The following is a 115274-nucleotide window of genomic DNA, read 5'->3' as shown; positions in this document are numbered from 1 at the left end:
CACATAAAATGTGGTTTTTGCAGATCACATCCAAACCACATTTGGAAGTGCTTTGAATTGGAATTGTAAAGTAATTTGTGCAGATACATCTTACTCTGGATACTTTGGAGGCCTCTTAAATCAGATTGCCAAAGCAGCCCTTCCCATACTGCTGGTCCAAATGCATTTTTTGCAGTTGTTCAGGGGGTGAGATGACTGAATACCTACACCATTACCTCAGCAGTTTATCATTTACTAATATCTGGACACATAATTCTGATCTGATTACTTAAAAATAACAATGTCGACTGCTTGTCTTAAAGATCTGATAGGAAAAATTTGAGCTGAACAAAGTCTTTGTGTGTGCATTCCTGCATTTCTAAATGTAAAGATGTCCATGTGATATGCAAACTAGTCTACAGAGCATGTTCAGAGTCAGACTGCATATTTCTCCTGCTGTTCTCCAGGCATGTTTATGTATGTTTTGTGTGTGCCTCACAGACATACTCCCAGCCCAGTATGAGTCCTGTCGGTCTCATGTGTGTTTTCTTTGCCAGCATTGTTTAGAAGCCTGCGCAGCGACTGGGACGTGTCACACTCAGCTCTCTTTTGGCAGTAACAATGTTATATTTCCTATTCGCTTCAGGAAGTCAGCAACTCTGCCAACAAAGAGAACTCTGTTGACTCGATGTGAAGGCAAAGTAGACATCCTGCTGAGGACAGCTACAATTTAAACATTAAATCTGATGCAGGCTAATACGAGACAAGAAGGAAAAGGGCCTTAAATCTGCCTCCCAATGTTGGGATGATGATTTTAAAAAAAAAACCAAAAAAAAAAAACCAGTGATATCATTGGGTGCATTTATTATTTATTTATTTTTCTGTTGGGTCTTTTTTGTAAACAACTGCTTCAGTTTGAGATAATTTGCAATAAATCATCATTCACTAAAGGGCTGAGGGTTTATAGCAATTATGAGAGACATATAATCCCACTTCTGGTAGATCATGGGATCGCTGTTGTAACCTGTAGCTACACTGTAGTTACAGGTTACAGTAACATCCATAGAACAAAAATTCTTTCTTAATCTTTCCATCTGTAATTCTAGTCTCTTCTACCTTTTATTCTATCAGAAAAAGCCATGTATGTCTGAAATCATATTAGCTATATTGGCTTATTTTTTTTAATTGAGAAAATACAAGAATACAACTGCACCCTTTGCAGAATTCTCACACCCAGATGTCCGTTATTATTCATCTCCTTGACAGGTCTTTACAGATGAAGAAAGCAAAAATGTAGTTAAGTATTATATGTATTTATTTAGAGTATTTATTTATCTTGGGTATGTACATAGTTTACTTCAAGTTCAGTTTTTTGACTGTATTCCAGAAGTTGGAGGCTCACAAAACAGCCTCACTCCATAGGCTCCTTTGTCACTGCCCTGTCAAAGGAGGATATCAATATTATTTATGCACATTTAATTTAAATTAAGCAAATGTAGTTCAAATAATTCAACTAAACAAACTTTTAATTTGTTGTGAATACACCTCTTTTGATATTCCAGCATGAACTATCTTTGATGTGCTGGCATAAATCAAAATATAGATTACTGTGTCATGAGCATTGTATACTTTTTTTTTTTTTTGCTGTACACATTTTACATTTGCATTAGAAGGAAGGAGAGTGACAATCAGGCCTCTGTGAAACTGAAAAATTCACATATGTTTTAGCAGAGTACAATCTATAAGTTGCACTGCTTAGCTGTTGAGTCCATGAACATCAACAAACTGCTGACTCCAAAAACACACTTAAAACACAATATCACTCAAGCATAGAGACTGGCAGGAATCTCACATACCGAACACTTACTAATCATAATGATGAGGCCTGTGTTTCTAAAAATACATTTGTATTTGTTCATATTTCAGCTGTTATACTTCAGTCCTCTGGAGTAAAGAGCAGAAGGACCATCCGTCTTGTATCTCCGATGATATGGAGGTATATCAGTGCCTATGGAAAAGGCAGTTTACACATCTGGAAAGGCACCATCGCTGATGAAAGTTACACTGCAGACATCTTTTTTCAGGGACGGCCTTGCATATTCCAGCAAGAAAATACTAAACCACATACTGCATCAGCATGGATTTGTGGTAGAAGAGTCTGGATGCTGAACAGGCCGGCCTGCAGTCCACACCTAGGGATGGGAATTGAGAACCGGTTCTTTTTGAGAACCAGATCCCAGTAGCTTGATTCCTTGGAATCGTTCGCCTGCTTAACGATTCTGCTTATTGAGTCCGCCTTCGTTGCACATGCGCGATGACATCCCACGCACGCCGCATTGTTTTGGTCAGAAAGTAGCCAACATGGCCAGAAATGCTCCAAAAAGATGACACCAGGTCCACTTGTAAGACTGTCAAAAGCTTCCATTTCTTCAAAAGGGTAAAATCCCTCAGGTATGCTCAAACATTTGTCCACAGCATGGGATTCATTTACAGCAATGTCACGTATTTGATACACTACTTAGGGGCGCTTGTGAATCTGGTGGCAGAGTGAACGCCAGGCCGTCATCCGGGCCCAGTCCTGGTTCCGGTGTGGGCAGCAAATGCCGTACCCCCTCAAATACAAGTTTCCGAAGGTAGAGGAAAGGAAATGAGGTGTACAACAACGGGAGACGAGCAGAGTCAACCGTTTCCACACAGTGGAAATGCGGCGATAGAGGAATTAGTAAAGAGTCTTTAGTTTCACTTTCACTGTACGTGTCCCCCCCCCCCACACACACACACACACACACACACACACACACACACAAACCGGGCCCGGCATCATCTGTCATTATTATTTGTACATATTGTATATGTTATATTTTCTGTGCAGAGATGGAAATATAAAAGACAGTTAATGCAAACACACCCGTTTGTACTCTTTTATTCCCTCACCCAATGAGAATCGATAAGAGAATCGATAAGGAATCAGATCGATAAGCAAAATCTATAATGGAATCAGAATCATTAAATTCTTATCGATTCCCATCCCTATCCACACCTTTCACAAAAGGAAAAAATTTGGCAACAAAGAAGACACAAGACTGAGCAGCTAGAAAAGATAAGACTGGGACAACATTTCTCTCCCAAACTTCAGTACCTGGGCTCCTTCGTTTCCAGATGTTCACAGACTGTTGTTAAAGGAGTGATATTTTGCTTTTTTTTAAAAATGGAATTATGCATTTTAAAACATTTCCCTGTGGTCTCCATAAACTGTAAATGCTCTGCTTGGGTCTGAATTCTTCATTAATTCAACTCCACAGGTCCATCTTCAACCCTGTTTTTGAGTAATGACACCAGAAAGGTGGTTTTGAGCACTGGCCCTTTAAATGCAAATGAGTTACTACAGGCCCCGCCCCCTCCAGACTGTTTGCTGTGCCGCTATATCCCATTCAACCAACAACTGAACATTTTAGGTAATCAGCTCGAAGTTTGGCCATATTTTCAGTATGGACTACAACTGCTGCTGCTGACAAACAATTATGGCATACTCAGAGAAATGTTTGTTGGAAGTCTGGACCTTATATGTGCAAATGTTGTGATGTAACTAGTTATTGATGTAACAAATTAAGCAGGAATTGAAACAGGTTGTAGAAATCCACTCAATTTTTATATATATAAAGATAGCTTTGCAGCACCTGGAGGGTTCAAATTCAAAGTTTTGAACTATTAGGGTCCCCAAATACACAAATAAATGTACCAAAGACTAATAAAAGTGGGTTTAGCAAAATATGACTCCTTTAAAAGAAGAGGTGATGCTGCACAGTTGTAACATGGTCCCATCCCAAGTATTCAGAGATGTGTTACTGCCATGACATTCAAAATGACTTTCTTTAAAATGGCACATTTTCACAGCTAAAACATTGATGTTTTCTATGTCCTTTCATGAATAAAATCTAGCTTATAAGACTTGCAAATCACTACATTAAGTTTTCATTTAGATTTTACTCAGTGTCTCAACTTTTTGGAAATTGTGTTGTTGCTAGGATAGAATATTTGGTATTTTCAGACACTTTCTTCTTCTTATGTGATTCCTGTCCTCACAAAATATTAACTATGTTGGCATATATTTTTTTTACTGAGAGGTTGGAAGAACAAAGTACGACTGTGCAGACTACCCATGCCTAAACATCCTCTAAACCACCCAGAGGACCTCTGTTGACCAACATCAGGCCATATATTTGGCTGCACCACCATATAGATAAGACCTGGGCATTGTCTGGCCCGCGGGCCACATGCAGTCCGATAGCCGACCCTGACTGGCTCGTATGAGGTCATTAGTAAATTAAAAGTCAATGCAAATATATATCATCATAACAGATGCAACCAATACATTGGCGCTGCTTTATTTTGAAGGATCAGCTAAATGAATGTTTGTTTGCGCATACTTTCCATACTTAACATATGGCTTATGCACTGATTAGTTTGTTGGTCAGTTTCGGCCCATGAAGATTTCTGCTAATGCCAGAAAAGAAAAAGAAAGATTAATTCAGAATGCCGAGTTTTAACAAGACATGGACTTCTAAGTATTTCTTCACTGAGGTCAGAGGTAAAGAAAAAAAAAGAACTGAGATATGCAAACAAACAAAGCTGGATGCATTTATTGTTTTTCATGTAAAGTTAATGTGGAGCTGGTTTTGCAGATTTTCAAAAATGTTTTTGGGAATGCTCATTAAGTGGTTGTATTCTGAGCTCCACATTTTCATTGCATCATTGTATTGTTTCATTTACGCTTTTTATAGAGATATACACTATATTGAGCAGAGCTGCAAGTGTACTGATCTGGCCCTGACTGCCGTGGCTCAGGTGGTAGAGCAGGTCATCAAATAACTGAAGGGTTGGTGGTTCGAATCTCACTCTGTCCTAGTCAGTCCATTGTGTTCTTGGGCAAGTCGCTTCACCCTCCTTGCCTCCAGTGCTACTCACACTGGTGTATGAATGCGTATGAATGTCTGGTGGGGGTCGGGGGGGCCGTAGGCGCGAATTGGCAGCCACGTTTCTGTCAGCCTGCCCCTGTGGCTACAAATGTAGTTTACCACCACCAGAGGGGGAATGTGAGAGCAAATGAATAATGTAAAGTGTTTTGGGTGTCTGTAAAAGCGCTATAGAAATCCAATCCATAATTATTGCTGTCAAAGTTTCTCATGTGGGCCCTTAAGAAAATGTATTGCCACCCCTGATATAGATGGACATCACATCCCATTATGTAAAAATTAAGTAAGATAACACAATCATATGAATTACAGTGTTGCTTCAATGATGCAGATCTAGTGTTTACTAAGCAGAGAACTGATTGATTTCCTTACATGTCTCATAGGATTCTTGACATTTAATTACAGCTGTCAGTTTGTTTTAATTAAACAGTTAAATAATGAAATACATATTAATTACGCCAAGCTCTGCTCCCTCCTAGAGAAAGAAAGCAAAAATATGGATATATGCATTTAGCTGGGGTATGAATTTATTTACATAGGATATTAAGGGAATTTATTTAGTTTACTTGAACTATAGAGAACTTTGTGGAGTGTAATTCCAAAGTCAAAGCCTTGAGGTGAGTCATTGTAATGAAGTCACCAAGCATTACCTCATCGATAGCCACCTCCCTCCAGAGGCCGACCACAACTGTTACTGTCCTGTCAAAGAAAGGACATCCAAGTTATTCATACAAAAAAACAAAACAAAAAACCCCCACATGTAATCTCTGTTTAATTTGATTTAACATGATTGATTTCATCACAAGCACAACCTACCTGTTTACATGTAATATTATGTATAGACCATCTTCAGTGTGCTAATGTAAATCACAATTTATATTATTGTCATATGGTTTGCATGATATTTTTGCTCTAAATGGTTTATATCATCATTGTTGTTGTTTTTTTTGGGGGGTTTTTTTTGTTTTTTTTAAGTAAAGTGATTTTGGACTGTTTCCAAAGGTGTGATGTAACTAGTTAATGTTTAAATCATCTTTCTGATCAGTTTTTCGTAAGTTATTGATTTCACAAAAATAGGTGATTGACAGCTGTAATGACCAGTCACTCTTCAGAATCTATTATGGCTCAGAACCAATGAGGGCAACAACATGGAACAGACATTCCCACATGTCTCCTACTCAGTCTTTGAACTGAATCACCCAATCAAAATGCCTAGTCCCTCTGTCACTTTGCAGAATTTCCTTTTCTCTTTGCAGGATTCCATTTTCTCATAGTGGGAGGAGTCCATCCTCATATACCACAGGTGTCAAACATGCGGCCCCGGGCCAAATTTGGCCCGCCAAAGGTTCCATTCTGGCCCACGGGATGAAAGTGCAAAAATTAATCTGAACAGTCCAGGTTGTCCAAATCATTTTGGTTCAGGTTCCAAATACAGACCAATGTGATCTCCAGTAAAATAACAACACAATAACCCATAAATAATGACAACTACAAATTTTCTTTGTGAAAAATTATGTGGAAAAAAATGTAAGTGAAAAAAATAATATTACACTGTGAAAATACTTACATTTACAAAACTATTCTTTTACAATAAAAAAATAAATACATAAATGAAAACAAAGTGAACAAATGAACAACCCAAAATGTGCAAGTTAAACAATATTCTGCCTGTTACTAAATGTTTTGTGCATTTGTGGATCCACTGTGACCTGTCGTTGTGTTAATAATAAAAGATGTAATATTGTAGTAATTGTTCAAATTTTAGTTCCAAACTCCAAAATTTTAACAATATTTTGCCTGTACCAAGTGTTTATGTAACATTGTGTGTAAATGTACATGTATAAATAATAAGTCGAGGCATAATATTGTTAAAATTGCACTAATATTTCAAATGAAATTTCTGTTTTTTCAAGTTATTGACATCTTTTTTTGTAAAATATAAATATTTTCAAATTTAATTGGGGATTTTTTGTACTAAAACAAAAAGAATTAAAGCCGCAAGCGGCATCTAAAGGCCCTCGCCACAGGCACGTCCAGTAGAAGTATGTCTATCGTTCAGCAGGTGGCACTCTAGCACCAAATTTCAATGTCTTCTGATGAATGGGTGTAGGCCTGGGAGATTGACAACTGATTCAAATTTGAGGCAGATCTTTTTTCGTATGTCCGAACTAAAGAAATTTTTGTATAAGTAAATCTGTAGGGGGCACTATGCAGCTAAAATTAAATTTCTTCCATTGAATGGGTGTAGGCCTGCGAGATGTACCACTGAGTCAAATTTGAGCCAAATTGGTGTTCATATGTCCGAATTAATGCAATTTTCGTGAATTTGTAGGGGGCGCTATTGAGCAAAATGGCAATTTCTTTTGATAAATGGGTGTAGGCCTGGGAGATTGAAAACTGCTTCAAATTTGAGCCAAATTGGTGTTCGTATGTCTGAAGTGAAGTAATTTTCATAAAGGTAAAATTGTAGGGGGCGCTATAGCTCCAAATTTCAAATTTTTCTGATAAATGGGTGTAGGCCTGAGAGATAGACGTCTGAGTCAAATTTGAGCCAAACTGGTGTTTGTATGTCCGAACTGAAGCAATTTTAATAAAGAAATTTTTTTTAAAAACTTGTAGGGGGCGCTGTAGTGCAAAATTTCAGTTTCTTTTGACAGATAGGTGTAGGCCTGGGAGACAGATGTCTGAGTCAAATTTGAGCCAAATCGGTGTTCGTATGTCCGAACTGATGTCATTTTTGTAAATGTACATCTGTAGGGGGCGCTATAGCGCGAAATTTCAATTTCTTTTAATAAATAGGTGTAGGCCTGGGAGATAGACGTCTGAGTCAAATTTGAGCCAAATCAGTGTTCGTATGTCTGAGCTGAAGCAATTTTTGTAATGGTAAATTCCCGAAGAAACTTTGCAAAGTTTGCGATGTCGTCACACAAAAACGGTGACACCGATCCCATCTACACACACACACACATATATATGTGTATATATATATATATATATATATATATATATATATATATATATACATACACCAAATATACGGATTAAAACACTCCATTATGCACTTGTTACAAATATTAGCAATAATACAGTATATACAGTATATAATAATAATTAAAAAGAATTACATAGAAATAAGTGTGCAAAAATATTGTTGCATGTAATCATAATTATGTGGTTATAAAGTGGAAATGTTCTGAAATTCCAACAGAGTCCATTCCACAAGCAACTCCTTAGATGTGGAGTCCACGAACGACTGGCAAAAAACACTCTTAAACAAACTTCATGCAAGCACTAAAGCATGCAAGAATCTCCCCTACTGAACCCTTAAAAAACCCTCTGAAACAAGATGACGAGGCCTGTTTTCCTGAAGATGTAATTGGTATTTGTTTATATTTTCAGCTGTTAGACTAATGATGCATGCTGACTGGAGGTCATTGTTTCCCCATCTTTTCTACACACCATGACCTCACTGTCTCTTGCTAAGCCTTTCTGACAGAATCCAGCACCATTAAATTCTCTATAAAAGAAGTTTGGTGTGGTTCAACAAATGGAGGCTGATTTCCCCAGTCGCACAGCTCCACTGTGGAACACTTACAAACACGGCATGAGCCAATTATACCGAAGAGGGAAATTAATTAAGCTGAGGAGGATTCTAGTTACACACACAGCTGTGGAAGTTGTTTTGACTGCTCACTGGCTTAGCTGCATTGCGACAGCGAGGCAGAGAGCTGGTAACCAGCAAACAACTGGCTGAAGTTAACCCCTTCAGCTGTTCCTTCTTCTCTTCTCTTCTTTTTTCACATTTCTGACTTCATATATTCTTTCGTTACTGATTTATTCTGTCAATCGTCACATTGAAACTACTCCAGAAAACTTGTAGTAATAACATCTGCGGTAGTATACTTTTACTTTCATAAAATACTTGCTCACTTAACAGTGGTGTTCAGATAATATAGAAATTGTGAAGCCTACTGAAATGAGAGGAGTTTATCGTGTGCTTCATCTGTGCTTCCACTGCCTCCTTCACAGAGAAGTAACAGGTGGATGTGTGAAAGTTAATCTCACAGCGTCCCCTTCTGGTTTCTGTGTGGATGTTCACTAAATCAACAGTTTGCTTACGTTGCCATCTAGTGGTGAAGGGCTCACAAATCTGACAGGGTTGAAATTCCCCAAATGAAAATCTAATAGAGCACTTTGGTTATTTCATGTGAGACTTAAGTGAATTCAATAATGTTCTGCAGTGTGTGCAATTGAACCATCACAATTATACTGAAAATGCATCTAATTGGTTGAAATATGAGCAAATTATTTAAAAGATCAAATTATAAATGTATGTCAAATTATGAACTTTAACTTTTTAAAATATACTTATAGATAAATGTTTGATAGTCAAGATGAAATTGAACTATGAGCCACTAGAGGGCACTGTGGAGTAGTGCAATGATGAACTGTGGCTCTCAGAAAACTGAGCGTCTGATGGTGGATTCCTCACTTTATTCCACATTTAAAGGTATATTTAAAGTTTAAATAGCTGTTGTCACATATATAGGGACATGCTAAACAACCTAAAAAGTATAAACAAACAATTAAGCAGGAAAAACTTTGTCAGTAAAATCAGGAACATTCTTGTAGTCTCAGTGCACAAAGTATAAAAAGATGTTTTGTGCTCGCTTAAAAATGTCCAAATGCTTACTGTGAATAAGCACTTGCATAAAAGAATTTGCATAAACTGTTTTCATTCTGTTGGACAGACTGCGTTTGAGAACCAGATCACGCTCTGCTGCGTTGTTTTTTCTGGCTAACCACTGCGTCCCAGGCTGATTTCTGTTTATTTATTCCAAGATGTGAGAGCCATAATATGATTGTCAGATATCTTCTTGTAGCAGTACAGATGGAATATTTTCCTCATTTAATTCTTTTAAAAGCTGTCTAAAAATAGATGAAACTGTTTTAATGTCAGTGGAGACAAATCTTTACGGGGCTCCGTCTCAGGTTTTGTCCATTAAAGGGCAGTTTAGCTCAAACATCCTCTGAGGGTCTGAGCTACAGACCTGGGAGCGAGTACATTTTCTTATGTAAGGAAGAAAAGAAAACAAGAGTTAGACAAGGTGGAGTGTGCCTCCAGACAGTGACCAGCCTGTCAAACACATTCTTGGAGAATATGTGTATGTGTGTGTGGATTTGGGGGCGGCGGGGGGGGTGATGAGAGGAGATTGCATAACCTCTGGAGGAGGCGAAGAACATGTGGTTTCCATGTAAATTAGCCGTGCAGACAGATGCTAATGCTGATGTGAAACATTTTTTGTCTTTTATTTACTCATCGGAAAGCTGTGGCTTCTTGCTGCCTGTCAGGGGAAAGGGTCAACCCTGCACCAGTGACAAGGCTGATTATCAGTCATGCTGTGTTGCTTCTCCAGGGTCACTCACAGCATCTTTTTGATTAAAATTAGTTTTTACAGTTATCAGTCCCTCCTCTGTTTGTTCTGCACAAAACAATAGCGAATATTGCCAAAAATCTGAGGCATATTGACAACATTGTTGCAGAAAAATTTAGATGTACAGTACATGGTTCTGATTGTGATTGAAATGATAAATGCGTATGTTCTGTCTTTGTTACCTCTGCCAGGAGGTTTTGTGATCACGTTGCTTTGTGTGTTTGTTTGTGTTTTTGTTTGTTTGTTTGTTTGCTAGCAACTTTACAAGAGAACTATTCCAACCATCTTTGCCAAACTGTACCCACAGGTAGGCCTAGGCCCTGGGGCCAACCCATTAAATTTTGGGCCAAGTAGGCTGAAGTTCAAGGTCACAGCAAGGTCACCAAATCTACAATTTTCCTATCTCTCGTCATTGAGCAATTTTCGAAAATTCATAAAACATTCAAAACAACTCCAATTAGCCTCCAGTTTGATCCACCCGTAGCTTAGAACAATATCTTGTATCTGGCACAAAATTGTCCACATCCACTGTGGAATGTGGACTCTGTGGACATTTACATTTAACATTGAAAATCCCATTTACTACACATTTTTTATTATAACTCAACAAATATTGATTGGAATTTAATATAATGTGACATACACGTGACTGGTACCAAGCTTCAACTTTTTCTCCTGTATGGAACAACCTGGAAACTGTTTCATTTAAAAAGAAATAGTCGATCCACACATGCACACTGTTCGGGGTGCTTGGCGGAGGTTTGCATTCTCTGAACACTTGTTAATTTACTTTTTTCGCCATTGTAAGATAAGACAGATAAGATACATTTTCCAAGACTGTTGGTGTATCATGGTATTTTCCAGGCCTGGGCCCTCATAGTGTGGTTTAGTTTTCAATCAATAGTAAATGTGTGACTACTTCCAAATGACTTCCTAAGTGATTTATCACTGTTTATTAAAAAAACACATCCTCTGCATTTTGGATTAAAATCAGGCATTTTCCTATATTTAATTTACTGACTATGTAGATGTGCATAAAAGCTCAGAGTAAATTCAAAGGTAATTACATCAAAACACAGAAAACTGATGAAAAGGTTAATTTTGAGTACAGTATATAATTAATTGGACATAAAAACAAGTGTCTACAGTCATTGTCATATTTCAAACTACAAGAGCTTTCATTCATTCATTCATTTTTATTTTGAGCAAGTAAGCATCTTACAACACAAATGACCTGCATATCTAATAATGCAAATACATCCAACAGAATACATGCAAGTTCAATATTTCAAAGTAATTAATTTACGCTCGAAAAGGAGGTTTTTTTGGTGAATCACTGATCAAAAGGATTATGTATCCATGTTCAGTACAGAGCCTCTAAACATTTAAAAAAGACTAGTCTGACACTCTGAAAAGCTGAGCTAATGTTGCTTCAACAAACGTGGAGGTACAGGAGCTGAAATCATGCTCAAAATGCAAGAATATGAAAATACACACTGTCCTTCTGATAGAATCTTAACAGTGATTTGGACAGATTTTACAGTTGTCGATAATATACTTAACCCCTACCTGTCTGAGAACTCCTGTTATGGGTTAGATTTTCACTTGTCACTTGAATTACAATTTGCTGAAAGCTAATTGTGGAATTTTGCCCAATGACACAGAAAAACTGACAGATATTTTTTGGATATGGGTCTGTATTTCATTTAATTGACTGTGCCCACACCCACAACTGTATTAAATAGCTTATTTTTGATGGACAGTACTCCTGTTTGTACTTTACTGATTCAGCGATGCTAAAAATGTACTGTAAAAACCATGCATTCACAGTTAACATGTCTTGCACAGCCTTTGACAGTGCTTTTAGTGCTAGACACTTATTTTACTGTCTTTTGATGCAATAGATGTGTCGTTTCAGCTATGATACAATTTGGGGGGTATATGAAAAACTTATACAAGAAAATAAAACTGGTATAATGGATGGTCTGGTCTCTAGCAGTGGGACTGTGCAGTTCCTGCTCTGCAGTGTTGTTTATTGTTTTTTCCACTGCAATGTTTATTATTATTATTATTATTATTATTATTATTATTATTATTATTATTATTATTAATAATAATAATAATAATAATAATAATTACAACTCGTAATTCTAATGTACAATTGCTAGTTTTTACTACTGTTTCTATAGTTACTGTTCTTTTACTTTTTTTTTATTTTATATATGGTGTTGTTTTGTTCTAATCTAATCTAATCTAACCCATCATGCCAAAAAAAACAAATATTGGAAAGAAAGTACAAAAGTGTATCAGGTTTGTTTCTTTTTTCTTCTTTCCTCTCCTTTTAGTCCTCAGATCCTCACATGTATCTAGTGTCCCTCTCTTGCAAACTGGAGGATTTTCATGCAATACTTTCACTTCTAATAGAGCATGTTGAGAAGAGCACTGTCTTGTAAATTCTTAAATCCATAATTTGCCTTTACTCTGTTGTAAACATCCTCAGGTTAATGTGTCTTCCATGTGCATTAGGTGTTTGATGATTTGGTGAGGGTTGACAGAAATACAGGCACATATGTGAGGTGGCCTGTCACCTTAGCGACACTTATCTTCATCTCCTCCTCCTCCTCTTGGGTGCAGTTGCTACAGTGATGCTGTCCATCGGTCTGGACATGTGGGTGGCTGGCGGTAGCCTTGGCTTCTACTCAAACATTACCCAGAAACACAAAGAGTGCTCAGCCCAGGGCCTCCTCTTAGTCCGGACCATGTGGAGTGCATGCAAACTGACTGTTGCATTGGATCATTGGAAATGTGTCTTCAGCCACAAGATTGGGTCCTGTTTTTTTCCATTAAATTGTTGAAGAATGTTTTGGAAAATGATGCCTTCTGTTACAGGAAGATTAGATCCCAGAGGTCATTGGCTAATGAAGCCAAACCACATACAAGAATTCTGCTTGTCGAGAGTTTTCCTTTTTCATTACCCCACCAAGGAGGCATCTGCATCTGTCTGTTGGTTTGTCCATCAGTACTGAGTACACAAATCAACTGCATTGACTTATGTAGGTAGGGTATGGGCCGAAGATGAACACAACACATTTTGGAACAGAATCACAATTTCTTTCTTTGTTTCTTTTGTTTCTTTCTTTCTTTTACATTGTTTGGTGTATGACTGATTACAGACTTACAACAGTTGTGAATGAAATGTTTTTCATTTAGTCTTTCAGTTTGTTTGCTTTTTTTCAATTTTAGTTTAGTTTTCATGGATTTTATGATGGCATAAGTAGTTGTAGTTTTATATTTAAGAAAAAATGGTTGAAAGTGATTTTTTTTTTTGTACCAAACATCCAATATTGAGCACAGTTTGAAGACTACTGTGTGTTTGTAACATCATGGCTGAAGTAAACCCTAACCCATCAGTTATACTAGTGTGTAGATTAATTCTTGCTTTTCCTTGTACCATTACCCAGTACCTAGCAACATTATTTACTATGGGAATGTGCATGTTAGGGCTCTACATCCCACAATCCACACCTCCAGATTTAGCAGCACATTTTACCCAAGTGCAATATGGGTACTGAATACAAAATAATGACAATACCTCAAATAAGGGCATTTATTTAACATGTATCCTCAGTGTCCAGCCAGGGTCAAAGTGCAATATATTTATCTCTACTGTTTCTTGGTTGGTTGACATGCTTGTTTTTACTCTGTACATATATATATATTTATACTTTTTTTCTATTAAACTGTTTTGCACTACGCTCCACAAGAGAGTGGTCTCTTTTAATTTCGTTGTACATATGTATAATGACAATAAAGGCATTCTATAATATTCAATGACATTTCATTTTATACACCATGAAACATTACCATACATACATAACATAACCATTACCTTTGTAAGTAGCACACTGAGCTAAATTAAAAACATACCTGCATTTTAGTTTTGCATTATTATTGCAGTTTCCACATTTTTGGGATTTTTATGTAATTTAATAATTTCTTTCACTGTTTGTTTTAATTGCAACCTTTTGTTAATTATAGTAGCTCAGCTATGGAGCCTTGGCTGAGGTTTGCTTTCGTTCTTCTAGTTTGCACACATACACAAATAAAGCTCTAGCAGATATCATTCCTCCTGTCAGATCACACCCCTCTAACACACAGTAGTCTGAATATGTTACCAGGAACCAAGGCCAATCCACCACACACAGCTTTTTACTAGCATCCGGTCCTGATGTTGCTCAGCTCAGCACTGTTTTCCTCAAACTCAGTAATACCGGTAAAAGTATTCAGATGATTTAGCCTAATAAAAACACCAAAACAGTACAGTGTAAAATAGTCCACTACAAGTAGAAGACCAGCATGAAGAATACAGGATTCATCATGTCATTATGAGAGAACAAAAAAGAAAAAAACTTCTGATTAGTGAATCTGTGTCTAGTTTTTGGACTTTTTGTGTCATCTTTAATTATTTGGTTTCAACATTTACTCAAACAAGACCTTGTGAGAACTTTGAAGGGAAACATATTATTTGGTGAAGCTGTAACAACCCATATACATCTGAAATATGATCTATGACGATGACTACACACTGTTTTTGTGCATCAGGTGGCAATTAAAAGTAGGAAATTGCTGGTTTAATCTTTAACCTCAACACACTGTTTATTTTTATAGATCTGTGACTTGTACCACTCTTTGCAGAATGTAGAAGTAGCTTCTCTGGCATCAGTAAATGGTAGATTAATCCTTAATCTCTCACTACATGGACAAAACCCCCCACCTGGATTTAACTAAGCACATAGTTCAGATCATTCCACTGGATAATTATTAGATTGATTAATATGTTTTAACTACAACCAGCTCTTTAACTCTAATTTACACCATTTCTTTTTCTAATATCTCACAATATCAGGTCCTCCTTTAGACATGAAGGCAAAAAATGAAAACCATGAACTTATTATGGTAACAATCAAATCAAACACTGCATTTTTTCAGTGTCATTCAGTGCTTTACGTCTTTAAATAAATGACTGACATAGTGGATTTTCAGTGGCCAGAACACATATTTTGTTCTCTTGCAACAGTATGTAAGGATTAAAAATGTTTTATCATCCATTATAGAAAATGTTTTGTCTTATAGATAACTGGTTACTGAAGCTGCTGAATGCATAGATAATTAAAAAGTGTAATATTAGACTTCAAAAGGTAGTAAGACAGAAAAAACGGAAATACTCAAATAAAATGCAAGTACCTCCAATTTTACTTTACTTCACGGTACTTTCCACCCTTTCACCGTCCATCGAGAAATCCGTGAATGTGTACATGGAATGAATTGTGTAGTACTATCAGGCTCAGTGTTTCCAGAACTTCGCTTACAGTTACATCTCCAAATCCAATTTAAGAGGATTTTTCGGCAAAGCAAAGCCACCCTTCACCTCCTGCTTGGTTTTGTTAGAAAAGTGGAGCTTAAGAAACACAAGCAGTTCCAAGAAACGGTTCTGATCTTTATTATGGGGTATTTAACAGTTTGCAACCACACACTTTTGTTGTTGTTGGACGTAAACCACGAGAATTAGGGAGGCTTTTTAGATCCAGAGTGAATGTAAACCACCCTACAAAGATAATGTGGAGCGTATGGGTTTAAGTCAAGATGCATATTTAACCCTGAAGAGGTTAGAACATTCAGGAACGTCCAGTCTGTAAAACACAACGCTGGGAGGGGTCAAAGGTCAAACCTCATAAACGTAACGTAACATCCACTCACAGCCAGGAAAATAATGAGTCTGAACAACAGGTCTCTTCAACATTTCAGAACTTGGGTTTGGTAACTTTTTATTTCTTCAGGTATGCTCAGGAACAACCAGCGGAAGGTTTTAAAAAGACTGTAACACAATGTCTGAGAGCAAACAGAGGATTCACATCAGTCACTACACAAAAGCACACATTCACAAGTCACCGAGTGGAGAAACAGCAGACGCTGAATCTGATGGGTAAAGGTGCAGAGGTGATGGCAAACAGGGTTTCTATATGTACAATGTGATTTACATCTGTACAACGTAAGACTTCATACACAGGGGGCTGTGAGACTTAACATTTGGCAGAAAGAAATTCCACAGAAACACATCACAGTGCAAAACAGACCAGCTACCATCCATTAAATACATCAGTATGGCAAATAAAGAGAGTTTGGTCCATTTTTAGTCAAATACAACTTTGCTGTTTGTCTAGAATCATTTGCATTTCCAATATAATGTAATTTTCCATGTGTTAAACTTTTCCTGTGGTGACTATGCATTTCATGCTGCAGAATGATTATTGTAAAATCATAATCACAAAATTCTGACCTACTGTACCGTAATTACAACCCTTCAATATAAGAATTACAAGAAATTTTAAAAATCTGATCACTGTTAAATATACATTAAATACAGCAGATACTATTAGAATATTTCCAGTGTAAGAATGTAATGTCTTCATTCTAGATACTGAATTATTTTATTATTGCCATCAATAATAACCACAGGAGGTATGAGTATGTCTTGTACTTTTAACAGTTATTTTATTATATTAATTTCTTTTAATAGTTAAAGCTGTGTATGACTTTCGTCAACAATTTTCCATCAAATCGGTAAAACCCGAGTCATAGCCTAAGTATCACAAATCCCCAAGTCTTTCTGTGACTACAGACCTAAATCTCTTCCCTCACGGTGAACAATTTCAAAGTGACTCAGGTTTTACACATTTTATGAAAAATTGGTGACGAAAGTCATACGCAGCTTTAACTTCTATTTTGATTTATCTTAATTCATATGTATTACCCACTTTTCCAGCTCTGAATTCTTAATTATTATTTAATTAGATTTCTATTGGTTTGTGTATCTTTTATTGGTCCAGTCTTTGTCTTATGTGTTATGCTTTAATAGATTAGTTTCACTTCAACATTTGGCTGCTCATTGTGTTTTCTGGCTGTAACATAGTCTTTTAACTTTGTGCAAGTCATTGAGTATGTTTACATGCACACTAATATTCTTAGATTATTCAGAGTTTGACAGATGTCATGTAAACAATATATTGTGACTGAATATTCCAAATTAGGCATCAACATCCTCTCTGGTAGATATGGAAGCACTACAGAAAAGTCGGTGTTTCTGGTTGGAAACTGTTAAACATTATGACAGAGGATACCACCAGGTTTCTGATATGAGCAAAGATTGAAAAACTGACCTTTTTCCAGAAACAGAGAGAGGATCATGCAGTAGAAAACTTTGAAAAAACATTATTTTTAATGAGGAAATCACAGCTGCATGTGAACAGGAATGTTAGATGACTATTCATTATAAATGGCCATGTTAACATCTTACACCATTGCTGTGAAAAAACTGAATATTAATGTGCAAATAAACCTACTCAGTGTGCTTATTGAGTATTAAGTTCTGCTCTTCTGCTTTCTATCCTTCATAACAACTCTGTATGTAACAAAATGTACTTGCATTAAAAAAAAATTCATTTATAGTGCAGTAACAAGAAGCACTTACAGTATACTTGAAAAATATTTTTGTTGTAATGTGCTGTGGATATCATGAATTGAACATTGTTTTCAGCTGTACGTCACAGAATGAATACATGTTGCGTTATCTTAGGCATTCACTTGACAATTTTTGGAATTTCTACAGTCAAACAAGCAAAGAATCTCTTCACTGTTATCATCTGTGATGGCTTCAGCGATCTGGCCACGATCACAGAATCCATGTCAAGACTTTCACTGTAGAGAGCAGATACTGGGTGACAAATGGCAGCAAAAATCAGATGTGCAGGGTCACTTCTAGGATGACAATGCTCCCCCCACAGAGGCTCATCCAATTGTCTGATGAAAGTTTTCAAGTTCTCAAATAAACTGAATACCTATGGGAGATTTGGACTGACACAAAAGAGTCCATGCTGTCTGGTGTCACTAAAGCTCTTCTGAGGGCACTGTATGTTTGGGTTTGTGCTGTCATTTGTCACCTGTGTATCTACTAAGGCATGGTCAGTTTATCAGAGCACATCACACTTCATTCAGTCCATTTGTAAGGCAACATTCAACAAAATGCACTTCATAAGATAGGACAGGCCTCTGCGACAGCACTGGCACCTCTAAAGTCACATGTTATCCAAATCAAGTATTGATTCAGTAAATGACACAAATAAATAGGCTTACAATAAACACACTAGAGTGCTAACATGTAACTCCTTATTCTGTTTTGCTAACAGACTGGAATGTAACACTCCTCTAACTTAAGAGAGAAAGCACAGTATCACAATTAACACAACTCTCTAAATGAAATTATAAGGATTTTAGGGCAACATTGAGAAAATGTACCACAAATTACATAATCATCAGACCAAACTGCAAGTAGAACTCTATTATCTTTTTATTTTAAGACAGATTGCAATAAAACATTGGGATTAAATGTCCCTGTGTCTATGACGTAAATAAGGATCAGGATTGTAACAAACTTCATATTTTCTTCTTATCAGTCATCTTTAACTGCTTTTTCTGCAAGCGCTGCTTATTGAAATGATTAACAAGCACTGACTGTTGAGCTGCGTCATATTCAATGGCAGTTTTTCAAAGTGCAAAAACCTTCAACAACATGTGGAAAGTAATAGCATAAAATGTGGTGACGGCACTTCCATTATTTAGACACATCTGAGGGTAAACAGTGGTTATGTCCTCAATGATCTGGCTTATTATAGGATTTTCCGCTAAAAATGTTCTTTTTTTTTTATGTCTGGCCTTTGTCCAATCTTGGCTTGTGTTTCCACTTCATTCACACTGTAAAGGACTTTCAGTGAACAACTGTCCTTATTCTAGAATTCCTAAAATGGAGATTTTTTGGGAATGCTGCTGATCCTGTTTACTTTCATAAACTCCGGGGCTACACTGTTGAAACATTGACACCCACTTTCTCTGCCTGATGGTTTCTTATCAGTACTTATGAATCCTTCTCTGATTTATCATGGGCCTTTCTCAAGCCACAACCGACAATCAACTCTTGATTCTGTCCTAGATGTCTCGGTTTGCAGCTGTTGTACAGTTAAAATCCACTTTTTATCGTGATACAACTGACTGAATTCACAGCAGGCTAGATGCTATTCAGTCTTATGACAATTCCTGTAGCCTGTGTTATGAGCTCCCCTGATCATGTGAGGAGTTTAAGACACATTAGAATATTTAGAGATTATTTCTTAAGAGACAGACATGAAAATAAACAAATAAAAACATGTTAGTGTAGATGTACCCTTGGTGAGACAAGAATGGAAAGAAGTATCAAAAAGTAACTCTAAAGTACCTTTAATGTCTTAAAGAACAGGTTCACACTTCTTCCAGGTTAAACTATGTGACTACAGAAAGGGTTGGTTTTTGAAATAATCCTTCATTCCTTCATTTTCTATGCAGGTTTATTTAAAGCGCCCTTTCATTGTGCACTTTATTTGATAATGATGGGGGATACGTCATTGGTCTAATATGACAATATAGACATTTTAGACTGAATCACAGTGTTGTGTTACTCACTTCCACTGCAACACAAAGTGAAAATACTAGGGACGCACAAATACATCGGCTAGTCATCAGTATTGGCTGATATTTGTTGATATTGGTCAGTACTAGTAACGGCAGATATCCATCTGTCATGCTAAATTAAAGATTTTTTCATGTATGAATCTGTTTTCCTTCAAAGACAATGTGAGAATGGCTGTAAAACTTTAAAATATTACCTTTTTATTTATACTTAAGTTTTACTTGTTAAGAGGGAGACAAGTAACAACTAAATAACGAAACAGAAACAACCATGGATATCGGCGTATCCCTATAAGATACACATTTTCTTTTACAGAGTAGATGATTTCTTCTCCTTCACTTACATTATGCATGAGACAGAGATCTGTGAGGACAAATGAATGATGAAAACCTTTTTCAGCAATAATTTTGGCATCTGATGATAGTTTTAAAACCAACCTTGACTTTTGAGAACCTTTGCTAAAGTCTTAGTTTTGGCCTCTGTCTTTCATTTTGTGCATATTTTTCTCAAGGTACATTTGTAAACTGTGAGGTCTACATAGGAAATATACTCTATTATCAAGTTTGTCCGAACAGCATGAATAAAACTTTAGAGAATGGCCCTAATAACCACTGCTCTATGATTACGCAGTGATTTAACATAAATAAAGTGGCTCAGTTGAACGGAAACTCACATTGGTAAACAGAACTTTTAAGATAGAATGGACCCTTGCTGAAACAGTTCCCACATCCTTCATGTCCATGTTCTTGTGGAGTCTGGTCCTTCTGTTATTTAGACAATAGAGCAGATACCTTTTCATGGGGCCTGTAAAGAATGTAAATGTCTTCTGACCACCTTATCACCATGTCTGTAGTTTTCCTACGCCTGGACTGTTGAATGCAGGTTGAGAAAATCTGTACCAGACATGTGATCCCTCAGGAAGTCTCAGATTTAGGAGGTATAGCACACATTATGTCAAAGTCACATATGTGGCTCAACACAGAGCCAGTGGGATCTTGAAGAATGGGTCAAGAGAGAGGAGAAACAGCGATGTTAATTCCCAATAGGATGTGTTGAGATTTATGTGGGGGAAGAAACAAATCTGGCTTCTCCAGAATGTAGCAACAGGTTTGGGTTTTCGTACCCAGATGCTATGAGAGCATCTGAAGTGAGTTTAGAAACATATAGAGAGTTTAGCCGAGTGGGAGGAGGCGAGATCTGGAGATCGAAGGAGATTTTGAAACATGTTTACGTGTGATCTGATATGAAACACGAAAACAGGCGCTCTCATGTAATCAAAGCTGGTTCAGATGTAGTGCATGTGTGTATACGGGACACAGTGACACAGTCGCTCATATGTTGATACTTGAACGCTATATTAGTCAGACCGAAGGCTTTAAATTAAGTCAGTATTCAGGCTCACAGGATACACTCACACTCTCATGGCTGAAGTCAAGATGAAGAAGGTTAAAAGCTGGGCCTGCAGGTGTTCCTGTTGGCCATATCTTCAAACCAGCAGCTTCTCTGGGTTCTTGGAGAGGGTCTGCAGCAGGCTTCTCTGAAAGTCCTCCTCAGGTATTTCAGGAACCAGGAACTCCAGCAGAAGGTCAAATATGCAGTAAAGCAAGTGTCTTTACAGGAACATAAAATTATTTAAGTCAGTCTGGGCAAGAAGGGAGTTTTCATAAAGAAAGTATCATGCAGCTGAGGTAAAGGCCTAGTCACTATAAGAAAAAATATGCTATTGAATCCTAAAAACACAAAAAGGTTCAGCTAACTGATTGCAGTCACAGTTTGGCTCTGTATCTGTAACCCCCGAAGACCTGTGTTAGCTGTTTAGTTGACTGTCAAGTGTTAAATGGAGAAAAAAATAAATAAAAAAAATCAGTTCATGCAGTATATGATTCTAGTTTAGTTTCTCTCCATCCATGTGTGCAACAAAGCATGTACACTGTATTAGAAACACCTGCTTGTAAACACAAGCCAGCATCTTCAAACTGAAAGATCAGTTTATATAATACATTAACCCATAAAGACCCAAACATCCTCCAACAATCAAAAGCATCTACTGATCTAAAATGTCTTATAACTGTTGATCCACTAATCCTATCAATGCATGTAAATAATTGGTATAAAATGCAGTTTTTCATCGCTTCAAGGTCTTCAGATATGACCCATTCGGGCGCTCAGAGGCTCCATAGTGAAGGTGGGAAACACTGTCATCTTCTTCAACATTGATTCACCACTAAAACCCATGGAGTTTCATCAATGACAGTGGATGAAGACTCTTGTTTATATTCAGTTAATTATATATTTTATTGAAAAGTCACTTTTTCTTCAATTTTCTCTCTTTTGATATAATAACCTTTGAATTTACTGTGACCTTTCATGAACATCTAAATTAAATACAGGAAATTACATATAGGAAAATACATAATTTACAGTAAACAATGCTAAATTCAGGGATAATATTACAATAAATGGTGATAAATCACTTAAGAAAGTTTAAATAGAGAGAAAAAGTAATTTGGGAATGGCCAGAAAAGTAGCACTGGGACTTTATGAATTAAACTTATTGCTATCTCAAATCTTATTTTCTTGAAGGATTTAAGAGTCACATGTGTAATTGCTTTGGCCTGTGTACTGCAGTAAATGAGGTTTCCCTCCATTGTACAGTGTATAACCCAACAGAATATATTAACCTGTTTATGTATGGATCCTGGAGAGACTCCAGTGCAGTCTGCCAGCTGAGTTTGTATTTGACTGAGCCCAACATCTCTGAGACCAGATCTGGGAACAGAAAGACATGATTCTCTTTATAATTGCACTGACCTGTGTTGTTAAAATGTGTGTCTACTTCACACTTCATGTACTCAGCAGTGTTATCAGTGTGTGGGCTTACCTGGCAGGAGTCTCATCAGGCAGTGTAACGCTTCCTCCTTTGTTACGTCCTTCTGCTGCTGGCTGCGTTCGCGTTGAGGGGTAGTAGGCAGCGTTCCTCCAGGCCACACAGCCTCCTGGATGACCTGCAGGTACGTCACCCAGTACCTGGTGCATGTCAAGTTGGCTACACTCACATCCAGCCATCTGCAAAATATAAAGAAGAACAAACTTTATCTAATCCTTAAAGACCCACAACTGTTTTTTGTCACAACTTCCAAATGATATTTTTTTTGTCTTTCCAAAGTGATTTATCACCATTTATTATAATAGTAACCTCTGCATTTTGTGTTCTTCAGTGAAAATATTGTATTTTCCTATATTTAATTTCCTGATCATGTAGATGTTCATAAAAGCTCAGACTAAATTCAAAGGTTATTAAATCAAATAAGGGGAAAAATGAGGAAAATTACTTTTACAGCATAATCCATCATCAACTGAACATTAAAACAAGTGTCTACAACCACTGTAATTTATCAAACTACATAAATTTTATGGGTGAATCAATGTTGTAGAAGATGACGGTGTTTCCACGTTCACTACGCCGCCTCTGAATGTCCAAATGGGTCATATCTGATGACCATGAAAAGATGACAACCTCAATTATTTACATGTACTGATAGGATCAGTGGATCAACACTTATTTTAGATCTGTGGATGTTTGGGTCTTTATGGGTGAAACACAAAATATTGCCATTTCGAATGAATTAATAGAGACTTAAATTGAATTTAACTCTGAAGTTAACAGTAATCTAATCTACATCTGACAAGTTGTTAACATTAATGTTAGTTGTTTATCTTGCTATGACAATCTTCACCAGCTATAGACAAAAGAACTACTGTTGCACTGAGGAACATAAATAATGATTTACACTTGACTAAGACAGTGCAAACAGATGCTTCACTATGCTTTTGGGTAAAAGTGGTTTAACGTTAACTTTGGTATCTTCAACTTCTAATTTGCACAAAGCAGCACTGAACAAGACTGATATATGACAAGATATTGGTTAACAACAAAAAATAAACTAATTTATTTATGGCTGGTTCGTAGTTTACGGTATACTAGTTCCAGAGGCCTGGAACCACATGTATCTGTGCTATTATTTTCAATAGACCCTCGCCATACTCAAAACACTGAATAATGCACTGTGTTGTGACCACACTCAAATACACTGTTCAATTGCTTTAATGTTTGTTTTGATGAATTTCAGTGTCAATAATGTCTGTATACCAGACAGTGCTGTCAGCTTCAGTAAATGGTTGTCAGATATGGCAGATTCTGGTACAAAAATGTACAATCAGCTCTGGATCATGAAATTGATCATATTGATAGATATTCTCATGCAGTATCAGTATTAGATTTTTTCATATACAATAAAATAACAAATCTGTCAGAAAGTGCTTCCCAATGGCAAAGAATCAACTCTGAAACTGGATCTGGATCATCTTTAAGAGTGTAATGAGGTAAAGACCTTGTGAAATACTTTCAAAATGTGATGTTATTGTACATGGACAGTTAATTAAATCTACGTAGACAACTCTGACCTTCTGAACTTCACCTACTTCCAAGGTGCACAGAGAAGAATAACTAGCTACAGCTATATTTAGAGTGAAAAAAAAGTTCTATGCGACAAGTGCTGCTGGAGTTCTTGACCTATATTACACATGCACAGACAGACAGGCATACATACAGACCCAACTGCAATACACTCACATGGGAGAGGGTAATAAAGGCAAGAATATGTCCCCATATAGAGTAGAAGGACAAATGGATAGCACAGCCAAGGGGTAGCAGATAGATGCAAAATGAAACCTCGGTTTGATCATTATGTAAGCCAACATGACATGAAACCAGGGAAGGAGCACAAGTTTTCAACAGGGAATTAGAAAAAGTGACTCAAATTGATCTCTGTTCTCAGTTTTGTATTATTCAATAGCTGTGTTTACATGAACCCCAATATGCCATTAATAATTGGAATAATAACCCAGTAACAATAAAAATACTTCATGTAACCACATCAACCACAAGAGACTGATCTGGTCAGAAGAAGTTTTCAGTCTGTTTGAAAATCAAGGAGTAAATCTCTGATGATCTGGTCAAAAGGAGATAGCACTTAATCTGATGGTATCTCTGAAGTTATACAGGTATTTTTGTTGAGGACTTGAAAAGATTTAAGGACTGTTGAACACCTTAACGGTCCAAAGGCTTAAAACATTGAGCTCATGTGTTTAAAAAGATGCCAGAATCTGAGCCACTGACCAAGTGACTAACTGGCGGAAAAGTGAGAAAAATTCTTAGTACAAGGCTAAAAATTTAAACGCTAAAAATGGTTTTCAGAAGATTAGATGCTTTACAGCATGTGGAACATGTCTAGATTCTTATCATAAACATATTTTATCAAATTACTCCGCTTATTTTATTTGTAAACAGTTTAGGTCTGCTGCTGCAATTAATCATATGACATGATTAAAATGAAAATGTCCCCTATTACAGAAAAATATATCCCAGTTCAAGGTGGTATGATCTTGGTAAAAGTTGGTTAACCTCCTGACATTTAAGTCCCACAAAATGGTCATTAATGTCAATATGTTGTGACCTTATCATCATGCCTGACCTGACCGACACTGAATGATCCTGTCCTCAGACCAGTCAATCCTTTCAGAGGTAAACCATGTCTTATTGCATTCCCACACGGATTTAAACCTGTGTGGGAGCAGAGTGCAGTAGAGGCCTCACACTAGAAGTGCTCTCAAACGGGGCTACTTTCCCTGAATTCCTCAACATACCTGCTGGATTTAAGGTCTTGTGATGAGTAAATTTAATAGGCCATGTGTAGCTATGAGACTTTAACCCCTTTGTTCAGCCTTGACCTTTTTTGTGCCAAGATTTGCCATGTAGATTGTGGAAACACAGCCGGTCGCCATCCAGACTGCATGAGGAGGTTATTTAAAGCAAGTAATAGCTAAAAACAACATCTCAGAGTAGCTCAAGCATCTGAGCATTATATGGATGTATGTAAAGCTGTAGGGGAAACAGCGAGCAAGTGGATAGTTCTTGTTAAGTGGAGAAGTTTATAAAGAAAGACGTGTTTAAGCCCATTTAAGGCTTTGAAAAACATAAATTCACAAACTCTAGGACTTTTCCACAACTTACAGACACCCTAAAAATGTTTAACACCATACAGATGCTGTTATGTAATGCTGTTAAAACCTTAGAGCAGTGTTAAAAAGAATCAGGGACCTCCCTCTGGGCATAATGTTATGGTTCTTTTACTCACTTTATGTGGCCTCTAATGAAGTTATTTCATTAGCTTGTTCTAGCCCGTTACCGAGGAGCAGAGCTGCACTCAGAGGTTTGGATGGGCAGTTGTGCCAGCCACAGTTTTTGGTTTTCACTATGTTAAATCCTTTTATCACGTGGGATTTCATAACAGCACAAGAGAAGCCAAATATGCAGCAGTTATACTGATGGTATTTTTGCTCTTCAAGCTGCTGAGGGGATAAAACCAGGGAGGATGAACTAAGAACATCATGAATTTTCAATGAACTAAAAGAGCCTGATTTATTTATTTTTTTTTAAAAATATTATGAACTGCTTTCATTCAATCTTCTGGTGTATGAAATGAAAGAATGAGTGGCAAGATTTTCAAAATGCTTCTTTTCTTGCCACCATAATTTATCCTCAACCATCACAGTACTTTTCAGGTCCAAAACAAAACAGAATTTTTATGAAAATATAATTAAATACTAGTAATGAATACAGCATAGCATTATACCTGCAGGGCCCCTATATGATTTAAACAGTCTGGTGTCAGGTCATCACTGGATTTATATGTGTGATCAATATATTGATATATATTATATATATATATATATATATATATATATATATATATATATATATATATATATATATATATATATATATATATATGTATGTATGTATGTATGTATGTATGTATGTATATATATATATATATATATATATATATATATATATATATATATATATATATATATATATATATATATATATATATATATATAATATATTGATATATATTATATATATAATATATTGATATTCCAAACTCTCATTAAGAGGGGGACATCACATACCACAACCAACCAACAAAGCAATGCTATACTGTGTCTTAACACTGTGTCTAATAATCTTCACATGTGTCAGCTGATAGTTTACATCAGGGGTGTCCAATCCTGGTCCTTGAGATCTACTATCCTGCATGTTTTAGATGTTTCCTTCTTCCAGCACACCTTACAGTCGTTATTAGGCTTCTGCAGAGCTTGATGATAGACTTACCATTTGAATCAGGTGTGTTAGAAGAGGGACACATCTAAAACATGCAGGATGGTAGCTCTTGAGGACCAGAATTGGACACCCCTGGTTTACATTATAGCTCTATTAGCTTAGCTCTGGTTTTAGACAGAAAACATCCACAGCAAAACCGCAAATCACCTTTGTTTTCTGTAGGGTTTGTGTTGTCAATAGCTGCACTAAAGATCTGTCTGGAATTGTCCAAACAAGGTCAGACCTGTCACAGTTTAGTCTGAACTGTGGATCAGTAACTAGTCAATTTAGAAAAATAACAACATCACACAGTAACTTCATACCTTCATAAGCCTCTTAATCAAACACATGCATGTTGAAGAAACACTCTAATTTCAGCCTCAAACTCTTTTCATTTAGAGCTGTGTCCAAAGGTCAAAGACAAAAGTAACTGTAAGTTTTAGCACTTTTTCACATTCTTTGACTTTAAAAGTTGTTTCTTAGTGGTACTCATCTCGCTGGTTAGTTAGTTTTGCTCACCATTGGAGACTGGGAGAGTGACTCACTACACCCTCTAGTGATCACATGAATCTTCAGGCCTGTCAGTATCAATATATTCAGTTCATACCTCTACAAGTCAGTATATTGTCATCTTTGGCATAACATCACAACTCTATTTTCTAAACACTTTTTGTCATTTTTAGCATTTGAAAGTAGAAATACTACATATAGTCCAGTGTTGCCCCTTCAATTCAATTGGAAGACGTGACAGTGGGATTGAGGAGATCCTCAAAGTATTCCTTCCACCGTCCGACAACATCCCCAGTCGAGGTCAGCAGCTCCCCACTTCCACTGTAAACAGTGTTGGTGGCGTACTTCTTTCCCCTTCTGAGGCGCCAGATGGTTTGCCAGAATTTCCTCAAGGCCGACCGATAGTCCTCCTCCATGGCCTCCCCAAACTCCACCCAGACCCGAGTTTTTGCCTCCATAACTGCTCGGGCTGCAGCTCGCTTGGCCTTCCGGTACCCATCAGCTCCCTCGGGAGTCCCACGGGCCAACAAGGCTCGATAAGACTCCTTCTTCAGCTTGACAGCATCCCTTACTTCCGGGGTCCACCACCGGGTTCGGGGATTGCCGCCACGACAGGCACCGGAGACCTTGCGACCACAGCTCTGAGCAGCCGCTTCAACAATGGAGGTGGAGAACATGGTCCACTCGGACTCAATGTCCCCAGCCTCCCGCGGGATCTGGGAGAAGCTCTCCCGGAGGTGGGACTTGAAGACCGCACTGACATCGGGTTCTGCCAGACGTTCCCAACAGACCCTCACAACACGTTTGGGCCTGCCGAGTCGGTCCGGTTTCCTCCTTCGCCAGCGGGTCCAACTCACCACCAGGTGGTGATCAGTTGACAGCTCTGCCCCTCTCTTCACCCGAGTGTCCAAAACACGCGGTCGGAGGTCTGATGATACGACAATGAAGTCAATCATCGACCTCTGGCCTAGGGTGTCCTGGTGCCAAGTGCACTTATGGACATCCCTGTGTTCGAACATGGTGTTTGTTATGGACAAACTGTGACTAGCACAGAAGTCCAATAACAAAACACCACTCGGGTTCAGATCAGGGAGGCCGTTCCTCCCCATCACCCCCCTCCAGGTCTCACTGTCGTTGCCCACGTGGGCATTGAAGTCACCCAGGAGAACAATGGAGTCCCCAGTTGGAGCACCATCCAGCAACCCTCCCAGGGACTCCAAGAAGGCCTGGTACTCTGCACTGCTGTTCGGCCCGTAGGCCGACACAACAGTGAGGCACCTGTCCCCGACCCGAAGGCGTTGGGACGCGACCCTCTCGTTCACCGGGGAAAACTCCAACACATGGCGGCTGAGCTGAGGGGCTATGAGCAAGCCCACGCCAGCCCGCCGCCTCTCACCGCGGGCAACGCCAGAGAAGTGGAGAGTCCAGCCCCTCTCGAGGGGTTGGGTTCCAGAGCCCAAGCTGTGTGTGGAGGTGAGCCCAACTATATCTAGACAGTATCTCTCAACCTTCCTCACAAGCACCGGCTCCTTCCTTCCCAGCGAGGTGACAAATATATATATATATATATATATATATATATATATATATATTATATATATATATATATATATATATATATATATATATGTACACAGTCAGGTCCACAACTATTGGGACATCGACACAATTCTAATCTTTTTGGCTCCAAACACCACCACAGTGGATATGAAATGAAATACATAAGATGTGCTTTAACTGCAGACTGTCAGCTTTAATTTGACAATATTTACATCCAAATCAAGTGAACGGTGTAGGAATTACAACAGTTTGTATATGTGCCTCCCACTTTTTAAGGGACCAAAAGTAATGGGACAATTGGCTGCTCAGCTGTTCCATGGCCAGGTGTGTGTCATTCCCTCATTATCCCATTTACAAGGAGCAGATAGAGCCTAGAGTTCATTTCAAGTGTGCGAGTTGCATTTGGAATCTGCTCCTGTCAACTCACAACATGAGATCCAAAGAGCTGTCACCATCAGTGAAGGAAGTCATCATTAGGCTGAAAAATCAAAACAAACCCATCAGAGAAATAGCAAAAACATTAGGTGTGGCCAAATCAACTGTTTGGAACATTCTTAAAAAGAAAGAACTCAGCAACACCAAAAGACCCGGAAGACCACATAAAACAACTGTGTTGGATGACCAAAGAATTCTTTCCCTGGTGAAGAAAAACCCATTCACAACAGTTAGCCAGATCAAGAACACTCTCCAGGAGGTAGATGTATGTGTGTCAAAGTCAACAATCAAGAGAAGACTTCACCAGAGTGAATACAGAGGCTTCACCACAAGATGTAAACCATTGGTGAGCCTCAAAAACAGGAAGGCCAGATTAGAGTTTGTCAAACATCTAAAAAAAAAAAAAAAAGCCTTTACAGTTCTGGAACAACATCCTATGGACAGATGAGACAAAGATCAACTTGTACCAGAGTGATGGGAAGAGAAGAGTATGGAGAAGGAAAGGAACTGCTCATGATCCAAAATATACCACCTCATCAGTGAAGCATGGTGGTGGTAGTGTCATGGCGTGGGCATGTATGGCTGCCAATGGAACTGGTTCCCTTGTATTCATTGATGATGTGACTGCTGACAAACGCAGCAGGATGAATTCTGAAGTGTTTCAGGCAATATTATCTACTCATATTCAGCCAAATGCTTCAGAACTCATTGGGCTGCGCTTCACAGTGCAGATGGACAATGACCCAAAGCATACTGCGAAAGCAACCAAAGAGTTTTTTAAGGCAAAGAAGTGGAATGTTATGCAATGGCCAAGTCAATCACCTGACCTGAATCCAATTGAGCATGCATTTCACTTGCTGAAGACAAAACTGAGGGGGAAATGCCCCAAGAACAAGCAGGAACTGAAGACAGTTGCAGTAGAGGCCTGGCAGAGCATCACCAGGGATGAAACCCAGTGTCTGGGGATGTCTATGCATTCCAGACTTCAGGCTGTAATTGACTGCAAAGGATTTGCAACAAAGTATTAAAAGTGAAAGTTTTATTTATGATTGTTAATTTGTCCCATTATTTTGGTCCCTTAAAAAATGGGAGGCACATACAAATTGTTGTTATTCCTTCACTGTTCACCTGATTTGGATGTAAATACCCTCAAATTAAAGCTGAAAGTCTGCAGTTAAAGCTCATGTTCATTTTATTTCAAATCCATTGTGGTGGTGTTTAGAGTCAAAAAGATTAGAATGTTGTCGATGTCCCAATAGTCATGGACCTGACTGTGTATATATATATATGTGTGTGTGTGTGTGTGTGTGTGTGTGTATATATATATATATATATATATATATACATATACACATATATATATGTATGTATGTATGCATGTATAGAGAGAGAGATAGAGAGAGAGCGAGAGAGAGAAAACACAAAAGTTTTTGAATCAATAACAAAGACTAGAGAAAAAACTGTAGTCCTTTTAAAAATCTTAGTAGTTTTACAAAATCAAATGTAATGATTACACTTCATTATTAAATCTGTACAGAGACCACAGTAATAGACTTTTTTTGTATTCAAAACAGTCCAAAACATTTTTCAAAGTTCAAACTCTTAATCAATCCACCACTCGATCTCCAGTTTCACACATAAATTCAAGCCATTGACCAAATAAACCAATTGGATCCTCATATATTTTGTTCAATCTGTCTTCAGGACCTTCATATTTTGAAAGATTTCAGGCCAAGTGAATGAGAAATACAAGATTTAAAATGTTCCTGTAATAATAATTTAATCATAAAGCCACTAAAGGGGGCAGTTAGGGGTTTACATCCACATATGGTGATGTACAGGTAACATTCTGTCCTTTATCCATCAGCTTCACAGCTGAAGCCTGGCCTCATCCCCAGTAACAGAATGTATTTTGGTCGGTGTTGCTTCAAACTCAGCAGGTGGAAGTTTGTGTCCTCAGCAGATCATACCAGAGTCAGAGACAAGCTCACTAAATCATACTGAGTTATGACTTGTCACAGCAAACAGGAACTTATACAAGACACTGTCAGCCAGACACAATAACATGCTGAAGCCCTATGACATTATTAGGACAAATTTACAGTTTGAGAGATTCCACTGCTACTTTAGTGCTTCCACTGTAACTCTTTGAAACAATTAAGAGTTCTATGCAACGCGGTAGGTCATGTACTGTATGCATGGACTGCATCTGTGTCTCCAAGCCATGTGGTCCATACAACTGTGCAATGTGCAAAGGGGCTGGGTAAAGGAGAGTAAACATAGGAGTCTCTGGTGGATAGTACTTCCAGAACCATAGTCTCCTCCTCCCACTTCCCAACTCAGAGTAAAATGACACAAGGAAAATACCAAGTACCACCTGACTGTCAAAACACAAGAGCAACAAGAGCAGTCAAAACACCAATTCAACTCGCATGTTATTATTATTTCTTTATTTATTGATTCTGTATTTGTATCTCTAAAGAAAAGATTAAGCTTAACATTAGGGATGGGGTACATCCAATCCAGTATTGGTATCGGGTTCTGATACCAACGTAATTCACGGATCGGAAATTTCCGATCCAACCTGCGGAGATTTCCGATCTATGAGCCATGTCTGTGCTTCAATGTTGTCTGCTGAAATGACTCCACAAGTGCTTCCCTGCTGACTGCTCTGCTAGCTGACTGCAAAATGTGGAATGGATTTCCTGAATGGAGGCATGTCTCAATGAGATGCAGAGTAATGAGACACGCCTCCATTTAGGAAATCCATTCCACAGTTTGAGCAGCACTGTGGCTAACTAACTTTTGATCACAACATGGCTGCTGTGTTCAAATTAGGGGTGTAACAGGGCACTCATTTGTACAGAACCATTTCAGTTCAGCCCATAGATACAATATGGAGGTGTACTGAACGAATACCATGTGAGGAACACAAATACTCAGGAAGCAGGGTGGCCGCAAGCAGAACCCATGTGGAGGGTTTCCCCTATATAGCAGTGTGGTGCAGCTGCTGAATTCTCAGTGTCACTGCAAAAAAAACAACAAAAAAACACTTTATTGTGAGGCTGGGGTGCCGATAATGGGGGTAAACATGACAACAGAGAGTATAACAGTGGCACAAAAGCCGGGTCGGACGTTCAAAGCGTAGTTTCAGAGCGCACCCCCCCCCCCACACACACACACACACACACACACACTGTACTGAACCGAAATTTTTTTGTACTATTAACACCCCTAGTGGAAATAATTTATACTAGAAACATTGCTGATCAGATGAAGCGACCCTTTGTATTTTATTTGGAGAGGAGCAGTGTTAGACAAGTTTACCCTTTATGTGTATCTGTCTTGGATTTGATAGATACTGACAGTCAATTTAAAACCTTTACAATTGCATATTTGTTTTCAGGATGGGATTTTTCCTGTTAACGGGATTTCCTGTTTTTCTAACCACATACTTACCTCAAGTTGTCCTTTGGGACATACATGCATATATTCTTACATATCATATTTGCCTGTAGAGAGGAGTTGATTACAGCCTGATATCAAATCAACAATAATGATAATAATAATATTAAAGCAAACAGAGCTCTGGTATCAGAATAGTATCAGTATCAGCAGATATCCAAAATCAGGTATCAGGATCGGATCGGATCGGAAATGAAAAAATGTGGATGGGTTGCATCCCTACTTAAAGGAATGATATTTTGCTTTTTTAAATGGAATTATACATTTTAAAACATTTCCCTGTGGTCTACATAAACTGTAAATGCTATGCTTGGGTCTGAATTCTTCATAAAGTAAACTTCACAGGCCCATCTTCAAGCCTATTTTTGAGTAATGACACTTCACTGGCCCTTTAAATGCAAATGACCCCACCCCCTTCTGGTTGTTGACTGGGCACTCTGTCCTGTTCAGCCACTTGTGTTCGTTAATACAACCAACAACTGAACATTTTAGGTAATTGGCTTGAATTCTGGACATATTTTCAATATGGACTACAACTGCTGCTGCTGACAAACAAGTATGGTGTACTTAGAGAAATCTTCCTCCGAAGTTTTGACCTTATATGTGCAAATGTTGTGACGTAACTAGTAATAAAATTTAATAAATTAAGAAGGAATTGAAACAGGTTGTAGAAATCCACTCAATTTTTGCTGGAATGAATATAAAGGTAGTTTTGCAGTACCTGGAGGGTTCAAATTCAAACTTTATGAACTATTAGGGTCCAAATACACAAATAAATGTACCAAAAACTAATAAAAGTAGGCTTGGCAACATATGACCCCTTTAATATGCTTACATATCTGAAATGGTTCTAAAAAAGTAACCCTATGTAACAATATGATGGAGTAACTTGATATTACTAACTGATATAACTTAACAAAAGAATTAGACCTGTTGATTGCTTATTTTTGCAAGATTTAAAAAAAAACAAAATATCCCCAAAATATCCCCCCTCTGGACAAATTGCACCTTGGTAGACAGTATCATACCATACCATGCCACTTTTATTTATATAGCACATTTTACCAACCCAAAGTCTCTAAAGTGCTGCACAGAGTACAAACTAGCATAAATAATAAAGATAATAAAAATAATAATAATTAAGTTAAATAAAAACATGTTCATAAGCATACAATCAACAATATAATAAATATAAAGAGTAAAAGACAGTCAGAGGACCACACAGTTCTCATGCTGGGTCAAAAGCCAGTAAGTAAAAGTGCATTTTTAAACACTATTTACAGAGGTATAAATGTTTTATGTGTTTTACTTATCTGTTGAATGATTACACTGGATTGTATGTTTTATGTGTGCTATGCTGTTTTATGTTAGGGACTAAAGATGGAAATTAGCCTTGGCTATAATCTTGCATATTGGCACACATTGTATTTATTAATATGCAGTGCTCCTTTGAAAAAAATTGTACTTCAAACTTTATTAGCCTCATTGCTTTCAACAGCATTAAACTGATGTATCTTTACTTTTGTTGTAGCCTGAAATTACGCAGATTCTAATTAATACACAGTCTGCATACAGTGTCATACCTAAATTTATCTGGTCTGTGTCGCACAGTGTGGCCTCCAAAAACACCTAAGACTTCCGAAATCACACAGCGAGTAGGAGCCTTCAGATGAGGAGAAGTCCAGCTGTTAGTGAAAGAGAAGACGTACTCTGTGTGCTAAAGTGAAAGTCACTGTGGTATTTGAACATCAGTAATGATACAAAAGCAGAATTATCCCACACTATAATGATTAATGAGGTCCAGCTGTGCACACACAGCCAAGGTTTGTGTGAGCACATCGAACAACGCTCAGAAAACAAATAACTAAAGGGATGATGTTAGACCACACATGTAAGGCAGAGAGAGGAGACGAGTTGTTTTATGCATTGTGTTACTCTCTCCTGGATGAATAAATGGGGTGTTCTTATATTAGTACTTCAGGCGCTGTAGTTTCAACTGACACTGCTAAAATATAAACAAATTAACTTACACCATGTCCCAGCTGGAAAGTGACCTGGACAAATTGACAACTAGACTGGAAAAAATGACAGAGTTAGAAGAGACAGTGAGCTCAGAGAAGGGGGGTGAAGTTAATTTGGATGAGGGAGGGAGACAATTAATAGACTGTCTGTAAGTTGGCAGAGGAGGTTGAAGGTTGATGAAGTAGCTGCCATTTAGGCATGAATACACTGACCTTGATGTAGTTCATTTAGAATATCCGTGACCATTTAATGAATGTATGCTGGCTGGTCTTTTGCTACTGTGTCTCATTTGTCTCATTTCACATCTGCTGAGGTTAATATTTCATAAAGTGGGGATGTTTCTATTTCAGTGGGAAATAGACTGAAATCTTAAGAGTTATATTGGAATAAGTGTTCTTGAGGACAGTGGTAATACAAAAAGATGCAGTAATGTTTTCCTGTAAAGTGAGTCTTTCTTCATGCTTCATGTTCCCAAAAAGCCTCGCACTTCATTTTAAATGAACATTCAGTTCAGATTTTTTATTTAGTTGAAGACATGGAATAGATGAAGTCTTAAAATGCCTCTTGGAAGTTTCTATTTTCTGTTAAACTGATAAATATAGTATCCCATCACTTCCATGGCCATCATCAAACTACCATTGCTGAAAAAACAATGACATGTATTGCTATTTATAGTAAATCATATGGTATATAGCTGATGACGTCACTTTTGTCAGCATGTTATAAATGACAAATAATCTGAGTTATGGCCTACAGCTATCTCAATAATTATGTGTTTACTTCAGTAACTCCTACAGGTAAACAACTTAACCCAGAGTCATGTCATCAGCAAGTTTGTTTCAAGATCTCTGCCCCCTACTGGCTACAGAATGAAAAACATTGAAATAATTTTCTGACAATTCCAAGTGAATATCAAGTTTAACTGCAGTGCCATGTATTACCTCATCTTCAAAGAAAATAAAACACAGTAATATTATCTATTGTTTGAGGTTCCATTTAAAAAAATATATAAGGATTGTCTTTCAGCGGACAGCATGTGCATTATAACAACTGCCCATGGTAGACGTTTACAGTTGGCTTTTACCCACTAGTGCGCTGTCAAAATAAAGCAAGTTAATTGGAAAATCAACATGCTCAAATCATCAGACTTTTAAACGACAGTAAACTAGAGAATCATAAATTGAAGCCTTAAAGCAGCATATGACTTTCATCACAATTTTTTTTTTTTTTCAAATATGTAAAATCCAAGTGATAGCCTAATTATCACTAATCCATTAGTCTTTCTGTGCTTACACACAGGGTGCAATTTGTCAAAAAAACAGAGGGGGTGGGTAAGCAGTTATATATATGGGGGTGTGGTCCATAACATAACATGGGAATGGGAATTCCACACAGCAGCAATTTCACTGTCTCTTCGTGAGTGCTGGACCCAAATGTGGCCTTTACCTCCATTCATCAACTATACTCATTCTGTAAAACAACCCTGGACTATATAATGGTACGTGGTATCGATCTAGGTTGTTTTCTTGCTGAATCTGTGAGAAACCGCTTTCACTTGGTCACCATTCCCATAATGCACTTTGCAACAAAGTGACATTTCGGTTTGATACGTAAACAAGTGGAATGTGTTTATGATGGAGTCATCTTCGAAGCTGTTCACCATGAGGGAAAAGCTAAAATAGACTTAAAAATTTTTTACAGTAAATGTCTACAATTGCAACTGGAAACTGTATATGCAAGTAAAAATGAGCCCAAAAATCTGAGATCAGTGCTGTATTTAGTGACTTTTCAAAAGCTTTCCACTGTGAATAACATTTCGTTGTCGATTCCAACATTACATCTGGTCCCACATACTGAAAATGAACGTGGCCACAGAGACCGACCAGGACAAACAACCTGTAACCTGTAACAGATAAAACTGCTGTGTCCTTCCTTTAGGCCTGTTTTAACTCACAGAAACAAACAAACTAATTTTTTACTGGACCCTACGTCCCTCATTCTGAGACAACCTTTTGAGGATTTACAGGACAGACCCGCGTACCTGGACTGCAGTTACCCAGACAGGATGTGGAGTCAAAAACACCATATAAACACATTATTTAAATGCTGGTCTTCATAAGTACATTAGAACATGCATGGTCTGTCACCTGAAATCACCTCCATATGTTTTAGCTGCTGGCAGACACTCCTGCCCATAAAAAAAAAAAAAAAAAAAAAAAAAAAAAAAAAAACATCTCCTTTTCAGAGCTAAACAGGATGAACATGGACAACCATATCTGAGTTTTAGCTTCATCTCTACTCCACACAAATATTCTGACAATGTAGGTGTTGAAGTTGCTTAATTTTTTCACTGCATGACTAAATTCACACCTTATAACAATGGCTTAAAGGTAGGACTCTACCTTACTCAGATTTTAGTCAGTCTGATCCAATTTGGTTGTTCAATATGAAGGCACAACTGTATGTTCCTTTGTTTAATAGACTCTCTGAAAATCCATGTGTACAAGCTTCAGGAATGACCACATTAAAAAAAAAAAACACAATCATGAGAATAGATTTTTGAGAAATTCTAAATCAGGGACTACTGTGCTATCACAAAGAATTATTTCATCTAGCAGCAAGCCCTACTGGACATACATTTATGAATTGATTTATATAGTTCCTAATGGTATTTGTTTAGTACATATTGTACAAACTGCTGTTCTGTATTTAACAGTGTGTTAATAGAGTATATATATATATATATATATATATATATATATATATATATATATATATATATATACACATACACACACACACATAGGGGAAAAATATCAACTGGATAGCTCAGTGGTCTACACCGCTGACTTTGGTATCGATGGAGTAAAACATGGGCCCTTGAGCAAGGCCCTTTATGCCAGTGGCCCCCAACCCCTGGTCCTCAGACCGGTACCGGTTCGTGGATCATTTGGTACCGGGCCGCATTAGTCTTGCAGAGATTTTATTTTGAAAAGCGACCGTTTCCTCCCTTGCCTCACAACCGCTCTTGCACCATTTCATGAATCAGTAGTAACACAAGCTAAAGAAATGAGCCAAAAACAAAATTCACTGGAGAACCTTTTCGGGAAGAAACGAGGAAACAATGAGGATGCAGAAGGATCCCAGACTGCCTGCAAACAGAAAGCTGCATCTATAAGGAAATATCATGATTCCTGCCCAAATTACAGGTTCACCGCAACAGGTGACACACAAGTACCTCAAAACTGCTCCAGCACATCAATCCATGTTTGAAACAACTTCAAACCTCTTTGCATTCTGGATTAAAGTCAAAGCAGAATATGCGGATATCACCACTAAAGCCCTGAAAGTCCTTCTTCCGTTTCCAACGGAATCCAGAGTAGACTGGATACACGGAACACAATCGGAGTGTGTGTCTCCCATTACCGCTAGATGGGACCATCTAGTTGCACGGAAACAAGTCCAGCGTTCCGACTGATTCTGCATTAGGGTGAGTCAATATTATACTGTAGAATCATTGGAATTACCTGATATAAAGCGTTTCAGATCACATGCTCTGAACTGACAAAGGTTTTTGTTATTGGAACCCCCGCACCTCTACCCGGTCCGTGGAAAATTTCCATGCATGAAACCGGTCCATAGTACAAAAAAGCTTGGGGACCACTGCTTTATGCTATACGCCTATACCTTGGAATGAGCGGTACAACAATTGATAGAGTCATACCGGCTTGGATGTCGCCTGGCACAACAAGGTCTGCATCAGGTGTTGGGGAACCAGGACATCCTGATGTCAAATCAGCCACTGGAACAAGACATTCATGGAGCAGGGTGAGAACATTGTACTGATGGAGTGTTACTACGGTAGCAAACCCAGTGAGAGGGGAAATATGCAGAGGATGTGGGCCAAATGGTTGCTTTGAAACCCCACATTTTCACTGACTAAAAAACAGCTCTTAGCTCAGTGTGTAGGCTGGAAAGGCTGGAAATTTTGAATCAAAACTATTAACACCAATGGCAATGGAGTTTGTGGCAGTTGAAATACTTCTTGAATAAAATATACAAACAAATTTGTACCAGGTCACTTGATAGATAAATAAAAAGGATTCAACATCACCTGGAGCCTCATCTACAGTGTGTCTACTCTGTCTGAGCCAGGATGCTCTTTTCCTTTGGGTCTATGTCCAGTGCCCATGTAAAAAGTCACACACAATGCAAACGATAATTGATTCACTTCACAAACTCCTCACTTTTGTGCACAAAGGACTGGTGGATGCTTTTATTTGTGATGCAAAAGCTTGAAAAGCATTGACCTTGATGCAAAAAAAGTAGTGTCACTTTTTTGCTGCAAAACAAAGTATTCATGATTTCAACAGCTGTTCCAAAAAACACTGAATATGAGAAAAAAGCATCCCCATTGTGTTTTTAGACCTTAACATACACCTTGCTAATACCCACATCTACAACAGTGTATTACTTGTCATCTATGCTGGTATGTCTGTCTGCTTCTGATAAAACTGCATGCATGCTGATCTCTGATCGACATGTTTTGTGAGTAAATAAATATAAGCACCACATACAACCATGCTTCAAAAAAATAATCTGTTAACATATTGAACATATTCACTATCTTTATTTCAGATTGCTCTTAACACCAAACAAATAATACACCATCTGTGAACCCAGAATGACAGTCTATTCATTTAAGATGGGTCAACAATAGTGGACTGATTGATGTACACTGGAGCAACAGGGCTATCTTTTAAGAGGAACACACTGAACTGTAGCAGCTGTGAACCAAACTGTTTATCCAGGTTCCCATTAAGAGTTCCACTGTCAGTAAATGGTGTTACATCAGAGAGATTCCTTAGACAAAAACAGCCGACGAACACGGACATCATGAAAACTGTTTACATCCCCACAGATGAGATCATTTATCTGTGGCCTGTTAGCAATAAGGAGGAATCGCCAGTCATGTTGAGGACAAGGAAATGAGGGCCGAGTCCAGAATCATGTGGAGATGTGCCTGGTACCAGACCATGACCAAAGAATTTCTAGGTAAAAGGACACCACAGAGCTTCTTAATATGAACACACCACGACTCCTCATGAGACCAAATGAGATCAAGGCTAAAAATGACAAGAGTCTGGAAGTAATGGAAAGACTAATTTTGTCCTGTGGGGCTTTTATCTGCCATCTTCACTATTTTGACAACCTTCAGAGACCTTGGACGAGATGTACTTGAAGGTGCCCTGTTAGCAGTTTTGAACACTTGCACCACCATGGATCAAAGGTTTTAAGAACTGCTTATATTTCACAGTTTTGTACAGTACATATCCCTCCATCATGCACAAGATGCATGTGACTGCAAATGAAAACACGTTCCTCAGACAAAGGTCATTATGGTTAATACAAATCAACTGTAAAGCTAAAACTACCAGTAAGGTGATTGAAATAAAACTAGAAATGATAGTTTTCAAAAATGTAAAAACTAAAGTGAGCAACATAAGCTGAAATTAAAATGTAACTGCTGGTAAACTCAGTTTGAGCTTCATTTTCCATCAGTGTAAATGGTTCACGGTGCACAAGAATAAAATGGCTTTGCATAATATGGGAGCTTTTGACCAAATTTATATATATATATATATATATATATATATATATATACATATATATATATATATATACATACATACATACACATACACATACATATATATATATATATATATATATACACACACACACACACACATACATACATATACATATATATATATATATATATATATATATATATATATATATATATATATATATATATATATATATATATATATATATATATATGCATAATAAACTCACTACCTCAAAATGACACTAAACTGTTTATGCACTCTTAAAACAAAACCCTGAAAATAAAAACAAAACTGAAATATGGAATAAAAAATAATAACTTTTATGATATGGTTTCATACTTCAACAGTGTCTGTCAGAGGTGGCAGAACGTAGCAGCTAAAATGTCTACCCTACATTTTCTTGTCTTCTTCCTCTAGACAGATGTGACGATATTGGCTGTGTCAGTGATACAGCTCTAATAATTTTACTACATACTATTGTTTCATTTACAAGAAACTGTGAGATAGTAAAAATAAAGTCAATGCCAGGTGCTGACCAAAATCATCTCTGTTAAGAAGCGCAGATAAAATTAGAGGTCAGTCGATATGATGAAGTGTTAATTGTCCTGCTTTAACAGCCAGCTCTTACCCAGAACACATGGTACACATCTAAGATTAACTCTACATCTGTTTATATATAACATACTAGCGCATTGACCCGTGGGGATCTACGGGTTCTAGATGTGGTAGTTTTTATGCTGTTGTGTATTTGTGCATGCTGTACCACATTTGTCCAAAAGTCACCGCCAAAGTGTTCTGGCCATAGCAACGTGATTGTACAGCTATTGTATTCCAAAATTACTAATATCTTGCAAAATATTTGTCCTATCAACTTGCCATTTTCGTTGGTCTCTTCCTTGACCAAAAATACATAAGTATGTCACACTACAATTGTAAGCTCTTTCCAGATTTTGTGTGAATCCCCGGACACACATGCACCCACACAGAGGCCACTTGGCTTTTACAATATATTCACTGCATAAACTAAAATTTTAATGCTGTAATTTCATGTGTACGTGTTCATTAAATACATGTGCATTTCCCCAAATGTTGAATTAGAGAAGGGATGCTCCTTCCACACATGTTCTTATCAAATTCATCACTTACTACCTGTTCAGTTTCAAATTTATTGTCCGACGTTGCACTTGCATAAACAACAAAACATTCAACTGGAGCTTGATTTAATGTTTGTTCCTTCATGTTCTTATGTGAAGACATGTACTGGACTTCCATACTTCTACACAAGCTGTAGGCTTAAATAAAAACACAAAGACTCCTGGGGCCTCAAGTACAAAGGTTTTATACACACAAAAACGTGGCGTACGCCCTTTTCTATGCTCACGTTCAGATGTAAAAAGAGTGAAAAGTGTGGTCCTCCACACCAACCTCATAGCTGGCGTACGCACATTTCTATTGCTTTTGAACCTTTGGCAACACTTAGAGGTGATACTGGGAAACTGTTAATAATGTGAAAAAAGTCATTCCTCGGAGTGATGTGCACATCAGAGATACACAGATAAACAATTAACACACGTCATCCTACTGCCAGAGCAGCACATCCGCCACTAGAACCAGACCAGCCCTGGACCCATCGATACCAATCCTGCCATCTGAAAAGGATATGATTTCAACCACATAAAGAAACAAAGACACAGAATTCACTTGTTACCTCCGCCAAGGAGGTTATGTTTTTGCCAGGGTTTGTTTGTCTGTTTGTTTGTTTGGTTGTTTGTTTGTTTGTCTGTCTGTCCGTTAGTGTGCAACATAACTCAAAAAGTTATGGACAGATTTGGATGAAATTTTCAGGGTTTGTTGGAAATGGGATAAGGAAGAAATGATTAAATTTTGGTGGTGATCGGGGGTGGGGGGGCCCACGGGGGGCGGGCACCGATCAGCCTTGGCGGAGGTCTGCGCTCTCCGAGTGCTTCTTGTTGATAAATGCATTTAATGTAATATTAATGTCAGTGGGAATATTTATAAGTCGGTCCAGGCACTCATTGATGCCGCCAATTGCCCTCATGATGTCCTCTTGTGACACAGGGGAGCACGGGTGAGGACACGGCCGAGGATGGGCATCAGCAGCTGGCTGTTGGACCTATGGTCTGTGACATGATGCTGGGACTGCCTCTCACCTTCTTCTGCCTCATTGTCTTTTGGGAAATAATAATTTGAGTAATTAAACATGAGTCAAAGTCTTTGATTTCCTCCTTGATATCCTGGCATGATTGCGAATGAATCTTTATCTTGTTTGGCTGTGATCTATTGTATGACCCGTAGAATGAACTAATGTGTGAGTTACACAAATACTAAATATATATTTACCTGGGGGGTGATCCGAGTCAGTCCTGTGAGAACAGTGTCACCCACAGTATTGTCGACTCTCTGCTCAAACGAGCTGAGTTCGTCCCTTTTCTCCTTTCGCCTGTTTTGGCCTCCATTTCACGTCTACCTTGATGTCATGTGATCATGCAGAGAGGGGAATTCCAGAGGGAATCCCACCTCCAGGCCCTGTTTATACTGATTTGTATATTTAAATGCAGGCGTGGAGAGGGAAGAGTCTGGTACTCCAACATATGCGATCAATTCCACGCTGATTGGGATGTACAGAGGAAATACGCTTGGATTCAGGCATTCGCTCAGTTTTGTTCATCTAGATTTTTTTTTGCGTACAGACTTTTCTGGATTTGGGCATATGCCAGGTTTCAGTATGAAATCCACGCAAGTCTGTACAGGAGGCCCTTGGTCTTGTCATGATTGTGGTTGTTTTATGTGTCTAACTGCCTTAACCTAACTACACACAAAACTGTAAAGTGTGTAATTAAGTATGGGGTATATGATTAAGACCTTTGTTGGATTACATTTATTTATCTTAACAGTGCTGCAGCCCATATATTAAACCATTGACAGTGAATTCATACTTTTTTAAGGAACATGTATTTTTTTTTTTTTTTATCAATACTTTTCTTAGATTTAACTAGACGAGTGGCTTTATTAAGAAAAGAGAGTGACAATTTGTTTACATTCATGTATTGAGGTCCATATTTAAAAGAGGCTCATTACATTTTCAAATATGAAATGCAGTGCATATGGCTACAATAAACAGACAAATGCAAAGGCAGTGACAGCAGGTAAACATCGCTGGTCATAGACAGTACACAAACAGCTTTAGAAGAGAGTAAGCGAGTGGATGGGGGGGCATGTTTAGACCAGCAGTGAATACAGTCAACGATATTTGAGTTTCCACAAAGAGATAAATAAAAGCAGCAGAAAATAGCAAAATACTTTCACTTTTCACGTACGTAGAAATTTGAGAGACTTTTACCGAGACATGTCCAGGAGGCATCCTTACTAGACGGCCGAACCACCTCAACTGGCTCTTCTTGATGTGGACGAGCAGCGGCTCTACTCCTAAGTCCCTCTTGGATGTCCGAGCTCCTCACCCCATCTCTAAGGCTGAGCCTGGCCACCCTGCAGAGGAAACTCATTTCGGCCACTTGTACTTGTGACCTCGTTCTTTCAGTCACTACCCAGAGCTCATGACCATAGGTAAGGGTCGGAACGTAGATCAAAAATTGGACCGGTTTACTGTCTGCATCACTGCAGACGCTGCCCCAGTCCACCTGTTGATCTCCCGCTCCATCCTACCCTCACTCATGAACAAGATCCCAAGATACTTAAACTTAGGGCTGCTCGATTATAGGAAAAAAAAATAATCACGATTAAATTTAGCAATAATTGAAATCACGATTATTAAAAACGATTATTTTTTAACCTTAAAGTTGTTTATTTTTTTCTTGCAAAGCAATGTAAAATATACTCTTTAAACATAAATAAAGCTTTTAACCACTAAAACAAAGTATGTTCACTTTTGTATGAAACAAAAAAATCTTTGAATGCAAATAAGTGTACTGTAAATTCAAGTATGTTTCCTTTTGTAAACAAATAGTGCACTGTAATTAAACTGCTCTAGACTTGCCATAGAACTGTAGCAATAAAAAAAAAAAAACTCACGTGAAGTGCAAATTATAAATTTAAGTATGTTCAATGTAGTATGAAACAGTAAATTCAGTGGCGTGCCATGAGGTTTCAGTTCAGGCCTTCGGTATACATCAGCCATCTAGAATACGTACGTTAGGGTTATACGGGTTAGGGTTAGGAAAATACGGGAGTTGCAGCGTAAAGAGATTCAGAGACTGCAGATTGCATTGCAGACGAAGTTGTCTTTATGCGTTTTAGTTTTTCATAAGATTATGATAACGGTGGCAGTGGTTCAACTTCAGATGGTTACAAAGGTTTGTTGTGTTAGCGGTCGGTGCGGACACAACTACGAAACACTTTTTGCACGTGATGTGTTTTTGCTCTTCGTCAAACCCAAAGTGATTCCATACAATTGAATTGGACTTGCCTTTTTTGTTTACCAAGCACTTCTGCTGTGATTCTCCTGCCGTTTTTCCAGACCGCTAGGTACAACTTTCCTCTTGGGGTGGACCTGCCGGCTAGCTGGCACCTGTAGCTTAGAGGGGGGCGGGGCCCAGCAGCTCATGGTAGCTTGCGTGCGCGTGAATTAAATCAACTCAAAATTAATAATCGTTTTTTCTCGATTACATAATTTTTGTAATCGTTGCGTGTAATAATCGAAATCGTAATTGAATTTCGATTAATTGCACAGCCCTACTTAAACTCCTCCACCTGAGGCAGGCCTCCCCCCTGCCAACCAGAGTGAGCATTCCACCCTTTTCCAGCTGAGGACCATGACCTCAGACTTGGAGGTGCTGCTCTTCATCCCAGCTGTTTCACACTCGGCTGTGAACCGGCCCAGCGAGGGCTGGAGGTCGCTGCTTGATGTAGATAAGAGGACCACATCATCCAAAAAAAGCAGAGACAGGATCCTCCCACCACCAAACTTGACCCCCGCTACCTCCCGGTCACACCTAGAAATTCTTCCCATAAAAGTTATGAACAGAACTGGTGAAAAAGGGCAGCCCTGGCGGAGTCCAACCCTCACCGAGAACAAGCCCGACCTACTGCCAGCTACGCACTGGTGAAAACCGCGTATCTCTAAATGTATTGATGAAGGATAAAGTGTATGTCTGACCTTTGGATTTAACAATTCTTCTCCCCCTTAAATTAAATAACCTCTTTAAAAGCCTCTTGGATTTTCTGGGAAATGCACTGAGCTAAATGTGAAAACCTGTCTTTCTGAACTCAAAAGTTTACTTTTTAGAGAAACAATATTGTAACACAACAGCGATCCTACAAACATATAATGATCTAATACAATGACAAATTGCTGTAGATTAAACCACCTAGAGTTTCTAAAATACTTCAAATGAGCTCAACATTACACATGTCCAGGAATGAAATGTAATTAATATACAGCAGTAAAATTAATCATACACATCATATACAAAACTAGAACACTGAGTTCAATGTCATTGTTTATTTGTGACTCTTTCATTACTTTGACTTTTTCATACCTGAAGTAAATTTTATGAATAACACTTCCAGACTTTACTCAAGTACTGTTATGGATATAGAACTTTTACTTGTAATGGAGTATTTCCAGACTGTGGTGTTTTCTGTTAAGCAGAGGATTTGAACACACAACCACTGACAAGACAAAGGACCATGTTGTATGTCTTCATGTTGTCACAGTGCAAAAAGACCCACAGACTTAAAACGTCCTCCTCTCTAACAGATGTGAGCTCTACTAATGGTACAGTGAGACCATTTGTTTTCACCTCACAGTGTGACGAGTCTGCTCCCGCTGAGGCACACACCTCAGTCCACACTTTTCGCCCACAGCTCATCACATCACCGCCTTCCATCAGGCCACGGTGCCATCTTTCAGCCTGCGCCTGCTTAAGGTCAGCTCCGTTTCTCAGTACGTGTTTGAGCGTGTGTGCGTACGTGCTGGGCCTCGGTTTTATTGGGACTGTCGTGGCGCCTCATTCCCCATGGCTGGTCAAAACACAGACATGTGACGTTCCAGCTCTGAGCCAAGCGTTAATCACATGTGGCCCAAAGAGGATTATGTTGACACTGACTTTGTTAAGTTTATGTCATATCAATAGTGACACAAGAGCACAGCACAAACACAAAAATACTCGAGCATTAAACACAACATTCACACACACAAACACAAGCACACAGGTCAAGGTCTCTGTCTCTGCTACGAAAACATCCATCGAACTTAGTCTTTCCTGTCATCACCATTGCAGCCTTATGGCAATCACCGATGAGATTACTTTTCCCTTTGGCGCATGCAACCACACACAAATTTAGACTTTGCAAAAGCACACACACACAGCGCTGGGTGCTTTCAACCAATTAGGGCTGACAAATGCCAAGTAATTCTATATGAGAGATTGTGGTCTGGTAGAGTCTTAGCTTGTACAGCATTATTGCTACCATGAAAACCACCACAGTTGTTTTCCAGCTCTTTTCTCTCACAGAAATATTTTTCATGCTAGGAAAATTAAGACAGATCTCAGCCAATGTTTTGCTCTGCTTGTGGAATTAGTTGAGATTTAATTTAACAAAACACAGAGTGACTGTATGCACAAAGTGTGAATTACAAAGCGTTCCCCGCGCCTGGTATATCAGAAAGAGGAAAACATCTTAAAGCAGAGAGTCTAATTAATCACAGATAGCTGTGTGGACAAATGCAGTGGATGGTTATAGCTGACCCAAGACCAGCTGGGTGACAAACACCACTTGCATGAGAGCGTAGGGAACCAGCCAGCAATGCTGTCTGAGCCTGATTCCTCCAACTCTTCTGTTTGATTTTCAGGGACAAAGATGCAGTGCAGGTGACAAACTATAATCCAAAGAAGATCCACTAGAGCCGCTGCCTTTACAAGTGTACTAAAGTAGCAGGCACACAAAGCAGAGCATGATATATGAAAAGTTTCTTACAAAGCGTCTTTACACAAGGATCTTGCCACACCTTTTACTCATCAAGGCTGAATGGAAACTATCAGCCTCCTTAATCCACACATCCTCACTCACTACACTGCCAAACTGATGCAGGCTTGTGTTGACAACTCAAGAGCAAACAGTGGGGTGAATGACGAGATCGAATGTAAAATCACTGCTAAGGCATGCTTTAAAGTCAGTGTAAAGGAGAAACCAAAGAACAATGAGTTATTAACCAACCAACCAGCTTTGGAAAAAATGACAAGCATATAAAATTGTGTTCTCAAATCATTCAACATCATTGTTCAGTGATCAGTGTTCTCTGCTGGAGGCAGTGTTTCATTGTTACATCTGACATTACTCAGTTCACCACTGCGCACTGTCCTTTGCAAATATACAAATGAACTGGCAGACATGCCTCCCCAGGCAGAAAAAATATACACGAAAGAAATTACAATAAGTTCTCAAAAGTCTGGGTGATAAAACTATTAAAATATAACTCAATACCATCATTTTATTTGACTTCATATATGTTATGTTATTCATGTTTATGTTTCTCCCTTTGTTACAACTATTTAGTAGTTTAAAAGTTTATGACCAAATACTATCTGGTTCCTTCAGCTTTCACTTGGGACCAAAAATCAGTCTTCAAACAACAAAAAGAAATAATGATGGGCATGATAATTATCAATCCTGACTAATGTGAAAATGTTTATCATTTTAACAAACTAACTGAGACTTTAATCCATAAAATACACAAGCACAGTTTTTTCATCCATACAAGCCATACACTGGGCCCCAGTTTGTGCTGTGTTTTCATAGAGTCTTTTGGACAATACACAGTGTACCTTCAGCTTCGAGTACATGCACTGAAAGCTACAAGAGCAGAACCAGCTACACTCACACACTGATAAACTCAACAACCACCGGGCATCACTCCAAACGTCACCCTGACACAATCAACACCAATCACGATAAAGGGAGACGCTTTGAATGCTTGGCAGGGGATCAATAATCAATGACGCAAGAGAATCTAAACATCAGCTCAGCTGGTCTCAACTATGTTTGTGTTGGACCCCAGTGGGATTTATTTTAGTTACCATTTATGGAAAACAGAGTCAAGTATAACCAGGTTATGTCGGTGCTAAAATAAGTCCACAGTGAGTTTTCAACGGACAAGATGTCACCGTGCAAGTATGTCTCTGGAGAAAGAAGATGAAGCATTAGTTTGGTAACAGAGCCACATCTTGGGCCCCCAGGCTCAGGTGAGCAATGAAAACAGACACCAGTGATGTGAAGAGGCCAAAGGGTCATGACTACTTGACTTCACCCAGCTACTGTCCTTATTTAACAACTGGTGTTTATCACTTATCAGGTTCATTTTGCCATCATCCACCCGGTGTTCCATCTAACTTTATCGAGAGCATGAACAATGATGAGCCATGCTATCTTTCATGTCTTGCCAGGGATGGATTTTAGAGTTATTACAACTCACTAACTTTAAATATGGTTAAATGGACTCAGAAGTTGGCATGATTTGCTAATGGCACACTGTGGTTGGCAGATAACAGTGTTTCATCACATTCACAAGAAGTGACCTCGGTATTTGACCTATAATGTTCCCTAGAGATGATTACACAGGTCTGTAGAAATAGAAAAGCATATATATAGTTCACAAGCATCTGCAGATGTACAAGGGGAATAATGTCCCGAACAAACGTGATAGTGACATGACACATGGCAAACGTCCAACTGCAACAACACAGGGCGAGACATAAACCACTCATACAGCCTGACTTAGCCTCATCTCAGGAACAACCTGTGCAGGGTTGTCACACCTCCTCCACACACTCCACTGGGGCCGATAGATAAACGGCACCATTATGTAACAACCATCCTTTCCATCCAACACACCTTCCTCTTCTTCCCACAACTCTGTCATTATCTGCACAGACAACCCACCAGCACCCTCAAAGAGGGGGAGCATCAGTTTGTGTCTCATGTCTGAACCTGGAGATATGTCAAGGCACAGAACAAGAGATGAGCAAAAAAAAAAAACCAGGAACCTGACTGTGAAAACAAGCAGCAATGTAAAAATTCCTCCTGAGCTGAGAAGGCAACTCTGTTTTGGGCCCAATCATTTAGAGCTGGGAGACTTTAATCTCTGTCACTATGAATCATGAAGTCTACATTCCATAACAAGGCATGAGGTACAATGTTTTGTTACTACACAATAAAAAACGATCCTTGACAGAGTAAGGAGGTGGTGCCAAACCAAACACTACGTCCAAAAGAATAAAATGTAGGAACACCAATTAAAGTCACACTGAGAATCTTGCTAAATTAAGAATAGGCTTGTCTTTAGAACCAGACACATATGGTTATTTTCTAAGCACTCGTTATATCTCAAACTAAATATCTAGTGATACATATTTGTACATGCTGTAATTTTAGACCTGACTGTCTGAACCGATTAATTTTAACAGGTCTTTTTCTCTGGCGAACCTGAAGCAGACTACTGGGCAAATGAACCGTTTGACATGAGTAAACAGCACTGCATATGGATCTGCTCAACACATGACAGCAGCAAAAAGCTAAGCAGGAGGAGAGTGCTGAAAATGTACTAGTATTTCTCTGCCCTTTTGAAGGATGACCTAGGAAGGGTTCCAATGGAAATCCGACAATATTTAAAGTGAAAAGAGTCATGCGGTTTCCTCCTCAGTCTCAAAGTGCAGCGACCCACTTTGTACCTGTTTACAACTGCAAGTACCTTTGAGATACTAAAACAGATTTGTTGCAGAGGTCCCACTTCTAAAGTGTCACAGATCAAAAAATACAAAATAGTAAAATATTGTAGAAACCCAAACAATGACTAAGTCTAACACGATACAGTCTAATTTTCATGAAAATCAACTCTTCTCTGAGAAGGAAAAATACCTCCGTCTATGTGCAGTCTGTGTGACATGAAAGCACAGGAACCATCTAGAGCAGCACAGAAGAGAGATTCTATAAAAACATTCAGTAACCTCAAAATTATACAATGTAGTAACAACAAAATAATTTCCCATATTTGTCGTCCCCTGTTAATTTACGAATATAACTTTGTGGGAAAATATTGGAAAATATTTTTGATGATGTTAAGTTTTCTTTTAAGATAAAGCATAGAGACAAAAAATTCATGTGAAATTTGAGGAAGAACAATTCAAAATGTGGACTCAACATTTTTCTTCCTGTCCTTGACCTTAGTATCAGTGCACATCAGTCTTCTGTTTCCATTAATATAAAGAACATCAACTCTTTATTACAAAACCCAATCTCGACCCGTGCCATTGACAGATCTGTGAAAATCTGCAGAACAGGTCATTAGGTGGTTTTAGAGTTTTTCATGAATAATACAATTATTCTAAAAACCAGCCGTAAATATTCTAGATTAACATTAGGTCGCATGACTACATATAACAAAATGGTAAAAAGTGGTCATTGGTATCTGCTTGACAGCTCAGTCACCGGTATATTTTAATTTACAAAGCAATTTTGAGGAAGACTTCCTTCTTATTTATGTTCACTGTTAACCTGGATTCATGAAAGTTTCAATCTCATCTCAATAGACACTTTGAAATGGTTTGTTCCAAAGATAAGGACTGCATTAGGAAAGAAATCTTTTAGGTTTTCTGCTCCTGATGCCTGGAACAAGCTTCAGTCTGAGCGTCATCTAAAAACACTGATTCCTTTCAATGGCTTTAAAGAGAGAGTGAAATCCTTGGAATTAAGGCTGTTAGTCTGTAAATGTTTCAATGTTTCGATTTATTGTTTTATGTGAGTGTGACTGCAAAGGCTTTTATTATAAACTGGAATGATATGACTGTATTGCTGTTGTCTTGGCCAGGTCTCTCTTGAAAAAGAGATCCTCATTCTCAGTGGGACCAACCTGGTTAAATAAAGGTTAAAAAAAGGTTAAATAATAAATAAATAATGATCACAAAAGCCAAATTCATTGCATCACTTCCTTGATGCACTTTCTGTTACACTTGCTTTTACAATTTAACACTATGAATGCTTCCTGGAGTTTACAGGGAGCAATACACTGTATTTGTAAACTTAAAACATTTCAATATTTCAAAAACTGCAAGATTTTTTTTTTATGTATAAAATGTATAATGTCTGATTTACAGGGCAACCAATGGATCTTCAGATGTCATTTCACTAATTTCTAAGCTACATGATGTAAAAAAGTAAATCATTACAGATATTAACATTAAAGATTCAAGATTTTTATTTGTCACACGTAGATGTGCAGGTACACTCACAGTTAAATGGAATTGCAACAAGCACCCATGTGCAAACTGTGCATAGCTTCAAAGATAAAATATACGTAAAATATATGAAATATAATATAAAGATATAATATAAAGATACAAAGATTCATTAAGACTAATGTATCCATTGGCAAGTTATACCTCTGACACAGATGGACATGAGTGAGAAACACACCCTGTTCTCCATAGCTGTGCAGTGTAATGAAAATATGCTTGTTTTTCTCAAAACAACATTACCCTAAAGGCAAGAGGGCTACATACTCTTTCCTGAAGGGAAGTTGGAGCTGTTCTAGGCTATATGTAGAACAGAATCAGGATGTTTACTTCAATTCAAACTCTTCAGACCAAACTCTGTTATAGTAGGTTAGAAAGTTCTGCTATTGTGATACTTTAACATGATTTTCAGATCTTCACATTTTAATGTAATGCTATATAAACCCTAAACAGTTTTTTTTTTTTTTTTTTTGCTGCTTAAAAACATCTTTCTGCATTGGTACGTCTTTATATGACTTCTCAATTACATTAGGTGACAAAGTTTTCCCAGTATTATCTGTACATGCCTGTAACTAAAACATTCTAACACGAATATGATTAATACCACACTAATGATAATGGCACTCGTTTTTGTAGTCTCCACACTCCTATAATGGTTAATAAAACACATACTATTCTACTTCAAAAAGCCAAGAGTTTTTTGTTAATGTTAGAGCTCTAACCACATCTTCAGAGTTCTCTCTAAATGCCACAGTGTGGTTATTGGCTAAATAGTGAAGCAACAGACAGAAACCACTTTGACTTATGCCAAACAACTTGTTTTTCACCAGCGGTGAAACCCAAGCAGGCCACTGGTTGTCAGAGGGAGATCCCTGGGTATTAATTAAGAGTGTAGCAGGAGCAGAGACAGAGAGAGCAAAATAAAAAGATTGAGAGAGTGGGGCTGTGCTCTATGACAACTGTTGACAAGCTTAAAATCCTGCATACTCCCCCTTCATCCTCACCTTCATCATCAAGCTGTCATCGAGGACTTGTGGTACCATTTGAATTGTTTATGGAAGTATTAATATGTCATTTTAGGGAGTAAAAATAAAGAATCATGTCACTGTTTGACAGGTGCAGCAAAACACTGACAGAGCAGTGAAGCCACGTGGACCTCTGTGAGATAAAACATGTTTACCAGTAAAAAGTCCATCAGACTAGGGCTGTGCCATGTATCATTTCATCGTTGTCACCACAGTTGTCACCACAGTGTTTGCATGCACAATAGTCACATTAGAATGAAAAACACACTTTCCATTCCCTTCACTTCCTAATCTGCAAGACAAGTCTGTCTTATAAAATACAATGTATTCTGCCCACAGACTGTTGCTGATTGCCATAGCCTAAACCCTTCACAATTTCATAATGAACAGGAAACAATTTACACCAATAATATTCTAGAAGATCTATAGCTTACTGTTTTGTGCTGATGCTTCAGCAAAGGCTCTGTGCAAAAACCAGGATTACTGCAGTCAGAAATCTGCCTCCACTAACAGTTTCTGAAGTTTCTGGAGAGAGATGATCTAAACCGGTTTTATATTTTTAGTGGTAGCAAACCATGTCACACAAACTCCTGTAGGTTAGAATGCACTGACCAAAAGTTTGTGCTCAAAGACTCACGACATCACTGTTTTTATTATTTCAATTAGTTTTATTGATGTGATGCAATGTTCTCTTTTAAGTCCCATATTTTTTTCTTTTTATTTATTGATATTGAAATAATGTGGTCTGCATTCTCTGTCTATTGTTTTAGCATAGTCAAATCCTCCATTCTGCATTTTTCATTTGGTGACATGTGTACCTTAACTTCAGCTTGTTTTCTTTAGTTTTACTGTTTTATCCTTTCTGTGCCTTCCAAGTTTCCTATTTTTGCTTTTCCAGTAAAGACTCCATTGTTATGAAAGGTGCTAAATAATTTTTCATTTCTATAGGCTGACCTGAATACGTAGCACCGTAGCATAGCCTTCTCAACCTGCTCATTTAAAATTAGTAAATCAGTGTATTGTGACCTACTTTCACCATCCAAAATCCTTATTATTATAATCAGATGTTATTCAATATAAAAATCACATCAACCTCAGTTAATGATTAATTCTTTCCAAATAGAGTCAAGGCATCTGGTGAAAATTCCTGTATATTACTCAGGCATGATTTGTAATATAAATCGCAGGGAAAAAAATACTACAGTGTTGTTTTTAGTCCAGTATCATGCACCACCACCTAGAAAGAACCAGAACCAGACAAACCAGAAAAAATACTGTTGGTACCACTCTCCAAGTACAGCACATGCTTGTTAAGCATATAACATGGTGGTCCAGGTGTGCCAACAAAGAGCACCTGTGCATCGCTCAAGTACATGGGGTGTTTCCGTGGTACAAATGTCAGTCCAGCAGTAGATATGATGTGTCCTTTGGACCTGCTGTGGGAATGTTCCAGACTTGGAGCATGTTAAGGAACACAGTCCAATGGCAAAACATTTTGCTGTGAAAATCTGACCCACTTGATGCAATTTGATTAATTACAATAATTATATTGTATCATCAATGCCACTGACCAAATTTCTCCACCATAGAGTTGTAGCCAGTGTTGTCCAGTGAATGAAGGTGTCTCCAAGGCTTATTTCATTAATCACTCTCTATACCCTCATGCACTGGATTAACTTCATACACTCTGTGTTAAAGGATGACAGCTGCCTAAACATTTCTCAAAGTGTGATCAGTAATTTTTGGTATTTGACAGTTTGTCTGAAGAAAGCACCACGTACTACCTCCTATAATAACTGTAGAGGCAAATGAATACGGTGTTGCATTTGCAACGTTTAATCAAACTGAACACTCCTACAAATTCATGTGATATTGACATAGAGCAGCGCCACTCTAGTAGTAGACCTACTACATCTACCGTACATCTAGACACTGACAACAATCTGGCTCTGGCTGGATTTTCCATCCAGACTGCTGTTTAAGAGAAAGATTCATCTTAAACTGCCCCACTTTCCAGTCCATAAAAATCAGACATCTCCAAAACCAGAGTCTTGCCTTGGACCCCATTTATAGGAGTACAGAGTCGGCTTTTCCAGCCAGACCTGTCACACATACACACGGACCCAGATTTGGCCTGTTGGGTCCTGGATTCATCTCTCACACACAAACACGAATTCTCTATCCACTCACAATTCCAAATTAAATTCTGACAGACATGCATGCACTGGAGCTGTAGACTGGCATGGATAGGGTTTCTGCTGCCTGCGGCTTCTATTTGCCTTCCACTAAACAGCTGTCAAATTATATAAGAAGCTTCACAGTACCTGACACATCCTGTCAGCTGTACTTAAAATGCACTACACTACATTTATAGGTTAATTTAAGAAACTGAAGAAACACCTCATTCATTTTAATTAATTATTTAGTAAGTTAAACAAGACATATGTACTATTATTTATTTTCTGTTATAAATGACATATGCTATTGGTACACATTGTCAAATCAAACAAGAATTTTGCAATTGGGTTGCATCATTGACAAAAGCACAACCTTCACTTCAGTGACTCTCAAAAACATCAGCTCATTACACAATACAGGTTTTTACAAAGGCAGAATGCAGCGCCTCACATGATCTCATAAAGACACATATATTGTGGTTGGCCCAATGAAAGCCATTCTGGAGGTTTTATGCTAGCAATAGACCAATTAAACAGAAGACACTGTAGTTCAAAAAACAGAGAGAGGGAGAGAGAGGGAGAGCGAGAGAGAGAGTGAGAGCGAGAGAAAGAGAGAGAGAGAGAGAATCCTCCCTACTATTAGATAATATGCTCTAGGAATTTGAGACAATCAAGTCCAGGGATAACATTTATTGGGGGGGGGGGGACTTGAATCCAAAAACCCCGGAGTGTCTATTCTTGGTTTACGAATGAAAACTCAAACTTTTTGCCTCCTCTGAAAGGTCAAGTTTCCAACATTTCTACCCTGTGCACCACCAAAACAGGGCTTCAACTCATTTCAATCTGTGTGTGTATGCGTAACTATTGCAAGTATAATCACCAAGTCAATATTGAAAACTTTCGATTAATGTGCATCTGTCTACCTTAAGAATTAGTAAAAGAGCATGCAAAAGTTGTTTAGTTCATTACAAAGGAAGACTATCATTTTAGTCATGCACCATCCCCTCTAAAAGGGTTTTAATTTCCTAATGTTGTGAAGAGCTGATGTCAGCTTGTTGTCCATGAACAGTTATATCATCCATGCACAGCAAACTCAAAAAATATGTGCAAAATACACATTCAGTAATTGTTTTGATGGGGTGTCAACAAAGTCACTTGGATCAGTTGACCCTAAATGTCCAAAATTCATCCAGTGTTTGTTGAGGTATTTCAGTCTCACATACAAGCATTACTATCTCTTGAGTCACAAAGCTTGAAGTGCTACATGGTAAAGTTTTGTGATTCAACTAGAATCTCCTACTTTGTCTTTTGTGTTTTTAATGAAAAGACTCTGGCTCAAAATATGCAGTTCTGGTAGTAATCAGTAAATAATGTTGGAGTCCAAAAGGTTGTGGCCCAGACATTCTAAAAAAACATGACATAAGCTGACAATGTGAACAGCCTCATTCTTAAATCACTTTTTCCTTCTATGGTGGGGCTTTTATGAAGGATTTTTTTCATGTACACTATCAGCGCTTTAACAGTTTCTTTGACGTATCACTTCCTGCTGTGTACCTGATAATATAATGTGATATGAAATACTTTTGTCTACTTATGGGCTAATGTCACTGTATTTAACATTCATATGTACATATACTCAATCAAGTGCAGTTATTAAAAACAGTCCAATTACATTAAAATAGCACACTGCACAACCTGTCCATCCTAAAAAGGATATGGCTTGTGCTTCAGCCTTAATATAGAGTGGAACAAAATAGTTGCTGTTGTTTGAAACATTACACATGAACATACCTACTTTAGTAAAAAAATAAATTAAAAAAAGCAGCAATGTCTCTATTAAAGCTATACCTACTGATCTGGCATGTCACAGAGCACTTAGTAAAATTTGAACATGAATAACTTCTCCCCTGGCACATGCGGTGGGAAGCAGAGGTAGAGGCAGAGGTGTCACGGCCCGCTCCGGTGTGGCTATGGACCCCTCCCTCACACTTGTGATTCACCAGCAAGCTTTGGAAACTCCACACTGCAGTGCCCAACCAGACCTCTGCCTTCCTCCAGGATGCATGCCGTTTGTAGATGGGCATTGACTGAAGCGGCAGAAGGCGGCTGGTAAACATTTCCCTCTTTGATTTCGAAATTTTGGAGGGAAAGTCACGTCTATAAAACAGCTTGGTATCATTTGGACAGTAAATTTAATCATTAACCAAAGGCAAAGTGAAGTTGTCATACAGTCTAATCAGTTAAACACATTATTTCTGTAAATTCATAGCACCCACCATCCACAAAAACAATTTCCAACACTCTCTTCCATTCATCGTTATGCATCAAAGTATCCCTGTAGGACTCAAGCATAACGTCATACAAGCAAGGGAAACTTGACACTGCTATTATTTTTTCGTAGTTCATCTTGTTAATAATAATAATAATAATAATAATAATAATAATAACAAGAAAAGCACTCGGAGAGCACAGACCCCCGCCAAGATAGATCTGCCCCCCCCCGATCACCACCAAAATTTAATCATTTCTTCCTTGTGCCAGTATCAACATTTCCTGAAAATTTAATGAAAATCCGTCGATAACTTTATGAGTTATCCTGCTAACAAACATACAAACAAACACACAAACACACAGAGCAAAGTGATCACAATACCTCCTGGCAGAGGTAATAATAATAAGTGGAATCTCAAAGTGCTACAGTCAGCACTACATCCGGAAAATGCAGGGTTGTTGTCCTATGTCATGATGGACCTCCCCTGCATTGTTGTTCTGCTTTTGGATATTCACCTCATGTTGAACGGATTCATTTGCATGAAGTTGGGCATTGCTCAATTTTTTGATGCGTCCCATAGAAATGAATAGGGGTAATGTGGTGCAGAGTTCACAGCACTTGCTAGTGGATCATTGGCATCAGCAATCAGACACGGCATCAGCAATCAGACACACCATCAACCACTTGTTGTGCGCTACACAACCACGGCTCCTTTTTCATTAGGAGCTGTATTTAAGGGTCATGTGCAGTCCTGAATCATTGTCGTCACTGCACCTCATCCCTCCGGGACTTTATCACCATCCTTCATGCCCCAGACTCTGACTGCTGCATTCAGGTTTATCTGTCTGTTCCCCTTGGTTGTTGTTTCTGTTAATAAATCCATTTTTTTCCCTCAGCGCCACGCATTTGAGTCCTATCCATTCACACCCCTTGACAGGAGGAGCAACACAAGTGAAATGGGTTAACGGATTCAGATTCAGAGGCACCGGTAACTGATGCTGGACACTGCAACGGATGACAGATAGACGGGATGCTCAGCCAATCATTTTATTCAGACCAAATAAAATGATTGGTTAGACTTTGATCAGAAATATATGACAATTAAACATATTTGAGTTTCAAAACCTGGTGGATTCCTTTTACATTTTAGTTTGCCACATGCTTATTAGGAGCATTTTAAGATTACAAAAGAAAAGTGTAAAAACGCCAGATCGTACAGTATAGCTTTAAGTGCTGTTTACATCTGGAGCATCCTGTTTCCTGTGCACAGAGATGGCTGATACCACACTGAGAGCTGTCACTGCGATGTTGACAGATTGCTGCCTGATATAGACGAGGGCAAACAAAAGCACAGGCCTTTCATACTTGGCTGGTGAAACTTCTTTAAATAGAGGACCTAGAATCAATATGAAGCAGCGATATTCTGGTAGTGACACCCCAGGGAACGTGAGGTCACAGCGCTAACACTATAACCTGAGAACATTGTCTGCATGTTCAGTTTACTGGCAGTAAAAGCTAAACCTATCTGTGACACATGTTGGGTTACTTAATGTCAGGCATTCTCTTGAGGACCAAGCAGTGCAGGCATGCATGTATACACATATGTAATTAACTGCAGGAAGAAAAATTAAATCAGAACATGAGAGCAAGTTCCCTGCATGGATTATGAGTGCATTATTTTACTGTCTCTGGTGTTAGCAATTAATGGCTAGTCTGCATGGCATGTGGTCCCCCCTCATTTCTTAAGATACGGACCACTGCACTACCTCTTAGTCAAGACCAATGTCAATATCATTTCATTGTACTAAGGCCTCCGAGTAGGCCAGAGTCCCTTCTCCGGCTCATAAACAGCCCTCTGTGGAATCTTCACTAGGAAACATATGTCTTCATGTCCTGACCTGGCACAGTCCACAGAATCACTGCCCCCCTCTCCATTGTAGAAGTTTCCATTAATTCTTTGCTGAAAATCTCATAAAAGCACTTAAAGAAGACAGAGTCATCCAGAGGCGACTGTTGTAGAAAGCCAAAAAAAAAAACATTTGCATTGTTGTAGCAGCCTTAGTTGGATTTACAAGGACAGACAGACACCAGGTTGGTTTAGTATTATACAGCTTTACAGCCAAGGGTATTGCAGCTTTGCTTTCTTAGGAAATTTGCTGTGGTAATTAAAAGGGGCAATTAGCATTAACATTTGCAAGTTACATACAGATGGTGTTGCATTAGTCAGGTGACCAGGGCTTTGAAGGAAAGTTAGGTCTTTAGTTTTGAGTTTTACTTTGTGTAGCCCACTGTCTAAAGACATGCACCTAATAGGTTCATGTTCAGGATGTTCTTTGTCTATATAAGTCAGCCCTGTTGAAAACTGGCAACACCCTGGAGATGTTTTTTCACAGGTGGATGCTACTATTTTCTTGAGTTTTGGACAGTAAATGTAGTTAAAAAAAATACTTCCCAAGAGTGACTTAATGTGTGTGACTTAACTGTAAGACATGTCTCTGTTAAGAGCCTGAGCCAAGGTCAACACAAACAAATAAAAGCAATTTAATTTTGTTGTTCTAGATCACTCACCTGAATAGTTCTTGGTGTGCAAGTCTTTCTTTCCAGAAACACTCTCATTTGTATAAACTTACAAGCATTACAGGGAGCCAATGTTAAGTAATTGTTAAGCTAAGAATGCTTCTTATCCACTGAAATACTGCGGTTGTTTTACTTTGAAATGGGAAAAGAGTTGTTCCATTTGTGGAAAAGTGCACAGCAGTACTTTCAACATCACAAACATGAAAACAAGGTGTTATACTAAACATGACTTATGTACTTTGGAAATGTAAAAAAGGCCAACCTGTAATACTAATGTACTGACTTCTCTATAGAGGGTAACAGCTTTAAAACAGTTTTCAATGACCAAATGAGCTTGATTTGAGGAAACATCATTTATTTCAGATTGGTTGTTTTTATAGGGAGAGAGGGATAGCAACCAGTCAACGTGGACAAAGTGGATAAAACCTCAATGTACCATTAAGAATTCCTATAAAAATTATGATTGAGCGAGCCTCTAAATGCTGCGCTGCTTCAGTGGAGCTGATCTGAAGCCAGCAGTAAAAGGCTGTGGTCGTACCAAGAAGCTCCCTCTGCTAATGTATCGCCTGGTTAAATATGATGTAAAGCAGCCAGTAACTCACACATCACAAGTTTTAATACGCGTTTCAGCACAGCCACGACCTGAAACCTTTATGCTTGCAATGTTCATATTGATTCACTGGCCAAAACAAAGGCACACAAACTCCCAATTAGTTGTCCAGAGACAAATGAATGTAATTCAGTGAAACAAAATGACAGCAACCACTGCACTAATAAAAAAAAGACAAAGGTCACATTTCTTTGTTCAATTCTACAAGGAATGGAAAGAAAAAGAGAAAATATTAAGAAACAGATTGGCAGAACATGCAAATAGTGCAGTCTGTTCTGTTCTTCTATTTAGTTTGAAATCAGTACAATGCCAGTCGAGAAGAACAAAGTTTTATAAACAGCAATAAAATACCACTAGAGTAATTAAAACAGATCTGTTTATAGCAGCCATGTCAGAAATTTGATTGTGGAACTCTTAAAACTACACATGTTTGGCAGACTAGTGTCTATAAATCCTGGTCAGTGATGTGTCTTACTTTAGGCCTGATCCTACAATTAACAGGAGACTCCCAGCCTAAGGGTTCATGTACCAAGCATGAACTGCAAAATTTAACATTTTTATATTTCAGGGTCTAATCCATTAGCCATAAGCCATGTAAAAGGTATTTTAGACAACAAATAAACAAGCTTACTTAAAATATTTTATGTCAGTTGAACTGTATCCTATATTTAGTATGTTTTCAACACATTGGTTCAATTTATGATTATGATGATGGTGTCATGTGACTGCACGAAGGTCCTGGGTTTAAACACGACACACATGCAATTTAAAAGGTTAATTGGTGAGTTTCAACTACCTATAGGTGTAAATGTGAAAGTGAACTGTCTGTTGTTATATGTCAGATACGCAATGAACTGATGACTGGTCTAAGGATTAAGCAGCTACAGAAACAGAATGAATGGCTAGTTTGTTTGTGTTCCTTTAAAATTTTAGTTGAGATCCAAAGTAAACCTTTAAAAGTCACACAATAGCCTTGAATAATAGGAATCACACAATAGGAATCCTCGAATCCTTGAAATAGTATAAAAAGTAGCTGATTGAACAGCAGTAGACCACCAACTCCACTCTTCTGAGAGGTCACGTGGGTGTTGTATGGTGGCTTTAAAGAAAGTGATATAGCAGCTTCAATTTCCTGTCACAAAGTTCTGCCTATTAACTAGGTAAAGCTCTAGCTATAGCATATAGTGATATTGATTTTTCAAGGTCACTGAAATATATTTTGCTGGTGCCCCTGTTCACAGCAGTGACAGTATTCCAGTGTGTTTCTCTGGCCTGAAACCATGTTGCTATGCCTATGGATAAGCGCCTCATGCAACCGCACTTCAGATAACCCAAACTAACCCTTAATATTAAGACAGAAATTAATTTGAACTATCAATGGGGCTCTGTTAAAATATCATGAAAAAATAGGCACAGTAATGCAACATAAGCTGTTTGGTCTCACAGCACAGGGTACACAGTTTAAAAGCTGCCATGCAGCCAAAAATACATAGACTGTCCTTCACAGTCTACTGACAGCTCTCATACGTCAACCAACCATCAAGCAGAAATACTGTACCTCACAGCCAGGCACGGCACTGATGAAGTGCAAATGTTTGGGTCATTCTCAAAGAAAGTCTTTTACTCATGTAAAGCCTATACAGAATTTAGCAGAGTGTTTCTGCAAAACTATTACAAATAATGAGGCCTTAGTTTACTTGAACCTTATTATTACTCTATATTTGACTGTATCATCTGTGATGACCTAAGAATCAATTTTAAGTATAATAGAAGTAAATCGTTTAAATGAGCATATAATAAGTGCTGACTGAATGTAGGATATCACCTGTTAATGAATGTGCCGAACAGCAGCCTGATGGCCTTCTGAATATTTTCAGTGCAAAGCCAGCTCCACTGCTCCTTCATCAGCAGACACAGGATGTTCAGAGCCACCTCAGCCAACGCCGTCTCAGAGGCTGTGCCGCCACATGCAAAACACACATGAGAACATAATTCATAAGTGTTGTAGTGCAGGACATAGACAAACAACTGATACAAGGTTTAAAATATACGATGCTGGCACAGAAAAATGATCATATGACAGACAGATGTACATATCAAGGTAAAAGTCTGTAATCTGTTTCAGTGCAATATCTGCTGTATGAATGACAACTCCACTTCAAAGATTTATTACCACTGCCCTCATGTGGTTAGATGCAGATACTGCTAGCTGTACAGTCTTCAGCACACACATTCTCAGCGCAAGTTAATGTGTTGCTAATACAAAGTCTTTATATTCAGTGTATGATCAGGAATAAAGTGCTGTGCCCAAAAGATACTAATGTACTCATGATGCAGCGACGGTTTTAGTCTTCTACTTTGGAAATATAGTGAGAAATGTAGAGATCAGAGGAGAAATCTGATAAATAACAATATGAGTGTAAACAAACTGGCATGTTATTGGTGTAAATATGAATATTTCTGCATAATTAGTGCAAGGAACTCCGCTTCTGAAGAGGAAAACCGATCACTGTTAATTTATAGAAAAGGGAATTCAGACTATATCTAAAAATAAGGCTTGTCACTGTGCTTGTCCATTTGCAAGTGTTGGGGATCAACGTGACACACATTTGTCCAGTGGCAACCATCAGTCTGGTAGGTTTTTTATTGGACCATTTCAGTGTCTGGTTAGAGCCGGTCGCGTCTTTCACCCGTCATTCACCCAGACTGTCGAGAAAAAAAATAGTCCTTCAAAAAAGACAGTGGCCAGATGTTTAACAAGGCAGACATGCAATTTGGATTTAATTAAGCAGAGAATGTCTCATTCCAATGTCAAGCTAAAGCAGAGATAGTTTCCATATGATGCTAATGAGATCATCCATTTTTCCTTTTGCAATTCTTTGTGATGAAGAGACATGGGTTGTGATGCAACACAGTGGCTAGTGAGAAACAATCCAGTTGCATTTATGGGCATCTAATGGTTAAGGGATAGAGTTTAACTGCCACAAGGCAACAGACAATCTGCAGAGTTACAATAAAAAAAGACATTTATGGGCTTGTATCAGTCAAGTCAGATATTCAACTGGCATTTTATGGATCAGTAATTGCTTTAACTCAAAGTTATCCAAAATATACTACAGCATAGAGGAACTGAGTGCAGTTCATCCACTATCACAAGAAGCAGCATTTCAAAAACTTTCAATGAGAAGCATGTTGGTGACAGTTTAGATAGATAGATAGACACAGACAGACAGACAGACAGACAGATAGACAGATAGACAGACAGACAGACAGACAGACAGACAGATAGATAGATAGATAGATAGATAGATAGATAGATAGATAGATAGATAGATAGATAGATAGATAGATAGATAGATAGATAGATAGATAGATAGATAGATAGATAGACACTTTATTGATCCTTTGCAGGAAATTGTTTCATTACTTTTTGTTATTAGACTGTTTCAATCATGTTGATAATGGTAATTAAAATACTGAACGTGGTATGACAAGAAAAAAGAATGAAAGCCTGTCACTTTTATCTAAATGCATTTACTTGGTGTCCTTTAATATATCTAATAACACTTGGATACAATGCAAGTGCCTCTCTTCAGAAAGGCTGGTGTTCCTATTCAAGATAATATCATTATAAGGTGATGTGGAAATGATGGTGAAAAGGGTAGGATTCATGCACAAATTTCCCCATTATATAATTGTATAACTGTATTTTATAACTGTGAATAGGGTTAGTAGGTAGTTAAATACTGGGTCCTCAAAAAATAGTTTGGGACTTGAGCATACAACATATTTTCAAGGGGATCTACACTTTCAGAATGGCTGATATTACACAACAACTTGGCATATTTGTGAAGATGTGAATTTACTCTGGGGTGCTTTTAAGGGGGGGTTAACATGACAAATTCATGGGGCCCAGAATTTGTGGGGGCCCATAGAGCAGTGGAGGGGGCCCAGTGGACACAGGTTAGAAGTTATGAAAATTTCATGTAAGATTCGTTGCATAATACAGGTATAGAAGTCGGGAGTCAGACATGGAAAGCATGCAAAGATTCACTTTTGTTTCACGCCAGCGTAAGTTACCGAATTTTATCAAGGGTCCACAATGTTTGCCTTTCACGGGACCCACAATTGGTAGCAGTGCCCCAGCTACCAATAGTTAGCTTTTCTCCTCAGGAAAAGACAGGCATTGAGACTGATTTTTCACTGGTATATAAGCTAAACCCTATGTGTTTACTTACAGGACAAGAATCTTATGAACTGTTAGAATTACATTTTTTCCTTTTGTCAAACTGGATAATAAACTGAATAAATATGTCTTATTTTGTTCGTTAAGTCTATATTCTTGACAAATTGTGAAACGCATTTTTGACAGTTTATACAAAACATTGTGATGAATCTAGAATTTAAAAAAAAAACTTCTGGCACATTAACATCTATGTAAGCAGTAATAAATATGTCTTCTAAGTTTGTGACACCACTGAAAAATGTTATTGACTAATCAGCATTTGAATGCTTTAAATTAGTGCTGTCAAACAAAATCATTTAATCAGATTAATCACAGGGTTGCTGTCGATTAATTTTGATTAATCACGATTAAATATCATACATTTTTTATCTCTATTTATCGTGTTTCACTTTGCATGGGCAGACAAAGTCAAGAAAGAAGGGAATATATATGCACTCAATGCGTTTGCTGCAAGCTAGGCAACGTGTTAGCTGAAGTGCTAGCAGAATCCCAGACTAACATATGCTTCATGTTAATGTGGTATTTTAAGATGGGAGTGCTTCAGTGAAAAGAAAAACTCCTTCCTGCAGAGTGTGCATAATACTTTATGTTGGTCGACTGTTCTGTCTTTGTTTTTTTTGTCCTCATATTTCCATCCAGAGGGCCAACATGCAGTTTAGCATCTCCCATCTTTCTAAGTTGGTTCTGCTGCCTGTCACTACCGGATCAACTGGCCATTTCCACATGCGCGACGCTAACTCTACTCGAACAAACTGCCACAAATGCATTGGCAGAGACGTTCAGAGTCATTCTGCACTGCAGATGGGTTAATTGCGTTAAAATTTTTAATCAGATTAATCATGATGATGAATTAATCCTCGTTAACTCATTAATTTTGACAGCCCTAGTTTAAATATATCATAAAGTATAATTTGGTTTCAAAATGGTGAAATAAAGAGCAGCATTCTCTAGTATGAAACACTGGAGGTGTATCCACTGAACGCACTGAAATCACATCCAGTCTCGTCAGTGATAAGTACAACACACCCGAACAAAAAAATGGATACTTCATTGAGCAGTTTTATTGTACTTACACATGGTTGTGCCATCAGAGCCAGAGGATATTGATCTACCTGAGAATGAACCTCATTCCCCTTAGTCTGCAAAAGATTTGCCAATTTTTCTCCTGTTTATTCGTGATCACAATATGATCACCCAGCATAACCTAGCCTAGATGGAGTAGGTGTAGTAAACTGAATCAAGTGGGAGAAGCACCAATTCTAAAGCACTCTAGTTTTTATGAAATAATAGCTCCAGTGCATCTGTGAGCCTTGACTTGTGGCCCACCTACAAAAAGCCTGAAAATGGTCATTATGAAAATAATTTAATCAGTCTACTCAGTTCAGTACTGCATACTTTTCAGTCTATTCATATTCTGAGTAATAATGTACAGTATGTTTACAAACAAATCTCTGAGTCGCCTTTACCGAGATTTTAATATGAGTTGTTATATCTGCCTTTTAAATAAGCTTTGACTTTTGTTCAAGGCTGGACAGAATTAGAACTGTGAAAAAGCAAAGTGGGTGAAGATGATTGATGCAGACTGTAACCTATAGTAGGTTAAAGTGAAATTTTATATTTGGAAAGTAACAAATGAAAGGTCTGTCACAACAGGTATTTCTAACTTTTTCCCTTTTCTAGCTCTTCTCCATTACAGAAACAAGAGTTCCTAAATATGTACCCAATCTGATGCATGTGATGAGTGACTGGAATATGGAACAAGATGGTTTCACTCAGACAGCCCGGCGGTGATCATAATGAGTCAGGGAACGGAAAGTGGCAGAGGAAGCAGACAGAGAAGCAGGAGGAAACAACAGGCAGTCAGTCAATACGTTGGTAATACACAAAGGAAACCAAAACACTGTAGCCAAGGTAAGTCACAGACTAGACAATATGAGGTTAAGAGTTACAATCAGATTTCAGAGAAATTATAATATCTGATTAAGTCAAATTTTAACTAACACACTTGTCCTCTTGATCTGGTCTTAACAGATTCCTCACTTTCTCTTCTCAAGATCTTGTCCTCGCCACCTCCACCTTCTTCACCCACTGTGGTTTCCTCTGTCTCAGCTTCTGGTCTCAGGGCCAGCCTCTCCCGGTCAAGGATAAAGGCTTCAAGATCTCCTAAAGACATCCCATTGAACACCTATGAAGACACAGAGGAGATGTTGGAAGTTTGAAGGAATAAAGCGTCTAATACTGGGCAAATGCAAGCATCTCAACGCTGACCTCCATGTGACTGTCATCAAAGACAGAACATAAACAAGGCCTGTTGTACTGTCCATAACTTACTGTGCTAGTTTGCTCCAAGCTGAACAGTACTGTCGGTCTTATATCTGAGCCGTTCATGAGGGGGATGGTTTTACCGGAAAACTTCAGACGAGACCTGGTAGTGAATACAATAAACTCATATTAACACATACAATATGAAATGAGTCACTCATGACTCTGCAAAAAAACACAATATCTCAAATTGTAAAATGATGAAAATGGCAATATATTCCATAATCTTTGTTTGCACATAGCTTCACCCAGAGGACACACAGGCAGAGGTTAAAGTGATCCTTCCAAATCCTATTCTAGTTTAAATTTATACAAGTAAAAATAGAAAAGAAGAGTAGAATGGGTTTGATGATATATTCAAACACTTACTGTGACACCATAACTTGTATTTTTATTGCATTGCCAAATGGCAGAAAATATGATATCATACTGTGAAGTCATTTTCTTAATTAAAAGAGGAGAAAAGTGTCCCCTCAAAGACTTTACTGATGTCAACAAAAACAAAGCCATGTGAAATGCAGAGGATAATGGCATAAAGTTGTACAACATGATAATACATGATCGATATAACATAAAAGATAAAACAGTACATAAATGATAGAAAAATGCTTATTCAAAGAGCCTATTCAAGTGAAATTTTCACCAGACTTTGGTATTAACTTAAAAAATCCACACAAAAAAATCTAAACATTACAGTCCATATGCGCATAAAGTTCGGCAACACGGTGGTGCAGTGGATAACGCTCGTGCCTCACAGCAAGAAGGTCCTGAGTTCGATTCTAACACCAGTCGATGGGGGTGGGACCTTTCTGTGTGGAGTTTGCATGTTCTCCCGTGTCTGTATGGGTTTTCCCAAGGTACTCCCACCATCCAAAGACATCCACTGATAGGTTAATTTAAATTGCCCATAGGCCTTTGCCCATTAGTAGCTGGGATAGACCCCCACGACCCTAGTGAAGATAAAGCGGGTTCAGATACTGAATGAATGAATGCAAATAAAGTTTTGTACAATAAAGAGGAAAAAAGTATTGAACACACTAAGAAAAAGCAGTTCAATACAGCAAGGAAAGGCAAGGGACCAGATGAAAACCATAACTAATCAGGATCCTAGACTACTTCCAGTCTGTGCTAATTAATGTCAGTTGGGTTAAAATATATTGATGGGCTACAAAATGGGTTTTTTTTGTTACCAAGGTGCACACAACAAATATCTATGGATAAAAGAAAAGAGCATCGAAACATCGATAGATAAAAGCAAAGAGCTCTCTCAAGACCTCCACAACCAGATTGCTGCAAAACATGAAAATGGAATTGGCTACAGACATATTTGACAACTTCTGAATCTTCCAGTAAACACCATTGAGGGCATTATTTGTAAGTGGAAGTAACATCACTCCACCATCAACCAGCCATGCACAGGAGCTCCTCACAAGATTTTTGATCAGGGAGTCACAAGGATACTTAGAAGAGTAGCGACAGAGCAAAGGACCACTAGGAAAGAGCTCCAGAAAGACTTGGAGGCACCAGGTACAACTGCAATAGACAATAGGCAATGCACTCCATCACTGACAAAAAAAGACACGTTCAAGGTCATTTTAAGTTTGCCAAACAACATTTGAACAAGCCAGTGAACTACTATGAGCATGTGCTCTGGTCAGATGAGACCAAAACTGAACTTTTTGGCTGTCACACAACACACCATATTTGGAGGAGAAATGGCACTGCACATCACCTGAATAACACTATACCAACAGTGCAGTTTGGAGGTGGAAGTATCATGGTGTGGAGCTGTTTCTCCTCTCATGGTACTGGCAGACTTCATATCATTGAAGGAACAATGAATGAAGGCAATGAATGAAGCCATGTACAGAGAGATTCTTGAGATGAACCTGCTGCCATCCACCAGGAGGATGAGAATGAGATGAGAGTGGATCTAACAATCCAAAGCATATGGCAAAGGAAACTCACAATTGGTTTCAAAGAAAGAAAATCAACTTGTTGGAAAGGCCCGGTCAATCACCTGACTTAAACCCAATTGAACATTTGTAGAAGTATCTGAAGATCCAGATTCACAAGAGAGCCCCCTGCAATCTTCAAGATTTAAAGACAATCTGTGTAGAGGAATGGGCCAAAATCACACCTGAATACTGTGGGCCATTATTTACTTCATACAGAAAGCGCCTTGAAGCTGTCATTACAAACAAAGGCTTCTCCACTAAATACTGAATTCATTTCAATTAGTGTGTTCAATACTTTTTTTCCTGTTTCATTCCACTTTGTTGCACATAACTTTATTAATATGTGAACTTTAATGTTTAGACTTTTTGTGTGTATTTTTTGAGTCAATACAAAAGTCTGGTGAAAATTTCACTGGAATAGGCTCATTAGAAATATATTTACTGTACAAAATGTTGATGTGTTCAATACTTTTTCCCCTATTGAAAGGCCATTCATAACCTATTTTGTCAGTAACATCAAATTTGTCTTTTAGGTTTCAAGCAGGGAAAATCAGTAAATTGCTACTTTTGAGTATAAATGAAACTAATAGAATGAATATAAATAAATAAATAAATGAGGTAAAAGAAACATGATACATGAAAGATGCTCAGTTATGCACCCCATATAGTATTTAGGAACAGATGAAAATGAAAGCCCCTTATTCAAAATGCAAATTAAGTCTTGGGGTACAGACATTTTCATAGCAAGGTTTCCTTTTGGTTTTTGGAGGCTTCTGGAAGCATGATGTTCGAAAGTAAATTACACTATTCTCAAATATACATAAGAATATTCACAACATTAACATTAGTTAAACAATAGTGCAGATATCTAAACTGTGTGACTTACTATGACCATAAATGACAGTAGAATGTGGTCGAGAAGTCTCAGCACAGCTTTTTTTTTTTTTTTTTTTTTTTCATTTGTCTTAAATACTGTGTCACAGTGTTAAAATACTAGGGAGAGCCCTGCATAGCATTTTCAACCTATAAGCACTGAGGTATTTGAGACAATGTTTGATTAGACGAACATAAACACAGCTTGTCCTTTTTCTCCAGTTGGACAGACTTTGGAAAGTCTTCACTGGTGATCTGAGCCTTTCAGGAATTTGGCTTTACTAGTCCTCCTAATACAGGTCACATGACAGGGTTCCCACTCGCTGAAAATATCTGAGTTGCAAAATTTGTCAAATTAAACAAAAATGCTTAGTTTGCTCACTGACTCACAGTCAGTGTATCATGCTGAAACTGCAGTTCTGGTTTTGCAATACTGCAAAAGGTCTACTGGCTGCTGCACCTTAGAACCCTTATACCTACACATACAGAGGTAGAACCATACATCTGCAGGTCAACCTTCCAAGCAGAAAATGGTTCAGCAAAATACAAGTGATCTTCAAGCTAAACTGAATGAAAATTAACACTTAATGTCATTGTCCATCCCGACACACAGATTTGTAGTTTTGTCTACACTGTCCTTACACTGAAATTTACTAAAAGTGACACTACTTTAAAACAAATATGATACGCCCCAAATGTGAATGGTGGCTCACCTCCCTTAGCAACCCATGAATTTACAACACTGACAACTGCTAATAATGACTGCTACTGTTAACAAACAGACATAATGGTCAAATGGACAATAACGCACAGTTGTGTGATGGTCTTGTGATTTAGGAATAGACGATTTGGCAACAAGCCTTGAAGAGGTCAGTTATAGAGTTTCCAAAAGCTATAAGAGTTTAACCCTCAAAGACCCAAACGGCTGCGGGCGACCAAAATCTTCGAGTGATGAAATGAAATGTTTAATAACTTTTGAACCACTAAACCTAGCAATACGATGAAATCATTCAGGGAAAATGCAGTTTGTCATCTTTTCATGGTCATCGGATATAACTCATTTGGACATTCAGAGGTTCAACAGTGAATGTGGACACAATGTCATCTTTTGCAACATTAATTCACCAGTAAAACCCATGTAGTGGCTAGAGATATTTGTTTTTACATTCAGTTATTGATGTCTTTACTGAAAAAGTCACCTTTTCTTAGTTTTTTCTCTGTTTCTGATATAATAACCTTAGAATTTACTCTGAGCTTTTATTAACATCTACATGGTCAGTAAATTAAGTAATGGAAAATACCTGATTTTCACTGAAAAAATGCAAAATACAGAGGGCAATATTATAATAAACGGAGATAAATTACTTAAGAAAGGTTAAATAGAGAGAAAAAGTAATTTGGGAACTGCCACAAAACTAGCACTGAGTCTGTATGAGTTTAAGAAAATGCACTGGTAGGATGCCAGAGAAAACAATCAGGTTGATACATTGTTCAATACAGTGTCATATTCTTTGAACCTCGACTACAAACAGCTGAGAAGGAGGAACCTCAGCCGCTTGTAACTCTGAGTCAGAGCAATCATGTATTTCACAGTTACATTATACATGTGTAAAGTAAGGTATAAACACATATATCATGAGTGCTAAAGTTACAGACAGGTTTGGTTATAATGATCAAAGCAATAACAATTAGAAAAGCACTTGGAGAGAGCAGACCTCCACCAAGGCAGATCCTACCCCCCACCCCCCCCACCCCACACACACACACCCCATAATTTAATCATTTGTTCCTTGCGCCAGTATCAACATTTCCTGAAAATTTCATGAAAATCCATCCATAACTTTTTGAGTTATCTTGCTAACAGACAAACAAACAGACAGACAAACAAACCCCAATGAAAACATAATCTCCGCCGTTACACTTGGCAGAAGTAATAATAATCTCATTTCCAATTGCTGGCAGTAAGATGAATACAAGAAATCCAAATCCACAATGTGATATTGGCATGTAATAGCACTAAGCGTGTTATAAACTGAAGTGGCCCCTTTTTCTACAGGGTGGGGAAGCAAAATTTACAATGAACATTTAGTTGTTTTTTCTCAGCAGGCATTACGTCAATTGTTTTGAAACCAAACATATATTGATGTCATAATCATACCTAACACTATTATCCATACCTTTTCAGAAACTTTTGCCCATATGAGTAATCAGGAAAGCAAACGTCAAAGAGTGTGTGATTTGCTGAGTGCACTCGTCACACCAAAGGAGATTTCAAAATAGTTGAAGTGTCCATAAAGACTGTTTAGAATGTAAAGAAGAGAATGACTATGAGCAAAACTATTACGAGAAAGTCTGGAAGTGGAGGAAGCAACAAAAAACGTACCAAAGCTTTTATTAAAGCTCTCAAATCCAAAATCCTAAAGGATCCAACCAAATCCATGAGAAAAATGGCAATTGAACTTGAGGTAGACAACAAGACCGTTAGAAACCGTTTGAAGTTAAACTCTTACACAAGAACACCAAAACACTTGTTGACAACAGCAACAAATCCAACTTTAGCAATTTTTGGGAATCATGTTTATGGCTGCCTTCTAGCCCAGATCTTAACCCTCTGGGTTATGCTATTTGGGGCATTTTAGAACATGCTACCAATAGAACATCACACAGCAATGTCGACTTTCTTAAAGATACTATTAAAGAAGAATGGGGAAGTTGTCACCCGAATATTTGAGGAACACTTGCGCAAGTTTCAGGAAGCATGTGAAGGCAGTTACTGAGAAAGAAGGAGGACACATAGAATAAAAACATTTTCTATTATGTAAATTTTCTTGTGGCAAATAAATTCTCATGACTTTCAATAAACTAATTGGTCATACACTGTCTTTCAATCCCTGCCTCAAAATATTGTAAATTTTGCTTCCCCACCCTGTACACAGACACAGTCAAATGAATCCAAACTTCAGTTAGCAGACAATAAAATGTCAAATTAGCACACACACAAACACAATAATAATCAGTAACCAGGATACTACTATTTGTCTGTGTTCCATGTAAACTCCATACAATATGATCAAACCAGGATAAGCCTCATATCCAGGATACTAGTGGTCTTGTAAACACAGTCATTGCAAGAGTGACTGATTGTGCAGCTCCCTGAATAATATTATATCATACGTTTTTTTTCTGTTTTTGAAGAAGACATACCTTGCCTGATGGGTGAATGCTACTTTTAGGACTATAAACCTGTGGGAAAACTAAAGAGAAAGTAATACTCTACCACCTCACATCTAAAGTACATGTTTCTGGCATAACTAAATAAAAGTCAGACAGTTTCTGGAGTCATACCTGTTCTTCTTGTCAGTATTTAATTTCCCTCCATCCACCTCTGTGTCATCCTCTGTTGGGCTCTGAGGTTCAGAACGTGGAAATGCTGTTTTCAGGGTGTCCACGATGGCATTCACCACAATCTGCACACACAAACATGCAAAGTGGTTACATACAGTTTGCTACTCATGAAATCAGGTGTTACAAATATGTGAAATAATGAAATATTCAGGACAAAACCTTGTCTATTCGTGATGTTATGAAAGGTTTCTTGACAAAGGCGATCCTTGCATCTGTATTCAGAGCCAGAAACTCCTGCATCTCTTCACTGTTGGCTATTTCAGGGATGGCACAGAGTTGCTGTAAAAGCAAAAAAAATATTAACCTACAACCTCAAAGAGAAAAAATATAAAACAAATATTAATGTAACAATGCATCAAGTTACTGACTTTTAGAAATGTCTCCAGCAGTCCTTTCCTGGCCTCTATCTTGTCACTGTCCATGTTTCCAAATGGCATATCTGGAAATATTTTCTTTGGACCTTTCACACCTGAGCCACAGTAATAAAAAGACAAATAAAACAACAATCCTGTGAGCAATACAAATATTTCACCCATAAGTGTATGAATCTCCTTGAGCCAGATGTGAGCTGCAGTTTGCAAATAAGGCCACGAGTGAGCACAACACTGGTCATTTTTACTGACTTATTTTAAGATCAGAAGAAATATACTGACTTTATGCACCATGTTGTGAATTCAACTATTTCAGCAAAACACACAGGTAAATACAGTAAAACATATGCAGGGTATCTGCAGGTTTGAGGAAGTTGATATAACAAGGCCCATTGTACTTAATATGTAAAATGTTACATCACCTTCCTTTTTATTATTTTATTTTTTATTTAACCTTTATTTACCCAGGCAAACAATTAAGAACAGATTCTTATTTACAAGTGCAGCCTGATCAAAGAGCAATGGCTCCTTGGGGGGTAGGGGTGAGGAGGCTAAAAGTAAAAATAAGGTTAAACAATTACAAAAACAAACAGTTAATAAATTAATATATCACAGCAATAACAGTGAGACATGTACAAGACAAATATTCAACAGGTGCAACAGTCAACTAAAATTTGTTCCAGGTTTTGCTTAAAAACAGTGAGAGATGTGAAGACAGTGAGTTTGAGGGTGTTTTGTAGCGTTCCAGTCGTTAGCTGCTGCAAATCGGAAGGCGCTGCAACTGAAAACAGTGCGGGCTTTGGGGATAGTGAGTTTGATGAGCTCACTGGACCTAAGATTGAGTGCAGAATGGGAGATCATAGTTACTGTCTTGATCCAGTCTTAACCATGTTTCAATCCAGCTAATGCCACATTTCCATTCCTTGGTGACTAATGTTTCTGCTACAGACACTGAAGCTGTTAAAGCTCATACTTGAACCCCTCCATCCATGAATGATTGCTGGAGGCTCCACTCCATTATGATCAAATGATCAGCACTTAATTACATTAATTTTTTTTACAAAGATTTGCAAAGCAAATATAAGAATATCATTTGTGGAATTTTTACCTTTGGACCTTTGAGTGCCAGATTTAAGGATTAATGATCAATTGTAAGGATGATTAAGGGCTTACTTTAGGACAATCACATTTAAGATTTTTTAAGGATCAATCATTAATGTGCCATTGTATCTTTAAAAGTCACAACTGTTCACTCTGACATTTTTTACTGTCACACAAACTGCAAACTGAACACAACTGCGTATGAGTAGGTCTCGTATATACAGGGTGTCCCAAAAGAATTGACATCATTTGAGATGTCCATATCGGAATGACTATATGATCAGGAGAAATGATACTTAATAGGATTCATTTTGGGCATAAAATGTTTTATTCTACGAGTTTCAAACAAAAAATTCTGGGGGATGGTAATTTTATAATGTTCCAAACTTATTACAAATGTTCACTGTGTGCGAGAATAAGAAAAGAATCACTGAGGCTCTGGAAAATGTTACACAAGACATGCTGTAAGAAATGTGGCAGGAACTCCACAACCGACTTGATGTGTGCCACGTCACAAGCAGCGCACACACTGAACATTTGTAATAACTTTGGTACATTATAAAATTACCATCCAACAGAATTTTTCATTTGAGATTTGTAGAATAAAACATTTTATGTCCAATATAAATCCTATTAAGTATCATTTCTCTTGACCATGTAGTCACTCTGATATGGACATCTCAAATGATGTCAATTTTTTTGGGACACCCTGTACATTTAATAATTTATTCACACTGGAGGAAGATCTGGAAAGTGGCTCATAACATGCAGCTGTGTTTATTTTGTAGATGGTTACAATTGATTTTAGGTGACAATAACAGTAAATCGTGCTGCTGTCACACAGACTATAACTTACCAAGACTTGTTGATATGTTCAAGTGAAGATTACACATACTACAGCGGTGTGTGATACTTTGTAACTCATGTTTCAGCAGTGTTTCACTGTGGTGGTTAAACTGAACAACACTTATGTTAAATGAACTGCTGTTAGGGTTTGAATGTTGTGTTTTCATTTCAGACTTCCATTTTGGCAAGTTTAACTTGAGGCATTTAAAGCTATACTGTACGATCTGGCAATTTTACACTTTTCTTTTGTAATCTTAAAATGCTCCTAATAAATGTGTGGCAAACTAAAATGTAAAAGGAATCCACCAGGTTTTGAAACTCAAAAATATTTAACTCTCATATATTTCTGATAAGTCAATTACTTTATTCGATCAGAATAAAATGATTGGGCGAGCTTCCTGTCTGTCATCCATTGCTGCGTCCCACATCAGTTACAGGTGCCTCTGAACCTGACTCCATTAACCTGTGTCATTTGCACTGCTCCTGCTGTCAAGGAGTGTGAATGGATAGGATTCAAATGCATGGTGCTGAAGGAAAAAAACTGATTTATTTACAGAAACAACAACCAAGGGTAACAGACAGAAACACTCCATGGCAGCAGTCAGAGTCCGGTGTGTGAAGGATGGTGATAAAGTCCGGGTTAATGTGGGGGGATGAGGTGCAGTGACGACAATGATCCAGCACTGCACAGGAACAGACAAAACCCTTCAATAAAACTTCAAATGAAAAAGGAGCCACGGCTGCACACCAGGTGGATGATGGTGTGTCTGATTGTTGAGGGAGGGGTCCACAGCCACACCGAAGTGGACCATGACACCTCTGCCTCTACCTCCGCTTCTCATTGTGTGCGTCAAGGGAGGAGTGGAGCAGGTCAGGCAGGGGGAAGCGGGCGGGACTTTGGAGGGAGGCGAGCTGTTCATATGCAAATTTTGCTGTGCGACATGCTAGATCGGTAGGTATAGCTTTAAGTGAACCTATCAGTCTTTCTTTCAAATAATTCTGATTTTGCTGTTTTTTATGCTACTGATGTTGCATCTTTGACCCGTACTTATTGCTACTGCATTGTTGCCTTGTGTGTCCTCTTACCTTTGATGAGTTTCCGCAGTTCTGCCTTCTCTTCCAGTCGTGTTTGCAGGTTTAGGAACTCACTGTATCGCCTGTTGACCATGTGATAGGCTACTGGCTGAACTGGTGATGGATTCTCACTGCCAGTCAATGCAGAGTCTGAGTCCTCAGAGCCTGGCTGGATGCTTATCGAGTTGTCGCATCCCATCGCTGTCTCATACTGAAAATACAACATAGCAACACACTGTGGGTCAGCCTGCTCTGTTGGATACTGGATATTGATGTTCATGTAATGACAAACATATGGTACACCTCTAGAGCTAAAAAAGTGTAAGAAGCCTGTACTTACTTTCAAACTATACTGTAAATGCAATAGACTGTCATGTTAGCCATAATACCTTATTAAAAGAACACACAAATTAATTACAGCAGAGGGAAATTTAGTATATGCAAGATGCAAATTGTGCGATAGAAAAAAATTAAACAGTACTATATTATACTTGTTCATATTGTTGCTTAATAAATCACTCTCTTTATCATCTGTCATCTGTGATTTTTAGTCAGGGAAATTGCATGAAGCAAAAACAAACATTGTAAAACAGAAAAGTCATTTTGAACAGGAAATGTTTGTGTGCAGTGTGCGTTTATCTTAAACCATTTCTTCACTGAATTGAGATAACTATTATTTCATCCTGTTATATACACCATTACCATGATATGAAATTATACACAGGGTGGGGGAGCAAAATTTACAATATTTTGAGGCAGGGATTGAAAGACAGTGTATGACCAATTACTTTATTGAAAGCCGTGAGAATTTATTTGCCACAAGAAAATTTACATAATAGAAAATGTTTTTATTCTATGTGTCCTCCTTCTTTCCCAATAACTGCCTTCACACGCTTCCTGAAACTTGCGCAAGTGTTCCTCAAATATTCGGGTGACAACTTCTCCCATTCTTCTTTAATAGTATCTTCCAGACTTTCTTGTAATAGTTTTGCTCATAGTCATTCTCTTCTTTACATTCTAAACAGTCTTTATGGACACTCCAACTATTTTTGAAATCTCCTTTGGTGTGACGAGTGCATTCAGCAAATCACACACTCTTTGACGTCTGCTTTCCTGATTACTCATATGGGCAAAAGTTTCTGAAAAGGTATGGATAATAGTGTTAGGTATGATTATGACATCAATATATGTTTGGTTTCAAAACAACTGACATAGTGCCTGCTGAGAAAAAACAACTAAATGTTCATTGTAAATTTTGCTTCCCCACCCTGTATATGTGCTCACCCTTACCTAATTAAAATGAATAAAATAGACAGTCTCTTGCTCTCACTGTAGCAATTATTTAAGCAGCTCCTTAAATACACACTTGAGGCACCATTTTCAAACTATAACAATTTTTGAGTACAGTTTATGGCATCACTATTCACCTCTGCACACCAGAATAAGCAATAACAATCAGACAGAGGTAAACGGATACAGATGTGGCCATCTCCTTACTTTGATTGTGTAGAGAGTGTAGGGGTGCGAGCCAGTGCCGCGGTGCTCCTTGGCTGTGATGGTGCCCGTGATGCGGAGGTTCTGGATGATGACTGGACCATCAGGGCTGCTGAGCGGCTCAAAACTAAATGATGGCATGGGGGATGAGCCCTGCAATGGACTGATAACAGTTAACTCACTGGGGCTCCCCAGTGAGCTGACAGTCTGCTCTATGCCCAGAAGGAGCTCTCGGCTTGGATTAAATGAAGGCGACACACCCTCTCTCTCCAGGTCCTGGAGGCTGCTGGGAGAGGGTGCACTCTCTGCTGCCTTTAATAATGAAGACCCACAGCCACTGGGACGCTCTAGTGGTTGTGAATTTACCAGGACTTTAGGGCAGGAGCCATCCACTCCATTGGTGTCAACATCCAAGTCTACCCCATTGTTTTTGGCAGAAGGGGCACATTCCTTCTGCCTGTCCTCCAGGCCTTCATCTTGGCCAATCATGACCAGAGAATCAATGGAGCTTCGTTTATATTCAGTCAAAGGAGAGTCCAGATCGGAGTCGTTTTCTCGGTAAAATGGGTTTGACTTACTTCCTCTCAAGTAATGCCTTAAAAAAGGTTGAGTTGGTTCTTCTTCCTCAGTGTTCTGTGGACCATCCAGCTCCTCAGAGTCAATCACATCATAAGCAGCCAGTTCAGGTGTAGCAGTCTCTACATCGTCCAGCATTTCAGTCTCTGCCTCAATATTCGTCTGAGGTATGTTAACGGTCTCTTGCTGGGGAGGAAGCTCACATTCAGTTGGTGCTGCTGGCACCAGTGGCAGGGCTGAAGTTTGTAGTTCTTCCACAGCTGCTTTCCGCTGCACGCTGGACTTTCCAAATATTTCAATCATAAAGAGGTTCAACCAGTCAGGGTCAGATAATTTGTCTATGAGAGGGAGCAGGACGTTGCAGGTAATGAGTTCTCCTACAACAAAACGTCCAGTCCGGGTCTCCAAGTGAGGGGATGGTACCAAAATATGCAGCAATAAATCTACAAAAGCTCTGGTGTAGTTTACTTCCACAGCATTGCTAGACATTGCAAGATGAGGTGCGGTAACTGTGGAATATGCTTTCCACAACTGCTCCTTGTCGCTGCTCCACTTCACGCTCAGAGGCTTCTGCTGCTCCATCACCACCTCCTTGGCTTTGAGGAAGTCCTGCAGGTGACATCCGAACAGGTCGAGGATCTTCTGGGTCAGCTCCTGCATTCACAGTCACCTGTTAAGTAAATCTGATGACAAGCTTTTCCACTAGAACCATTACTAACTGATTTTAATAATGATTATGGATTTCATCATGTTAATTAAAACTTGGTTCATGACTAACCTAAAATAATTAGTTTTTATATTTATTTATTACTTGAATTTACTTCATATTTATTTAGTTTTACAAGAAATTTATTCATTTTCATTTAGTTCTGGTGTTTACAGTTTTATGAGGAAACCCTTTCTGAAAGAATGCATGACACCAAATACGATTTATAAAACTAATATCTATCATTATTACTTAAGGTGCTGAAAGTCACAAAACCAGTTCATTCTTGTACATCATGATCCATTAACATTAGGAATAAAATTTAAATGAGGCAGATTTTACTTGCAATAAAAATTTTTTTCAGTGCTGTTTCTGGAATTGTGGGGTTTTTTTTTAATTTATGTTTCATGTCGTGTCAAGAAAGTTGGTTTTATTTTTAATTCAGATGGTGAACTTTTAGTTTATTATAACGGGTTTGTCTACAAGCACAAGTCTTTTTAATTGAAATTAGAGCTGTCTGTGGGAAAAAAAGCACATTTGGTGTTGTTAAAACTTAGTTAAATTTTTTTTTCCAATATTTTTTGTTCAAATAAAAAAGGATTATTCTCATCATGATTGAAAGCTAAAAGGAGCAGACTCCCCTATAAAACATGAGAAATCAACAGGGTGGCTCCCTGCGATAGTGCCTCCTCTCTGTTGTTTTATGGTCCCCCCCATGCTCAGCCTGTTTCTTTCCTGTATTTCTTTGTCTATTTCTTTTTGTTTTATTGTATTTTATGGGTATTAACATTAGGTACATGGGTGGCGGGGTGTGTGTGTATGTGTGTGTGGTGGTATTGGGGTGTACTGATTTTGTATGAAAAAGCACTTTATGCTACATTTCATTTTATGAAAAAGTGCTACATAAATAAAGATTGATTGATTGATTGATTGATTGATTGATTGATTGATTGATTGATTGATTGATTGAACAGATCACTTTCACAAAGCAGTGATTTTTCCTCTGATGTCATGCTCAAATGCCCTACACTGTTGTGTTCATGCCACTTAGATGCAGGGAATGTGGCAAATTTTCTTCAAGTACTTTTTTACTGATTGATCAGCAAAAATGGTGAAAATCATCAGGGTCACTAGTCCATATTTCAAGGTAAAACAATAAATTTGTGTATATTTGACCTATTAAGTACAGTTAGACAACAGCAAAAGTTAGCATCCTACCCCTTTCAGTTCTGATTATTGTTTGAGAGAATAGGGAAAGTATTGTTTAATTTGGAAGTAACTGTCTGTTTTTCTGTTTTCACTCAAGCACTTGACACATAGTTTTGTGTTGAATGTAATGTATGAACATTATACCAAAATATGTTATATAACGTCATACTAGAGCATTTCTGCTTCAGGATTTACATTGTAAATTGTAATGGAAAATTTTACATGTTAACCTTGGTACACTCTAAGAAATCAACACCCATGTGGTTTCTCAGAAATGGTATTGCGCATCCTCCCATCTGCCCAGCAACCACCTTGTATAAAACCTACAGTATGTGTGAGCTTTTTTCGGGAAGCTACTCTGTTCAGACTACTGTGTGTACTTAGTCAGATTTGCTCCTTCTGCTACAGAATAAAAGAAACACAAAGACAATTCAACTCAGATCAGTCAGTTTCTCTTCTCATCCTGTATAAAGGATAAACTCCCATAACAAAATGTAATTATATCTATAAATGTGCGTCAATATTTCAGAATTAACTGACACCTTTTTTACTGCATCATGTAACACTATCAAACAGAACTGTTAAATGTGGTTTAATGTCTAGCTGTTTTCAAACGTAATTAACAGGTTATCAGATATATTATTTGCCCTTCACTATCCCTTCTCTTTTCAGTTTCTGATCAATTGGTATGATTGGTAAGACGATTATATATCACATTCCCTATGTTTATACAACAGTATAAGAGGAGCTACATTTCTGATAACTTTAACCATCACACACTGATATACAGAACTGTCACTTCCTTACTATATGTATGTTTTGAATGAGTTATTACACTGGGTTACAAAAAAATGTTTTTTGCAAGTTGTCTAGGTTTTTTCAACTGAATTAGGACCATTTTGCACCACTAAATCCAAAAATGACATCTGTTTTTCTCAATCAGGTCAGGTTTTTTTGCTAATTTGATTTTGAAAAATCTGATCTTCTCACAAAATTGATTACATTTTTGCGACTTTATCAGTTGATTTTTTATATAGTTCTCACCCAAAATAGATTTTAAGAGAAAAAAAATCATTTTCTAACAGGATTCCTGTTAGGTACAATGGTGTATTCACCGCAGATGTAGCAGAATACTTCAGGCTTATTTTTGCAAGATCTTCTAGTCGAAGCCATTTCATTCACCTGTAATATTAAAAAAACCATTAATCATAAATTGGCAAAAGTAAAATCTTCAGAACTCGTTTATTGCAAGAAATATGAAAGAATTTTGTATCATATGATGTGAAAATGCCCATAAATGTAAGCAAAAATGTTAAAAACCCAATATGTAGCATAGCTCATAAAGTTGACCTGATTGAACAAAATGAATGTGATTTTTGGATTCAGCACACCAAAATTATCCTAAATCAGCTCAAAAAACTTAAACAATAAATTTGTTGTTGACCAGTGTTATCAATTATGGTTTGTTGTCAAATCATTATATACTGCTCATATGTAATGCATACAAAACCCATTGTTCATTTTGAATAAAAATGAACAAAACTTTTTTATGGATCTGGATAAACTCTATATGTTTTAGTGTAGGCCATATTCAATGGGTTTATTTTATACATTTACATGACCTTAACCCAGTTTGAAAAATGCATGTCAATAGTGACCGTTTAGCTAGTGATTTTCAGTATCTTTGCCTTTCCATGTCACACAGAGCAAAACAGATGGTTTTTGAATAACAGTACCTTCCTGTCAACCTGTCTTGCACGGATTTTCAGCTCCATGGCCATAGAAATCATGGCATCTTGAACCTCCTTTTCAAAACCACTCTCAGAAGACACAGTAGTATACCAAGAAGCCACAAAATCCCTGATGATTTTCCTGACTGTATTATGAATCTCCTGGTCCAGGTCCTGCTCATCCTTCACAGAGTATGGAACCTGAAAATTTTGGAAAATTGTAAAAGTTGTAAATAGGAATTAAAAGGGGAAATTTGGGCTTGTGTTTCTCAAGGCTGCAATTACATTAGTCTATTATCTTTACATTTACCTGCTCAAGGGTGATAAACCTCTCCAGATGAACCATGTTGTTGGACTCTAGGACAGCCTGTGAGCCAAGCCAGCCACCAAGTACAACCAGCAGGCTGGTGAACACACACAGCAGCCAGATGTTAACCAGCAGGTGAAACAGCACCAACCATGCCAGCAAAACACCAAAGCCCAACAAGCTTCTCTGTCCCAAAACTTCAGTCATGGTGAGAGGCTACTGAGTGGACTGCCACCCTCAGGAAGAGATGTGAGGATCAGGGACACCAGAGAGACATCTCACCTTAAAAAAACAAAACAAAAAACACACTATTATTTTTACAGTCAGTACAGAGCAATGTGATAAAGTAATATACAAAAATACTCTCAATCATTTGTTCCATATATCAAAAATCATAATCAATCAATCAATTCTTATTTTTCATCATTTGGAATATGCTTTGTGTTTTTTCACACATGCAAGCAGCAAATTTGCACCCAACCTTCACCCAGTATGACAACACTTTATAACTAATCTTGACAAAAACACAAAAGAGAATAAAGGAAATTTTGGTAATTACAGTTTTTTCTGGATATACAATGTAAACTGTCTCATAGCCAAAAAAGTGTGTCTTGATAGGAGACTACATCAGAATCTAGTATTATTAACAAAAAAATGTAACTGTAAAACGGATTACGGTATGAAGGAATGTGCTATTTAAGCCCAGGAGGGCATTACAACAAAAAAGTGTAGGCTATTTTTGGTTAACAGTTCCAATGCCAGTGAATATTTTTGAATGACAGTAACACAAACAAGGAGAGAGAATCTGACACAGGATGGAGGTAATTACGTGAAAGACTTGACAAACATGAGAAGATTCAATCCAAAAGAGATGATATGAGACACTATAAAAATTCACATTGTAGGCTTACTTTTATTTTATTTTCAAGCTCAGAAGTGTTTGTAATTAGGCTAATATTTTACATTCGTTAGAATCACAATTATGCTGATAAATGAAAGGAGAAAAATATTAAGATGGTGGTAAGAATCTTTTACTTGTTGAGTAGAAAATCTAAAATGTAATATTCCTTAACTGCACAAAAAATGTATTATATAGCCTAGTGATATCTAGTAGAAAACCGGGATTAAGTATTTTGCATTTATATCTCTGCAGCTAAGAAAGGAAAAGAAACCCAAGCACTTCACCAATGTTGTCCCTGTTTTGCTATAGTACGTCTATGTTGTTCAAGTAAAGACAAGGTTTTAGACAATAACACAAGCCAGAGATAATGTAATATAACAGCAAAGGCCATAATACCAGAATCTGACCGAAACCAATAAAACAACAGTAAAAGTGTTTGAGCTAATTCACTGATTCCACAGATGTTTATGCTAGCGGCTAGCCGTTACACGACGCCTCCGTTTTAGTGAATGTTTTCCAACAAGACGGATTAAATACTTACATAATCACACTACATATTTATATGTAATTATCAATCCTAAGAGTCTTAACTTGGTTTGTGACTGCTGACTAGTCTTATCGCCGAGTCGTATCGTTATCAGCTGCATTCAGACAAAATGACACCAAACTCCGTTAAGAAACGTGTCACTGTAATGTTGATTTGTGGTAGGGCATGAGCAGACACGATTAATATACAGTTAGCAGACATATTCCTTTATAATATAGAATAATTGAATATTCGGCATAGAATACTTTTAATCTACAGTCTTTATTGTGAAATTACATGCATTTAATGTGGAGGAATATATGCTAGTTACTCTTCCTGTCTCCACCCTTTACGGTTAATTAAAGCGACAGAAAAAGCCGAACGCGGAGTGGTGTCAATGGACAAATTAATCAAATAAATGCTTGCTATTTTACTGCTTAGATGCCGAAGTTACAAAAAAAAAAAAAAAAAAAAAAAAAAGAAAAAAAAAAAAGCCTTCAGACTTTGATAAGACTTTCAGTAATGTGTAGGTGAACCTATATAAGGTGTCACTACCCATAGCCACCTAAAAACATATGTTTTCTTAAGGAGGTTCGTCTGTTTGGCTCGGACCTTTACGCGTAGGCATCATGAGCCCAGTTCTCACGACACAGACGTTTGTAGTGACACACCTACAATGGGAGCGACTTTTAGATAATTTTTTTCATAAAACAAGAGACTAAATTGTACCTACCGTGGCTGTAAGAAAACAGAGGCAGGTCTCATGAGCCTCGGTTTGATGACATCTCCGTGTTTTTGTTGTTTACTTCCTGTATAGTGACGTAGATACTGCCTCATATCCAAAATGAGGCTTTTGAAACACTACTGTAAATAATAAATAAACACAGTATACTCATGTGCACTAAAATGATCCGTGTCGGTGTATTACAATTGTATGTAATATTTCTGGATTATATGACTATATATTTTGGTGGGTGCAAAACAGTTCCACCGTTTGAGAAAACTGATCCAAAAAATCAGCGTCAGCAACGTGGATACGATCATTTGCTTTTGTCTGTAAATTCTTCTGAAAATACGATATATGACCATGTTATTTCAGAAATTATTAGTCCTGAAACTCTTTTTCTCAAGTTTCACTTTGAGATGCAGTTTGGTTTTGTTTGCAAGCCTAACAGCAAAGAAATGAAAGTGGAAGTTAGTTGGTTGTTTGGTGATTTTCTTTTGATAGTTTCATAATGCATGATCTAGAATTAATGTGCAGCAAATTTATTAGACCATAACCCAATGTAAGGATTATCCCACAGCCATCCTAAATTAACAACATTGGTAATTACCAAAATCATTCATGATATTTCTGTGATGGTTAATATACCAGTATATAGAAGCTCTTCAACAAAAATTATATTTTTAATGCTAAAACATAATAATTATTGTCATCCCTTAATTTTCACAATTACTCTGTTACAAAAAACAGTAAATAAATAAATAAATAAAATAAAATAGTCAAGTACATTATTACTATTTCTTCATTAAGATGACAAATAAAAACTATCTGCTTGCTTTCCTGAACAGAAAAAAAAAATAGTTTTAGAGGTAGAATGTTCTACTTGGTTCATTTCTGACTTTTCAGAGAAGCCCAGTGAGCCAGCTCAACTTTGGAAATTAAAAGATGAATTGAGTTTGACATTTCTATTCCTGTTGAAAATGATAAAACATTGATCGCTCACTGACAATGAAAGTCTGCATGCATCTTAATGCTGAGTGGTCTCTGAGACAAATAGGGAAAGGTGGTCTAATACATTTGTTAAGGGCTTTATATTGACCTGCTGTTCCTCTGTCATGTTATCTTTGTGCTATTTCACATGTCATCAGCTCAACTTTTCTATATTTATACATCTACATTTCTAAAACTGCCTTCTTGTAGATTTTTGAAGACCATAAATGTGCAGAATGTTGAGCTGTAATTTTCTGTGTGAAACCCCCCAGGACTTACCCAGTGCAGGAGTGTAATGATCTGAATCTGATAGTATTTGACTGTCAGACTATGCGTACAACTGGAGATAAGTGCAGAACCTCAGACGGACGCCACATTAGCATAGCCTGGATAAGCCTAAATGCCACATACATGACCTTTTTGTGGACTTAAAGGTAACAGCCAGAGTGGATTATTGCACAAGTTAGGGTTAAGACAAGGGATAGGGATAGGGATAGGGATAGGGGTTACTTCATTCAGTTTGTGGTCAGTTTTCAGCTAATGAGCAAATGTATTCCAGGTTTTTTCTGCAACAAGAATCTAACTTAGTACTATGTTAGGAATGCATGTTTTAAAGTAGTCCTGTTAAACATAAGCATAAATGCAAAGGGATCAACCCTTGTAGCCTAAATATTTTCTGTGTTACATACAGGGTGGGGAAGCAAAATTTACGATATTTTGAGGCAGGAATTGAAAGACAGTATATGACCAATTAGTTTATTGAAAGTCATGAGAATTTGTTTGCCACAAGAAAATTTACATAATAGAAAATGTTTTTATTCTATGTGTCCTCCTTCTTTCTCAATAACTGCCTTCACACGCGTCCTGAAACTTGCGCAAGTGTTCCTCAAATATTCGGGTGACAACTTCTCCCATTCTTCTTTAGTAGTATCTTCCAGACTTTCTCGTAATAGTTTTGCTCATAGTCATTCTCTTTACATTATAAACAGTCTTTATGGACACTCCAACTATTTTTGAAATCTCCTTTGGTGTGACGAGCGCATTCAGCAAATCACACACTCTTTGATGTTTGCTTTCCTGATTACTCATATGAGCAAAAGTTTCTGAAAAGGTATGGATAATAGTGTTAGGTATGATTATGACATCAATATATGTTTGGTTTCAAAACAATTGACGTAGTGCCTGCTGAGAAAAAACAACTAAATGTTCATTGTAAATTTTGCTTCCCCACCCTGTATGAATCCAGAAAGGCTTAGTGCTACTTTTGTGGCAGTTCACAAATGAATTTTTCTCTCTATTTAACCTTTGTTAAGTGATTTATCATCATTTATTATGATATTATTATCTGTATTTTGCATTTTTCTGTGTAAATCATGTATTTTCCTCTATACAATTTACTGATTGGGGTGGGATTAAATAAGTTTTTCTTATTCCCACTCCTTTTCGAGTGTAAATGAATAATTTTGGTATTTTTGAACTTGCATGTATTCTGTAGATGCTCGAAATAAACAAATAAATGAATGAATGAATTGTGTGGATGTTCATAAAAGCTCAGAGTAAATGATATAGAGGTTATTATATCAGAACAGAGAAAACTGAAGAAAAGGTGACGTTTTCAGCAAATGTATCAATACATGAACATTAAACAGGTGTCTCCATCCACTGTCATTTTGTCAAACTCTACGGGTTTTACTGGTGAATCAATGTTGCAGAAGATGATGGTGTTTCCACAGTTACTACGGAGCCTCTGAATGTCCAAATGGGTCATATCTGATGACCATGAAAAGATGACAAACTGCATTTTGCACCAAATATTTACATGCATTGGTAAGATTAGTGGATCAACAGTTATGGAACATTTTAGATCAGCAGATACTTTTGATTGCCAGCAGCTATTTGGGTTTTTGAGGGTTAAGAGACTGTCACTTTATGTTTCTGTCTATGCACATGCAGATTGAACATAGATACAACTTATCAACAGTCAGTGTATGTAAGTACTTTGACACAAGTACTTTAGCACAGTACAGTCATTACCAAGTACAGTTTTGAGGTACTTGTACGTCCATTATTATACCTTATACCTCTACTCCATCACTTATATTACTAGTGGCTTGATTGGTTGGCTGCTTAGTAGATTTAGGTTATATAAAATGAAAATCAAGTGCTTAATTATATTGTATTATTAGACTACCCAACAGTATAAACAGTTGTTCAAATGAGCCCCACCATACCATAAACCTAATGAATGATTACATATTAATGTATCAGTAATAATGATTATAATCGAAATTACTCACTTTTACTCCAAGCTGTTGAAACATACCAAGTTATAATATGAAAATGAAAACATTTGTTCTTGACTGTCCATTTCCATAGTCTAACTCAGCTGTTAAATCTATCAATTTGTTCCTTTTATTCCATTAACTCATTGTGTTATTGTCTTTTATTAGTGTATTTATCCCATTTTACTTGTTCTTAGTTCTTTTATTTGCTCATATGTATTTTAATATTAGTAGTTTTTAATTGTCTAAATTTTAGAATTCTTAATCATTATTTTATTTCATTCCAATCTCTGTTTGTTCTGTCTTACATGTCATGGCATCTTTTTCTCTTGCTAGCTTTTTTTTTTTGGCAACAATTTGTACGTCACACTGTGCACTTCATTTCGGTTCCAGCTTGGAATGACATGTTCTATGAATCCCATGTATTAGATGTGCACGTGTATGTATGACGCATGTATTATTGGTATATCTGTATCTGGGAGTTATAAACGTACAAGTTATGTTTGTACACCCTCTGTTCCTCCTCCACTGAGTCTGTTAACATAATAAACAATAACTACACACTACTAGACATTTGTCATCTGTGGGAAAAGTTACATCTTATGATTGTTCTGTAAATGTTCTGCTTGACTTTGCTGAGTTTCCTTCATCTGTATGTTCATCTGACCAGGCAACAATATACAAATTCATCACCTTTACCTCATTAGTTCAATGACATCTATGTGTGGCTACATTATGACAAAAATATGAAATAAATCCTGCCTCCAATGCAAGTGATACAAGCATATTAACTGAAAAATTCAAATACAGACATGATCTGCTCCTTTATAAAACATGAAGTTGGAGGTAAATTTTGCAGCTTGATGCTGAAAATCTCAGGACTTCCCTCAAAGTTAAAAAAAGAAGTACATTTGTAAGTTTTCATAAAAGTAACTATTTAGCATCTAACATAGAACAGAATCAAGAAATACAGTCACTGATGAAGTAGGGAAAATGAAACAGCTTTTTTTTTCCATCCTTGCTTTCACTTTCATTTACTGTGCCCTATAAAATCTACCTTTGGAATATTTTCTGGTGGACACACAAAGAGGCAACTGAGAGCAAGTGCTTTAATGTTGACAGCAAGGAGGATAATATTTTACCAGTAAGTATGAAAAACGAGCAGAATAATTGTGCAGAGACTATTATACACAAGTATTTCAGCAAAATGTAATGCAGCTGTAGGTCGGTATTTTTGGGCACCACTGAATGAGCACAGATATTGAAATGAGTGAAGATGGAGGAAATGAGGTATGCTGATGACTAGTATAACCTCACTAATCTGATTTGTTCAGTGTGGTTGATTCTCGAGCCGGTGTGGGAAAATATTTCTGGAAGACCAGAGGAGCCACACAGTCTCCTTAAATGACACTGTGTTCAGTTTCACACTCTCAGATGGAGACACAGTGAAATTTGAGTTTTATCAGGGACAAATGTTGCTTTTTTTTAGTCATGCATAGGCTCACAACGACTTACGAGACACTACCTCTGTTAAAGGTGAGTGGAATCTAGTCCACTGTGATCTGCCTCTATTTAAAAACTTTAACTTTATTTTTAAACCACATTTCATGTAATATTTTGGCATGTAATATAATGAACTAATTTTTAATTTTAATTCTGTGTTTTTTGCTAGGTTTCCATTTCCTCTCATAGTGGCAGGAGCAGTAAGTCTACACTGTGGAGCTCCATCCTGAAGATGATTCCTCACATGGCACTGTGCAAATTCTGTAAGTACAAAGCTGCTTTAATGGGTGTTTTTAAGTCTGGTATTGTTTTTGTGATCTTTTGTCATTTTCATTGTTTTATTTTGGTGTTTTATATTTCACATGCTTATAAAATCCAAGTGGAAAAAGTATTTAGATCCTTCACTTGAGTAAAAATACATTTTATTGAAAATACTGAACTTGAAGTGGTTTTCCATTTACATAGGTAAATGAATTTAATGTTTTTAAACTATGTGAAGTAAAAGTCACTGCGCAGTAAAATGATCTAGGATGTTTTTGGATTTATAGTGCTGTTGCATTTTGCTACTATATAAGTTTGAGGTCATTTTAACCCATAAAGACCCAGTATTACTTTTGTGGCAGTTCCAGCTCCAAGTGATTCATCACAATTTATTATGATATCATCTTCTGTATTTTGTGGTTTTTCAGTGAACATCAGGTATTTTCCTATATTTAATTTATTGATCATGTAAATGTTCACTAAACCCAGATTAAAGTTGAGGCTTATTACATTAGAAACAGAGAAAACTGCAGAAAAAGTGACTTTTTCTGCAAAATCTCTTGTTAACTGAACATAAACCCACATGTGTTTTACTGGTGAATCAATGTTGTAGAAGATGACAGTGTTTCCATGGTAACTACGGAGCCTCTGAACATCCAAATGAGTCTGATGACCATGAAAAGATGAATAACTGTATTTTACACCAATTACTGACATGTATTGATAGGACTAATGGTTCAGAAGTTGTTAAACATTTTAGATCAGTAGATGGTTTTGGTTGTTGGTGGCTGCTTGGGTCTTAATGGACTAATTATTGTTGATACTGTAGAATTCTAAATTAACACATTTGGTGATTCAAGATGGACAAGAAAAATATGACCCAACCAGCTGTCTGACAAATAGCGTGTGTGGCGAAAAACATTAAAACATGGAAACACAAAGTTGCTTAAAATACATAAGATTTGTACAGCATTTGAACAAAAGCACTTTGTACCATTTCAACTCTGAAAATCAGCTAAGTGCAAGCTGTGAAGTCTTATGAAAGTGAAATATGGCCTGAATATTTTTCTATAATTTGTCATTAAACAGGAGAGTTTGGTTTTGTTTGTAAGCTTCACAGTGGAGAAATGAAACTGGAAGTTCTTTTAGCTCAGTGATTCTGTTTTGGAAAGGTCATCATTCATATTATTCAGTATTTGTTTCTCATAGTGAAATATGATTTCTGTTTCTCTTAAATGGTGTGTTTGCTCTATCTATTTATCTGTCTGTCTGTCTGTCTATCTATCTATCTATCTATCTATCTATCTATCTATCTATCTATCTATCTATCTATCTATCTATCTATCTATCTATCTATCTATCTATCTATCTATCTATCTATCTATCTATCTATTATATTAACTTTGTGTAAGTTTACACAAGTCCATATGAGCCTCTTATGTCTTCTGTTAACCTTAAAGTCTTACATCATCTGCTTTATACATGTTCTTGTATGCATGCCTGTATTTATCTGACCCATATGACTCCACTTTCTCAGTCTGTATGTCGTCATTTCAGCCCACAAACAGATTTCAAAATATCCATCTTCTACTCCTGTGAGTGGTCTGTTGAATTTCTTTTCACGTTCTCCCTCAGTTCCTCTGGTTCTCATTGGGGTAGTGGTGTTTGCCTGGACTGTGACTGGGATCATCGGAGACCCTCTGTACGACTGTCTCCAGGACACAGACTACAGTGAGCTTCTCAATATTGTGGAAAAGGGGCTTCCTGCCACCAAGACCCCTCGTCATGTGGCTATCATTGGCGGAGGCATCGCAGGACTGACAGCTGCAAAGTTTTTAGAAGACGCCGGCCACAAGGTGCAACATGAAACTTCAAAATACATATTTTGTGGATGGATACTATTGAATAAAAGTGTATCTGATAAATATTTATGATGGTGATTATGTGACCCCTCCTCATGGTCAACAAGGTGACAATAATAGAAGCCAGTAACCGTGTTGGAGGACGTGTTGAGACCTTCAGGAACAGAAGAGAGGGCTGGTACGCAGAAGTGGGCGCCATGAGGATCCCCAGCTTTCATAAGTGAGTCTGCAAAGGAGTTACATACTTGTTTTCCTTTAACCCATATACCCCATTAACCCTCAAGGACCTGACCAGTTGCCAATGACTAAAAACTGATCATTTTAGATACTGATCTAAAATGTTTAATAATTTTTTAACCACTAAACATATCAATACCTTGAAATAAGTTAGGTAGAATGCAGTTTCCTAGTTTTTCACTGGCGTAAGAAATCACCCATTTGGACCTTCATGAGCTCTATTGTCCATGTAGAAATCAATCCTTTCCTGCAACATTGATTAATCAATAAAACCCAAATAATGAAGACTAGAAGACTAGAATGACAAATGACAGTGGTTATAGATGTTTGTTTTTAAGCTCAGTTAATGATATGTAAGTCTTAAGCCACCTTTCTTTTCCCCCTGAAACTATTGCTTTACTGCTGTACATACTTCACATGGATGGGATGAATGAATAAATAATGAAATCCTAGATGTAGACAAAAATTTTGTCATTTGGAAGTCACCATAAAAACAGTTCTAGGTCTTCAAAGGCTAATTAAGCGGTTTTTGGATTATAAAAAACTAGTTAATTATGACATTTTGGTCTGATTACAAACAATCTTACTTCCAGATAGAGCTGAAAAGCTTCCAAAACCTTTGTTAAAGATCCAGAATTACAGCATGATCCAAAATATAGACTTGTTACCATTATAAATCCATTTGATAAACTATGTGTCAGGAAATTATATCAAATGTAGTATATGTCAAACTTGTGTAATGCATCAAATGAATGAATGTTTTATGAGGTGATTTTCCACAATAGGTAGTTTTCTTTGCATATTTCAAGTATAGTTTTGAGAAGAAAAGATTTATCAAATAGATGAGTAAATTCAGGGTTTACAATTAAAGAGGGTCAAAATTCCACATAAACACTAAACAGATGAATAATGAATGTAAAAGCTTTATCAGACAGAGGCATTCAGTATAACTTAAATGACATTTATTGTGGAAAAAAAAATTCTGCCAATTGGATTAATACCTTTTGCTAAGGTCTGGTCAATTGGTCAGTAAAAGACTATATCAGTCCTAATGGGAAAATGCTGAATTTGTGTTCACTACAAACACTGAAAACTACTATTCAACACAGACATAATATTTTTGGGTTGACAAGTTGTCTAAGTGTTCTCACTCTCAAAACAAATTTGGTACTCTGCTGGGACACTATCAAACACTGGATGTTAAATGAACAAACCCAGCAACCCAAAGTGCAATGCTACACCTAAAAACAAGATCATTGTTACATCATCCAGATATTTAACATCTACTGTCTGTTCCACAGAATCCTTCTGTCTTTCATCTCAAAGTTGCAAATTTCCCTGAACCCCTTTATCCAAGATGACATCAACACCTATTATTTAGTAAATGGAGTGCTGCAGAAAACCTATGCTGTGGAAAACAACCCAAGCGTGCTGAACTACACTTTGAATGAAAGAGAGAGGGGGAAGTCCGCTGCCCAGCTCTTCACCCAGTCTCTGTGGAAGGTTTGTATACATGCTGTACATTAATAACCTGCTTTTTGAACACGTTTGTGTAGCAAGTGTTGTCATTTGTCAACAGGTGAGGGATGACCTTAAGGCAATTGGCTGCAGTGCCATGTTGGATAAATATGACTCCTACACTGTGAAGGTGAATACACATTGTATTTGACCATACGAGAGGATTTACTATAATGCAGTAAAGTAATGACCCAAATTTGTTTTCTTCTACAGGAGTATCTGGTGAAGGAGGGTAACCTGAGTCGTGGTGCCCTGAGGATGATCGGGGATATTCTGAATGAAAACAGTCTCTTTTACACATCACTAGTAGAGATGCTGTACATTCAGTCTGACATCAATGACAACACGGAGTAAGTAATCCACTGTATCCACTTAGGCTGTGTTTTAGAATGAAATTCAGAATATAATGCAACGTATTGCAAGAAAAGATGTATTGTAGTTTTAAACCTAATTTTAAAGAAAACTGACATATAAAACATCACCATATGCATGAAACTAGAAAATGCTTTGTCTCATCAAAGCTCTTACCAATGCATTATTTTGCAGGATTGGGTGTGTCATACTGTTATATATGTATTGTATGTAGCCTATGTATGTATAGTGTATATTCAATCAAAGCAGATCAAAATTTTGTTAAAATCAAATAGTTTAAAGGATTTTAGTAGTCAATGCAATTTCCAGGTTATGGCACTAAACACAGTTCAAAAGGAAATCCTATACAACATGGATTACTACATTAATGGAATAATTTATTTATACTTACAAACAATGGATAGACGCATGGGTAATGTCATAGCATGCGCTTTAAATCCTTGATAAAGTGCAACTGTTACTTTATAAACTATTAAAACAACCAACATTTACTGAAAATACACTTTATTCATATAGAACTGATAAGACTTCAGATGTTTTCTGTTTCACAGTGGAGGTTCATTTTTTGGCCACTCGGGGACAACAAAGGAAAAAAAACATTTTCATATGTTTGATTTTTTTTTTTTTTTTTTTGGATTAGAGACAGCTGACAAATTAAAGGAAAAAATGCTCACTGAATGGTTTGATGAGAAATTGTGTTTTAATCCTATGCCCTCCTCAAATTTACTACCCTCTGGTTACCTTTGAGGCAAAATTGTACACACACACAAAAATTCCAATACAATCATCATACAGCAATAAATAATGTTACAACTGGCTCAGAATGGCAACATAATTAGGAACAACACCAGATTGAATTTAAAAAAAAAAAAAAAAAAAAAGTAATTTATTCATGGAAAAAGAATTTAAAAAAAAAAAAAAACCTGTGATCTGGTGATGTGCTGGTGAGCTGAGGAAGAGAGAGAGAATGGGCAGCAGAGAATGAGCCTTTGATATAGACCCAACCTTTCAACTTCCAACAGGTGTACACAATCAGGCTGATAACTTGTCCATCAGCACAGAGCTTCTGGAAAACAGGACAGGTTAAGAAGGCAAACACAAAGACACATAACAATAAATCTCTTAAACAACTTCCGCTTTGCTCAAAATTACCAAACATTCAAGAATTTCCAGTATTTAACCCTTTGAATGCCAGTTTAATAATTTGAATTCTAAGTGATTTATTACCAAAAAACACAAAAACCTGAATATTTTATATATAATAAATAGTAGGGGGACGAAACATTGGTGGTGATTAGAGCCTTGGATATGTCAAAGATTAACGACAAAATTGATTTGATTGTATAAGCATTTTTTTTTTGTGGTGTCAGATACTCCTTCTGGTTACGCTCATGAGACAAAAATGCCCCACTGACTTCCATTATAATCACATTTTTTAATTTAATTTCCATTACTCTTTATAACCATACATTCTCTAATGTCCACATTTTATTTAGAAGAAAACTAGTGATATTTGACATTTTTTTCATTGTAGGCTGACGTACAAAATTCTTCAGCTTTTTCCTGTTATTATGAGGCCATATGACCATCAGGGGAGCCCAAATGTGATTAGTTTTGTGTGTGTGTGTGTGTGTGTGTGTGTGTGTGTGTGTGTGTGTGTGTGTGTGTGTGTGTGTGTGTGTGTGTGTGTGTGTTTGTTTGAGGTAGACCCCTCTGCATCCTCTTGTCCTCTTCTTCATTTGCTTCGATGTCCTTCGGTGTTTTGGTTCTGTTCACTGTGGCTCTGGAACCAGCATGTCAGCGTATCAGTTGCCTTTATATATGTGCCAGGTTTGAAGTAAATTGAAACAAAATTGATGTTTTTATAGACATGTGAAATTTCGCCCATTATAAGTAAATGGGAGAAGAAAAAATAATTTAAAAAATGTATTAAAAAATTTTAACTTTTACTTACTTTTTCCAAAATGTAATCAGATCTATTCTGGGCCCCTGGCAATCTATAAACCCAGTTTGGTATGAATTAAACCAATAGTTTTGCTGCTACAGACATTTGAAATTTTGCCCATTTTAAGTAAATGGGAAAAAAAAAAAGATTTTAAAAATTCACAAAAAATATGAATTTTGACCTACTGTTCCCAAAATATAATCACATCTATTCTGGGTCACTGGCAATCTATAAACCCAATTTGGTATGAATTCAACCAATAGTTTTGCTGCTAGAGTGTTAACAAACAAACAAAGTGAACCAAAAACTGAACCCCTTGCCTCCCCTTTGGGGGGGGGGGGGGGGGGGGGTTTAAAGACAAAAATGTACAAAAATTCCTGAGGATGACCTAAGGGTTAAATTGTGTTTTAAAGAATTCTAAAGAAAATTCTATAATCTAATGTGTAAAGATTATTTAAAAAGGATGAATGTTCTTGTTGCAACATTTTGAGACCTGAGGTGACATTTTTTGAAAACATTCCAGTACTATTGTCAAAATTTTCTCCATAAAATGAAAAGGATGTTTTGAGGACATAGTTGAAGTGACTGATTATAGACAGATGTAAATTGTTCCAAAGTGTCTTGACAGTGATAAGGTCATGTTCTCAATGTTTTCTATAGATAGGTGTTAAAAATGCGTGACAATAACCTTCTTACAGGTTTAGTATGTTCAATTCATGTTTGTCAAGAGCCTGTTGTTGGCTAAATTCTCTTTTAACCTAACAGTATAGGTAGGGATGTAGGCACTGCTGCCACTGTAGAAAACCTGTGGAGAGGTATTTAAAAATACCTTAGGAATGAGCACATGAATATTTGTGAAGAAATTAAGGGGGAGATTAAGTTTGCTCCAAAATTAAACCCATGCAGAAGTATCTGTAATACTACTGACAAGCCTAAGATTGGCTCCAGAAGGCCCTGGCTCCCATGTACTTACATTGAACTAAAAATACAAAGTCATCTTTGGTGATCTGGTGGTTCATCTTCACAATTTTCCTTCATTAATTAGATCTCAGATCAAATAGAAGCTGGTGTCTGCTGGACTGGCTTTGAATGACAGGTCTGCTTGCTTGTGTGCCAAAACAGACTTTTTGGAGTTTACTTTTTTTTCTTAAATAAATAATTTACTTTATATTTTTACAGCTCCATTGCAGTTGTGGTTAACAGGTTCCACTAACAGGCCTGTAAAATGATTTGGTTCCACAGTACTGAGTGAAATTAAAATTTTTATTAAGTCAGTAAGCTAGTGTTAAGCATTAGCTCACCTTTGACCCTTGTCACTCCTGTAGCTCCACCCTTTCTGTCCAAATATGCTCATTTCAGGCTTCATGGCGACAGACGATTAGCAAACAACTGGCTTCAAAACACCAGTTCAGATGGCAATGGGTGAAGTCACAGTTTCCATGTCCACTGAACATGTACAGTTTATGGGGAAATCCAACTCATAGAAATCAGTGCACAGTCTGTTGATAATGATTGTAGTCAATGGAATCAGCATCACCATCAAAACCAACCGACTCTCATGACAACAAAGACCCCAACACAAACTTGACAGAAGTACAGGAGCATGACCAAATTTATTAAATCATTAAATGTCTCTTGAAAGCCTCAATCTGGGTGAAACCTGCAACCTTTTTTTTGTTGTGATTTGTCATTTTCAGGTACTTTGAAGTGACAGATGGCTTTGACCACATCCCTCGGGCTTTCTACAACATCTTAAATGCTACTATTCTTCTCAACTCCAAAGTCAAACTCATCAACCAAACAGGAAGCAATGTAACCGTAACGTACCAGGACTGGCGTAATTCAGGCTTGCTGACCAACCTAACTGTGGACTATGCCCTCGTCACCACCACAGCCAAGGCCGCCCTCTTCATAGACTTCCTGCCCCCTCTGTCTGGGGACAAGATGGAGGCTCTGCGCTCAGTTCACTATGCCAGCTCCACTAAGGTGGTACTCAGCTTCAGGGAACGCTTCTGGGAGAAAGAAGGCATCAGAGGAGGGAAGAGCATCACTGACCGGCCTTCTCGCTTCATCTATTACCCCAGCCACAGCTTTCCTGGTACAATCGGCGGCGCCCTGCTGGCATCCTACACCTGCTCCGATGATTCCACGCTCTTCCAGGGGATGAACGATGATGAGTTGATGGCTGTTGTATTGGAGGATTTGGTGAAGATTCACGGAGAGGACATCAGGCTTCTGTGGACAGGAGGACTGGTGAAGAAGTGGGGCTTGGACCCTTATAGTCTTGGAGCCTTCACCCTGTTCACACCCTACCAGCAGGGACACTACGCCAGGGAACTGTTCCAGAGCGAGGGACGGGTGCACTTTGCAGGAGAGCACACAGCCACGCCTCATGGGTGGATAGAAACTGCCATGAAGTCTGCTCTCAGGGCAGTTAAGAACATTAACAGCCTCACACTCTAGTTTTTTGGTGCAGAAAATATTTTTTTAAATACTGTGTTTCAACATGTTTTAATCTTTTATCAAATTTTACTGTAATGTTGATTTACAGCAGTCCTTCCCAAACTTACAAAAACATGAAGAACCTTTCACTACAACTAACATCAATGGACAACAGATCAGTTACATGATTACAGCTCCAACTGAAATCTATACCAGTGACAAAATGTTAGAATAGGGAATGTTAATTGTGATGCATCATGGGGCAAAACTGTCACTTTATAGTGTTTAATATTTGCTGGTCTGTATTAGTAGAATTTGACTTGAAGTCTCAGAAATAATCAAAAATATGTGGCAAATGGACGTACTCCTAACAGACTCTTGAAGCTTTTTTGTCAGAGTAATTACTATGACTAACACAGAGCTCTTCTTCTGTCTAGTATTCAAGCTGTTCAAGCTTCTCACATGCAGCATAAATATTAAAACTAAAACATGATGAACTGAACTGTAAACATGATAGAAAAGAACACAGAACTAAAATAGATAACAGAATATGTAACGGAATAATAATAATTCCTATACAGTGATTTAAAAAAAAAAAAAAAAAAAGTTGCAATCCACCCATAATGCCAGAGTTATGGTGAGAATATTTTTGAGAATTTAAAAGATGGCTGCATATGAATATCTAGCTCTGCTGCAACCTGAAGCCACATCCCCTATCAAATATGGTTGACTTATTGGTGATGATGCCACTTTCCCATTCCCTATAGGAAGAATAACATGGCTGTCCTTTATTGACTCTTTTTTTGTTTAGAATTTTTTTTTTTTTTCCGACAAACTTTTTTTTTTTTTTTACAAAATGGGGAATCTTTTGTAAATTACCCACTCTTAGGGAATCACTGGTTTACAGTGTGTCATTTTGATACTGTTCTGTCAGTGTCAGCCCTTATTATAGGGTATTATGTATATTGCAAATATTTATCAATCATCAATCTTTTCATATATATGTGTTGGTCAACAACACAATATACACCTGATCAAACTTTTAAGACCAGTTGAAAAATTGCATGAATGTACATTTTGCACTGTTGGATCTGAAAAAGGTTCTAAGTAGAGTTTCAAAATGCAAAAAGAAGAAATGGGAGTGACAAAAAACTTTTTGAGTAAGCAACTGATTGAAAACAACAATTTGGGTTTAAAACAGGACAACGCTGCAGTTCACAATGCCCAACACCTGACAAAGGACTGAGAACAGAGGAAGAACACCACTCTTTTGGACCATCCTGTGTGTTCCCCTGATCTAAATCCAATGGAGAACATTTGGGGATGGATGGCAAGGGAAGGTAACAAAAATGAACATCAGTTCCAAACAGTGGATTCCCTCCATGAAGCCACTTGGAGCAATGTTCCCACTAGCCTCCTGAAAACACTCCCATAATAATAATAATAATAATAATAATAATAATAATAATAATAATAATAATAATAATAATAATAATCAAGCATGCTGAAACAAATTGTAGTGATTAATATGAATGGTGGAGCTACTCATTACTGAGTCCTTTTTTTAAACTTTTATTTCTGTTAGGGGAGTTCTGGGTTTTTTGAGCTGTGGTCTTAAACTTTTGATGGGCTGATGAACAGAATATTTCAGTTTAATTGTTGTTTTCAATACATTGCTAACTCCAAATTTTTTTGGTCACTCCTATTTCTTCTTTTTGCATTTTGAAACTCTACTTACAACCTTTTTAAGATCTAACAGTACAAAATGTGAATTCTTGCAATTTTTCAACTGGTCTTAAAATTTTGATCAGGAGTGTACTTGTCTGTTGGCATCCTATACTGATTACATTTTACAAAAATAACAGATATATTTGATGTTAGGATTTGTAATGTTTATGTCTTTTTTATATCAGAATAACAAAGAAGTAGCACTCCATTGTAGTTTTTATTAAAACTAGACAAACTTCTGCCAGTCACTCAAGTTATTATCAAGGCACTTAGTCGACAGTATGTACTATCTGCCACTAGGGGTCTCTCTCAGTCAAAGGAAGAATAAGATACAGTAGTACATAATAGTAATGACTTTTTGAAGAACCATGGGGTCCAAGGATATGTTTTCACCTGTTCTTCTACCTGTCATTACCTGTTACATTCACTTATGTATATTCATTTTCTGTCAACTCATTCCATTGTAACAGCTCAAACTTATCTATTAATGCATATCTTTGAATATGATGGCACTGACAGGCAATCAAATGAAATGAAGCTGTTGGAAACATTGAACATATTCTCAGGACACAACTCAATAAAATATAGGTTTGTTGGAATTTCCATGAGGGAATGTTACATACTACATTTTTGAAGGAAAAAAAAGACACCTCTGCTGCTATAACAGCAGGACATACCATAATTTAACAACCCTCCAGATTAAATGATGATAATGATGTTATTCTTAATGTAATCTGGCACAACAAGCCTCCATTACTGTACAACATTTAATGATAGCATTAATTTAATCAGAATGATATTTCAGTTCAAGGACATGATAAATATGGCTCTCAGGTGTCTAACATTTAGAGCTACACCAATTATATGTTCTGTAAATATAAATCAACTATCCAATGAATGGAGTTATATGTAGCATTAATAAAAAAAACAATATTTAACATCTTACAGAACCGTGGTTTAGTCAATATTAGAGCAGTTTTTCCTGAATTCCATCCATATATACAAGGTTCGTACACATTTTCTATTTCAAGATTTCATTCTCGCATACTCCTTGATACATTTCCACATTCACACCATATCTTATATGTTTATTTAAAGTAAGTTGTTTCAGAATCCTGATCACTTGGTGTGTTGGCACAGAGGACATTGTGCATCAGTGCTTTGCAGCTTCACCCATGAGGAAGATACTGCATAATTTTAAACACCTTCTACATCTAGCTTTTCCTTCATGCATTTGGAGCCTGCTAAGCATTATATTTCAACTCAAACTCAGTGGCGTTCCAGGTGTATTAGCAGCTCTACATCTTCTGCAACATCAAGTATAGCGAGGTGCACACTCGCAGTTGCTGAGCCAAACAACATTTTTAACAGCACCACCGAAAGGAAAAGTGCCTGTCATTTGATAATTAAGGAGTCAATCTCATGGGTGACACTGAATGATAGCATGCGATGATTTTATACTTTCAGAAAAATTCAAGCTATGGTAAAATAAGTTTATTTTTTATTATGTGAAACTGCTTTGAGTACACAAAAATACAAATGAGCTGAAAAATAAAACTTGTAATATAATGTGTACTACATTTTATTTTTGTTAAAAGCAGTATGGTTTAATACTTATATTTAAGTGAAGGTATTGGTTTTGGTAAATTTTTTAACTACACCCAGCCCTGGCTATACTTGCTGCCTACTCTACATACCATGAAAATAAAGTTATGTTGGAAAATGTGAATTTTAAAAAATTTACAAAACAAAAAGGGCCAAAAGTTTGGAAACAAATATTTGTCTGCACTCTTTTCTTTTTTACATACTTATCAAGACATGAGAAGGACTCAAATCAAAATCCACATGTTCATATTGCACTAGGAAATCTGTATTAAACACCAATGCTGGTCATTGATGCTGTGATTCTTCTCACATAAATCCAAAGTTGCTCCCAGTATCTGATCCTGCAAACAGTGAGAGCGACCACACCACATGAATGTGGATCTGGATTAACTCTGACACAGCTTCCTTTAAGAACAGACAGGATTCACTGGTGTACATGGGCATTTGGTGTCAGTTTACTAACATCCATGATATAACAGATACTTCTCACATGTGCAGCAATAACCATGCAAAAATATTCCATGTTGAGCCCGCATAAACCACGATTAAAAAAAAAAAAAAAAATCTTCACATTATCTATCCTTAAATGACATGTTACGGATAATAAACAGTGTATATTATGGCTCCACACTGCTATTAGCATCAGTAGTTCATTGTTAATGAGTGCCCTTCTGCACCATCTGTGTGAAGCGGTTGGTGATGGTCAAAGTGGTGTCAATGAAACGCTCCACACAGCTCACTAGGCACGTCTCTGTCCTATAGTCCAGCTTCGAGCCCGGACTGTCCACACATTTATCCCAGCAGACATCTGTGAAGGTGTGCACCTGAAATCACAGACACTATGATTAACAACTGAAAAATATACAATAGATTTAATATGTCATGCTGGCTGACTGATTATGGTCCGGTTAATTGTTGATGATCTTACATACAGATGATCAGTTTTGACCTGCTCGCATTTGTTGCTACCACTACCCGACAAATACAAACACATTCAGGCTGTCTCCAAAGTGACATCATCACTGGAGAAATAACACAGATCACAGATGACGAGCACAATAAGACAGAAGGCTAACTGACTGGAGTGAGGACTGGCTGCAGTAACAGTGAATTTTCCCAATCATAGAGTATTTTAAGAAAAATCTAAATGTACTTGTTAGAGCTTTTGTTGTGCTGTGTAATTTAACCTTTTTCAAGGAAATGTATTATAGTTTAGTTATAGTTCTAACAGTGCCGATTATGTCAGAGACAGCTCATTATTTGCCTGTTTTCTTTCTTTCTTGCCTGTTGTACCTATATCAGCAGTGTCATGCATAATTTTATTACATGTTTTTTCAAAAGAATACAAATATTTTTAAAGAACTTAAAATATTTGGTTCAATATACATTATATTCTTAACCTGCAATACTAATGTTAGAGCTGTAAGTTATTTGTGATACTATATACCCATTTGCCATGTACAGTATTTCAGCATTTATTTTGATAATTCGTTAAAAAATAGTGTTACGTGTCACCTTGTACAGTTTTGGCTTTACAATTTATATTTTACCCACTTAAGGATTTTTTTTCCTGATATATCAAAAGCAAAATTCCACCTAAAAATAATGGGATATAAGTTTGGGTCCAAGCCCTGCTTTACGGGAATACGCAAGACCACAATTTACCGGTATCAAACATTTACCACACACAATTTTTGTATCCTATGGTGTTAAGATGAGTGATAGTCAATTGTTTATTCAGTAGATTTAACAAAATATTCAGTCATACATTTAAATAATGGTGTGGCATGCATATCATTGTCATTTTCTGACATTGAAGTATTTTAGGGGTTGTTGAAATGTCTACACAAGAGAGTGGATTAGATTATGTTAAGGAAAATAATGTTAACATAACAGCAACACATTTCAAGCACTTGTCCTTTACTTGAGTATTTCTATTTACCGTGGCTAAATACTCCACTACATCTCAGACAAATGGGATACAGAGGACAGTATTTGTATTTCACGCTGATAGATGTAGTTTCTTTTCAGATTACAGCTGGGCATTCCCTTCATGTTTGATGAAAATCATGTATCTGTATTTAATGATAAACCAGAGGATGGAGAGTTTAGGTGTTGCAGCAAACAGTCCTGTTTTTCTGACTTCATGAGAAGTTTCCGTTTTAAGACACACTTGGTTCTCACAGAATGGTGCTGCAAACATAGGATCTTACAAACAATTATGCACTGCTGTAGATTAAAACTGCCAACAGTTTATAAAGTACTTCAGATCAGCTCAAACTATGTACAGTAGTGATATCTAACCTACATGTGAATGCACTAACAGCACAATGACTACTTCTACTTTTGATAACTTCAGTACATTTAGCTAATTATACGTACATGCTTGAGTGTCTGATCTTAAAAGCAGGACTATTACTTGTAATAGAGTGTTTTCACGGTGTGGTATTAGTACTTCTACAATATTTCTCCCTTCCATCCACACCTTGGCCTCAGTGTCACACATACAGTAGCTGCATGTGCTAGCCGGTTAGCATACAAACCTGGGCCTGGAACTGCGCTTTCTGCTGCTCTATAGCGATAAGACGCTGAAGCTCCGTCGCCTCTGCCTTTTCCGACGAACTGAAATTATCAAAATTGTCCATTGTTTAACTAGACAGTGGCTGAATAACACTGACTTCGTGGTGGCAAGAAGCTGCAATGAAGCAGATGACCTTTAGCTTCACCAGGAGACAGTACCGGCGCTTGCGAAACTCCACTGATGCATAAAACAACTGACGCACATACAGGCGCCTATCAGAGTCACGTGGAGATCTGCGCTAAGCATTTACACAGGAAGTGACGTATGCAAAGACGTTTGCTGTTTAAATGAATGAAAGTGGATACTCTGGGTAAATTTCACATACGTAAAACTAAAATGTCTGAACATCCCCATTCAATTATTTTTAATTGAACTGAAAATTAATTTTGAATCTCTAAAACGTATTGAATTTAATAAGAAGTGTCTATCAGCTCTTCAGTTTTACTATGATTACCATGACTAAATTTGTCTGACACTTCACGTTGTTATATTTTTCCCTCCTTTTTTTTAACTTTTTTTTTTTTTTTTTCCTTTTGTTGGATCTTCCTCTTTATTCTCTTTAATTATCAAGTTATTTATACTTTGTCTTTTTTGTTTAATTAATTAAGTTATACTTGTAGTTTCTATGTCCTCTTATTATTAGTTTATGATTATTGTGTCTTGGAATGTCTGATGTTCTGTATATTCTTGTTACATTCATATTTTCTGAATGTTCTATTGTTGAACAATAAATGCCTTCTTCATATAGGCAAATAGGCAAAAAAATAAATAAATAAACTTTTGCTTCTAGCCTATTCCTTTTTTGGTTTTTATGTTTATTACGATTAATGTACTAAGTACAATGATTGATGTAAAACCAAAAATAAATTCATTCATTCATTAAAAAAAAAAATTCGAAAGTGGATACTACACATTGTATTCAGCGGAAAAAAAAGTAAGAACCGCTACCTCGAGATTTACATGAATTACGAGAAATCTTCGGGGTGTGGTGTAAAACTGGAATAATCTGGAGAATAAGCACAAGTAATGTAAAAAAATATTTACAGATTTAAGGCAAGGTATTAAAACTATCATTAGGGATTCTCAGGGATCATGATTGTAGGAGAATATTATGCAATGGTGGGCCATCAGGGCCAGCAAGGCCCTCTCCGCTAACGTAAACATTATCAGAAACATTGATTTCCAATCTAACTTCTAATATTTGTTCCATGAAATTGTATTAATTTATTCCCAATAGATTATTCTCTTCATTTCTTAGCTGCACTGCTTCCCATACGTGTATGTGGATGTAAGATATTTTGTCCAATTGGATCTCAGTCACTATGTACTGCCAGGGTTAATCTAATCTGCCCTGGGTTTTCAAAATGAGTTGTGAAGGCCCATGTAACTTAAACTGTATAGCAGCCACTGGTCAACAGCAGGACCTAAGGGACAATCCAGGACTGGCACAAACCAGTTTACACAAATCAAACACAAGAGGTAATCTACGCATATATGTTTAAAGTAGTCCACACCAGGAACAACATCATCCTGTGTTAGAAGGATTGATTTGTGCACTATCTGAGCATGACGGCCAGAGCAAATGTCTTCGTCTGAATATCCCTGAATTTATGACATGTTCAGTCTTGGGGCAGCAGAATAAAGTTTAAACATTAGATTTGATGGACAAGAAAAAATATTCAGGGTAAGATCTATTTCTGTAGGACTAACCTAGATCCTTCAGATACGTAATGGCATACTGCAATATTACTATCTGAGGACTGAGGATTCTTTTTTTTTCCTTCAGTTAAATCCAGGCATAGGCATAATAGTGGGGAGTGCAGAATCATATTTCAGTGTGTTAGTTTAGTATCAAATTGACATCAATTTTTGAAGCAATATAGTAAAAACAGATGTTAAGGTCATAAGAAGGTTCAATTTTTATAGCAGAATCAGTAAATTAAGGTATACTATACTTACTCTAGTAATTCGTTTATACCACTAGGTGAAGGTCTAGGATAACAGCTACATAACATAGAAGTTTTATGCATTTTACACAAAACATTTCATAATTTCAACATGACATGGCATTTTCTAATTATTAATTTTATCTAAAATTGAATCACATTGTGCTAGTAATGAGATTAGTATGTTAGCATAGTACTACATAAAAGATTAGAGTTTAATTTTCCAGAAGCTAGTGTAGCAGTAATTCCATACAGTTGTTTAAATGGGGTCACATTGTATTTCAGAGAATAAAAATATAACTCTGATCAATTTTTATGTTTAGAGCATGAATAATGAATATGAATGTATTTACTTATTGAAAATATTTCTGACAGTTTTCAGCGTGGACATAATGGACACTACATGGACATAATGAAGTACAAACACCATGGGTTTAACATCTTGGGCTTTTATATTAAAAACAACAACAAAGCCACTGTAAGACACATCAAGCTGTTTCAACTTGCAAATGAAAGTTCACCTGCTGCCTTGACAATGTGACTTAACTTCAATAATACCATTGTTTAAACACAGATTTTGAAGTTCATAAAGTTGACTTCACTACAATGTTTTCAGTGTCCCAACTTTATTTTCAAAGTTGTGAAAGTTGATTCAACTATTAATCACTTGTTGTTACAACTTAAAACTGAGTTAAAACAAATATTTATTTTATATTATCAGTACAAAAAAACTTGACTTAGCTAGTGAAAAAACACATTTCTTGCTTTATAAAAACATCAAGTTTCAAGTTAAAACAACTCACAACATTACATCATCTATTCAAAAAACCTTGCTTTCTTTTGTCAAAGGAACATACCATTATTCCAGATGAGAGGTAGGCCTTCCTTTAGGACAGAGGTAGGCAAAGCCAGTCCTTGAGGGCTGGTGTCCTGCATGTTTTAGAGGTTTCCCTCTTCTTCAACAAATACACAGATAAGAAGTATACAACTGTACTATATTTTTATGTTTATTCTTATTCTTTATTGTGACTGCTAAGGAAGATGCTGCTAAACTGTTTTTCACTGTATCATATCAATGAGAATAAGTTCTATTCTATTCCATTCTATTCTATTCTATTCTATTCTATAAAAAAACTGGCATATAGTACATATACAACTAAAATATAATAATAAACATCTTTACAAAGGAAATACATAAAACCTACATTGCATTTTTAGTTTATGTAGAAATTATTCAGAAAAAAGAATGTCAGCTCCCAGAAAGTCATCTTTACTGTTTTCTATACTGAATCCTTAAACATTTTGTAAAGCCTGCCATGTACACTACATGAGGCCATAAAATGTGCACACACAGACTGATCAGAGAGTGCATCCTCTCAAACACTAAACATCTTTGTGAGGCTGACGACTGTCAAACTACATCCGGGTCACCGTGGTGACCTTGGTTGGTTGATCATCATGGCGGCTATCGTCAGGTTAAGTTCTGTGTGTCGCAGAGGTGTTAAACGTAAGTAGTCTATTTTATCATATTATGCTTTGTAGTTTCTAACACAGTGGGTTCACTTTATACAAGGAGCTTGAGGGTGGGGCATTTAGACTGAGGAAAAGTAAAGTATTAACGATGTGCGAACAAATCTAATCTGGTAGACTTCTCTCAAGTTCACGACATTAGTGTAAATATTCATAGACGTTAACGGTGTTAGCTGTGTAAATGTGAAGTACAACGACGGTTGAATAATACAATTTACCGACGGGGAGTTGATATTTCCTCCCATGATGACATCAGACTGTTCGGCTGTCTGACGTTCCTACTCGGACGAGACACGATGAAGGCGCTCCAGCCAAACCCGAGTCAAATCTGGGACACTTTAAGATTTACGTTCATATTAGCATCGTTTCTTACAGGCAAAAATGTTTTCTGGGCATTTGTTGTGCATATGCGTCTCATTATTGTCTTTCCGGTTTACGAAACAACTAAAAACAGTTGTTGCAAAAGTTCACTTAAGGTTTGTGGGTCTACATGACTCCTCATCGGCCTCCGTAGTCTGTTTGCTGTACACTTTCTATTATTACATTTAACAATGGTAACCTTATCAGTCTCTGTCATCAGAGCCACACTTAGCCAAAAAAAATTTTTTTTTTTTTTTAGAGGTTTAAGACTGATATGCACATAAAATCGAATGAAAAGAGAAAAAAAAGGACATAACCTAAGTAGAAACAATAGGTCAAAGGCAAAGCAGCGTTTCTAGGACCAGCAGGTGGTGCTGTCTGATTTTGTTGTAACGGCATAATTGTGGTGACTGATTAGGTTTAATATTGATATTGATTGTGAACTTTCTGAGGAAACCAGAGAAGTACCACAACATTTTATTTTCCATTATATTTGTTATTATTTATTAATTGGTTTATTGTCAAAATGACATGAATTGTGCTATTAAAGTTATTTATTTATTTTATTTAATCTTTATTTATCCAGGAAGTCTCTTGAAATAAAATTTCTTTCTCGAGGGAGACCTGGTTATATGTTCACTTGACAGTACATTTGAATTCAGGTATGTTTTGGTTTTTTTCTTGCCCTCATTTGGACATGTGACTTTGTCTTTTACCCTCAGCTCTGTTCTACCAAAGCACTTTTCTTGCCAGGCCACTGGCTGTCCCACACACATACAAGGAGCACCCCTACCAGCTGACAGCGAAGATCCATGCATCACAAGCTCTGTGTGGTGAGTGATAATGGGTGGATATCAATAGAAACATGAACTAATACAAGTGAAATACCACAGAGGGAAACCTCAGGGTCAGTAAACCAGTGACACAATTTCATACAGAAGTAAACATCAAAATAATGGTTAAATGTGACAGAATTAGTTTCTAGGAATCATTGAACAGGTATGTATAGATAGATAGATAGATAGATAGATAGATAGATAGATAGATAGATAGATAGATAGATTTTGTGTGTGTTTTTTCTATTTAATTTTTACCTCATAGTTTTTGTCTTTCCTTCCTCTACTTCCTTTAACCTGGGCAGAAATAAGGTTTTGAAGTTTATCATGATAATTATTATTGGCATACAATATACGAGGGACAGCCAAAAAGTTCTCATTTGAGTTCTGTGTCACTCAGGATGAAACGTGGATCTTCCAGTTTGACCGAAAGAGCAAAATTCAATCAAAAGAGTGGCATCCAAAAGGAGCAGCTAGTCCTATGAAATTCATAGGCAGGGAGGTCCGTTAAATAAATGAATAAAATAAACTTTTTTATTATATTTGTCTGAGAACTTTTTGACTCTCATGTATGATATTGAGTGAAAATGAACATTGTTATCATGGTCATGTTTTTGGCCATATCACCTACCTTGTTCAGAAAGAAAATATGAATCACAGTAAGATTGCATGAGTATAAGATATTATACGTACATTCTTTATTTACAGCAGAAATATTGCCACATCACAATTATAACACTAACCTTTACTATAGATTGTCCTGTCAAAAAGGATGCATGGATAGATGGAAAAACAACAATGACAAATGTCTTAATCTAATTTTATGTTGCACTAATGCTTCTATTTCATCTTCAGTGTTAATATTGTTTACATTGTCATTTACGTTTACAGGTTCAACATTATAAGTCTTAAGAGTTAAATAATGCAAATTGAAAAACACATTTTTGAAGATGTTTTAGTTGTGTAACAGATTTTCATCAGGGGCCTCGGTCTTCACAAGGAACATGATAGTAGGTCAGAGTTTCATAGCTAAGAGAAATTTGAACTGAATAATGCTGCAATGGTGTCATACAGCAATTCAATACATATGTCAACATCTCACTTGCCACTGTACAGATGGTATTTCTGGTTTGATGCGAACACAGGTGGCTCAGGGCTGGGCTGGTATGACCAACATTTAAACCCCTACATTCTACAGTGGTGTCACTGTTTTGAAACCAGATTTATATAAAGAATCCAGGCCGGAAAGTTTGATAGCATGTTTCAGGTGCTCTATGACTCACTATTCAGGTCGGAAGTTCATTTACAGAATGAGAGAGAGACAGAGACCAAATGTGTCAGTTAAGTACCCAAAGATAGCTTGGCCTTGTTCACCAACTCAGTAGCTAATTTCATACATTCATATGTTTTGTAAAGGAGGAAATAGTTGGGAAACTTGTTCAAACATGCTCATATTCAGCAGAACAGCAAAACTCAAGGACTTGTTTGTTTAGGAAATATTTTTGGTATTGTATGACAAGGTGGTTTTCAGATTCTAAACTGCCTTTATCAATAAATAACTAGTGCTGTCAAACGATTAAAATTTTTTATCAGATTAATCACAGGGTTGCTGTGAATTAATTGCGATTAATCACCATTAAATATCATTCATTTTTAATCTATATTATTTGCATTTCATTTTCCATGAGCGAACAGACTCAAGAAAGAAGGGACTATATATGCATTTAATGTGTTTGTCACAAGCTGAGCGATGCATTAGCCGAAGTGATAGCAGAATCCCAGACTAATGTATGCTTCGCATTAATGTGGTATTTTAAGATGGAAGTGCTTCGGTGAAAAGAAGAGCCTTTCCGGCAGAATGTGCATAATACCTTATGTCAGTCGACTGTTCCGTCTTCCATCTTTATGGGTTGGTTCTGCTGCCTGTCACTACTGGATCAACTGCCCATTTGCACATGCCCTACGGTAACTCTACTTGGACAAACTGCCCCAAATGCATTGCCGGAGATGTTCAGTGTCATTCTGCGCTACAGATGGGCTAATTGCGTTAAAATCTTTAATCAGATTAATCATGATGATGAATTAATCCGTGTTTACACATTAATTTTGACAGCTTTATAAGTAACACACTTTAGAGTAATGTAACCTGTCAGGTTGTTTACACTAAATCTGGAGTTATATACCTCCTGATATTTCCAAGAAGCATCTCTTAGTTGAACTTGTATTGAGTACATTTCTGTGACCTTTGCACTGAGAATGAAACAAGGGTTAACATAATCTAAGAAAGGTTTGGTTTGTAATTAAGTAGGTGCAGCGTTCCCCATTCTACTAAAATGGGGGAAATTGAGCAAAGATTATTTTCTTAGATAAAATACCAGAACAACAATAAAAATGCTGGTCATGATTTCTCCAAAGCACAAATGTGTTGAAATTGCTTGTCGGCGTTTTGACAACATTTTTTTTTTTCCCGCAATCTACTTGAATTGTGGTTCTTAGGGATGCCTTGTTTGTTCTATGATCAACTATTTCCTCAAGTACAGTCCCCTCCAAAAGTATTGGAACAGCAAGACCAATTCATTTTCTTTAGTTGTTTACTGAAGACTTGTGGGTTTAAGATCAAAAGATCAATATGAGACACGTGTTCAGAATTTCAGCTTTTATTTCCTGGTGTTTATATTTAGATGTGTTGAACCACTTGGGACATATCACCCTTTGTTTGATCCCACCCATTTTTTGAGTGAGGAAAACTATTGGAACATGTGACTAATGGGCGTTTCTTGTAGCCCAGGTGGTCCCCTTTAGATTTATTGCTCAAACAAGAAATAGCTTTGTCTTACTCGTCTTGGTTTTAGCCTTGGGTTTAACCTATAAAGATTGTATTCCTTGTTAAAGAGGATAACCCAACATGAAGATGAGAGAGCTGTCTATAGGAGAAAAGCAAGCCATTTTGAAGCTGACAATCTATCAGAGTAATTGGACGACACTGATCATAGCCAGCACAACAATTTGGAATGTTCTGGGAAAAAAAAAAGATAATTCTGATGTTCTGTGCAACAGACATCAAACAGGTCTGCCAAGGAAAACAGCAGCAGTTGATGACTGAAATATTATGAGAGCTGTCATGAAAAACCACAAAACATCAGTATCAATCAATCAATCAAATTTTATTTATATAGCGCCAAATCATAACAAAAGTTATCTCATGACACTTTACATATCGAGTTGGTCGAAACCAGACTCTTGCCAGACCAGTAAGTCAGCGCAGGGGTTAAGGTATCACAATCCACTGTTCAAAGAAGACTCTGATAGCAGAAATATAGAGGCCATAACACAAGATGCAAACCACTCATCAGTAGTAAGAATCAGAAGGCCAGATTGGAATTTGCAAAGAAGTACAAAGATGAGCTGCAAAAGTTCTGGAACACAATATTCTGAATAGGGATGTAATGATTACCGTTATAACGATAAACCGCGGTAAAATTGCAGATGGTTAGTATTACCGTTTAAATTCTAATTATCATGATAACCGTGTTTGATTACTGCACTTTTAGGGGAAAAAACCCTATGTAAAGATCTGCTTTTATGTCAAATATTTTTAATTTATTACAATTTTAATTTTATATGCCTAATATTTGAAACCAATATTCACTTTTAAAGTCTTTGAAAAGGTTCATTAAGCATCTTTGTTATTTATGCAATAAAATATATACATTTTTTAAATCGGATTTTATATTTTTTTGGTGTTTTCTGGTCATTTATGTTGATATAAAAAAAATAATAGACAGATGGGATAGATGAAGTTGTGCTGAAAAACCAATACTGAACATGGGTATAGTAAACATTTGTTTATATAGTATATAAAGGCAAAATGAAAAGTACTGAAAAAATGGCCAAAATAGGCTCAGACCACTAATATTTGAATGTTTCTTCCAACAGAAGGTACATTGTGGCTATTATTTATTTTTGTTTGTTTGTTTGTTTGTTTTTGTTTTCAAAATACAACTTGGTTAAATTATTTCAGTGTGTGTATAAGTAGTTTTTGAACATTTTGAGTATAATTTCAACAATACTGTGATCATAATGATAACCGTGATATGAAATTTTTAGATTGTTACATCCCTAATTCTGAATTTATGAGACCAAGATTAATCTCTGCCAAAGTGATGGAAAGAAAGGAAGATAATAATAATAATAAAAATGATAATGATAATAATAATAATAATAATAATAATAATAATAATAATACATTTTATTTATAGGCACCTTTCTTGGCACTCAAGGACACCGTATAGTAAACAGTAGAGTGTAAAACAAGCAGAAAAGCTGAAATTTTGAACGTTTCTCATTTTCATCTTTTGATCTTAAACCCAAATGTCTTCAGTGAACAACAAACGAAAAGGAATTGACCTTGCTGTTCAGATACTTTTGGAGGGAACTGTATGTTCCGTGAACAAGTTATCCAGGCAAGTTTGTGTGCAGGGACACATTACATTATACAAAGTACAAAGTGTAGACAAATGAGGACATCACTATTGTTGATGCAAAGAGAGATCATCTGACTGGATGAAGAAGAGGAAGATTTGAGCCTTAAAGGCCTTCTAATGGTTATTCCTACAATGTTTCTGCAATCAATGTTCATTTTGATTAACAATCAGATTTACATGCTGCTCTGTGTATTCCAAGTTATGGTGTGTGTGGGAGGGGGGGTCCACCAGTTGTAACCATTCTGGCATTCCTTCAATCACCGTCTTGGAAGAAGTTACCATTCCGAAGCCTCAAAAACCTGTTACTCTCAGTTTACAATTGTTAATAAGTTTTCAGACATAGCAAGATAAAATCATATTAAATATAGAAAAAAGTCAAAAATTATGTGAAAGATGCTACAAAACCAAAATAATAAAAAATTACATTTTGTAAATTTAGGCGTTGTGGAGATATAATATTTTCAAGTTTTGGGTTCAAGCTGAAAAATGTGGGGAATCACTGGTCTAGTTTGTTGATTTTTGCCATGTTAGCAATATTATTTATTTCCTTTTCATTAAAAAACATGCTGAAACCCAATAAAAAAGTTTGTGTATTTGACATGATTTGGAAAAGGCCTCACAGAGAATGTCCAAATGGCATATGCTGTTTACTTGTCCCATGAATGAATACTTCTGTCGTATTTAAATAATGACAACTTATTGTCATTGTTGTACAGTATATGATCAGTTGTCTCATCTGCTTGTCTCGTTATACAGCAGGCTCTGGCTCCAAAGCCGCCTCCCTGCACTGGACAGCGGAGCGAGTGTTGAGTATCCTCCTGCTGGCCATGGGGCCCGTTGCCTACTTTAACCCTGGCCCCTTCATGGACTACTCCCTGGCTGCTGCCCTGACCCTGCACGGACACTGGTAAGAATCCTGCACGCTAACCTGGTGCCCTATTTCAACAGCTCTGTATAAGGCCTTTCAGATTAGGGCACACCAGCTTTGAGCCTGTCTTTAATTTATCTGTACTTTCAGTCAGATTTCATCTGTACTCTGACAATTGGGGCCATCCCGTAAGGATGAGAAAAACTGATCTTGTGTTCTCATCGAAAAATAGCTGAAGTAATATTTCATATAGTCTAACTTCATGATGAGATGTTGCTTGAATGAATTTCTTGGCTTCTGAAAGCATCATTGTATGATATTAATGACATTTAGTGGTATAATCCCAGATAGCAACCAACCTAACACCCATTCATCAACCACTACATTGGCCACAAAAAAGGATGAAGCCCCTCAATTGCTTTTTACTTACATGAATGTTAATTCTGGTCTACATTGAAATGTATATCGTACTGTAACACTAGATGTCACCGGCAATAAAATGATTTTTTTTTTTTTATCAATTTTGAGCTCAGTAAGAGGACTCTAAGCATTTCATAGGAAATAACAACAACTCAGTTATCATTTTTGTGTTATTGTGACAAAATATAACATGTTGCTATAATACATAAATAAAAAAGAATACCTAAATTGCAATATTGACATGATTCCTCAAGGGAACTTTCTTGCCTAAATTCATAGTCTATTTGTTTGCAGTAATGTGTTCATTGTGAGCATGTTTTGGCTATTTATAAATGGCACATAGGAAGGAAGAGGACTATTATTATTTATCATGAAAAACAAGATTACAACTGTGAATCATCCATACCA

General features: G+C 37.2%; 4 protein-coding genes across 6 annotated transcripts in view; 2 read left to right on the top strand and 2 right to left on the bottom strand.

Moving 5' to 3' along the window:
* Positions 1–16177: 16177 nt before the first annotated feature.
* Positions 16178–85183, bottom strand: snx19b (sorting nexin 19b). Of its 2 annotated transcripts, XM_030152105.1 has the most exons (14): positions 85106–85183; positions 82949–83227; positions 82645–82839; positions 78421–79647; positions 76936–77134; positions 73900–74000; positions 73691–73810; positions 73472–73593; positions 67305–67398; positions 66975–67158; positions 62553–62682; positions 22825–23009; positions 22625–22712; positions 16178–21553 (listed from the first exon to the last, which is right to left on the bottom strand). In XM_030152105.1, exons 2-14 carry the CDS (start codon positions 83150–83152, stop codon positions 21430–21432), a joined length of 2973 nt encoding a protein of 990 aa, XP_030007965.1. In that variant the 5' UTR covers positions 83153–83227; positions 85106–85183; the 3' UTR covers positions 16178–21429. The 2 variants fall into 2 exon arrangements, with proteins under 2 accessions (XP_030007965.1, XP_030007966.1); XM_030152106.1 differs by lacking the exon at positions 85106–85183 and having other exon boundaries at positions 67014–67158; positions 82949–83152.
* Positions 85184–89762: 4579 nt separating this feature from the next.
* On the top strand, positions 89763–99114 carry il4i1 (interleukin 4 induced 1). The gene is made up of 8 exons (XM_030152702.1): positions 89763–89904; positions 90041–90134; positions 91768–91988; positions 92102–92214; positions 93533–93734; positions 93811–93879; positions 93963–94099; positions 97764–99114. Exons 1-8 carry the CDS (start codon positions 89860–89862, stop codon positions 98527–98529), a joined length of 1647 nt encoding a protein of 548 aa, XP_030008562.1. The 5' UTR covers positions 89763–89859; the 3' UTR covers positions 98530–99114.
* A 1870-nt stretch (positions 99115–100984) lies between these two features.
* timm8b (translocase of inner mitochondrial membrane 8 homolog B (yeast)) lies at positions 100985–104625 on the bottom strand. The gene is made up of 2 exons (XM_030152703.1): positions 104385–104625; positions 100985–102665 (listed from the first exon to the last, which is right to left on the bottom strand). The coding sequence occupies exons 1-2, from the start codon at positions 104484–104486 to the stop codon at positions 102498–102500; spliced, it is 270 nt and encodes an 89-aa protein (XP_030008563.1). The 5' UTR covers positions 104487–104625; the 3' UTR covers positions 100985–102497.
* A 3173-nt stretch (positions 104626–107798) lies between these two features.
* The window catches only part of sdhdb (succinate dehydrogenase complex, subunit D, integral membrane protein b), a 15421-nt gene continuing 7945 nt past the window's right edge, over positions 107799–115274 (top strand). Inside the window, exons 1-3 of one of the 2 annotated variants that reach the window (XM_030152117.1) lie at positions 107799–107875; positions 108981–109091; positions 114338–114485. In XM_030152117.1, the coding sequence (XP_030007977.1) occupies positions 107827–107875; positions 108981–109091; positions 114338–114485 (308 nt within the window). In that variant the 5' untranslated portion in view covers positions 107799–107826. Of the gene's footprint in view, positions 107876–108980; positions 109092–114334; positions 114486–115274 lie in introns of both variants that reach the window. The other variant, XM_030152115.1, reaches the window with a different exon arrangement.

Source organism: Sphaeramia orbicularis, chromosome 13 (assembly GCF_902148855.1).
Source record: "Sphaeramia orbicularis chromosome 13, fSphaOr1.1, whole genome shotgun sequence".
NCBI lineage: Eukaryota > Metazoa > Chordata > Actinopteri > Kurtiformes > Apogonidae > Sphaeramia > Sphaeramia orbicularis.
Note: the sequence above shows the minus strand (reverse complement) of the source record. Positions and strands in the feature narration are given on the sequence as shown.

Bases quoted from the DNA above. Each gene is read 5' to 3' on its own strand.
- il4i1 (XM_030152702.1), top strand. From the start codon at position 89,860: ATGCATAGGCTCACAACGACTTACGAGACACTACCTCTGTTAAAG. The intron at 91,989-92,101 runs GTGCAACATGAA...ATGGTCAACAAG, and splicing joins TAGAAGACGCCGGCCACAAG to GTGACAATAATAGAAGCCAG. The intron at 93,880-93,962 runs GTGAATACACAT...TTTCTTCTACAG, and splicing joins ATGACTCCTACACTGTGAAG to GAGTATCTGGTGAAGGAGGG.
- timm8b (XM_030152703.1), bottom strand. From the start codon at position 104,486: ATGGACAATTTTGATAATTTCAGTTCGTCGGAAAAGGCAGAGGCGACG. The intron at 102,666-104,384 runs GTTTGTATGCTA...CTGTGATTTCAG, and splicing joins AAGCGCAGTTCCAGGCCCAG to GTGCACACCTTCACAGATGT.
- snx19b (XM_030152105.1), bottom strand. From the start codon at position 83,152: ATGACTGAAGTTTTGGGACAGAGAAGCTTGTTGGGCTTTGGTGTTTTG. The intron at 77,135-78,420 runs GTAAGGAGATGG...TTGTATTTTCAG, and splicing joins ACACTCTCTACACAATCAAA to TATGAGACAGCGATGGGATG. The intron at 73,811-73,899 runs GTCAGTAACTTG...TTGCTTTTACAG, and splicing joins TGCTGGAGACATTTCTAAAA to CAACTCTGTGCCATCCCTGA.